The sequence below is a fragment of the Equus caballus genome, chromosome X (genome assembly GCF_041296265.1).
Source record: "Equus caballus isolate H_3958 breed thoroughbred chromosome X, TB-T2T, whole genome shotgun sequence".
Lineage (NCBI taxonomy): Eukaryota > Metazoa > Chordata > Mammalia > Perissodactyla > Equidae > Equus > Equus caballus.
In genome coordinates, this window is record NC_091715.1 from 129,677,234 (window position 1) to 129,816,197 (window position 138,964).

General features: G+C 40.7%; 1 protein-coding gene across 1 annotated transcript; it reads left to right on the plus strand.

Moving 5' to 3' along the window:
• Nucleotides 1-6,660: 6,660 nt before the first annotated feature.
• On the plus strand, nt 6,661-102,009 carry ADGRG4 (adhesion G protein-coupled receptor G4). The gene is given in 23 exon segments (XM_070257154.1): nt 6,661-6,715; nt 11,704-12,318; nt 27,073-33,081; nt 34,083-34,177; nt 40,080-40,144; nt 41,719-41,767; nt 43,599-43,678; nt 45,212-45,375; nt 46,849-46,981; nt 48,770-48,888; nt 58,071-58,287; nt 59,561-59,723; nt 70,735-70,869; nt 75,847-75,966; nt 77,157-77,202; nt 78,924-79,027; nt 81,455-81,576; nt 83,436-83,704; nt 87,048-87,126; nt 89,769-90,049; nt 95,193-95,294; nt 96,232-96,399; nt 101,936-102,009. Coding segments are annotated over 23 exon segments (9,264 nt in total).
• Nucleotides 102,010-138,964: the final 36,955 nt, after the last annotated feature.

Genomic DNA, 138,964 nt, shown 5'->3' on the forward strand with positions numbered 1-138,964 from the left:
ACGGGATGGAGCCAGAGTGTGGAGAAAACCATGTCCATGGAAGAATACCAAGGATCAAGAAGAAGAAACCAAATCTGTCAGAAGGTCTAAGGGTGAGAACAGAGCCAGCCAGAAGGGATGAAGACTGGGCTCAGGAACTGGAGAGCTGCAGAATAGAGCAGGAGGTAAGGAATAAAGCAGAAATAGCTTTCCAACTGGTCTCTGCGCTTCCGCTTTTGCTCTCCTACAGCCTAGTCTCCACACAGCAGCCAGAGAGATTCTTTAATGTATCAAGTCAGATCATGTCACTCTTTTACTCAAAACTTGTCAATACATTTCCATCACAATTAGAATACAATCCAAACTCTTTAATCAGACCTAAGAAGCATTGCATGATCCGGTCTCCCACTGCCTCTGGGGCCTCATTTCCTGCCATGCTTCCTCTCTCTCACTCCACTCCAGACACACTGGCTTCCTCCCTATTTCTTGAACAAGCCAAGCACAGTCCCACCTCAAGGCCTTTGCACATGCTATTACCCATGTCCGGGTCACTCTTACGCTACATCTTTGTAACCCTAGCTCTTTCTCATCTCCTTGGACTAAGCTAAAATGACTCCTCCTTGGAGAGATCTTCTTTAACTATTCCATCTAACGTAGACACGCCCATTCTGCTCACCCCTGCCTCTCCCATTATCTAGCTCACCGGGCCTGTTTGTTAATATCGTTCAGCTCACTTTTCACAATGTGTCATTCTTTTCTTTACTTGTTTATTGACCGCTTCTCTCTCTGGAATGTAAACTGACTAAGGTCAGGGACCTGGTGTGAACATGAGTTCACTCTATCACTGTACTATAGCATTGACACATTGTTGATGTTTAATGACCATTTTTGTCAAGTAAATGAATTTTCTAGGGTGCTTCTGGCTTTATGAGTGAGGACATCCATTTTGTTGAGTGAGACATGGGCCTTGAACACAAGATTTGAAGGAACAGTCACATTGCCTATGTGGGAGTAATTCTTCTGCCTCTTATTCCAAGAGGAACTCTTGCCAGGCCACATGTGTGGTCAGTGGCCTGGGTACCGGGGGAGGGGATGTGTTGGATAACTGTGGCTGATGACTGGTGACAGAAATGAGGCTCAAAGTTGAATGCTTTTATATATGGCAGATCTGGTTTATCTAAAGATTAGTTGATTACTGACAAGACCAGTGGGAAGTACGGGCAGTGAGTGGTGAATAGTAACTCCGATTCTCTGTGATTGTCCACATTATGGCCACGGTGATGTGGGTAATGGAACTACCCGGATTCAAGCACCATCATATCTACTCAGACAGCTGTGAGTCTGCTAGACCAGGACCTGGTCTACAAAGTTTTTCAATGCCCCTGAACATTCATTTGTAAGGATTTGTGATACTAAGAGCCAGAAGACCCCCTTACTCAGGAAAAGATTTCATATACTATGAAAATAAATGTCTTCCCACTCCCTTTGTTTTTTTATGAGGAAGATTGGCCCTGAGCTAACATCTGTTGCCAATCTGCCTCTATTTTATGTGGGATGTTGACACAGCATGGCTTGAATGAGCAGTGCTAGGTCTGTGCCCAGGATCCAAACCTGCGAACCCGGGCTGCCTAAGCAGAGTGCACGAACTTAACCACTACACCACTTGGCTGGCCCCAAGCCCACTACCCTTTTATGAATGAGTAGTGACATTTCCTAGTTGAGGCAGGTATGGTGTGCCCTTGGTAGAATGCTCGCCCTCAGAGTGGCCAGATGCTCCATGGTATAAACACAGCCAATGCCTCTGGTGGGCCCCTTCCCCAAAGTCTGCTCTGCCTCCTACCCCTCCTCTGATAGGAAGTATTGCCAGGTGGTTAGCTGCCGAAGCCTTACACGGTATTAAGAGGTGAATTGTGTGCCCCTAAAATTCATGTGTTGAAGTCCTAACCCTCAGCACCTCAGAAGGAGATCATATTTGGAAATAGGGAATTACAAATGTAATTAGTTAAGTGAAGATGAGGTTACACTGGAGGAGGGTGGGCCTCTAATCCAATATGGCTGGTGTCCTCATAAAAGGGGGATATTTGGACACAGACACACACACAGGAAGAAGGCCGTATGAAGATAGAGGTGGAGATTGAGGTGATGTGGCAGAAGCCACGGAACACCAAATATTGCCAGGAAACCACCAGAAACGAGGAGAGAGGCATGGGATAGATTTTTCCCTCACAGCCCTCAGAGGGAAATAACCCTGCTGACACTTTGATCTCGGATTTCTAGCCCCCAGAACTGTGAGACACTAAATTTCTGTTGTTTAAGCCACCCAGTTTGTGGGACTTTGTTATAGCACCCTACTGACTAAGACCCTCAGACACTGATGCTGGGTCAGGCCCGCTGGATCAGAAATTTTGCGTGAAGTAGAGGAAACTAGGTCAATTCATGGGGGAGAATCAGTGACCACGTGATGCCTGTAGTGTCTGACCATGGATGGACCTTATTTGTCCACCCCTCAAAGTTGGTGCAGGGACGTGCAGCTAGAATCTCAGTCCCCTAACCTTTGACACACTAACGTTTCAAGGAAAACTGCCGAGAGAGAACAGAAGTCGAGTGCAGACTACATCTAATGAGTACTTAATGCTGTCTTCAGAAAATGAAGAAACTTTGCTGAAAGAAGTCATTCTGATTATTTCTTAGGGTTTTAAACTTTTTACTCACCGACTCTTATTTATTATTATTATTATTATTTTTTGCTGAGGAAGATTCACCCTAAGCTAACATCCATGCCCATCTTCCTCTGTTTTTAAATATGTGGGCCGTCAGCATAGCATGGCTGCTAACAGAGTGGTGTAGGTCCACATCTGGGAATGAAACGCAGGCCGCTGAAGCAGAGCGTGCTGAACTTACCCACTAGGCCCTGGGGCTGGCCCTCGCTGACTTTTAAAATGAATGTATTCATTACTTTTGAGGTCTGATAGGGAGAGGGAATTCTCCCCCGATCTTTTGCCAGAAGTTCTCTAAAACAAAGGGCAGGGCACAAGTTTGGTTTGCCGTTCAGAACTTCTCATTCTATGCCAGATGATTTGCCCACATCCTTGGTACGTTTGCACAAGGGACAGCCCTCCATCTGCATGCCCATCAGCTTCCAACTCATTGCCATGATACAAAGCACAATCATTTACTCAGTAAATAGCTATAAAGGAACTACTATGTGCCAAACATGCTGGGCAATGGAAACTGACAGTAGAGGTCAAGACTCTGGTTATACCACTGCCCTGAAAAATCAGATAATACAAAAGTTGGAGCATTCTGGGAAAAACTGGCATTGCTTAATGCTCAGTGAATTCAGTTCTGCTTAAAAATTGCTTAAACATGACATCACCAGGCAAAGCAGCTTTGGAATTTAGCAAAAAGCAAAATAAAATTACACAGTGAGTAACCATTTATGGCAAGAGTTTCATTTCCCCCCAGGCTCCGCCAGAGAAAGACCTGGGACACAATCTCTTGCTATATAAATCTGTTATAGAGGTAAAAATTGGTAGCTGGAAGATAAAGACATCACAGGAAAAGAAAACTACAGACCAATATCCTTTATGAATATAGATGCAAAAACTCCTAACAAAATACTAGCAGACTGAATCAGGAAGTATATTACAAAGATTATATACTTGACCCAGTAGAATTTATCCCAGGAATGCAAAGGTGGTTCAACATAGAAAAATTGATCAATCAATGTAATATACCACATTAATAGATTTAAGGGGAAAAACACATGATCATCTCAACTGACGCAGAAAAAGCATCGACGAAGTCCAACACCTTTTCAGGATAAAAAACAGCCAACATATTAGAAATAGAAGAGAATGGCCTCAAGCTGATAAAGGCCATCTACAGAAAACCCACAATGAACATCCCACAGCCCACTGTGAAAAACCCGCAGTGAATAATGGTGAAAAACTAAAAGCTTCCCCATAAGATCAGGAACAAGACCAGAATGCCCACTTTCACCATTTCTATTCAACATTATATTGGAAATTCTAGCCAGAGCAATTGGGCAAGAAAAAGAAATAAAAGGCATCCAAACTGGAAAGAAGAAGTAAAACCATCTCTCTTTGCAGATGGTGTGATCTTACATCCAGAGCATCCTAAAAAATCCCCAAAAAAGTATTTAAGTTAATAAGCAAATTCGGCAAAGTTTTAAGTTACAAGATTGACCCACAAAAATTAGTGATATTTCTATGCACTAGTGATGAACAATCTGAAATGAAGTTAGGAAAACAATTTCACTTACAATAGCACCTTAAAGCATAAAATATCTGGGGATAAATTTAACCAAGCAGATAAATGACTTCTAGACCCAAACGACAAACATTGCTGAATGAAATTAGAGAATACCTAAATAAATGGAAAAGGTTTCTTGTTTGTGGATTTGATATCAAGATGGTGAGATTCCCCAAAGAGATCTACAGGTTCAATGCAAACTCTATGAAAATTTCATTGGCTTTTTTTACAGATATGAAAAAAGTTGATCCTACAATTCATATGCAAGGGACCCTGCATAGCTAAAATAATCTTGAAAAAGAACAAAGTTGGAGGACTCACATATCCCAATTTCAAAACTTACTTCAAAGCTACAGCAACCAAAACAGTGTGTTCTTGGCACAAGGATAGACAGAGATTAACGGAACAAAATTGAGAGTCCAGAAAGAAACCCATACAAGTATGGTCAATTAATTTTCCACAAGGGTGTCAAGACCATTCAACGGGAAAAAATATTCTCTTCAACGAATGGTGTTGGGACAACTGGATATGTAAACACATATCCATGTATACATGTATTCATACATACGTATGTAAATGCATGTACGAGAATGAAGTTGGAGCTCCCCACTGCACACCATACACAAAAATTGACTCAAAATGGCTGAAAGACTTAAATGTAAGAAGTACAATTATAAAACTCTTAGAAGAAAGCATGGGGTTAAATCTTCAGGACTTTGGATTTGGCAATAGATTCTTAGAAATGACACCAAAAGAACAAGCAACAAAAGAAAAAATAGATAAGTTGGACTTCATCAAAATTAAAAACTTTTGTGCATCAAAGGACACTGTCACGAAAGTGAAAAGACAGCCTACAGAACAGGAGAAAATATTTGTAGTTCATATATCTCATAAGGTCCTAGTGTCCAGAATATATAAAGAATGCTTACAACTCAACAACAAAAAGACAACCAAGCCAATTAAAAAATGGGCAAAAGACTTGACAGACATTTCTCCAAAGAAGATATGCAAATGGCCGACGCTCATGTGAAAAGAGGCTTAGTGTCATTAGTCATTAGGGAAATGCATATCAAAACTACAATGGGATACCACTCCACACCCTCTAGGATGGTTATAATATTAATTAAAAAAACCAGAGAACAACAAGCATTGTCCAGGAGGTAGAGAAATTGGAGCCCTCATACATTGCTGGTGGAAATGTAAAACGGAGCAGCCACTGTGGAAAACAGTTTGGCTATTACTCAACAAGTTAAGCATAGAATTACTGTATGACTCACTCCCAGGTATATACCCCAAAGAAATGAAAACATGTGTTCAAACAAAACTCATGGAACGAATGTTCATAGCAGCACTGTTCCTAACAGCCGAAAGGCAGAAACAATCCAAAGATCCATTAACAGATGAGACAATAAACAAAATGTGGGATATCCTTACAATGGAATATTATTCAGCTGTAGAAAGGAATGAAGTACTGATACACGTTGTAACTCTGACGAACCTTGAAAACATTGTACTAAGTGAAAGAAGCCAGATACAAAAGCCCACATATTGTTGAATGATTCCATTTATATGATATGTCCAGAATAGGCAAATCTACAGAGACAAAAAGCAGATTAGTGGTTGCCAGGGCCTGGGGGGAGGGGCTAATGGGGAATGACTGCTTAATGGGTACAGAGTTTCCATTTAGGGTGATGAAAAGGTTCTGGAACTAGACAACAGTGATGGTCCTACACCATTGTGAATGTACTAAATGCCACTGAATTGTACACTTTAAAATGATTAAAATGGTGAATTTTACGTTATGTGAATTTTCTCAATGCAAATAAAATGGTGCTTGGCAATCCCAGGCCTGTAACATGGCCATTTATATGAGGTTTATGATAAATTTCTCCTAACATGGAAAACACTTATGTCATAATGTTAAGTGAGAAAAGCAGCATACCAAATTTTCCATATGATATGATCTAAGCCACAAAGAAACAAGCAAAACCCCTGCACAGAAACACAAAAAAAGCCAAAGAAAATATACCAAAATGTTAATGGAGGTTGTCTCCGGATGGTGGGACTCTGGCTGACTTTGTTCTCATCTTTTTACTTTCTAATACTTCCCATTTTTTCTTTTAAGAAGCATGTGCAGTCTCACTTTTATAATAGAAAAAACACCTCTTTTTTTGTAATGAGGTTATGATACTTTACAACCTTGTGAAATTTTAGCTGTACATTATTATTTGTCAGTCACCATATAGGTGTGCCCCTTGACCCTTTGTGCCCACCCCACACCCCCCTTCCCCCTGGTAACCACTAAACAGTTCTCTTTGTCTATGTGTTTGTTTGTCTTCCATATATGAATGAAACCATATGGTGTTTGTCTTTGTCTGGCTTATTTCACTTAACCTAATACCCTCAATGTCCATTCATGTTGTTGTGAATGGGATGATTTTGACTTTTTTATGGCTCAGTAGTATTCCGTTGTATATATGTACCACATCTTCTTTATCCAGTCATCAGTCGGTGGGCTCTTGGGTTGCTTCCATGTCTTGGTCATTGCGAATAATGCTGCGTGAACATAGGGGTGCGTAAGTCTCCTTGAATTGCTGATTTCAAGTTCTTTGGATAAATACCCAGTAGTGGGATGGCTGGGTTGTATGATATTTCTATTTTTAGCTTTTTGAGGAATCTCCATACTGTTTTCTGTAGTGGCTGCACCAGTTTGCCTTCCCATCAGCAGTGGATGAGGGTTCCCTTTTCTCCACAACCTCTCCAACCTTTGTTATTTTTTGTCTTGGTTATTATAGCCATTCTAATGGATGTAAGGTGATACCTTAGCGTAGTTTGGATTTGTATTTCCCTGATGATTAGCGATGTTGAACATCTTTTCACGTGCCTATTGGCCATCCATATATCTTCTTTAGAAAAATGTCTGTTCATATCCCCTGCCCATTTTTTGATAGGGTTGTTTGATTTGTTGTTGTTTAGTTGTGTGAGTTCTTTGTATATTATGGAGATTAATCACTTGTCAGCTATATGATTTGAAAATATTTTCTCCCAATTGGTGACTTGTCTTTTCGTTTTGATCTTGATTTCCCTTGTCTTGTATAAGCTCTTTAGGCTGATGAAGTCCCACTTGTTTATATTTTCTTTTGTTTCCCTTGTCCGAGCAGACATGATATTTGAAAAGATCCTTTTAAGACTATGTCAAAGAGTGTACTGTCTATATTTTCTTCTAGAAGCTTTATGGTTTCAGGTCTTACCTTTAAGTCTTTGATCCATTTTGAGTTTATTTTTGTATATGGTGTAAGATAATGGTCTACTTTCATTCTTTTGCATGTGGCTGTCCAGTTTTCCCAATACTGTTTGTTGAAGAGACTTTCCTTTCTCCATTGTGTGTTCTTGGCTCCTTTGCCGAAGATTAGCTGTCCATAGATGTGTGGCTTTATTTCTGGGCTTTCAATTCTGTTCCATTGATCTGTGCACCTGTTTTTGTACCAGTACCATGCTGTTTTGATTACTGTAGCTTTGTAGTATGTTTTGAAGTCAGGGATTGTGATGCCTCCAGCTTTGTTCTTTTTTCTCAGGATTGCTTTAGCTATTCAGGGTCTTTTGTTGCCCCATATGAATTTAGGCTTCTTTGCTCTATTTCCGTGAGGAGTGTCGCTGGGATTCTGATTGGGATTGCATCAAATCTGTAGATTGCTCTAGGTACTACAGACTCTTTTTTTTATAGTGGGGAAAACAATAAATGTAATTTAAAATAAAAGAAAATAGAGGATAGAGGCGAAGAGACACAGAGGAGTGAATCAAGAAAGAACACGCTTCAGGGGAGCAATCATGCAATTTGGACTTGAAAATTGCCAGGGAACAGATGGCAGCATCCAAGTAGACATCTGCAATGGATAGTTAAATCGTATGCAAAGACACAAGTGGCCTTTGAGGCAGGCCCTGGAGAGGCCCGGCAGAGAATGCTGTTTGCCGGGCCAAACAAAAGGGCAAAGCCCGTGTCCACCTCGTCATTGTCTGGCCTTCTCAGAGCCCTGCTGGGGGCCTGGAGGCTGCAGCGGCACTCAGCACAGGTGTGCTTGCATGTGTGAGGGTACAAAAGAGGCTGTGGGAGAAGAAAGAGGCTTCTGATAATGGCAATGGAAAACGTGGCAGCTGACATTTACATGGGACTTCACAGTTTATAAACATTCTCACATACATAACCTAAACGTTAGTTATTATTGCACCACCTTTCAGAATGGCCCTGGGGGGTAGGTAATTACTCCCATCTTACCCTGGAGGGACGAGGCACAGAGAAGTGATGTGAATTTATTTACTTAACACTCGTATAGTGCTCACCCTATGCCGGACACTGTCCTAAAAGCTTTCACATGCACTGATTGCCCATGTTCATGCAGCTAGTAAGGGGCGGAAATGGGATTCAAATCTGGCTCTTTGGACCCCACGACGCCACGCTTCTGCTCCTATCTAAGCAGAGCGTGCCTCTGCCTGCAGAATCTCAACTATGGCCACAAGTGGTTCTGCCTGTCTGCCTATCTATCTACCTACCTACCTACCACCTATCTATCGGTTACCTATTTATCTATCTATCCATCCATCTGTATTTTTCTGATTATAAATGTAACACGTGACTGTATAAAAATGCAAATATTACTGAAATAAGCAACAATAAAAAGTAAAAATCCTCCTAAATCTCACTCCTGAAGATACTCGTTCTTAACTCTTTGGTATATGTTCTTCCAGATTTTTTCGATGTGTATGCAGACGTACATATTTTTTATTTATTTATTTATTTATTTATTTATTTAATATATTTTTTCTTAAAGATTGGCACCTGGGCTAACAACTGTTGCCAATCTTTTTTTTTTTTTTCCCTGCTTTATCTCCCCAAATTCCCCCTGTACACAGTTGTATACCTTAGTTGCAGGTCCGTCTAGTTGTGGGATGTGGGATGCCGCCTCAGCGTGGCCTGACGAGCGGTGCCATGTCCGGGCCCAGGATCCGAACCCTGGGCTGCCGCAGCGGAGCGCGCAAACTTAACCACTCGGCCACGGAGCCGGCCCCTGTTTTGTTTTTTTAAATAGGATAATACTATACCTACACTTACGTAACTCCCATTTCACACAATATTGATCTTTGGGAATCTCTTCATTGTACCTTGTTTGTTTTAATATTGCATTACATAGAGGTAACAATTGCTTAACTAGTCACTAATTGATAGGCATACAGATTTGCCTATTTTTCTCAATTAGAAACAATGCTGCAATAAACATCTTGTACCTGCATCTTTGTATATACGTATACTTGTCTAGAATAAATTGATGGGAATGGAATTGTTGGGTCAAAAGTGTATACATAATTAAAATCTTCATAGATATTGACAAATTGCCCTTAAAAAAAACATTGTCCTAATAGGTATTCCCATCGGCAATGTATAAAAGTGACTCGTTTCCACACAGGCTCATCAATACTGGGTGTTCACAGTCTAAAATGTTATTCTTATAGGCAAAAATGGTATCTCAGTGTTGTTCTGACTTGTGTTTTAAAAATAGTGAGAGGCCATCTTTTCATACTTCTGATTTTTTAAGTTGCTTGTTCATGTCCTTTGGCAACTGGTATATTGCAGAGAGGAGGGGCCCTTGTAGACCATATGAGATTATGATACATTCTCTTTTAAGGGACAAGTAAGCCCTGGAGATTTATGCTCACCACAAAAACCCATTCTTAAATGTTGTGTGTGGTGTCATTTTGGAGTGTCGAACAGAAGAGCAATGTTAACCAATCATAATCGAGGCTTGGGTTTCATAGTGATTATCACTTTGTGGGATTAACTCTTGATTTATTAGCAACATGGAAGATGATAAGATAATATAACACGTAAGCCAGGGACTGAAATAAGCATTTGTTCATCCACCATGGACAGTTCAGAAATAGCTCCCTGGCAGGTGGATGGTATAGGTTCCGGCACATGGGCGTGTGTGTGTGTGTGCAGGTGAGTGTGTGTGTGCATGTGTGTGGGCAGGCATGTAATGGTTTGCTTTTGGAAGATGTTCAGTGGAGGAATGGAGGGAGAGAATATTGGAGGGTTAGAGAATATCTAGAAGAGTTTATTTGGGGCTATCTCCCAGGAGCAGGGAAGTGGTTGCTTCCTGCCAGCCCCTGCAGTGTGCTGTTATAGCTGTCAGTTTTAGAGTGGCAGTCCCAACATTACAACCCTGGTTCAGAGAGAGGTTGGTGTGCCATTCTGCTGTAAAGCTTTTTTGGTTTGTCTTTGGCTGTGCTGGGACTGGAATTAGGTTGATGTTTGGCCGTCCTCAGATATTCGCCTAGTGGCCTGTGGTTTGAGGTTTGTAATGGTGATAGTATCACGATTCATCAATAGCTTCCTATGAAACAAAGGGCATAGCCAATTTAAATTTTCATAGATATTGCCAAATTTCCCGTCAAAAGACTGTACCAGCGGACATGTCCTTCAGCAGTGTTTGTGAGGGCTTCGCACGTATCATCTCACTTATTCTTCAAGCAGTCTTGTAAAGTCAGTAAGTAGGGGTATTATCTGGTATAGAGACTATAATGAGAATGATGGCCCGTAGTTGTGCATACATACAACACTGTGGTCCTTAATCCCCATTTTACTAAAGCAAATGTTGAGGTATCAGGAAGTTAAGTTCCTTGCTCAAAGTTACACAGCTAATGAGTGTCAGAGCTGGGATTCCAACCTGGGCTATCTGACTCTAGAGCCAATAGTAACTGGGTCCATGGCCATCCAGAGCCTCTTAAAGCTGCTGCAGCCCCCTCAGTGAGGAGCTGGAAGGAGGGAATCAGGACACACTCAGGGTAGTACCATTTCTCCCATTCCTGAGTGCAAACAGAAGCCTGGAGCTTAAGTATTGTCCAGCTTGTCATCCTTCAGGCCTCTGTCAGTGCTTTTACTGAGAAGCAGTCTCCAGAGACAGAATAAATCAGGTAATTTGGCTCAGGAAAAGGCATTGGAGAAATAAATTGCTGTTGCACCATGAATATAAGAAGGCAGTTAGGTAGATGGAAATAGTGATCTTTTGATTATATGAGTGAGGATTATGTGCAGCCAATTTTAAGTCCCAGCTGCCTTTCCCTTGACCTCCTCCCCAACTAGCCACACACTCCCAACTGCATCCCCCAAACTGTCCAGCTGGTATGTGCTCTGTAGACAGTAATCTAATGTTTCATATTAGCCCAGACAAAATAGAATTAGGAAGAAACTCTTCTGCTAGAAAAAGTCACATGCCAATGTCAAATAGAGATGATTTTTTGTATATCTACTATTTTGGCTTATTTGTACCAGTATTGACTCATAATAGTATTGTATAATCTGGATTTGACTATATGGCTAAAGACAATGGTAAAATTGATTTTTTTGTTACTGAAATTTCATTTGTTTTCTCGTTCCTTTTCCCCAAATTTGGACAGATGCACTTTCACTAAAAGGAAAAAGGCTGGATTTTTACGGAAGAACTGACACATATGTGAGGCTGACCAACGCCATTCCTGAACTCAGTCGATTCACAGCATGCATTGACCTGGTATTTAGGGACGGCAAATCGCGTGATTGGACGGCCTTCTCCTATGTTATCAATAACGCCTTCCTGGGCAGAGAAGACATAGACTTCGGACTTGCAGGAGACCATCAGCAGCTAATACTACACAACTTGGGCAAGACCTTTTATATCCATTACCACCTGACTCCATTACAATGGCATACAATTTGCTTGATACGGGATGGTGTGAAGGGCTCATTAGAACTTCTTCTGAATAAAGAAAGGATACTGATAATGCTGGATCACCCACAAAATCTGACACCCAATGGGACTCTGGTTCTAGGATATTTTCTCAAGAATGGGAACACCCAGATTAAAAGCAGGATGCCTGGCTTCACTGGCAGCTTGTATTACTTTCAACTCTGGGACCGCATCCTGGAAAATGAGGAGTTTATGAAGTGTTTGGGTGGAAACGTAGTTAGTTGGGAAGAAGATGTTTGGCTTGTCAACAAGATCCTGCCAACTGTTGACAGGAGACTGCGCTGCTGTGAGTAACTTCTGAATTGTCCTTGTTAACAAGGGTAGTCGGGGTGTGGTGTTCTTCTGCCGGCTACTCCAAATAACCCACTCTTAGGCCAAGCCTCTGTCTTCCTTGGAGGGGCCCAAAGTCACCATAGTTTTGTCATTTACTTTTTAATGCAGAGCAAATGCTATTTTCTTTTGTCTTTTATTTTGATATGATTTCAAATTTACAGAAAAATTGCAAGAATGGGACGAAGTATTTCTACATACTTTTTACCCAGATTCATTGACTGTTAGATTTTCCTCATGTGTTTTATCCTTCTCTCTCCCTCTCTCTCTCTCTTTCTCTTTCCCTCTCCCTCCATACACACATATGCACACACACACACACACACACACAAATTATTTGTTTCTTAATCATTTGGGAGTAAGTTGCAGACATAATGCCTTATTATCCCTAAATATCTCAGTGTGCATCTCTTAACAATAAGGGCATTCTCTTACACAACTATGGTACAACGATCAGAATCAGGAAATTTAGCAATGATAAAATACTAATATCTAATTCATAGTCCATATTCAAATTTAGCCAATTATCCTAATGATCTCTTTTATAGCTATTTTTTGTTTGGTCCAGGATCCAATTCAGGATCACACGTTGCATTTAGTTATCATGTGTCTTTAGATTTTAATCTGGAACCGATCCTTAGTCTTTCCTTGTGTTTCATGATGCTAATTTGTCCCATTACTGGTGATGATAAGTTTCATCACTTGATTCTGATGATGATTGCTGGATTTCTCCACTGTAAAGTTACTATTTTTTCCTTTGTAAATAATAAATAATTTCTGGGGAGGTATTTGGAGGCTATGTAAATATCCTGTTCTTATCAAACTTTCACCCGGTAGTTTTACATCTATTGATGATTTTTGCCTCAATCACATTACTATGATGGTTGCAAAATGATGGTTTGTCACACTCCATCACTTTTCTACACTTGCTAGGTAGGCTTCTAGTGTAAGGAAGAGGGTTCTCTTCTTCCACATTTACTTATTTATTCCTTCAGTTGTTTCTGTTTAAATCAGCATGAACTCATGGATTCTTATTTTATTCAATGGTTTACAGTCTGTTGCTATCATTTATTTTGATGCTCAAATTGGCCCCGATTTGGCCAGTAGGAATCCTTCAATCTGGCTCTTATGTCCTTTTGACACATTCCCATCATTTTTGAACACTTCCTTGCTTTCTAGCACAACAGGATCTTACAGGCTTATCTTGTAGTTTCCCTGCTCAGCCCAAGAATCAGCCATTTTACCAAAGAGCCCTGGTTCCTTTCAGTGGGGAATGGCACTTAGAGACCAATTCATTTTTCTTTTGAGAGTAATGATGATGTTGGCGAACTATTTTCTTGTAAGAAAACTGGCTTCTTGGAATTCACATGTATTTTTCCCCTTCTTTCCAATTTTGGGGAGGAAATATAGGATTGTTTTTCTCTGTACAACCACGCTCTCCCCTCAAATCCAATATTCTCCACCATTAGCAGCAGCGGTCCTGAAGCGTGGGTAAAGTCAGCGATAACGGCATCAAGACAGGATTTTTTCTCATTTCCTGAAATGTGCACATGTCCTCAGAGTACTATTATTTATTGTTCTTACGGATTTGGAGCAGGGGTTAGGGAGGGAATGGGAGCTGGATCCATCCCTAATAGGGCTCTCAAAGACTGTGGAGATATGTTTTCACCAAGGGTCTGGCTGCTCTTTGAGTTAATGGCAGAGGCACATTCCAAGGGGTTTCTGTGTTTTTTTTGAGATCAGACTAATGCAAAGGAACAGGAAAGCTATTCCTTTGAGCTACGACCTGAAGGCATTTGGTTTTTCTCTTTTCTGTGGCCTTGAAAATAGAAGAGAACAGTCTTAGTGGGCTCTGAGTACAAAACTGAGCTAGAGACTAGTAGGTTAAGCCTGAACAGCTCACCCAAAGCAGCTTAAAGTAACTTTACCTTTGATCTAAGGAACCGGAAGTATGACTCCATTAAATCCATATGCTTAGCGGTGGTTTTTGAAAACCTAATCTGGCCAGTGAATTGCCATGGCCTTTCCCGTCACTTTGCTGGTGAATTGCTAAATCTAACTGATGTGTTAAAGTGCTAGACAATCCTCATTTATTTTGATCTTTTGTACGCTTTTCAATGTACATTCTATCCTCCTGGTCTGAGCAGGTCCTGGTGGGCATAATACACAAATAATCAAACACAACAAACCAGCAAAAGAACGCACAATCTAACGTGACAATCAGCAAAAGGAGTAGAAAATGTTATTTCTACTATTCAAGTTTCTTCGAATGTTCTTTCCAAACCTTAGGCCAGGGCTTCCTAGCCTGAGGTCCAGAATGGCCTTGATGGGTAGGCAAAGCCCTTGAAATTGTATGCAACATCCTAAAAATGCAAGGCGGATTTTTTTTCTGAGGACAGAGTCTTTAGTTTTCGTTATCTAAAATAATATGATAATTGTTGCCTTTTACTAAGATCTTGCCATGTGCCAGGCATTTTATAGATGAGGAAAGAGAGGCTCAGAGAGATTAAGTAAATTGCTTGAGGTCACGTATCAGATAAGTAGTGGAGCTGGGACTTGAACAAAGATTTGTCTGGTTGCAAAGCCCATGTTCTTTTTACCCCTACACCATGCAGGACTACCTCCAGGGGGTCTGGGGCCCCCAAAAGATTATGAACCGCTGTCTTAGAAGCTTCCTTTGAAGGGAGTTGCTGGTGCTGATAACCCACCTGGGAAATGAGGCTATGAGCTGCAGTCACTACCTGCTCACCACTGAAGGAGCTGTACCACCACAGAATCTCTTCTACCTCCGTCTTGGTGGGATGACATCTGGGAAAAGGGGGCAGCTACGTAAATAAACAGGAGTGATTACAACGTGTCTAGCTTCAACTTTGGCCTAATAAATTGGTATTTATGGTCCATAGAAGGATTATGACCTTTAAAAAATAAATTTTAATGAGCACATTGCCCGGTTACAGATCTCAATAAATCTATTTACACATAAATTATATATGTATATATTTATGTATTCATGAGAAAAGGCTTTTGGGGAACATTTGCCATAAACCATGAACCCTACCTAGGTTTAATAAGTATTCACCATAGTTCGAGATGTCTCAGTAATATTTAAACAACACAGTGATAAATAATAGTAACAGCAAAGTTGCCAGTCGTTAGTAATTTTAGTTTTTAAGCATCTTTTCTTTATTTTTAAAAATTACCAATGCAATACATTATGTCTGTGAATAAAATAAACTCAAACAATACAAAAGTACATGAAGTATAAAGTGAAATCTGCCTCGCATCTTCTCCATAGAAGTGTCTATTTTTTAAAGATTTTTTTCCTATCGATTTATGATAAGTGTGTGTGTATGTGTGCATGGGTGTGTATAGTTAAGAAAACAAAAATAATATATTCATATGTGCATATTGTTCTACAATTTGATGTATTTTAACTTAATATTATCATATAACGTTAGTACATTGAGATCCACCTCATCCATTTTTAGGGCTGCATATGTTCGTTGTATAGATGTACTTTAATTTATTTAACTAAGTCGCCACTAATGGGCATTTAAGTTGCTTCCAACTTTTTGCAGTTACAAATAATGCTATAATAAACTTCCTTGTACAAACATCTTGGTATATGTGTGCTTGTAGTTTCATAGGACACATAACTAAAAGTAGAACTTCAACAGAAGAGGATAAAAGTTTCACAATTTAAATTGATTTACCATTTTTACTAGTTATTTTATTAATTTAACTGTTCATTAAAAATTGATTTATTTTTTAAAGTAAAAGTAGTAGATATGCGTGGTAAAAATGTAAACAACGTATAAAGATATAAATTAAAAGTAAAATTCTCCTTCTCTTCAATCCCTTACCCCAAGTGGCTTCTCAAGAAGTAATGATTGTTAACAATTTAGGACGTGGGTTTACATGTAAATATTCTTTGTTTTTCTTTTTCATAGTTTAGATCATCATTATATGCATAGTCTTCTGTATCTTTTTTTGCACTTAATAACATATTTTGGAGATATTTCCATAGCAGAACATATGGAGCTATCTGATTTTTCGAGATGCTGATTAGTAGGATAGAATGGGGATATGCTGTAATTTATTCAATGAGCTCCCTTTGAAGGACTTTTAAGTTGTTTCCAGTTTTTAGCTGTGACTAAAGTCTACAGTATTTTTTTTTGATTTTTTAATTTTTTCCTTTTTCTCCCCAAAGCCCCCTGTACATAGTTGTATATTCTTCATTGGGGGTCCTTCTAGTTGTGGCATGTGGGACGCTGCCTCAGCCTGGTTTGATGAGCAGTGCCATGTCCGCGGCCAGGATTCGAACGAACGTAACACTGGGCCGCCTGCAGTGGAGTGCGCGAACTTAACCACTCGGCCACGGGGCCAGCCCCGAGTCTACAGTATTTTTAAGAGGGGTGGATGGTGAAAGGAATTTCTTGAAGTGACCATTAGGGACGGATGACATGCACAAACTCCTCTCGAGGCATGCACAGCTCAGACTCATGATCCAGCAAAGGATTTGTTCTGACTTGTGAATATATGAAGACGAAGTGTCTTCCTAAAGGTATGCAGATTAAATTACTCTTAGTTATGCATTTGAGAAATCTCCTCTTTGAAAAGAATGAAATAACATGAATTGAGTCCATCCTGGGAAATCTACGCTGTAGCAAAACATGGGGTCCCTTATCTGTGGAGCTATTGATTCGCTACGATTTATTAATTGATCGAGTGCTCCAGCCGCTTTGAATTACTTTATGAACTAACCATTTTTAAAATATGCAAAGATTGATTATGCAGTTTATGTACTTTTTAAAGGCATTTGTTTGGCCCACTGTTAAGAGCTCTAAGCAATTATCAGCTCTCATAGGAAAGGTTCCACAGTGATGGGCTCTACTAGCTAAAAGGCAATTTGGTTTTGCCGTTGTATATCAATTCTGTGCGCTAGCCTCATTTCTCATCCCGAGAGATAAGCAGGAGCTGTTTGTAGTTTGCTCAAACCCCCTTATTTGTATTCTCCTGCATAGGGTGCCATTCTCCTATAGAATCGGAGATGGAGGCTCCGGCCTGTCTCTCTCACTGTCGCAGAATTCATTTTTCATGTCCTTGCCTGGAAACTGCATATAGACACCATTTTGAAAAGAAGTTTTCTCTCATCATCTTAAAGATGCTCATTTCATATTTTTCTTACCCCACAGGCAGATCTGTCTGTGGCAGTTTCTGGTCACTATTGTCTCTCACAAATCTAATAAACACACTCTGGATTATATTTACAGAAGTTATGATTGAAAGAAAAACCAGATGTGAGATGTGGGCTAGAAAACCACAAAGATTTAATATGACATGATACACCCAAATCATAAGCAGGATTTGGTACCTTAGCAAATGTTCTACTTAATATTCTGTTGGCAGGTACATCTGCAACAAATGCCTCATAAATATTCAGCTACTCTATACCTCTGTTCTCCAGCTCCCAATGATTACAAGAATGCAATTTTGTCTACAGTGAAGGCGCAAACGGCAATGAGGCCCACAGGCCCCCGTGAATTAACATGGATCATCCCCACTTTAAAATACAGAGACAGCAAAGCTCATGCAAATCATTTGTGCCAAGGGATCACTTGTTCCCAAAGGGGAGCAGAATGATTGTGGCAAAACATGTTTGCAAGCCTTTCAAAGATGGAGGCCAGGCTCCCCGACTTCTGTGCTCCCTCCAGTACGAATGAACATTCTCTTATCGTTCAACTTTCTGCACAGTCTGGGCTTTTGTATTTGCTTTTTTTAATTGAAATTTTTGTTGAGATAATTGTAGATTCACATGCAGCTGGACATCCTTTGTACACTTTGCTTAGTCTCTCCCAATAGTAACATTTTGCAAAGTGATTGGGTAACAACGGGAATATTGACATTGAAACAATCCACCGAGCTTATTCAGATTTCTCTAGTTTTACTTGTACTCATTTGTGTGTATTAAGTTCTATACAATTTTATCATCTGCGTAGGTTTGTGCATCCACCACCACAGTCAAGATACTGAACATTTTCAACCCCAAAAGGATCCCTCCCGTGGCCCTATCCGTGAACACCCCTACCTCTCTCCCACTCTTTCCCCCTAAACTCCTCTGTTCCTAACCCTTGACAACTACTAACCTGTCTCTTGTTTCTAAAATTTTGTCATTTCAAAAACTTTAATAAACGGAAACACACAGTATGCAATCTTTTAGGATTGGCTTTTTTCAGTTAGCATAATTCTCTAGAGACCCATCCAGGTTGCTGCTTGTATCAATAGTCTGTTCCTTTCTATTGCTGAGTACTATTCCAGAGAATGGGTGTACCACGGTTAGTTTAACCATTCACCTGTTAAAAGCCACCTGGACTGATTCCGGTTTGTGGCTATTACCAAAAAAACCCCTGCCATGAACGTTTGTGTACGGGTTCTTGTGTGAACATAAGCTTTCATTTCTCTGAGACAAATGCGCAGGAATACAATTGCTAGGTTGTACGGCAGTTGCACATTTGGTTCTGTATGAAACTGTCAGACTGTTTCTCCAAAGTGGCTGTACCGTTTTATATTCCTACCAGCAAGGTATGAGTGATCTCGTTTCTCTGCATCCTTGCCAGCATTTGGTGTTGTCACTATTTTTTTATTTTAGCCATTCTGGTAAGTGTGTAGTGATGTTTCATTGTGGCTTTAATTTGCATTTCCCTGAGGCCTAATGATGAACATCTTTTCTTGTGATTATTTGCCATCTGTACTTGCTCTTTAGTGAACTATTCAGGTCTTTTGCCATTTTTTTAAATTAGATTTTTTTTCCTGTTGAGTCTTGAGAGTTCTCTATATGTTGTAGTCTTTTGTTGGATATATGTTTTGCAAATATTTTCTCCTAGCCTGTAGATTGCTTTTTCATCCTTTTTACATGGACTTTCACAGAGCAAAAGCTTTTAGTCTTGCTGAAGTCCAATTTATCAATTTTTCTTTTTGCAGATCACCCTTTTGGTATCAAGTCTAAGAACGCTTTGCTTAGTGTTAATTTTGCATCCTCCAACCTTACTGAACTCACTTTTAAGTTCTAGGGGGATTTTTTTAGATTCTTTGGGATTTTCTGCACGGACAATCACGTCATCTGCAATGCCTTTTCTTTCTTTTTCTCTCCTAACTGGAGTGCCTCTAACTTCCGCCACTGTGTTGAATAAGCGTGAGCAGCTAGCCTTGCCTGGCTCCAGTCTCAGTGGGAAGACGTTCAGTCTTTCATCATTATGGTTCATTTTAGCCGCAGTTTCTTGCTGGTGTTCTTTATTGAGTTAATATAACTACTGTCTATTCCTAACTTGCCGGGAAATTTTATCATGAATGGATGTGGGATTTTGTCAAATGCTTCTTCTGTATCAACTGAACATGTTTGCTAACCCCTTGCAATTAATTGCTAGACTTGGGTTTGAAAGGATCTTTAATACCTATGGATCCTGTTTAAAAAGCTACTGACACTTGATTGAACTGCCTTTATTTGGGAAATGACTGATTCTTCAAGGCAGATATTGTTTCAGGGCATGGCTGTAATTTGGGATGCCCACTGGGTTTCTATGCCTAGGCTTGCAAGGGCACCTTCATGTTTCGGTTGAGCACTGTGATGCTCTCCTCTAAGGTTTATGTCTCACTGTTTTGGGTGATTGCTTTTTCCTGAGCTGTTCAGAACTTGCAGAACTTGGCTTTTATTGCCTAAGTTTGTCTCTCTTTGATTCTTTTAGGTACAGTCTCTTCTTTCTCCTGAGTTTGTGGTGGTTCTGTGTAAATTGAGGGCATGTACTTGTGGGTATTAGATAATTGAAGCACTGGCACAAACTGTCTTATTTCTTCTCTACATATTTAATCTGTGGAAATCTCATCTTCTCAACACTGCTCCTCTGTGGGCCTAATTGCTAAATGAAGGGATTGAATACAATCTCCAAGACTTAGTTCTAAAATTCTGTGATTGTAATTAATGAAGACTTGAGTCTTTATTACTAAAGACTTTAGAGGGAAAACTTGAAACAGTAAGCCCTCTGGAAAAAACCTTTCATCTGAAAGATTCAGTGGGAGGTTTGCTGAAATATAGAAATCCAGGCTTTAGGTTAAAATGAAGCAACGTAAGTTGCGTTATCTCCTAAGAGATATCTGGTACTTGAAACTGCCTGACACCCGCTTGACACCTGCTTGACAATTTTGTTCAACTCATTTGTTTTTCTTTTTCTAAATCTTATACTTCTCTTTGAGATGCTTATTGGAAGTGCTAATGACAATTAACATCTATAGCTCAGCCCTCTCCAATAAAAATATCATGCCTAATTCCCCTCTGTGCTCTAAAAGTTTCTCATTACTTATTAGCATCCCTCTAGTAGTGTTCTTTGAATGCTGCATCAAAGAAGATAACTTAGGTTTTCTGTGGCATTTAGTGTTTTATTGTTTTCCTAAAAAGTGAATGCAGCTCTGTCATTAATCGTTTGTAAAGGAGTAGGAATTGTGGACTCTTGTCTCAACATTAGTGCATTCATAGAGAGCGATTCAGACTCTGGGATGCCACACTCCTCATATGTGATATAAGTAACACTTTAACAGTTTCCTAGGCCAGTTGGCTAGGGGAAAGCCATCTGCAAAAATGGAAACCAAGATCCTGACAATTCTCCTTTTACTTGTAGTTATGGACAGATTTGAAGGCAGAAAGCTTGAAATAAATATCGTGCTGCTGAAACGTACCAACTTCTTGATAAAACCTAGCAGAATACGAATCTCTGATAATTGAAATGATGTAAAATTAAGTGAAAAAATACTTCTTATATAACTTTGACTTTTCTCCTTAGAAATCTATCTACTTTTGTGAACTCAATCTATACAAGTTGCAGGTTTCCGATTGTCACTCATTCTACTTTCTAATGACCACAAAATCCTAAAGAGCATCCTATACACAACTCAAAATTTATATATATGCAAATTGAAAGTAATTTTAATGCTCAAAACAGCGAAACGAGTTAATAGATTGTCTACAAAAATAATTATTCGTTCATCGTATGCAATATGCTTTCCAGGTGGATAAATTCAAAATGCTAATTTCCCAATGGTAAATATGCATGATTTCATTTTGAGTGATTTGTACTGGAGAAAAATTATGACTCAGTCTTGAATTATACCATGCACCATTTTCACTTGTATGTTCCAAAATTCCACTTATCCAAGTCTGAATTGGATGTTTTTCTTCTGAGTGAGCCTGCTTTCCCAATTTTCCTATTTCTATGAATATCACCACTCTTCTTCAAGTTGCCCAAAAGCAAAATTTGAGTTTTCTTGGATTTCTCTGTCTTCTCCATCTCTTAAATCTCTTTGTTGCTGTAACCTGTCAATTCTTCCTTTCCAATAGCTGAAGGACTAGGAATCCTCACTCTAACCTCATTCCAAGCCCTCATCATTTCCACTTGTTCAGTCAGCCTACAAATGTCTATTGGACATCTACCATGTGTCAGGCCCTGTGCTAGGCACTGAGTGTACAACGGTGAGCAAAGAAAGATGAGATCCTCGCCCATACGGTGTAGTGAGTAAGACAGACATTAATAAGCACACGCGAATGTAAAACTGTAGATGTGACAAGTACTATGAAGAAGAGGTATGAGGTGTCATAAGAGCCTAGAATAGGGGCCAGCCCCGTGGCCGAGTGGTTAAGTTTGCATGCTCCCCTGTGGCGGCCCAGGGTTTCGCCGGTTGAGATCCTGGGAGCGGACGTGGCACTGCTCATCAGGCCATGTTGAGGCGGTGTCCCACATGCCAAAGCTGGGAGGACCCACATCTAAGAATATACAACTATGTACCGGGGGCCTTTGGGGAGAAAAAGGAAAAATAAAATCTTTGAAAAAAAAAAAGAGCCAAGAATAGATTGGTTTGACCTAGTCATGGATGCCAAAGAAGGTAGGCTTCCCTGAGGAGGTGATGTTTGAGCTGAGATCTAAAGGATGAGTAGAACTACATCAGATGAAGAAGGATGGGAAGAACATTCTAAGCAGAGTAACAGCATATGCAGTGATCTTGTGGTAGCAAAGAGCATGCCAAGTATTGGAGGATGGAAACGAGGCTGACGGGTTGAAGCTCAGAAAACGGGGGGGAAACCACGCAATTTGAAGCTGGAGAGGTAGGTAGGGACCAAACTGTGCACAGCTTTATAGGTTTTACTAAAAAAACTGTGTGTGTGTGTTTTAATCCTATGCGCAAGGGAAGGCCACTAAAGGGAGCTGAGTGTGTGAATGTGTGTGTTTGATATGATAACATTTGCATTTCAAAAAGATCATTCTGATTGCATTATGGAACAGATTGGAGGGGCCCCAAGAGTAGAGGCAGAGTCCAGTCGGGAGGTTACTGCAGAAGTCCAGGTGAGAGATTGATGGTGGCTTGGTCAGGGTGACAAGTGACAGAGATGGAGAGAAACAGATGGAGTCAAGAGATATCTAGGAGATAAGATCCATAGGATAAGATTATGGGTCTGCTGTGGCAGGTGAGAGAGAAAATGAAGGAGACGGAGGGAGAGGGTTTTGGCTTGAATAATTGAATGTATGAAGGTGCCATTCACCGAGGGAATACTGAAAGATGACCCAGTTTGGAGAGAAGATAGTGAGTTCAACTTAGGGCATATTGAGTTTGAGGTGTTTATGAGTCAATGTTTTTAATGTCAAGTAAGCAATTGGTTATATAAATGTGGAGCTCAGAATGGAGATCTGGTCTAAAGATATAACTTTGAGATTCATCTGTGTATAGATGTAAATTGGAGTCCTAGGTGTGAAGAAACTATAGAGTGAGAAGAGAAGAGGTACTGGGACCAAGCCCTGGGGAACTCTAATATTTAATGGCCAGGTGGAATAGGATGGGTCTGCAAAGGAGATACAGAAGGAGTGATCAGAAAAGTAGGAGAAAACCCAAGAGTGCGTTATGTCATGGAAGTCAACGAAAAGAGTATTTTAAGAGGGAGAGAGTGGTCAACCCTGTCAAAAGCTCTTGAGAGGTCCAGTAAGATGAAGACTGAAAAAGTATCCATACTATTTGCATGTGGAGGCCATTGGTGGCCTTAGTGGGTGCTGTTCAGTTGATTGATGATGGCAGAAGCCAGATTAGTGTGAGCTAAAGAAAAGGGCAGGAGAGCATGGAGACAGCCAGTATAGGTAAACTTTCTTTAAAGAAGTTTGAACGTGAGGGGAGGAGAGAGAGAGGACAGTACCTACAGAGGAATGTGGGGTTTTTACTTTTTATTGCAAGAGATTGGAACACATTTTAGATCAATAGGGAAAGGCTCCTTAGGGAAAGGAAGGATGACTGCTGGTGTAAGGTTTCTTTTTGTGTGTGTGTGTGGAAGATTGGCCCTGAGATAACATCTGTTGCCAATCTTCCTCTATTTTGTTTGTGGGATACTGCCACAGCATGGCTTGATGAACAGTGTGTAGGTCTGTGCCCAGGATCTGAACCCGCCAGCCCTGGGCCACTGAAGTGGAGTGCATGAACCTAACCACTATGCCACTGGACCGGCCCCTGGTGTAAGGTTTCTGAGATGCTAGCACAGTTAAATTTCTATCTGATGACTTCAGTTATCTTTTCCTATGAAATAAGAGACATGGTTACTTGATAAACACGTGGTGGTAGAGTTTGAGAAGGGGGAAGGTTTGAAATAGTTACTGCAGAGAGTAGGAGCATAAGTTGGCCAGAGAAAAGTAATAGGGCAGTAGGACTGGGCAGTGTGAAAAAACTTATTTAGGGTTGCAGATCATGAATTTATAGAAATACTAATTCATCCTCTTGTGTAACTGTGTCCAGCAGTGCTTGATGGCTCACATGCAGATATGGAGGCGATGGATAGCTGGGTTGGCCCAGAGTTGGCAGGAGTGAGGTGGGGAGGAGGACTCTACCAGCATCTTAAAGAGTCTCCTTGCCTTCAGTTTCTTCCCACTCCTACCCATCCTGTTCACTGCCACGAAATTCATTTTCCTTCGAGACTACTTTTTATCAACTTATTCTCCTTGCTCAAGAATCTAAATCCCGGGGCCGGCCCAGTGACGTGGTGGTTAAGTGTACAGGTTCCACTTTGGCGGCCTGGGGTTCCCCAGTTCGGATCCCGGGTGCAGACATGGCACCGCTTGGCAAGCCATGCTGTGGTAGGCATCCCACATATAAAGTAGAGGCAGATGGGCTTGGTTGTTAGCTCAGGGCCAGTCTTCCTCAGCAAAAAGAGGAGGATTGGCAGCCGATGTTAGCTCAGGGCTAATCTTCCTCAAAAAAAAAAAAAAATCTAAATCCTTCCAAATGGTTTAGTGGTAAGAGCACAGATGACAGACTTTGGTTTGAACTCCAAGCGTGAAGTTGAGCAATTCATGTAAAGTTTCTGACACTCTGTTTCTTTAACTCTAAAATGGGAGTAATTGTAATATCTCCCTTATAAGACTGTTAGGTGGATTAAATGAGAGCATGTAGCACAATGCTTGGCTTGTAGTAAGTGCATGGAATTTATTATATTATCTTCTCTTTTTTTCCCCTTCTTCTTCTCCCCAAAGCCCCCCAGTATGTAGTTGCATATTCTAGTTGTGAGTGCCTCTGATTGTGCTGTGTGGGACGCCGCCTCAGCATGGCCTGGTGAGCGCTGCCATGTCTGTGCCCAGGATCCGAACTGGCGAAACCTTGGGCCACCGAAGTAGAGTGCGGGAACTTAACCCACTCAGCCACGGAGCCAGCCCCTATATTATCTTCTCTTATCTGTCTCTCCACTCTCCCCTTCAGGTCCCATCCTGGTCTGACAGTCTTTCTCACCCCTATCCAATATACTCCTTCCCAGCTAGACTGATCTTTTCAATGCCTCCATATTCCTTGCCAAGTGCCTTTGCCTTCTCTACGCAAACCCCATCATTTCTCAAAGGCCTACATCTTCTAAGACAAAGCTTCCTTTTTAGCTTGAAGCCAGCATTAATCTCAGTGCACTGATCTCCCATTGCACTTTAGAGACATGTGGAACCTGATTCTATCCCATTGTTCACTTTACTATAAACTGTACTATTATTTTATTGTTTTGTTTTCAAAAATATTATGTTATAATTTGTCTAAAACTATTTCAGTAATACAAGATTTTTTAAATAAGAGTGTGAGCTCTTTGAGGGAAGGAATTATGCCATAATCTCTATACAGTCAGCCCTCCATATCCACGGGGTCCACGGCTGTGGATTCAACCAACCACAGATCGAAAGACCTATGATAGTTGCATTTGTACTGAACGTGTGCAGACTTTTTTCCTTGTCATTATTCCATAAACGATACAATGTAACAACTATTTACATTGTATTAGGTATTATAAGTAATTTAGGGATAATTTAAAGTGTACGGAAGGATGTGAGCACGTTATATGCAAATACTCTGCCATTTTATATAAGGGGCTTGAGCATCTGTGGGTTTTGGTGTGGGGGGGGCATCCTGGAACCAATCCTCCTGCAGATACCAAGGGACAGCTGTACATTTCTCACAGAACCTAGAATGGCGTTCACAATGCTTGTTGAATTTAACTGACTTGAACCGAGACGTAAGCTAGGCTCTAGTGGTCTTCAAAGTGGAGTGCGTGATTCTAGAGGGTACACAGACAATGCGTTAGAGTGCAGGAAGAAAAGGTTTTAAGACTTCTTTTTAAATTTATTTTTATCATACTCTTGACATTTCTATTTTTGTGCATATTTATAATGTACATAATACAAATTTTTATATGTATACATTATTGATAAACAAATACAAATACATCAGTGGTGCATGATCAAGAAATTTTAATCTTGGGGTTCCAGATCAAAAGATTTTCAATCTATACTATTTAGATGAGTCATAAAAATTTGACCAAGTCTAAAATAGCAAGCCTTTATTTATTTCATTGTTTTAACTTTTTATTGAGATTATGATAGTTTAGAACCTTGTGAAATTTCCGTTGTACGTTATTGTTTGTCAGTTGTGTTATAGGTGCACCCCCCCACCCTTTGTGCCCTCCCCCCACCCAGCAAGCCTTTATTAACAACAGTTTATTATTTTCTGAGCACTTACTGTGTGCCAGGTGCTACGCTAAGTGTTTGACATGCATTAACTCAATTCTCAAAACAATTTTAAAAGGTAGGTGTTATTATCTCACATTACAGAGGGGGAGATTGAGGCACAGAGTGGTTAAGTAACTAGTCCAAGGTTACATAATGAGTAACTGAAGGAGCTAGGATTTAAAACCACATCTATTTGAATCCAAAGCTGGTCTTCTTTTGTTGGAAGGTTTTTAACTACAAAATCCAACTTCTTTAATAGATGCAGGACTATTCAAATTATCTATTTCTTCTTAAGTGGGTTTTGATAACTTGTGTCTTTCAAGAAATTGGTCCATTTCCCAAAGCTAATCCTCTTAATCAGTGCACTACTCTAGCATGCACCCCTCTTTTAGGAGTGCCTATATTTTTTTATGGAGACACTATGGAAAGGATGTTCTCCTCCTTGTTACTTAAACAGGGTGTTATGAGAACCATATAGAGATTTTTAGAAAGTCAAAAATCATCTTAAGAAAAACCAAGTAATCAAGTGATTTGATTGTATCAGATACTTACCTCTTATTAAAAATATGAGAAAAAATTAGAGAACTCTTTCTTAAAGAACTCTCTCTGATTTCTAAAGCTGAATTCAAAATAACACGTGCTTTCTAATTTTTCAGTTGTTTCTGAAAATACGACAATTCAAGAAACAAGTACAACTCTTTCACAACAAATAGATTTGACAACTCCACCCCAAGTTACTGGACTCAAACCGCAAAAGACTGTATATTCTTCTTCAGCGATGACCCAAAGCATGCCTGTATTTGCAACTGATCATACAACCCTATCATATTCCAATACAACACCTCCGCTTCTAGAAACAATGACTGCGCCAAATTTTTTAAAGACATCCATAGCAGAGACAGCTACATTGGCAGCAGATGCTTTGTCTACTTCAGCAGCCATTGCTCTGCCGACCAAGAGTACCTCCAGAGGCACTACTACCAATTCCATGGAAATAACTAAATCCCCATCTTCAGAGAGCACAAGGACATCAAAAATGGCTGAAGCCATCGTTCCTGAGGCTTTTCATCGAACTACAGCTACTCATTTCCTATACACATCTGGATTTACCAAGAATTCAACTGTATCCAAAACTTTAGCGACTGAATCTCAGTCGGCCATTATGAAGACAATATCTTTATTCTCATCTATCGAGTCGACATCTATGCCTACATCATCTTGGCCCAAACTCAAATCCACAGATATTGGGGATCTCCCTATCTCCACAGGTAGCCAGGAATTTCTTGTATCTGCAACTGCTGGAACTGTACCTTGGGCCACGATGGAACAGACTTCAGCTACAACTACTCACATTGGGACTACATCAGCATTCCCAACTGAGTCTGTTCTCATCTCCACAGCTGTTCCAGTGGAGTCTGTATTTCCTAGAAATCAGACGGCATCTACATTGGCAACAACTGATATGGAAATAGCATTTACAGCTCATTCAATGACGCTCCCAACTGAGCCTATTGAGACGACGCCTGTGCTAAGAACAGCTGAAATAGAATTGAAGTCTACAAATTTCCAGGATGTCTCTTCACCCAGAGTGAAGGATACAATATCTACCTTCATGACAAAAGAGGCCTCTTCTATGGCCCTTTCTTTCAGGACATCCTCTCCATTCAGCGGAGCTCAGAGTGTACAGACAGTTATCGATGCTGAGACTACACATACAGCCTTGACTCCTGGAATCACACTTGCACCTACAGTGACTGAAACAATGCTTTCCCCTACAATCACTGGGCCAGTACTTACTCAGAATACATCCACAGGTGGTGGAAACATGCTTCCTTTGATTTCCACTAGATCAACTTCCACTTCCAAGGTATCTGAGTCTGGTCCCACATCAATAACAGATGAAGGTGCCCATCTGTGCTCCACCAATGAGACCACTTGGACTTCCAGGCCAGATGAGACCCTGTTGACATCAGTATTCCATGGGAGTACTTCTAATACAGAAAATTCATTCACAACTGCTAATATTATCATCCCACCAGAAGCATCCGCAGAGAGTGAGGATGCCACTACCACTGATGCTATCATTACTGCTGATGCTACTATAGACAGATACACAATGGCTCTATCCAAATTGACATCTCCGTGGTTTGCTAATTTCTCCACAGTTTCTGGAACCACATTTGTAACCAAACTGCCTGAGTTTAAACTTACCACCTTACTACTAAAAATCCCCACTATGTCCACAGTAGCTGGAAATGAACTTCTTTCAGCACCAAGGGAGACGGTTGCTCCACCAGTAGATACACTATCTACCCTTGCTGACACTGAACCAAATTTTTCTACTGAGGAGAGTGCTTCTGAGACCATACAAACAGAGACAAATGGTACAATTGCATTTGGAGTGACAACAGCCCCTGCACCAGAGTCTGCAACAACACAAAGATTTGACGCTACTGTGACAAGGAAAGAAACAACTTCCCATTATCTTAAGGGAACCTCAGCAATAACTGAGGTTTTTCCATTTGCAACAATGCTGGAAGCAACAGATCCTTCTGCACAAATGATGACAGCCTCTATCACTGTTTCCCCTTTTCCCGATATAGGAAAGTTGACTACCCCATTGGATAATAAAACTGCAGCTACTGAGGTGAGAGGAAGTTGGCTTTCTACAAAATTGGTGAAAACCACACCTAAGAGTTCACGTAATGGAACTACAGAAACTTTTAATTCCGCTCACACATACACAGCAAATTGGAATTCAGAGACTCCATCTGAGGGGAATCCAGCTCCATCTCCCACTTCTGGGAGCACACAGACATTCCCTGAACCCTTGGGTTCTTCCACCACAAGGATATTGGGGACCAGTTTTGCCACTATCCCTACAGACAGGACAGTTATGTCCTTGTTGGCTGGTACCTTGCCTCCACAGCCTACAGCTACCTGTTCCCCAGCAGCCACGTTGCCTATTACCCATATCTTCTCACTACCAGTTAATGTCTCTGCTGTCACCTCTATGGTGGTGCCTGAGGAGACTAAGGTTACCATGCCTGAACCTTCTACACTGGTGGAGGCTTCCTCCACGTCTATGTTTTCAGATGTCTCAACTATGTCATCAGCTACAGTGACTGCAGCATCTGTGCCACCGTTGGATCAGACTGCTTCCACAACCAGCGATACCGTGCTTACCCACAGAGACTCGATTCATACCACTTCAGAGGCCACAGTAGTCTCTGTCAGGAGGACATCCATGGCAGTTCCCTCTCTGACAGAAACTCCAGTCCCCTCGCTGAAACCTTTCACTCCTGTGGCAACTAAGGCTGAGACCACCCTTCTCTCCACCTCAGCTGACACAGTAACCCCATCCACACCCACTCTTACCTGCTCCAAATCTCTCCCTGACAACATTCCTGTTGCATCCTCCACTCATGTGATCTCAACTATGTCTACACCAGTAGCAACCCGACCCATATCTCAAGTGAAGAAGACTTCTGCCCACGCTCTCGGCTTTCCGTATACTTTCAGTGGTAGTGGAGACATTAGTTTGGCTACTGGCCCCACAGAAACTTCTGTTGTTGATGAGACCATGCCCTCACACACCTCTGCCAATAAGCTTACTACTTCAGCAGATGGTCACATTGCTCAATCTTCCACACGTCTTGTAAACACACAGGTCCCCACCCTATTAGTGACTGACATTTCTACCTTATCTCCTGACAAAGAGCAGATGACCACCTCCCTGGGAAACACCCCTAGAACTATGGAGGTGACAGAAATGTCCCCATCAAAGAATCCTTTGATTTCAGACTCCCAGAGTACTCCATCCTCCAAAATGACAGATATAGGATTTACTGAGACCACAAAAATTCCCAGTCACCAAACACATTCACCTTCAGAGATTCCACTTGCGACTCCACCTGACAGGATTTTGGCTTCATCTCCCACTTCTGGGAGTATGCAGGCTACACGCATCTTGACCTCAGGTACCACAATAGACATACACATTTCAGACATGTCTACCAGTCTTGGGAAAACAGATCTCCTTTCACAAGCTCTGCCAACTACCACATTTTTGTCTCCTGGAGAGGAAGGCATGAGTGCCCTTTCGGTATACACTCCCAGGACTGAGAAAATGATAGTAAGGTCCACCTCCGTGACCCACCTTTTCTCATACCACCAGGATACTTCATTTGTAGATATCATAACTTCCAGGACAACCAGAATATCAAATCCTATTAACATCAACACAACTCTTTCACACTTGCTTTCACCTAGGACTCAACCTGAGGTGACTTTAATTGGCTCTACCATTTCTGAAAGCACACAGACCCCTCCTGAGTCCCCGTCTCTTTCCACAACTGGACTATCTAGTGCCAATTTTACAGTTACCTCTACTGACGAGGTCACGACAGCGCTTTCTGCTCCAAATGTACCTACGGCACTTCTTAGGAAAACCTCTACAGAAACATCTATTCCTATCTACCGAATGTCCTCACTGCCTGTTAGTATAACTGCCTTGACCTCCAAAAGAGTTTCTGACACTCCCACGATACTAATGACTAATTCTATAGCCACTTCTAGATCCACTTCCGAGCCTGTGTCCGAGATATCTTCACTGTCAGTTAATGACTCTGCCTTCTCACTCTCAGCGGTTTCTTCTGACCCTTCCATAAAAGTTGGATCATTCTCTACTTTATTGTCTTCAATTACCCCCAAGACTATTATGACCATACAGCCATCTACATTGGATGCCACACCTGTGACATATGCTGGGTCTGCTTCAAAAAGCACAATGGTTTCCTCTGCTTTCACTACTTCAGAAATGACAGAGGTGTCCTCCAGGATCACACCTGCATCCCTTTCCTCTCCAACAGAGCCAACTTTTCCGTCTGTGAAAACCGTTCCAACCACTATTATGGCTGGGATAGTGACTCCATTTGTAGGCACCACTTCCTCCTCTCTACTCAGTTCTAAGAACACTGAAGCTGTTTTTTCCATTCCAAAGACCACATTTTCACCATTGCTATCAACACCCCAACAATCATCACAAGGAGATGAGGCTACAACTCTGGGCATACTATCCGGGATCACTAACGGCTCCCTGTCTCCTGTAAGCAGTGGTAGAGTAACAGCTCTCACAAATACTTATTCCAGAACTGCTGCCCCTGAAAGTGTGTTTTTATCCACTCCTTCAGATAATCTCCATACTTCTTTGAATATTCAGTTTTCCCCATCTTTGACTAGCTTTAAGAGCACTCCTGGACCCACAAAAATTGTAAAAGGTACCAATTACCTTTCTTTGAATACAGAAAAGATGACTTCTTTGTCAGAAAATACTTCAACAAATGAACCAGCAAAAGGTGCCACATCTGTGAATACCCCTGTCTCATACCCTCCAGGGACTCCATCCAGTGCAACTCCACTCTATTTGACATCATTTCTTTTTTCAGCTCATAGTAGTGAAGCCAAGGTCTCTACTCTAAAGACTTCTCTTCCTCTTACATCCCAAATGGTTGAATTTCCAGTTCTGGAAACAAGAACCACAACTAGTGACACCCAGTCTCCACTTATGACTTCCTGGAACACACCCACAGCTGAAGATTCCCAATTTCCGATTTCTACCACTACTCATGTACCTACACCCAACATGATGGAAACAGAGACGCCATACCTTGGTCCTGGGTCTTTATCAACATTCACAGCCTCTCAGACCGGTCTTGTATCTAGAGATGTTATGGCAACATCATCAATTTCCACATCAGGAATTCTTTCTACCTTGGGGATGTCTGAGAGTCCTTCGTTATCAATATCTTCAAGATCTATTCCTACCACTTTGGCTGACATTAAGCACGCATTTGAGAAGACAACCACATCTGTAACTCCTGGAACCACATTTCCATTGAATTCTTCTGGTGCTGCTGCAGGATCTATAATTTCAAAGGCTACTACTTCACCCATGCTGAACTGGATCTTATCTAGTCCCCCTTTAGGTTCCCTTCTGGCAACTGTATCCAATACTCCTCACTTTATAACTTCCTCTACAGTACAGGGGTCAAAATCCACATTTCTGACTTCTGACATAACCCCAACACATCCATTCACTAACTTTACAACACTACCCTTTGCTACTGTAAGCACCATACTCACCAAAACCACTCCAACACCTACAGTGGGCAGTGTCACTACTGGCTTGCCAACTTCTCTCCCCGTATCTGTAAAAATCACAGATGACAGTGTGTACATTTCCAAATCCCCTGAGGCATCTTATAGAACCACTATGCCTGCCAACTTCAGGAGTGTGTCTCAACCTCCATCCTTTAGCAGAATGAGTAGGTCACCTCCTACAACTCACCACACCCTATCTATTGGCTCCATGCTTCTGTCTAGCCCTACAATAACATCTGCACAGACCAGAATCCCAGCGGCATCAGCATCCCCTACTTTAATTCTTCCCAAGCCCACAGTGGACTCCCTACCAAATATAACCATCAATTCATCTACTGCTACTGGAGCCTCATTTCCACTCATACCCACTGGAGTAACACATCCTTTTACAGCAACTGTGTCTTCACTACTTTCTTCCTCTTTTGGGACAAGTTGGCTGGACTCCACATCTTCCTTTCTATTTATGGAAACATCAACTTCGCTTATTGCCACTGTATCCATAGGTATGTTCCACAATGTGTGCAGTGTATCACTAATAGAATGTACGCACAATGGGCCATGTGTTCTCCAAGGTGGCCTGTTCTCTAAAGGCAGAAAAGGATGAAGAAGGGTATACGTGTATCTTATCTCCTTTAGACAGTGGATACTATGAGTATCTTGTCCAAACACAGAATTCTCTAGCCGTCTTGCTTATCTTTGCTTTATTGAAATACAATGCAAATGTATTTTTTCAGTCAGTATGACATTTCTAAGCCTGCTTTATACCCATTTGGTTCCTGATACTCTGACTCTGACGCTGCCAACGTGAACGTGGGTCAGGAACTCTCCCCCCTTTCCCAGTAGGAGGATTATATGGCCTTAGGTCTGACATGTTGATTACGTACCAGAAAACATCAGAAGATATTCCAGCCTGATTTTTTAAATTCTTCTTATTCAGGTCTCAGCCTTTTCCAGTCTCTACCTCCAGCGGGCTTGGAATGCTTATCTGTGGCCAGGAAGTATTTGGCTTCTGTATCATTCAAATTTTGGATGTTCCTTCAACTTTTAACATTCCAAAATTGAAATTTGATAGGACAGACAAGAGAAGGAGGGAAATAAAGAGAGAAAAACCAGAAGCAGAAAGAAAACCACGGGGAGAAATAAATATTTTCTCAGTACAAGTGATCTTCTGAGATAATGTTCAGTTTGGCCATTAAATGGACTGGAAATCCTTTGGCCAATGAAAATTGAAGATTTGGGGGATTTGCAGAATGTCCATCAACTGTGTAGAAATTAGGGAACTGCCCAAATAACTAAAGCAAAAATGCAATGGTACCTCCTGTTTGCTTTTGGATAAGGAGCTGAAAGTGCTGGTTCTTGACCTTGGAGTTAAACTGAGCAGAGTTTAAGAACGAGACTTCATTGTTTGGTTTCTTTAAAATGAAGACCTGTTTTGACTGAATTTACAGAAGTTAAATTTCTTGAACTAAATGAATAAAATTAATCTCTTTATTTTTAATTACAGTTACTTTCTACAACATTGAAATGAGCTTCTCTGTCTTTGATGATGAGCCAAGGCTCGCTGCTAACAGTGTTGTGAATGAATTTGCAGAAAATTGGGTAAAATAATCTTTTGAATATTTATGCCACTTAAAATATGTGAATATATATTTGACATATATATGTATAGGACAAAGACTGAGTAGATCAAAACCAGGCTCTACGTTTTTCTACCCATAATACATTTCACAGCTAATTAGTTTTGATTTTATTTTTATTAAGGTTATGAAAGTTAACATCCTTGTGAAATTACAGTTGTACATCATTATTAGTCATGTTGTAGGTACACCACTTCACCCCTAGTGCCCTCCCCCGACCCCCCTTTCCCCTGGCAACCACCGATCAGTTCTCTTTGTCCATATGTTAACTACCACCTATGAGTGGAGTCATACGGAGTTCGTCTTTCTCTGTCTGGCTTATTTCACTCAACATAATACTCTCAAGGTCTATCCATGTTGTTGTGAATGGGACGACTTTGTCCTTTTTTATGGCTGAGTAGTATTCCATTGTATATATATACCACATCTTCTTTATCCAATCATCAGTTGCTGGGCACTTAGGTTGGTTCCATGACTTGGCTATTGTGAACAGTGCTGCGATGAACATAGGGGTGCATGGAACTTTTGGAATTGCTGAATTCAGGTTCTTAGGATAGATACCCAGTAGTGGGATGGCTGGGTCATAAGGTATTTCTATTCTTAACTTTTTGAGGAGTCTCCATACTGTTTTCCATAGTGGCTGCACCAGTTTGCATTCCCACCAACAGTGTATGAGGGTTCCCTTTTCTCCACAGCCTCTCCAACATTTGTCACTCTTGGTTTTGGATATTTTTGCCATTCTAACAGGTGTAAGGTGATATCTTAGTGTAGTTTTGATTTGCATTTCCCTGATGATTAGTGATGATGAGCTATTGGCCATCCGTATATCTTCTTTGGAGAAATGTCTGTTCATGTCCCCTGCCCGTTTTGTAATTGGGTTGTTTGATTTTTTTATTGTTGAGTTGTGTGAGTTCTTTGTATATTATGGAGATTAACCCTTTGTCTAGTTTTGATTTTTTTGCTGCAAATCTATCCATTCTGTAAGCAACACCATGAGGATGTATGCAGTCTCTCTTTCAGAGTGCCAGTGCTAAAAGCTTTTATGGAATGCTGTTATTTTAATTTGTTTAGCACTGTACATCTGCTCCACTGACACAAACTCTAGATCTTTGCCTAATTTTCCTATTTGGAGAAAGTAGGAGAGCAGTGATAGCAAAGTCTATGCCTCTGTATTTAAATATTTTTGTTTTCTGCATTTTAATTTTTTCTCTCTCTTACATAATACATGTTTTATTCATCCTTCTGTTTTTCTGATAATAAGAGTAATACACACCGTAAAAAATTCTGACACTGAGTTCTGAAACCCAGAAAGTAAATATCCTTTCTAATTCTGCTCTTTGTATTAACTCCTCTTTTAACATATTGAGGTATTTTCTTTCAGATTTTTTTCTATGTATGTAATAACACTGATGCGTGTATGTTCTTTTACAAAGATAATTGGAATCATGCTAGTTCTGCTCTTCTGAAACTTGCTTTTTTTCCGCTTAATCATGTATCTTTGAGCGCACTCATGCCAGTGAATATAGATGTACTTCACACACTTTAACAGGGTGCACAGGATTCTACCAGATGATTGAGTGAAATCATATAGCGTTTCTCTTTCTCTGTCTGGCTTATTTCACTTAACATGATGCCCTCAAGGTTCATCCATGTTATTGTGAATGGGACCATTTTGTCTTTTTTTCTGGCTGAGTAGTATTCCATTGTATATATATACACCACATCTTCTCTATCCAATCATCCGTGGATGGGCACTTGGGTTGCTTCCACACCTTGGCTATTGTGAATAATGCTGCAGTGAGCATAGGGGTGCATAAGTCTCTTTGTATTGTCGATTTCAAGTTCCTTGGATAAATACCCAGTAGTGGGATGGCTGGGTCATATGGTATTTCTACTTTTAATTTTTTGAGAAATCTCCATACTATTTTCCACGGTGGCTGCACCAGTTTGCATTCCCATCAGCAGTGTATGAGGGTTCCCTTTTCTCCACACCCTCTCCAACACTTGTTTTTTGTCTTGGTGATTATAGCCATCCTAACGGGTCTAAGATGGTATCTAAGTATAGTTTTGATTTGCATTTCCCTGATAATTAGTGATGTTGAGCATCTTTTCATGTGCCGATTGGCCATCTGTATATCTTCTTTGGAAAAATGTCTGTTCATATCTTCTGTCCACTTTTTGATTGAGTTGTTTGTTTTTTTATAGTTCATTTGTGTGAGCTCTTTATATATTATGGAGATTAACCCCTTATTGGATATATGTTTTGCAAATATTTTCTCCCAGTTAGTGGGTTGTTTTTTCATTTTGATCCTGATTTCCTTTCCCTTGGAGAAGGCTTTTAGTCTGATGAAGTCTCACTTGTTTATTTTTTCTTTTGTTTCCCTTGTCTGAGTAGACATGGTATTCGAAAAGATCCTTTTAAGTCTGATGTCAAAGAGTGTACTGCCTATATTCTCTTCCAGAAGTTTTGTGGTTTCAGGTCTTAACTTCAAGTCTTTGGTCCATTTTGAGTCTATTTTTGTGCATGGGGAAAGATAACGATCTACTTTCATTCTTTTGCATGTGGCTGTCCAGTTTTCCAAGCACCGTTTATTGAACAGTCTTTCCTTTCTCCAGTGTATGTTCTTGGTTCCTTTGTGGAAGATTAGCTGTCCATAGATGTGTGGTTTTATTTCTGGGCTTTCAATTCTGTTTCATTGATCTGTGTGTCTGTTCTTGTACCAGTACCATGCTGTTTTGATTACTATGGCTTTGTGATATATTTTGAAGTCAGTTATTGCGATGCCATCAGCTTTGTTCTTGTTTTTCAGTATTGCTGTGGTTATTCAGGATCTTTTGTTGCCCTAGATGAATTTTAAGATTCTTTGTCCTATTTCTGTGAAGAATGTCATTGGGATTCTGATTGGGATTGAATCTGTAGATTGCTTTAGGTACTATGGACATTTTAACTCTGTTTATTCTGCCAATCCATGTGCATGGAATATCTTTCCATTTCTTTATGTCATTATTGATTTTTTTCAGTAATATTTTATAGTTTTCTTTGTATAGGTCTTTCACCTCCTTGGTTAAATTTATTCCTAGATATTTTATTCTTTTTTGTTGCGATTATAAATGGAATTGTATTCTTGAATTCTTGTTCTGTTGGTTTTTTATTTGAGTATGGGAATGCTGATTTTTGTAAGTTGACTTTGTACCCTGCAACTTTGCTATAGTTATTGATTATTTCTAATGATTTTCCAATGGATTCTTTAGAGTTTTCTTTTTTTTTAAAGATTTTATTTTTTTTCCTTTTTCTCCCCAAAGCCCCACAGTACATAGTTGTATATTCTTCATTGTGGGTCCTTCTAGTTCTGGCATGTGGGACGCTGCCTCAGCGTGGTTTGATGAGCAGTGCCATGTCTGCGCCCAGGATTCGAACCAATGAAACACTGGGCCACCTGCAGCGGAGTGCGCGAGCTTAACCACTCAGTCACGGGGCCAGCCCCTAGAGTTTTCTATACATAAAATCATGTCATCTGCAAACAGCGAGAGTTTCACTTCCTCAGTGCCTATTTAGATTCCTTTTATTTCTTTTTCTTGCCTAATTGCTCTGGCCAAAACCTCTTGTTGAATAAGAGAGGTGAGAGTGTGCATGCTTGTCTTCTTCCTGTTCTCAGAAGGACGGCTTTCAGTTTTTTCCCATTGAGTATGATGTTGGCTGTGGGTTTGTCATATATGGCCTTTATCATGTTGAGGTACTTTCTTTCTATACCCTTTTTACTGAGAGTTTTTATCATGAGTGGATGTTGGATCTTGTCAAATGCTTTCTCTGCGTGTATGGAGATTATCATGTGGTTTTTGTTCCTCATTTTGTTAATGAGGTGTATCACATTGATGGATATGCAGATGTTGAACCATCCCTGTGTCCCTGGTATAAATCACACTTGATCACGGTGTATGATCTTTTTGATGTATTGTATTTGGTTTGCTAATATTTTGTTCAGGATTTTTGCATCTATGTTCATCAGTGATATTGGCCTGTCACTTTCCTTCTTTGTGTTGTCCTTATCTGGCTTTGGTCTCAGGGTGATGTTGACTTTGTAGAATGTGTTAGGAATATTTCCATCTTCCTTAATTTTTTGGAATAGTTTGAGAAGAATGGGTAATAAGTATTCTTTGAATGTTTGGTAGAATTCTCCTGAGAAGCCATCTGGTCCTGGAATTTTATTTTTGGGTAGGGTTTTGACAACTGTTTCAATCTCTTTACTTTTGATTGGTCTATTCAGATTCTCTACTTCTTGATTCAGTCTTGGGAGGTTGTAAGAGTCTAAGAATTTATCCATTTCTTCTAGATTGTCAAGTTTGTTGGCATATAGTTTTCCATAATATTCTCTTATAATCTTTTGTATTTCAGTGGTATCCATTGTAATTTCTCCTCTTTCATTTCTAATTTTATTTATTTGAGGCTTCTCTCTTTTTTTCTTAGTGAGTCTGGCTAAGGGTTTGTCAATTTTGTTTATCTTCTCAAAGAAACTTCTCCTAGTTTCATTGATCGTTTCTACAGTCTTTTTCTTTCAATTTCATTTATTTCTGCTCTAATTTTTATTATTTCTCTCTTTCTGCTGAGTTTGGGCTTTGTTTGTTCTTCTTTTTCTAATTCTGTTAGGTGTAATTTAAGATTGTTTATTTGAGCTTTTTCTTGTTTGTTAACTGGGGCCTGTATTGCTATAAATTGCCCTCTTAGGACCTTTTTTGGACCTCTTAGGACTTTTGCTGGATCCCATTATAGTACTTTTTTTTAAATACAGGCATCCATTGGTAGACATCTGGGTTGTTTCTACTTTTTTCCCTATTTGGAAACAAATATTGACAATAATACCCATACAATAAATTTTGGGGGCATTTGAGTGTTTCTATAGGATAAATTCCTAGAACTGGAATTGCTGGATCAAAGGACATGAACGTTTCACATTTTAATAGCTATCGCTATGTGGTCCTGTCTGTTTCCCCTCTCTCTTCATCGGCATTTATTTTCTTTTTTCTTTTTTTTTTTTTAAAGATTTTTTATTTTTTTCCTTTTTCTCCCCAAAGCCCTCTGGTACATAGTTGTATATTCTTCGTTGTGGGTCCTTCTAGTTGTGGCATGTGGGACACTGCCTCAGCGTGGCTTGATGAGCAGTGCCATGTCCACGCCCAGGATTCATACCAGTGAAACACTGGGCCACCTGCAGCAGAGCGCGCGAACTTAACCACTCGGCCACAGGGCCAGCCCCCATCGGCATTTATTTTCAAGTGTGTATGACATGATTATAAGTACTTGAAAATGGGTGGGTGTATTTGTCCACTAGGGCTGCCATAGCAAAATACAGAGTGCAGAGTCTCTTAAACAGCAGACATTTATTTTCTCCTAGTTCTGGAGACTGGAGGTCCAAGGTCAAGGTGCAAGCAGGGTTGGTTTCTGGTGAGGCCTCTCTTCCTGGCTTGCAGATGGCTGTCTTCTCACTGTGTCCTCACATGGGGTTTATTTCTGTGTGGGTAGAGAGAGAGCTCTGGTGTCTCTTCCTTTTCTCATAAGGACACCAGTCCTATCAGAACAGGGCCCCACCCTTATGACCTCATTTAACTTTAATGGCAACCTTAAAGGCCCCACCTCCAAATACAGGCACATTGGGAGTTAAGGCTTCCCAAGATGAATTTGGTGGGGGACACAATTCACTCCATGAGAGTAGGTAAAATGTAAATTGAAAAACTGAGTGGAGCATATGGAAATGTTGAACCAATTGAAATAATGAATGCAGTTTAATGATCTCATCGTCTCAGGTAACTTTGCTGGGTTAGGCTAGAGGAGCAGGAATACTAAAACTGGTATGTTTTGTCTTTTACAGTTGAATTCTATCTTTCAGGACAGTGAATTTGCTCTTGCTAATCTGGCTATTCAAATTAAAAGCAGGTATGTGAGTGTCAACTATTGTGGGTTGAAGTGCAGTTTGAGGGCATTCCGGGTCTGTTCCTATCCAAAGGGGATTTCTTTGCTTTTGTCTGAGGTTTAGGGACTGGTGCTTTTTGAGTTATGGCTTCCTTTCTGAGTGTAGGTTCTCTTTGGAATGAGGAAGAAACTTCTATCATTACTGTGGGGTATAAAGCCAATGGGAGAACAAAACAGAAGAAAGTAAATAGGGGAAACAGTGGAATTGGACTCAGTTACCTCTAACGCCCCTTTCGACTTTAAAACGCTATGATTCTGTGACTCCGGAAAAAAATCATGCCTTAAAGGGATGACAGCCTAAGGATGGCTAATACATGAAGATTTGTAAGGCCTTTTATTTTTGGATAATGCGTTTTCAGGAATTAGAAACTCCAAAGGGAACTTGAAATGTTTAAACTGAGGAATGCTGACGAGTCCAAGCCACGCCTGGGGCACAAATGTGGAGAGGTGGCTGCAGTGAAATCAGCAGGCACTGAGTAGTATCAAGGAGACCAAGACAAAGGCAATTGGTCATCTGAGAAATATTTCCTTTACTCTTTCCCTGCATATATTATTAGTTCCCAGTTAAAGAAACATCCAGAAGAGTCCCTTTGAAAAATAGGCATGGCTCTGGTAAACCATGGGAAGCTAATTTTTAAAACATTAAATGTGACTGCCTATTTTCCATACACTGGGATTTCGGTTTCTATTGCATGTTCAAATATAAATAGGTTCAAGAATGTTCATAGAAAGTAATGGAAGTAAATCCGTGGTAGCTTATTCAAAGAAAATTGGGGATGTCTGAAGTGTACAACATTCTTTTAAAAAATTGCGTCTATTATTTTACCCCATTACAAAAGTAACATGTGGCCAGTGTAAAATCTTAAAGCTTTACAGAAATATGGATAACATGGATAGTGAAAATATCCAGAAACCCACTCTTCCCCACCCCTCCAAGAGCTCTGGTTAATAGCTTATTTCACATATTCCTCTAGACTTGTTGCCATGCATTTCCTAAGAGAATGGAATCCTACTCTACATGCTGTTTTACGACTTTCTTCTCTCGCTTTAGAATACATCATGTACATTTCTTTCAGACCGGTATATACAGACTTAGGTTATTCTTTTAAATTACTGCATAGGATCCTTTTGTGTGGGTGTGCCATGGTGTAGTTAGCCAATTACCTGGTGCTGGACAGTTCAGTTATTTCCACCCTTGTACGTATATATATATATATATATATATATATTTTTTTTTTAACCGGAGATGTATAGTTTTTATTTCTTACATATCTTTATCTCTTGTACATCTATTTTTATGTACCCTTGCTGGTACTATTATGAGATAGAGTCCTGGAAGTGGGATTGCGGAGTCAAAGGCCTACCAAATAATGACCAAGTTCTTTGGAAGTGTATTCTTGAATCCCTAGTATTATTGGAATTTCCAGCTGGGAGAGTCTACTGTTCTTCCTCAGAGTTGTCTTTCTCCTGAATTTGTGCCCTTGTGCATTTGGTACTATATTTCATTTTTCTAAAATTTTTTGATGTTTTTGATACAGAGACACTTCTGAGCAAGTGGGAGAAGAAATAATCGTGGACCAAACTTCTGTAAGTAATTTCTCGAAACGAATCTACTTGTAGCCATCCTATACCTGATCAGATGTAAGTAAATAGCTCCTCCGCCCAAGTCTGTCTTATCAGGCAAGGCTCAGTTGTGAGAACTGAGGGTCAAATTACATCACCTTTTTTAGGATCTGCACAAGAACCCATGAAGAAAACTGTCCTTTGCTTTTCTGAACTATCTAGGTGGCAGTTTTTTGAGGCAAATTTTGTGGGCTATGGGAGTGTTGGAATGACTTGGGGATTGTAAATACTAAATGGAATTTCTTGATTGTAGACATCTTGCAAAAAAGCCTGATTCTTCCAAGAGTAACACAATTTTTTGGAAGACTGGCATTCACATAATAAATTCACCCTCTATTTGTATAGATTTGAAGTCAGAGTGTGACAAAACGATCTCCCATCATCTTGCCCCAATTCTCAGTACTTATTCCAGGGCCTTGAAATTTTGCAATGTTAGACTCTGAAGGGATAGTATACACACACCTTTTAAGGTATTTAAATATGAGACAAATGTTTTGACTATACAAAATGCAATCAAGCCTATGGTGTATTCCAAATTATCTAAAATTTGGAAATTTTTTTTTAAAGATTTTATTTTTCCTTTTTCTCCCAAAGCCCCCCGGTACATAGTTGTGTATTTTTTTCAGTTGTGGGTCCTTCTAGTTGTGGCATGTGGGATGCCACCTCAGCATGGCCTGATGAGCGGTGCCATGTCTGCGTCCAGGATCCGAACTGGCGAAACCCTGGGCCACCGCAGCAGAGCGTGCGAACTTAACCACTTGGCTGTGGGGCCGGCCCCTAAAATTTGGAAATTTTTGAATTTCCAATTATTTAAAATTGGAAATTTTAAAAGATTAATTAATTTTTTAAGTTTTAAATTATTTTAAAAATTATTTAAAATTGGAAATTATTTAAAATACTTTCTGGGGGCCAGCCCAGTAGCTTAGCGGTTAAGTTCACACACTCCACTTCGGCCACCCAGTGTGTGCTGGTTCATAATCCTGGGTGTGGACCTACGCACTCCTCATCAAACCACGCTGTGGCAGGAGTCCCACATATAAAGTAGAGGAAGATGGGCACGGATGTTAGCTCAAGGCCAATCTTCCTCAGCAAAAAGAGGAGGATTGGCTGTGGATGTTAGTTCAGGTCTAATCTTCCCGAAAAAAAAAATTCTATAAAATACTTTCTGTAAATAGCTGAGTTAGAATTTTTTTATTGAATACATTATAGATAACATGACATAAGTAAAATTGCTCTCAAATAATACATGTAAAAGCCTTTTGGTGATCACATGGTCCCCAGAGTCAGGCTGCCTGGATTGGAGTCCCTGCTCTTCCACTTCCTGACTGTGAGTCCTTGGGCATCTTAATGAACCTCTCTGTCCTCAGTTTCCTCATCTGTGAAATGAGGATAACAATATTATCATTCCTCACAAGGCTGTTGGAAAGATGGAATGGAATAATTTATGTAAAGTACTTAGCACAAGACACAGAGAGTAGTAAATGCTTGTTAGTGTTTACTATTGTCATCACCATGTCAGGATCCAGATCCAGAAGGTTTAGATTCTGCTCCTAGCTCTGTGCGACATTGGGCAGATCACTTAACTTCTCTGAGACTTAGCTTCCTCATCAAGAAAATGGGGTGACGATCCGTGCATTGCCCATCCTACAGGGTTGATGTGAGGACTAAACGCATTGATGTTTTTGAAGGTGATTTGCAAATGGCAATGGGTTTCATAAATGTAAAGTACAATTATGATTGCTGTTGTCGACAATAAGCCCTGTACTCAATTTTGACGTTTGTTTAAAGATTTCAGTGACTATGTACTTTTCTTTTGCATTATTTGGAACAGAGAGAAGGGCAAGGAATGGCTACAATTTCCCATGTACCATACAGGTAGGAGCTGAGTTTATTCATAGCTGGTACATTTAGTTCTGATTTTCCTTCCATTTAATTCTGTATGTGCAGCCTGTTGGTCAGAGTTGTCAGATGGAGATCAAAGTATCCAGTGGTTGTTTTACAGATGCTGTAATTGGGCTCTTACCTTCATGAAATAAGTTGTTTCAGTTGGTCACAGCACAGCCTAGCAGCCTGCCAGCTGCCTCTTTGTAGTGAAGAGAAAATAGAGTCCAAAGTGGTCATAATTTGGGGATGAGGGAATAAAACGTTTGTTGTTGTCATCAAAAAAGTCCAGAAAATACTGACCAAGCAAATTGAAAAACAACACAGAAAGCAGCCTCAGTCCTGTTCAGACCCGTGATCCAGCTCCTCCTGGAACACTGGCTGTCGTTGGTCTGCTTGACTCAACTCAAGAAGGACATATAGCCAAAGAAGGCTCATGGAAAGATCATTGAAATGTTCAGGGTACTAAAAGTAGAGAGTCTGTTGTAGCAAGAGGAGAGGTTTAAAAATGAGGCGTCCTCTTCAGACTGGAAAGATGAGAGCTGAGAAGAGAGAGCCTCTAAATGGAATGGGTAGGATGAGCAGGTATTTCACCAAATATGGCTCAGTGGAGAGGGAGGCACGGCTGAGATCAGACATAGAGAGAAATTTTGAGTCAACACAAGCACGTCTAACTTTCAACAGCAGTAGGAAACAGAACAAATGTGTTCTTCATGAAGATGTGTCTACAAATGTAAATAGAGAAAAGGTATAAGTAAGTTTGTGAATCCGAAATGTGCTCTGAAATGGAATAGTAGAGGAATTTAGAGTGTTTGAGGATTGCGCTACAGAGGGTGAGGTCAAGGACAGCCTTATTCTTTTGAAACATATCTTTTGGAGGATAGAATATTCAGAAATGAAATACTAGGTCTTTGTCACCTTGGCTAAGGCTCAGTTCTCTCATCTGTAGAATGGGAATAATAATGGCACCACCTCATAAGGTTGTTGTGAGCATAACATGAGTCAAACACATGAAGAAAGAGCTCTACAAATGTTAGCTACTATCATTATCATTGTCATCATTATTATTCTATTATAGAAATAGACCTTCTGCAGAATACATCTTTATAGACTAATTGAGCATGTGCCTATTTGCCTTATTGCAGTAACAATGGATAAATTGGAGACTAGAAGGATAAAATATTCTCTCTGTAGTAATAAATCCTGAATATTCTATCCTCTCTATTAATTATCACAAACTCCTAGAGAAATTGCATGGCTAGTCAATTTCAACATAAGGCAAATGTTGCCGACCGTTCTTTTGAAAATGGATTTTGAGTTGTTTGTTTTGGATGGGAGAAAATTTATCAGAAGATTTCAATATGCTGTCTTCCATCATTTCTTAAGATTTGCCACTTCATAGCTGTAAAGTGTTTAACATTTATGGACTACCAATTAATTCATCTGTACAGAATTTTAGTACCACGGGCCAAATTGCGCTCTGTTGACATAACTGCAACATCTTTCTTTTTTGCTCTGCTTTTTTAGCTGTGTTTGTCAGGTCATCATAAAGGCCAATTCTTCTTTAGCACCTGTCGAATTGATTAGAAGGATCAAAAGTAGAATACATGGCAACTTCACGCATGGAAACTTCACACAAGATCAATTGACGTTATTAGTAAAGTCTGAACACGTTGTAGTGAAGAAACTAGGTAATTTCGGGGAGGGGGGTATTTCCATATGAATTCACTCCCCTTGTTATAAAGCTCATAATGCATACCTAGTAAGAGATCCTGACTTCAGAGGGGAGAGACGTTGTCTTCATGGTCCTTTTCATATCCTTGGTGCCCACTTGCCCTAACAACCTTTCTACCTTTAAAGAGATTACCAAAAAACAGAGTGCCAGAGGGGTTACCAGAGACTGTTAATCAGCTCTGGATATCAGCGTGGCCAGTCCATGAATGGCATGGGAGGACTGTCTTTCTTGTGTAAATATCCAGAGCCCTGGAGAGCTTCCTCATTACACATAATAGCTGCCCAATAGATACTTGCTAATTTATTGATTGATTTAGCTAGCTATTCATCTTGGAAAGTGATCTGGGAACAGTCCAGAATTTCTCTCATGGGCATTTTCTTTTTAGATTAGCAAGCCTTTAAAGGTAAAAGAGAAAGGTTACCAGGCCGCTCTGCCTCCTTCTCATTGCTGCCAACTTTCTTCCCTTTCCCCAATAGAGTGAAGTAAAAACATCGAGCTAACCCAGATAACACGAATAGGCGTTAGAACCCACAATCCTTGGCAACAAAATAATTAAGTAGCAGAGGGCAGGCTGTGATTGTTAAAGGATGAGAGTGAGATGGAAGGCAGAGAAGTGTTGAAGCCACAGGCAGAGCCCGCCGTGCGAGTGACGCTCGAGAATGTGTCCTGAGAGTGCCCAGAAGGCCCCTCTCATCCTCACTCAGAGAGGGGACTGGGCTGGCTGGGCAGGGCTGGCTGGGCCACTTCTCTGGGCCCTTCAACACCTGAGGGAAAGATTCCTGAAATCAGGGTCACAAATGCCGTGAGTGGTCAGTAAAATCTGGGAACTTACCACACAAACTTGGCCCAGGTCACATCTCCCTTACTGTGACAACATTTGGCAGCAAAATCTTGCCCTCAGCACCAACGCCAGAACAGAGTTTCCAGGTCTATGTTGGTGACGGCAGACACATTAAGTTTGCTAAAGTCAAATCTCCTCCGGAGTCCATTAAGAAGGGAGGAGCCATCCAGAAAGAGAAGCGAGCCTTTACTCTCCTGTCATTGCACCTCGAACTATTAACAGTGGGTACCTCGGAAGGAGGGCAATTGGCAGGTGAGAACTTTTGATTTTTACTCTATACCCCTTTGTGTGGCTTGAATTCTTTTCAATGCATGTGTATCACTTTTAAAAACAAAAAAACTGTTCTGTCCACGGGTGGTTTTAATGAAAAGGACTAAATGTGAGATTGTACTGAGAGGCTTATTTTTTAAAAAAGACTCCATTTAATGCTATTTTCAGTGAAGCCTGGTTTAAATGGCCTGGTCGAAAAGATTTCCTCTTTTATTTGCTGATGTTTATGCGCAGGGTAATAATGATGGGTTGTAATGGATGTTCATGGTATTTTTAAGTGCCTTTTGCCCTTAAAACGTGCGCTCATTTTCTCTGTAGAGCCAGGAAAGTGCGAAGCCGATGAAACAGCCTCTAAATACAAAGGGACATATGAGTGGCTCTTAACCAATCCTACGGAGACAGCCCAAACTAGATGCATAAAAAATGAGGATGGAAACGCTATTCGAATCTGGTATGTACCGGCCAAGCTCTAATTGCTAGTTCAGATACACAAAGATCTACTTAATTAGGGGCATATTTCTGTGTCATTTCTCTGAGCCTGCTCCCTCCCTCCGCCTCGACTGTCTGTCTTTCTTTCTCTCACCTTTTGGACCTACTTAAGCATGCACATGCAACACAACAACATTCTAGAAAAGAATTTCAAGAGGACAAAGAGAAAAAAGTCACCCATGATCCCACCGCCTGAACACAGCTGTTTTTAGGTTGATGTATTGTTTCATCTGGCCTTTCACTGAGTGCCTTTATGTTTTACGTAGTGGTAATCGCCATCCTTATATCATTAGTGTCATTTAGCCTTTCACTCAGTGGTTTATCAAACATTTTCCATGTTTTACATTCATCTTCTTAATGACCATTTTGAAAAACTGCCTCAGAAGCTACCTCGTTGATGGGCCATAATAATTTACTAAATTACTCTTCTATTGTTGACTTTATCATTTTCCCTTTTAAAACCATCAGCCCCTTTTTCTTACTCTCTGCTGTTAATGGTTTATGCCATTAACTTAAGTGGGCAGACCAGAGGGCCAGCAGGTTTTGACAGAGGCTTAAAAGCTCTCTTTTGGAAGGCGACATCTTGGATTGTATCCTACCTCTTCCTGCCTGCATCTAATCAGTCAGCAAATCACGCGGCTTTTACAGTCACAATCACGGCTCACATCCAGGCTCTCCCTTCCAATCCCACTGCTGCTACCCTGGGGCAGCCTCTTACTGTCTCTTACCTACTGTCAGAGCAGTCTCCTTGCCTTCTAACTGTCCGCTACCACCCAGCTATACCCTGTACTGCTGCCAGCGTGATTTTCCTAAAGTATTGTTGCCATCACTCTCTTGCTCTGGTTCTGCATGACCTCAAGAATTAAGTCCAAACCCCTAAATACAGTACTCAAGACCAACAGGCTCGCTTCTTTATTGTGTGTTCCAGCCAAAAAGGGACTAATTGGGTGTTTCCTTGCGTCTCTTTCTCTGCTTGCGCTATTTGCTCTGGTTTGGTGGTATGGGGGTTACCCTTCTCCATCTCTGTCCTTTCAGTGCCCAGCTCAGCTCAAAAGTTGCAAATAAAAGTTCTCCTTGCTTGGAGGTTTGATAGATTCAGTTTTGTTTCTACAGCTTTTCATCTCCTATCTTCCCTAGCAAACGTAGTTTACATTTACAATCTCAAACCACCAAGTGACAAGCTCCCCGAGAGCTGAGATCCTGCTGTGTTTGTCTGCACTACCTAATACCAGTCTGAGAACATAGTGGATGCTCAATAAATGTGTTAGCGGACTTGAAATGAGCTGGGTTGAATTGGATGAGGCACAGGGGAAGGTGGAGCCAATGAGCTTTCTATACTAATTGCCTTGAGTAAACTAATATGTTGAGAGAGAGACCACATTCTAAGAGGAATTTCCTCTTAAAATGGGGTTAAGAAGGGAAAGTGAGGGTAAAGAGTCGTGTCCAGAGGGGCAAGATCTCTGCCTCAACTCTTGGTCCCCTGGACATTGCTGTGCCCCATCTCGGGCTCTCTTGCCTGTTTACACCTCCTGCGTGGGAACCCCAGATTCGCTTGCTCCCCAACAGCAAAGTTTTCTTCACTTAACAAACACTGGGCTCCTGCCTTTGCTATCTCAGCCAGGAGGCTGGCAGTGGGTGAAGGGGAGGCAAGCCAAACATACGCCGGGTTCCTTCACCGTTTGCTTTATGACTATTCTGGCCTCATCCTCCAATGAGAAAGCTTTTGGTTCCTCTCTCCTCTCTTTTTCAGCTCAGTCAGTATCGACACTGGCAAATCTCAGTGGGAAAAACCAAAGCTTAAACAATGCAAGTTGCTTCAAGGACTTCCTAATAATATTGTGGATCTTGCTAATATTACTATAAGTGACGGTAAGACTGTTCTGTGCACATTTGAGAAATAATGGAACCTCACTCAGTTTGTCTCTTTGACCTGACACCAGAGAGTACAGTCAAACCTCATGTAGGGAAATCTAACTTACAACAATCCAATTTCAGAAACTAGGTGGTTAATATTGGTGGAGGTGGGGGTGGGACACGATAAGTTAAGACTATCAATGTTTTTAATTTGTTTTATAAAGTTTTTTATTTTATAAGTTTTTGCTAATTATTTTCCGTTTTTAAAAGGTTTAGTAGATAATACTTCACATAGTCCAATATTAAAAAAAACAAAACAGGATATACAGTAAAACACCTCCTTCCCATTGCTGAACCCAGCCATTCAGTTACTATCCGCAGAGATGGTTTATGCATTTATAAGGAAATATACACATATTCTGTTCATACAAATATATTCCCCCTCCCTTTTCAGACACAAAGTGGAGTATGCCACTGGCTGGGTCATATGGTATTTCTATTTTCAATTTTTTGAGAAATTTCCATACTCTGTTTCCATAGTGGCTGCACCAGTTTGCATTCCCATCAGCAGTGTATGAGGGTTCCTTTTTCTCCACAACCTCTCCAACATTAGTTATTGTTTGTCTTGGTTGTTATAACCATTCTAACAGGTTTAAGGTGACATCTTAGTGTAGTTTTGATTTGCATTTCCTTGATGATCAGCGATGATGAGCATCTTTTCATGTGCCTATTGGCCATCCGTATATCTTCTTTGGAGTAATGTCTGTTCATATCCCCTGCCCATTTTTTGATCAGGTTGTTTGATTTTTTTGTTGTTGAGTTGTGTGAGTTCTTTGTATATTATGGAGATTAACCCTTTTTTAGGAGATATGATTTGCAAATATTTTCTCCCAGTTGGTGTGCTGTCTTTTTGTTTCAATCCTGTTTTCCCTTGCCTTGTAGAAGCTCTTTAGTCTGATGATGTCCCACTTGTTTGTTCTATCGTTTCCCTTGTCCGAGAAGACATGGTGTCTGAAAAGATCCTTTTAAGTCTGATGTCAAAGAGTGTACTGCCTATATTTTCTTCTAGAAGTCTTATGGTTTCAGGTCTTACCTTTAAGTCTTTGATCCATTTTGAGTTTATTTTTGTGAATGGCATAAGAGAATAGTCTATTTTCATTCCTTTACATGTGGCTGTCCAGTTTTCCCAATACCATTTGTTGGAGAGACTTTCCTTTCTCCATTGTATGTTCTTGACTTCTTTGTTGAAGATTAGCTGTCCATAGTTGTATGGTTTTATATCTGGGCTTTCAATTCTGTTCCATTGATCTGTGCACCTGTTTTTGTATCAGTACCATGCTGTTTTGATTACTGTAGCTTTGTAGTACATTTTGAAGTCAGGGATTGTGATGCCTTCAGCTTTGCTCTTTTTTATCAGGATTTCTTTAGCAATTCAGGGTCTTTTGTTGCCCCATATGAATTTAAGGCTTCTTTGTTTTATTTTCGTGAAGAATGTCATTGGGGTTCTGATTGGGCTTGCCCCGAATCTGTGGATTGCTTTAGGTAGTATGGGCATTTTAACTATGCTTATTCTTCCAATCTGTGTGCAAGGACTGTCTTTCCCTCTCTTTATGTCGTCATCAATTTCTTTCGGGAAAGTCTTGTAGTTTTCATTGTATAGGTCTTTCACTTCCTTGGTTAAATTTATTCCAAGACATTTTACTCGTTTTGTTAGGATTGTGTAAAACACTTTTTTTTTTAAAGATTTTATTTTTTCCTTTTTCTCCCCAAAGCCCCCCGGTACATAGTTGTATATTCTTCGTTGTGGGTCCTTCTAGTTGTGGCATGTGGGACGCTGCCTCAGCGTGGTTTGATGAGCAGTGCCATGTCCGCACCCAGGATTTGAACCAACGAAACACTGGGCCGCCTGCAGCGGAGCACGCAAACTTAACCACTCGGCCACGGGGCCAGCCCCTGTGTAAAACATTTTTTAATGGAGATATTCACATATCTTAAAATTCACCCATTTAATGTATACAATTCCACGGTTTCTAGTATATTTGCTAGATTGTGCATCCATCACTACTAATTCCAGAACATTTAAATCGCTTCAAAAAGAAACCCCATACACATTAGCAGTCACTCTCCATTCCCCCCTCCCCCTCACCCCTGGAAACCTTTAATCTACTTTCTTTCTTTCTTCTTTTAATTTAATTTTTTTGTAGTAAGAACACTTAACATGAGACCAACCTCTTGACAATTTTTTACGTTTATAATACATTACTATTGACTGTAGATACAAAGTCATACAGCAGATCTCTAGAACTATTCATCTTGCTTAACTGAAACTTTATGCTTATTGATTAGTATCCCCTCATTTCCCCTTCCCCCAGCCCTTGGCAACCACCATTCTACTCTGTGCTTCTGTAAGTTTGACTATTTTAGACTCCACATGTAAGTAAGGTCATGCAGTATTTGTCTTTCTGTGTCTGGCTTGTTTCACTTAGCATAATGCCCTCAAAGTACATCCGTGTTGTTGCAAATGGTAAGATTCCCTTCTTTTTAAAGGCTGAATAATATTCCATTATCTATCTATCTATCTATCTATCTATCTACCTACCTACCTACCTATCTATCTATCCATCAATCACATTTTCTTTATCCATTCATCTGTCAATGAACACTTAGGTTGTTTCCATATCTTGACTATTGTGAATAATGCTGCAATGAACATGGGAGTGGAGACCTCTTTGAGATAGTGATTGTATTTCCTTTGGATATATACACACAAGGGGATTGCTGGATCATATGGTAGTTCTGTTTTTAATTTTTGAGGAACCTCCATAATGGCTTTACCAATTTGCATTCCCACCAACAGTGTACGAGCGTTTCCTTTTCTCCACATCCTTGCCAACACTTGTTATCTCTTGACTTCTGATAATAGCTATCCTGTCAGTTATGAAGTGATATCTCATTGTGGTTTTGATTCTCATTTCCTTGATGATTACTGATGTTGAGCACCTTTTCATATATCTATTGACTTTTTATATATCTTCTTCTGAGAAATGTCTGTTCAAGTCCTGAGCCCATTTTTAATCAGGTTATTTGGGGTTTTTTGCTATTGAGTTTTAAGAGTTCTTTGTTTATTTTGGCAATTAACCTCTTATCAGATGTGGTTTGCAAATATTTTCTCCCATTCCATAGGTTGTCTTTTCACTCTGTTGATTGTTTCCTTTGCTGTGCAGAAGTTTTTTATTAGATGTAGTCCCACTTGTTTATTTTTGGTTTTTTTGCCTGTGCTTTTGGTGTCATATCCATGAAATCATTGCTAAGATCAGCGTCATGAAGGTTTTCCTTTATGTTTTCTTCTAGGAGCTTTAGAGTTTCAGGTCTTCCATTTAAGTCTTAAATCTATATTGAGTTGCTTTTTGTATATAGTGTCATATACGGGTACAATTTCATTCTTTTGCATGTGGATATCCAGTTCCAGTTTCCCCAATACCATTTGTTAAAGAAACTATCCTTTCTCCATTGTGTATTCTTGGCATGCTTGTTGCAGATCAGTTAATGGTATATGTGTGGGTTTATTTCTGGGCTCTCTATTCTGTTTCATTTGTCTATATGTCTGTTTTTGTACCAGTACCATACTGTTTGGATTATTGTAGCTTTGTAGTATAGTTTGATTTCAAGGAGTATGATGCCTTTGTTCTACTTTCTCTAGGTTGATTTGCCTATTTGGTTTTTTTGTGGTTCCATATGAATTTTAGAACTGCTTTTTATATTTCTGTAAAAAATTCCATTGGCTGGACTAGTTTAGTGAAGTTTATTTCCCCTGCAGTGTACATCCTCTGATGTTGCTCCTTAGAAGATACAGCCTTGGGCCTGAACACAATTTCTCTGACCACCAGGGATGACTGCAGTTCTAGTTGGGTTCTCTCTGACTATCCCTTTCTCTGATCTTCCCACTGAGCTTCTGACTGGTCTGCCTCTATTGGTATTACACCCAGCTGTTAGCCTCCTAATTGCTAGTTGATTGCTCTGTTGTTTTTGGCAAAACCTGGGGTATAAATTGCTCCACAGTCTGATCCAATTAAAGTCTGTTCCCTTGGAAGGAGCAGAGTATTGCCAGTCTTTGAGGCTTTCTCCTACCCTCCTCTGGGCAAAATATCTGTCCAACAGGGCAAGAGCTTGAGGGGTGGTGGTGGTGAATGTGCACTTCACCAGGGTCTTCCCTATGGAGTGGGATCAATGTGCATATTTGCAGGGAGGGGGAACTTCTTGCTGGCACTAAGCTGCTGCCACTGCTTGGTATGAATCTTCCACAGCCCAGAGTTAGAAAGATGGGAACTGCCAATGTTCACTGGCTGTCAAATCCACTCAGAATAGTTCTTCCACCCCAGGGACCTGGGCAAGATGGTAACTGCCACTTGGCTGCCTAACCCAATGGAACAAGTCTTCCACAAGGCAGACCTGTGGGGAATGGGTGCAGTTCCTTATTCAAATGCCATGGCCTCCTACTGTACTTCCATTTTTTTTTAGATTTTGTTGAATAAATGCATCTCAATTTGTTGTAAGCCCTCCCATCAATCTCCAGAGACCTGGAATGATTGTTTTTGCTAATTTTGCTCGCATAATAGGTGTCTCTCTTAGAGAACTTTTCCCCAAGCTCCTCTTTACAGCACCGTTCTGAAAGTCCTCGGGACCAGCCCCGTGGCTGAGTGGTTAAGTTCGTGCACTCCACTTCGGCGGCCCAGGGATTCACTAGTTTGAATCCTGGGCACGGACATGGCACCACTCATCAAGCCATGCTGAGGCAGTGTCCCACATGCCACAACTAGAAGGACCCACAACTGAAAATACACAACTATGTACCGGGGGCTTTGGGGAGAAAAAGGGGAAAAAAAATCTTTAAAAAAAAAAAAAGAAAGTCCTGCCCCTCTTTATTGGTATTTTTAAAGTATGCATAAAGGTTTTCCTTATAGAATTTCAGTTTATACACACCTTGTCAGGCATGACTCTCCTGCATAAAGTGTGTCCCTCCCATAATGAACAGTTGGAAATGGAGGCACAGGCATTCCAGTGTCTTGCAGAAGAGCTAAATTGCCTTGAGGCAGTGAAATTCTTCGACTTGTCTTCTCTGCAGAAGATGTAAATTTGAGATCCTTGCCAAGGAATATCTAGAAGAAGTAGGAAAGCAAGCATAGCTCTGACGGTTTCTAGATCCGAAATCATGAGTCAGGGCAATAGGGAATGTGTCAGCTTGAAGTGAGTGGGCAGCAAGATAGAGAGGTCTGTGTTCCATGCTGACCTCCCTCCCTCTGAATGACACATTTTTCTTAGACATGCTAATAGTATTTTCTCTGTGGAAGGAAAAGTTAACCAACAACCATAATAACAACAAAAGCATCGCATCGGGCTGAGAGTTTTAGAAAATGAACTGTCAGAAATCACTTTATAAAAAAAAATCTACTGCAGAGAAAGAGAACAGTTGGATGATGGCTGTAGTGCATCTAACTGAAGAGTAAACTCTCAAGTTGATGAGCTTTGGAGGAATCCTTCTCTCCTCCTTGTAAGTTAGGAGCTCATGAAAACGAGTACCATGTAAAGGAAAGAAAAACGTGTTCATGTTAAAACTATTTTCTTTAGCTTTCAATGTTGCTGACAAGCATTAGATATCTTGGCTGGAGAAAAACTCATCAATTCCCCCATGAAAATGCTCATTTTATTTAGCCCAAAATACCAGAGGTTAGAAAAGTTACCCTTATTTCAAAGTTCTATAGGTTCTTTGACATGCTCAAATTTGTTACTTCTGCGGTATCGAAGATGCGTCACACTTTAATGAAGTTGGCTGAACTTTTCAAAAACCATCTCCTGTCTGTGTCCATCCCACCATCAGGGCAGGATAATGCGTGATTGAAAGGGAACAATGTAATTCCCAGGATGTCAGAGAGAAGAACTGCCCAACACAGCTGTTCCAACCCCCAACACCGTGGAGAAAAAGGACAAAGGCACAGATGCTGTAGTAGAAATTGTTATTGAAGAACTCAAGTTTTGACATCAAACAGGCCTGGGTTAGAGCCTCTCTGTGTCTTAATTTCGTAATCTGTATAAAGCGGATAATATTAGTATCCACTGCATAGGATTATTATGCTGATTAAATGGTAAAATGTATGTACAATGCCTTGCTGTCATATCTTGTCTCCAAAATGCCCATCATCGATTCATTCCTTCCTTGCCGATTGGGAGTTGAATCAGGGCTGGCTTGTGGCTGCTTAGCCCAACAGAACTTGGCAGTAGTGACACTGCAAAGTATGGGACTAATTTTTAAGAGGACTGGAAGTTTCTGCTTCCTTTCTCTTGGTACACTCTCATTTGGAATTCTTCCTCTCAGAACCCAGACACCATGCTCTAAGAAGCCCAAACAGTGGTGTGCTGGAAAATGCCTAAGAACCAGTTCTACCGAAAAAAGGTAATGATTTGTAACATTTGCTCCTTTCCTTGGTGTAATACGCCCCCCGTGGCTGAATACAAAGTACAAAATGTAGTCAGTGAACATGAAGTTGATAAGAGATGCACAACCAGATACAGTAGATGTAAATAATCACATGAGGATAGATTATTCAAATGCAGCAAAATAATTAGGAAGTGATGAGTTTTGAGTATCACCATTGTTTTTAATTGTAAGTTTATATAATTTAATTTTTAATAATGGTTGTGTTTAACAACCAGCTCACAAAATTCCTGAAAATTTAACAGCTAGTTCTCACAAGTTAATACAAGCTGGCTCCAGTACGCCACAAGCCGGATCCAGCATCCCACTGAGCCTAAGCCACCAGGAGAGGCCATGTGTAGGGAACAGCCTCAACTGGCCCAAGTGACCCCCAAATGACAACAGCCCCACCTGACCAGTCCGTGGTAGCATCACCTGCCAGCCACGTGAGTGAGCCATTTTGGACTTCCATCCCCGTCTAGCCTTCAGATGACTCAAGTCCCCGCTGCCATCTGACAGCAGCTACATCAGAGAACTCGAGTGAGCCCTGCTCAGCCGAGCCCGGACAATACACAGAACCATAAGGGATAATAACAACTTGTTGTTGTAAGTCATTAAGTTCTGGGGTGGTTCGTTATGCAACAATAGATAACTCAAATATGGGCTTACAGAAATTGCTTGGTAAATAACAGATATTATTGTTTTGATTATTGCAATTACTGGCAGATTAATTATAACTATTTCAAGCAATGGGATCTATTTACTCTACAACTAATAAAGGAGGATTCCTTTCATTGCTTTTGCTTGGGGACCTAGAATTTTCACACGAGTGTAATTTGTCCTAAATTTTGCTTGAAAACCATATAACTCTAGATGAAAATCTGTAATTACTTTCCACAATATAGTTAGCGTCCCATTGTCCTGTGATTTCCTTTCATTCTGCCACAGCAGGGACTGCATCAGGTAAGGTTGCACCACTGAAGCCCAAAGAATAATGACCCCAGGAAGGCAGCTCTGGCTATCCCATTTACAACAAAGCCCGAACAATTTAATAAGAGCACTAGAAAGATCTGTGAGTGAGCACACTGTATTTTTCTTCCATCTCTAGTTTTATTGTTTTCTCAGGTTCTTTAACTGCCCAGAAGATAGATGTAACAGAGAAAAATTATTAATTGAGACGCAATTACAGTCTTGTTCAAGTAATTACAACCTTGTGCAATCTCTCCCTTCCTTCCATCTCAAGGAGAACTCTCTTTGCCAAGTCAGTTACAGTGTAAGCCATTGTTGGGCAGATTGGGGTAATGGTTAAGAGGGGGAAATTGAGAGGATCATAGTTAGGATTGCTTAATTTACATTGACAAAGGCAGAGTCATTTGCAAAGAGAGAGAGAGAGAATAAAGCAAGAAAATGAGTGGAAAAGGGAGAAAAAAATAGCCTGTGCAGGCTGTGCTGGGGGTAAAGATGTAGGGGGTTTGGGGGTAGAAGAGAAAGATTTGGGGAGATGCTGCCAACTGTGGAGGACACTGAAAGAGAAGGAGAAACAGAGAGAGAGAGAGAAAAAATGAAGTTTGTGCTAAGTTATTTTGTTTTCCCAAACAAACTTGGTTATCTGTAATGTAACCCGGGTTAAGTGTGTTTTGAGTGTAATCTCTCTCTGGAATTTTTCTGAATAGATTGTATTTTTCAATTATTTTCCACTATTATGATTACTGAACTCGAATGTGACTGCTTTAAGCTAGGATGGCACCACAAGGGAGCTCAGCTTTATGTGGGTTATATTGAACTAACATCTAATTTGTGTTGTATTTGTTTAACAAAGCCTTTAACTTTAAAAGTGAGTGATAATTCAAACAAAAAACTATTTGGAGAAAGCATTTATGACACAATTAAGGACATTGGGGCACTGACCGGATATTTGATGATTTTGAGTATTATTGCTAACCTTTTAAAGACACGATGCTGGTGTTGTGGTTATGACAAACGAAGGTCCTTCGTTTTACAGATGCATACTGAAGTATTTATGGGTGAAATGTTATGATGTCTAGGATTTGCTTTAGAATTAGCTGGGGTTCAGGGAAGGTGGGCGGGAGTGTAGATAAAATAAGATTAGCTCTTCATTGACACTTGTTGAAGCTAGGTGATTCATGAGGTAAATGGGGATTCATTATACTATTCTTTCTACTTTTGTGCATGTTGGAAAATTTCCATAATAAAAAGTGAATAAAAAAGTGAGCGAGTTAATGTCTATTGTTCTTCCTCTCTAAAAAAACCTAAATTAATTGGCTTTTTATTGTTATGTGGGCCATATTAACTTTTTTCCTGCGGGTTGCTGGTTCTTGACAGAAAAACATAATCACCACCCTTGATTACGAAAACATAGACTGAGTGTTTGCTGATATTTGAGTACAGATGGGATCTACTTAACTCAACCCAATACTCAAAAGTCTTAACTTAATTAGAATCTAATTGCGAGATAATTCTTCAGTGACAAAAAGGTTTCCCTGTTGCGTTAAAAAAGGATTTAATGAATAAAAAACTTGACTTGCGTGCTACTTTCTGAGACTCCATCTACTGGAGACCTTGAGGTCCAGCGTTTTCCTTCTGTGAACTTTGTTATCTTGGTATCTATTTCCATTTCTCTGCCTTTACTGATTAAAGAGAAGGGAGCAGACCAGCATGGGCCAAAACTAAGTAATGCAGGCTTTCCATTTCAATTTTATTTCCCCAGAGAATGCAGATGAAGTTGCAGAACACATTTTAAATTTGATAAATGAATGCCCCACTCTGGATGAAGAAGAAACAAAGATTATTGTTTCTAAAGTGTCTGATATTTCACAATGTGATGAGATAAGTATGAATCTAACCCAGATTATATTACAAATAATCAATGCTGCTTTGGGAAAGCAAAACAATTCCACATCTCATCTGCATGAAGTAAGCAATGAGTAAGTACTAATAGTTTGGTAAGATAAATTATTTCATAAAATTTAAAATATTTGTGATTAATTCCTTTGCATACAGTCATCCTCAGTTTTAAACGTCAGGTAGCTGTGCCCTGAAAGCTCAATTAGTACAACGCAATGGGGTCATCCTGCTCAAATCCCAATTGTCAAAGAATGCTTTCAAACTCTAAGTGAATCTTAATGATAGCGACTTTCCAGATAAATAGGTTACCCTAAACCAAACCTCCAATCTATTTCCCTCAGCCCTGGTACTCCTCTAATGTTCTCCATTTCTAGAAAATGCATCCACCCAGTGCTCAAGCAAAAAACTTGAGAATAATGCTAGTTACCTCCTTCTGCCTCACAGCCAATCAATAACCAAGTCCGATATGAGTCACTGTACCTAATTTTTTAAAAGTCTCTTAAAGACTCCTGGAATGGACCTTGAGGGAATTATGTTAAGTGAAATAAGCCAGCGAGAGAAGGATAATCTGTGTATGACTCCGCTCATATGAGGAATTTAAAATTATGGACTAAGAACAGTTTAGTGGATACCAGGGGAAAGGTGGGGTGGGGGGTGGGCACAAAGGGTGAAGTGGTGCACCTACAACACGAATGACAAACATTAATGTACAACTGAAATTTCACAAGATTGTAACCTATCATTAACTCAATAAAAAAAAAAGACTCCTGGAATCCATCTGCTTCTCTCTATCTCCATCAGCACCACCCTAGTCCCAGCACCATTTCTCTCAGCTGACCTCTGCAATAACCTGTCTGGTCTCCCTGCCTCTGCTCTTGCCCCTCTGTGGTACCTCTTCTGTATAGCAGCCAGAACGATCTTTAATGCGCATATCAGACCATGTCATTCTCTCGCTCTTAAAACCACTCAGTGAATGTAAAATAAAATCCACATTTCTTGGCCTATGAGGCCCTGCAGGATCTGGCTTTACATACAACAATTTCATTTAATCCTCACAACAGTCTTTTGAGATGAGTACCAGTGTTACCTCTGACTTTGCAGGTGAGGAATCTGAAGCTCATCGAGGTTATTTTATTTGCTCCCCCAGTTAGAAATTAGAGGAGCTAAGATTTGGACCTTAGCCTGGCTGACTCCAAAGCCCGTGCTCTTATCTAATAATTCCTAAACAGTATAAAGATGGTGATTAAAACTCAAACAAAAGTCTTACATTGAGGAAATCTTGTAAGGAGGACGGATGGGTTTTACATTGAAAAAGTAGGAATGCTCTGCTCTGCCTGCTTTTTTTTTTTGCAGAATTCTGAAGATAATCGAGCGTACTGGGCACAAGATGGAGTTTTTCGGGAGTTCAGCAAATTTGACGGTGGACAGGCTGGCTTTGGCTGTCCTGCGGGTGGAGCACACGTTTGAAGGCACGGCCTTCAGTATCCGCTCCTACGAAGAAGGCATAGGCCCTGAGGTGAGTGCCGCTCCGGAAACTGAGAGCCAATCAGCCAAGCACTGTTTCAAGTCTTCATTCACCTACTTTTTGGAAGGGGTTGAGGGTACTTTTTAAAAGATTTTAATTTCAAGAGACTTTGTGAAAATACAAATATCCTAGGGAAGATTTACATCCAACCCTTAGTAGGCTAACACCTTGGTGTGGTGTCCATGAGATGGGCAATAATACCATCTTTGGCCCTGTGACCCCAAATCAACTCAAATGTCAGTTTATTATTAGCTACCATTTTTGGAGCACTGGTTACATGTTGAGGGTTGCTCTTCTGTCTCCTTTTTGTGGATAAGGAAACAGAGAAGTTAAATAACTTGCCCAAGGACACAGCCTAATGGCTGAGCCAGGATTCAGAGTTAAGTCTGGCTAGCTTTCAAGTCTATGCTCTTTCCACCACACCACGCTACCTCGGCCTTTGGCGGGCCATAGACCACCAACCCCTGCTGACAACAATTCAGGAGAGCAGCATATTTTTTTTACAGTTAAAAAATTATAAAATTTGCATATAGAATACTGCACAAATTCTAAGTGCAAATTCTCTGAATTTTGACAAATGTGTGCATCTGTGTAACTCAAACTCCTCTAAGATATAGAACATTACTATCACCCCTAAAAGTTCCCTCATGCCCCTTCCCAGTCGATCCCTGTCACTACCAATCTCCACTGGCAACCACTGTTTTGATATTATTCCACTATAGTTTTGCCTGTTCTAGAATTTTATGTAAATGGAATCATTCAATATGTACTGTCTTGTAGAAGGCTTCTTTCATGTAGCATAATGGTGGTTTTTTTTGAGATTCATTCTTTTGTTTCTGTAGTTTATTCCTTTTTATTGCTGAATAGTATTCCATTGTATGGATCTACTACAGATTGTCTGTTCCTCTGTTGACAGCCATTTGGATTGTTTCCAGGGTTAGGCTATTATGAATAATGCTGCTATGAACATCCATGTAAAAGTCTTTGTGTGGGCATATGTTTTGATATATCTTGAGTAAATACCTAGGAAAGGAACTGCTGGTTCATAAGACGTATGCTTAAATTTGTAAGAACCTCTCATACTGTTTTCTAAAGCGGTTAATGATGTGGAGGGATTTTTCGTTTTTGTATTGGCCATTTGTATATTTTCTTTGGTCAAGTATCTGTTAAAATCTTTTTGCCATTTTAATTGGGTTGCTTGTCTTACTATTATTGAGTTGTAAGTATGTTTTTACATGTTCTGGATACAGCATCAGATATATGTTTTGAAAATATTTTCTCTGTGATTTGCCTATTCATTTTCTCAATGGTGTCTTGTGATGAGCCTAAGTTTTAATTTTGATGGGGGTCTAAATTATCGTTTTTTTTCCTTTTATAAATAACCCTTTATGACTTGTCTAAGACATCTTTGCCTATCAGCGGGTCATGAAGATATTCTCTTATGCTTGTCTTTAAATGCTCTGTGGTTTTAGCTTTTACGTTTAGGACTATAATCTTAATTAATTGAATGGAATTTTGTGTGTGGTATGAGGTATAGTATAGTGTAGGGTTTGGAATTCATTTTGTTCCTTATGGATATCCACTTATTCCAGCACCATGTATTGAAGACTTTTCTTTCTCCAATGGCTTGCATTGTCATCTTTGACAAAAAATCAAATACTCATGGAAATGTAAGTCAGTCTGTTTCTGAGCATTTTATTCTGTTCCATTTATTTTTTGGAGACTCTTATGCCGTTACCACACTGTCTTGATTCTTGTAGTCTTGATGTCAGGTCATGTGAGTTCTTCACTTTGTTCTTTTTCAGGATTGTTTGGTTATTCTGGGCCTTTGGCATGTCCATACGAATTTTTAATCTGCTTATCAATTTGTGCAAAAAACTTGCTGAGATGATGATTGAGACTGAGTTGAAGCTGTGGTCAATTTTGGGAGAATTGATTTCTTAGCGATATTGAGTTTTTTATTTTTGTTTAAATTTTTTTCTAGTTTTATTGAGATGTAATTGACATACAGCACCATATAAGTTTAAGGTGTACAGCATAATGATTTCACTTACACATATTGTGAAATGATTACCACAATAAGTTTAGTTAACACCCATCATCTCGTATAGAAACATACACACAAAAGAAAAATATGCTTTTTTTCCTTGTGATGAGAACTCTTAGGATCTACTCTCTTAAAAACTTTCAAATATACCATATAGCAGTGGAATATTGAGTTTCTAATTCAGAAGCATTTATTTAGGTCTATTTAAATTTCTCTCAGCAATGTTCTGTAGTTTTTTTTAATGGAATGTTTTATAGTTTTAAGTGGAGGGGCATTGCATGTCCTTGTGAAATTTATTCCTAAGTATTTTACATTTTTTGATGCTGTTGGAAATGGAATCATGTTTGAATTTCATTTCCCAATTATTTGCTGCAGGTATATAAAAATACATTTGCTATTCTATGTCTATCATCTATCTATCTATCTAAATTTTGTATCTTGTGAAATTGCTAAACTCACCTACTAGAGATCGTAGCTGTTTTAGAGATTGCTCAGGTCTTTCTATGTAAGCCAACGTCATCTGTCACTAGAGACAGTTTTAGGTCTTCCTTATTGAACTTTATTTGGCTTTTTTGCCTTCTTTTGATGTTAGTGCTTCCAATAAAATGTTGAATAGAAGTGGTTAAAGTGGACATCTTTGTTTTGTTTTTGATATTAGAAGAAAAGTATTCACTATTTTACCATTACTGTGATGTTGGCCACGTTTTTGTTCTATTTTGTTTTTTCAGATGCCCTTTATTTATTTTTATTTAATCTTTTAAATTTTTTTTATTCTTTTTTTATTGCAGTAACATTGGTTTATAACATTATATAAATTTCAGGTGTACATCATTACACATTTCGATTTCTGCAAAGATTATAACATCTTCACCACCCAAACATTAATTACAATCCATCACCACACACATGTGCCTAATCAACCCTTTTGCCCTTCCCCCTCCCCCCTTCCCCTCTGGTAACCACCAATCCAACCTCTGTTGCTATGTGTTTGTTTGTCGTCATTTTCATCTTCTGCTTACAAGTGAGATCATATGGTATTTGACTTTCTCCCTCTGATGTGCTTCACTTAGCATAATACCCTCAAGGTCCATCCATGTTGTCACAAATGCCCGGATTTTATCGTTTCTTATGGCTGAGTAGTATTCCATTGTGTATATATACCACATCTTCTTTATCCATTCATCCCTTGATAGGCACCTAGGTTGCTTCCAAGCCTTGGCTATTGTGAATAATGCTGCAATGAACATAGGAGTGTATGTATCTTTACGCATTCGTGTTTTCATGTTCTTTGGATAAATACCCAGCAGTGAAATAGCTGGATCACATGGTAGATCTGTAATTTTTGAGGACTCTCCATACTGTTTGCCATAGTGGCTGCACCAGTTTGCATCCCCACCAGCAGTGTATGAGAGTTGCCTTCTCTCCACATCCTCTCCAACACTTATTGTTTCCTGTCTTGTTAGTTATAGCCATTCTGACTGGAGTGAGGTGATATTGCATTGTAGTTTTGGTTTGTATTTCCCTGATAGTTAATGATGTTGACCATCTTTTCATGTGCCTGTTGGCCATCTGTATATCTTCTTTGGAGAAATGTCTGTTCAGATCTCTTGCCCATTTTTTAATTGGGTTGTTACTTTTTTTGTGGTTGAGATGTATGAGTTCTTTGTATATTTGGATATTAACCCCTTATCTGATATGCGGTGTGCAAATATCTTCTCCCAATTGTTAGGTTGTCTTTTTGTTGTATTGATGGTTTCCTTTGCTGTGCAGAAGCTTTTTAGTTTGATGTAGTCCCATTTGTTCATTTTTTCTTTTGTTTCCCTTGCCTGGTCAGACATGGGACTTGAAAATATGCTGCTCAGACCAATGTCGAAGAGCGTACTGCCTAAGTTTTCTTTTAGAAGTTTAATGGCTCTAGGTCTTACTTTCAAGTCTAATCCATTTTGAGCTAGTTTTTGTATGGTGTGAGACAATGGTCTAGTTTCATTCTTTTGCATGTGGCTGTCCAGTTTTCCCAACACCATTTACTGAAGAGTCTTTCCTTTTTCCATTGTATGTTCTTGGCTCCCTTGTCAAATATTAACTGTCCGTAGATGTGTGGTTTTATTTCTGGGCTCTCAATTCTGTTCCATTGATCTGTGTGTCTGTTTTTGTGCCAGAACAGTGCTGTTTTGGTTACTGTAGCTTTGTAGTATATTTCAAAATCAGGGAATGTGATGCCTCCAGCTTTGTTGTTTTTTCTCAGGATTCCTTTGGCTATCAATTTTAGGATTTATATTTCATATAAATGGATTTATTTAGGATTAAATTCCATATACATTTTAGGATTCTTTGTTCTATTTCTGTGAAAAATATTGGAACTTGGAGAGGGATTGTATTGAATCTGTAGATTGCTTTAAGAAGTATGGACATTTTAACTATATTAATTCTTCCAATCCAAGAGAATGGAGTATCTTTCCTTTTCTTTATGTCTTCAATTTATTTCAACAATGTTTTTTGTTGTTGTTGTTGTTTGTTTGTTTGTTTTATTAATGTTATGATAGATTACAACCTTGTGAGATTTCAATTGTACATTTTTGTTAGTCATGTTGTGGGTACACCACTTCCCCCTTTGTGCCCTCCCCCCACCCCCCCTTTTCCCTGGTAACCACTGATCAGATCTCCTTGTCAATATACTAACTTCCACCTATGAGTGGAGTCATATAGAGTTCATCTTTCTCTGACTGGCTTATTTCGCTTAACATAATACCCTCGAGGTCCATCCACGTTGCTGTGAATGGGCCAATTTTGTCTTTTTTTATGGCTGAGTAGTATTCCATTGTGTATATATACCATATCTTCTTTATCCAATCATCAGTTTCTGGGCATGTAGGTTGGTTCCACGTCTTGGCTATTGTAAATAATGCTGCGATGAACATAGGGGTGCAAGGGACTCTTGAGATTTCTGATTTCAGGTTCTTAGGATAGATACCCAGTAATGGGATGGCTGGGTCATAGGGTATTTCTATTTTTAACTTTTTGAGAAATCTCCATACTGTTTTCCATAGTGGCTGTACCAGTTTGCATTCCCACCCACACTGTATGAGGGTTCCTTTTTCTCCACAACCTCTCCAACATTTGTCACTCTTGGTTTTGGATGTTTTTGCCAATCTAATGGGTGTAAGGTGATATCTTAGTGTAGTTTTGATTTGCATTTCCCTGATGATTAGCGATGATGAACATCTTTTCAGGTGTCTATTGGCCATATTCATATCTTCTTTTGAGAAATGTCTGTTCATGTCCTCTGCCCATTTTTTGATCGGGTTGTTTGTTTTTTTGTTGTTGAGCCGTGTGAGTTCTTTGTATATTATGGAGATTAACCCTTTGTCGGATAAGTGGCTTGTAAATATTTTTTCCCAATTAGTGGGCTGTTTTCTTGTTTCAATCCTGTTTTCCCTTGCCTTGAAGAAGCTCTTTAGTCTGATGAAGTCCCATTTGTTTATTCTTTCTATTGTTTCCCTCAACTGAGGAGTTATAGTGTCTGAAAAGATTCTTTTGAAACTGATGTCAAAGAGTGTACTGCCTATATTCTCTTCCAGAAGACTTATTGTTTCAGGCCTAATCTTTAGGTCTTTGATCCATTTTGAGTTTATTTTGGTGTGTGGTGAAAAAGAATGGTCAATTTTCCATCTTTTGCATGTGGCTGTCCAGTTTTCCCAGCAGCATTTGTTAAAGAGACTTTCTTTTCTCCATTGTAGGCCCTATTTCAACAATGTTTTATAGTTTTCAGTGTACAGATCTTTCCCTTCTTTGGTTAAGTTTATTCCTAGATAGTTTATTCTTTTTGTTGCAATTGTAAATAGGATTGTATTCTTTTTTTTTTTTTTAAAGATTGGCACCTGAGCTAACATCTGTTGTTAATCTTCTTTTTCTCTTTTTCCTTCTTCTTCTCCCCAAAGTCCCCCAGTACATAGTTGTATATTCTAGTTGAGAGTGCCTCTGGTTGTGCTATGTGGGACTCCACCTCAGCATGGCCCGATGAGTCATGCCATGCCTACACCCATGATCCAAACCAGCCAAACCCTGGGCTGCTGAAGTGGAGCATGTGGACTTAACCACTTGGCCACAGGGCCGGCCCTGTAAATGGAATTATATTCTTAACTTCTCTTTCTGCTACTTCGTTGTTAATGTGTAGAAACGCAACTGATTTTTGTATGTTAATTTTGTATCCTGTAACTTGACTGTATTGATTTATTACTTCTAAAAGTTTTTCAGTGGATTCTTTAGGGTTTTCTATGTACATAAAATCGTGTCATCTGCAAATAGTGACAGATGCTCTTTATTTGATTGAGGAAGTTGCCTCAATCTTCTTGCCCCAATTTTCTTGATTAGTCAGTTCAAAATATTTTCTACTTCCTTCTTCGCTGCATGGATTATTCGGGAGTGTGTTCTTTAAGTCCCAGATATTTGGGACATATCTAAGATATATTGTTATTATTGATTTCTTGTTCATTTGATTTTGTTCACAGAATATGCTCAGTATAATTTCAATCTATTTAGAATTATTGAGACTTGTTTTATGGCCCAGTATATGAGTGTTTTCAAGTGTTTCATACACTTGAAAAACTTGGTATTCCATGTGCACTTGAAAACAAATGTGCCTTCTACAGTTGTTGGATATGGTATACTATAAATATCAATCAGGCCTCAAAGTGGTTGATAATGTTTGTTCAGATCCTAGTTTAGAGGGGTGTTAAAATCTCTAATTTTGATTGCAAAATTGTCTATTTCTCTCTTTAGTCCTCTCAAATTTTGCCTTGTTTATTTTGGGGCTCTGCTAATAAGTGAATACACATTTATGTTGTTATATCTTCCTAATACTAACTCTAGACCTAACCTATTTATCTCAATGAAATAGCCCTCTTTATTTCTGGTAATATTCTTTGTTTTGCAGTCTATTTTATTTTAATTATTTATTTTTTTAATTTTTTTTTTTTTTTGAGGAAGATCAGCCCTGAGCTAACATCTGCCAATCCTCCTCTTTTTGCTGAGAAAGACTGGCCCTGAGCTAACATCCGTGCCCACCTTCTTCTACTTTCTATGTGGGACGCCCACCACAGCATGGCTTGATGAGCAGTGCCGTGTCCGCACCCGGGATCCGAACTGACGAACCCCGGGCTGCCAAAGCGGAACGTGCGCACTTACCCACTGCACAACCAGGCTGGCCCCTATCTCATTTTAATATAGTCATCGCATCCTATTTATGCTTACTGTTTTTATTTTATACATATTTTTCATTTAATTGCTTTCTATATGTCTTCATATTTGAAGTGCACTTCTTGTAGATAGCATATGGTTTGTGTTTCATTTTTTTATCCATCTTGAAAATATCTGCCTTTTATTTGGAGTGAGTAGTCCTTTAAAACTTAATGTAATTTTTGACATGGTTGGATTTAGGTCTACCATTTTATTTTATTTCCTATCTGCCCCTCCGAATTTTGTTCCTCTTTTATGTTGCCTCTTGCTTTATTTTAGTATTTATTACAATTGAATTTTAATTTTTTCAGACTCTTTCGTTATATCTATTTGCATTATTTTCTCAATGGTTGCTCTAGAGATTATAATATACATCCTTATATTTTTGCATCCTACTTAGAGTTAACATTGTACCACTTCATATAAAACGTAGAAATTTCAACATCCATTTATGCCGTCTGTCATGTTATTGTTGTCATATACATTCTATCTAAGAAGATCAGAAACCCCACAGGTCAATGTTATATTCATTACTTTTAAAAGTTCTATGAAATTGAGAGAAAAAATAGTCTTTAGTATTTACCTAGATATTTGTCATTTTCAATGCTCTTCATTCCTTCCTGAACATCAGGATGGTGATGAATTTTCTTAGTTTTCATTTACCTGAAAATGTCTTTATTTTGCCTTTATTCTTGAAGGATATTTTTGTTTATGATAGAATTCTGGACTGACAGCATTTCCCCCTCAGCATTTTAAAGATGTTGTTTCACTCTCTTCTGGCCTTCACGTTTTCTGATGAGAAGTCAGTAATCATTTGAATTTTTGTTTGTCTGTGTGTAATGTGTAATGTGTCATTTTTCACTGATTGCTTTCAGTATTTCCCTTGAATTTTGGGGTTTTTTTTTTGCAGTTTGACTATTATGGGCCTAGGCATGTTTTTCTCTGTATTTATCCTGCTTGAGGTTTGCTGAGCTTCTTGAACCTGTAAATTTATGTTTTTGACCAAATTTGGGGAAATTTCCACGATTATTTCTTCAAATATTGTTTCTTCACCATTCTCTCTCTCCTCTCCTTTTGGGATACTAAGTGCATGTATGTAAGATTTTTTTGATGCTGCCACACAGCTCCCTGAGACTGTTCCTGTGTTTAATCATTTCTACTGTCTATTCTTCTGATAGCATAATTTCTTATCTTCAAGTTCACTGACCTCTGTCACCTTCATGTTACTATTGAAGACATCCAGTGCAATTTTAAAAATTTTCATATTGTATTTTCAGTTCTAGAATTTCCATATTTTCTTTTTTTTGCTCCTGTTTCTCTGCTTTTTCTTCTTTTTACATTAACTGCAAGCATATTTTCTTTTAAATACACAAGCATAATTTGGGGCTGGCCCAGTGATGTAGTGGTTAATTTCACGTGCTTCACTTTGACGGCCCAGGGCTCACCAGTTTGCATCCCAGGCACGGACCTATGCACTGCTGGTCGAGCCATGCTGTGGCAGGTGTCCCACATATAAAGTAGAGAAAGATGGGCACAGATTTTAGCTCAGGGCCAATCTTCCTCAAAAAAAAAAAAAAAAAAAAAAAAAAAAATATCCAAGCATAGTTATAGTTAGCTACTTTAAAAATATTTGTCTGCTTATTCTAACATCTGGGTCATCTCAGAGTTGATCTCCATTGATTGTCTTTTCACTTAAAAATGGGTCACATTTAGGGGCTGGCCCCGTGGCCGAGTGGTTAAGTTCGCGCGCTCCGCTGCAGGCGGCCCAGTGTTTCGTCGGTTCGAATCCTGGGCGCGGACATGGCACTGCTCGTCAGACCACGCTGAGGCAGCGTCCCACATGCCACAACTAGAGGAACCCACAACGAAGAATACACAACTATGTACCGGGGGGCTTTGGGGAGAAAAAGGAAAAAATAAAATCTTTAAAAAAAAAAAAAAAAAAAAAAAAAAAAAAAAAAAAAAAATGGGTCACATTTACTTTTTCTTCACATAGTGAGTAATTTTGGATTACGTTCTGAATAATGTGAATGTTACGTTGTGGAGACTCTGGATTCCACTATATTCCTCTCAAGACTATTGATTTTTATTATACCCAACAATTAATTTTTTTGGAATCAAACTGTAGATTCCATCTCTTGGATGGCAGTTCAAATCTCAGTTAAGTTCCTTTATCCTTAGTTGGATTCTGTCCTGTACATACGTGGTTCAGAGGTCAGACAGAGTTTATACTCAGAATTTTGGCTTCTCCTCTTTAGCTCTCTCCTCTCCAGGATTCCCCCCTGACCTTCCAGTGGCTGTGGTTGCCCTGACCTTTGTTCTCTGATTTTTCATGCCAGAAGGACTGCAGGTTTTCCATCAGAATTTTGAGTGTCCTTCACAGTGTTAGTCTCAGCTTGCCGTCAGGCTAAAACCTATAAAAACAAGTAACTGATCTTGTGATGTTACCTTTTTCCAAGTGTCTACTCTTCTCCAGAATCTGCCCGCTTCTGTTCATTTTGCAATAGCTTTGAGTCACGGTTGTTTTCTATAGTTGTTATATACAAGAGGGTCGAGTCCACCAGGAGCGACTCAGCCATACTGAAAGCAGATGTTGACTTCCCATTGCCTTTTGGTTACATATGGGGTTTTCTATTATTGGCCTGGGTGGAGAAACAAGTGAACCAACCCCAATCACATTCTTGGTACCAAAGTGCTTACACGTTGAAGCTAAATCGTAACCTCTCCACAGTACTTGACTGCTCTAGCAGAATCCATTTATGTCAGGAGAAGAGCCATATGCCTTTTGGGCTCACGAGTCATTTTTAGAAATATTATAAACTTTCATCTCCCTATGCTACACCCAGCTAGATAAGAGTTCCTTGAGAGGCAGCATGGATAAGGAGAAAAATGTGGGCCTAAATCACATATATCTTTATTGAACTATATCCCAGCTGTGTGACCCTAGACAAGTCACTTAACCTCTCTGCGTGTCCATTTCCTGATGGCATAATACAACATACCTTTCAGAGCTGATAGATGGATTAAATGAGAGAATGCATGTGGGAGTGCTCACATACCCTGTTTTGCCTGAGGGGGTCCGAGTTTACAACTGTGGTCCCAGTATAATTATTGGTAAAGCCGCCTTTCACTTTCAGAAATGTTCCAGTACTTATTAAATACTATTACTAATCAAATCAGCAAAATCTTCTGAGAGTGAGCCCCTAGAATTCCTAAGGCCTAATGCCCCACTTCTTAACAAAAGCATTGCTCAATAAACTATGGGGCAAGTGCCTAACGCCATTATATTGGGCTTTTTTTTGTTTTGTGTTTTCTCTCTCAGAACTATATGGCAGAAGGTGGCCTGCTTTCGAAGACTGGCCTTTATTTCTGAGAATCAGGGAAAATCAGCTAATGTGTCATTCCCTTTTCCACCTCTCTAAATACCCGGGTGGAAGCAGATCAAAGGGGGAGAAACTCAAGGATGGGTTCAGAAGGGAAAAGGTGGTATGTGTGTGTGTGTCTGTTTACATGCACCCAGGTCACGTCTTGGTCTGTGATCTGAGTGTGTGTGTGTGTGTGTGTGTGTGTGTGTGTAGCATAGCTTGTGAAGCTAGTTCCCCCCCTTCAGCCGTCCACGTGGTACTCTGGGGTTGAGGCTGGGGCTGCAGTGGGAGGTGGGGGGACCTTCAAGATGACGGGTGATAACTCCAGTTTTCATTTTCTGGCTTTTCTTTGCAGATTTACCTAGGCGAAGTCCCTCTGGGGAGGGTTTTGGCTTCCATATATTTGCCTAAATCACTGAGGGAGAAAATTTCTCTTAGCAACTTACAGACCATCTTGTTTAATTTCTTTGGCCAGACTTCACTCTTTAAGGTAAGTCCTTGCCTCTGGTAACTGTCATGGAGCGACGTTCGGTGACTCATTGTAATTATGAACTCTTGCTATTTTCATGATGTTCTGTTTACTTTAGAATATGCTGTGTGATTTATTCCACAAGTCTCCTAGCACGACCCCTGGCCCTCAACATGAATCAACGTCTGCTTTAATGATGTTCCACAGTTTTTAATTTTCACAGCTTTTCAGTTCTGAAGGAACCTGAAGGATTATCTGGTGACCAAACAGAGGCCTCAAGATATTTTAAAGCCAGAAAAGAACAGCAAGTTCCAATGAAATGCCCTTTCAGCTTGTCAGTGCTTCCCTCCCAAATCCTCCCCGGCTCCTCAAAGCCAACATGCCCCCGCCTCGGGCCAATGTATCTGAAGCTAAGTGGTGTCCAGCAGAACACTTGCCTGCAGGCATTTGTTGCTTCTTCACCCCCGCATCTACAGAACCTTCTCTGAGGGCTCCAGTCCTCACCCATTATTAAAACAGAGAGTCAATATGATGTCGCAGTTAAAAGTGTGGACTCTGGGGCCAAAGTGCCTGAATTGAAAGCTGCTATGCCATCGTCTGCCTGTGTGACCTTGGACAAGTTACTCAACCTCCACATGCCTTAGTTTCCTTCTATGTAAAACAGGGTGATAGCAGTACCTCACTGGACTTTTGAAGGATTAAAGGAGTTAATACATGGAAAGTGCTTAGGATATTGCCTGGCACGTAATAAGCACCACGTGTTTGTATTGCTATTATTATTTGTCTGTCTTGGGGCTCTGCCTAACAAAGGCCCATTCCTTCAGCCCGCTCTGTCCCATCCAGCTATGGGGAAGACAGCGATCAGAATTTGCATGAAGTTGTTGATGATCGCTATTAATTGTTAACAGTTACACTTACTGTCTCATTTACTTCTCACAAGAAACTGAGACTCAAAGCGTGCTGTGGTCTGAATGCTTGTGTTCCCCCAAAATGTATGTATTGAAATCTTAACCCCCAAGGTGATGGTATGAGGAGGTGGGGCCTCTGGGAGGTGACTAGGTCTCGAGTGCAGAGCCCTCATGAATGGATGAGCGCCCTTATAAAGAGGCCCCAGAGAGCTCCTTTACCACTTCCACCATGTGAGGACACAGCAAGAAGGTGCCACCTATGAACCAGAGAGTGAGCTCTCATCGGAACCTGACTACACAGGCACCCTCATCTTGGACTGCCAGCCTCCAGAACTGTGAGAAATAAATGTCTGTCGTTTAGAAGCTACCCAGTCTGGGATTTTTTTTTTGGCAGCCTGAACAGAATAAGACAAATTGGTTAAGTAATTTTGCCCAAGGTCACACAGCTTGGAAGTGGCACAGCTAGGAATCAAACACAGGCTGTTTGACTCCAAAGTTCAAGTGTTTAAGAGGTCAATACATTAACTTATCCAGGTGTGTTTGCATTTTCCAAAGAGACTACCCAGAGGAATGAATTTCTAATGGTCAAATATTCAGAGTTATTTTGGGGGAGGTTGTACCTGGCCAACTAAAATATACCCCATACCTATACCACACACCAGCTCAAACATACCACGTTATCTCCAGCTGTGTCTGCAAGACATTCTGGTCTCCTGGTATTCTCAAGCCTCTCCCCTTTCTATCTCTCTAAATTCTATTTGCTCCTATGGGCTTAGCTCCAATCCTACTCAGAAAGCTTGCCCAGAGTCTGTGAGCCCCTGCTCTCCTCCCCAACCCCTGCTTGTATTCTTGTCTTATACTTCTGCCTAGTTTCTAGACTGGTTTCTCCAAGTAGGTTGTGGCATATGTCATGGCCCAGACATTTTTTATTTTCATGGCACCCAGCACAGGGCTAGGTACCCAATATGTTTTTGGTAGAAATATATTTATTAGACCTTTTTTTAATGGAAAAAATTAGGTTGGACCCAGGACAAGCCAGCTAATGAATAAAATTATAATAAAAATTAAGAATGTGATTCATAACACTCTGACCCTTTGTTAGGCTTGTAATTTCTCTGTATCTCCTGAGATGTCATTATTTTGGTCTTAATTTCTCTCCTTTGTTCAAAGGGCTGTGCTTCCTCATAGAATAAAAGAGAAACCTGTTTTGCATAGATTTCACACCTAATAAGTAATTTTTATTCACTCATCCCTTCCACTGAAAGATATTAAAGATCTTTCACAAAATTAGCCTACAGACGTCATAGTGCTAGATGAAGGATTAGAAATAGCCTGCCATCAAATTCAGAGCTGGAAGGTCAATTATAGCTCATAGTGTCCCATTTCCTCATTTTACCAATGAAGAAATTGAGACCCAGAAAGGGGAAGGGACCTCCTGGAGGTGACACAATTTATTCATTTATCCATGCAGTTACTTATTCAGTCAGCAAATATTTATTGAATTCCTACTATACGTGTTGTGTGGTGCTGGGTGCTGGGGATACAGTGGTGAGCAAGAGAGATCCACGTGGTGCCTACCCTCCTGAAACCTACAGTCTGATGGGAGAAAACAGAGACCTAAAGATTCTAACATTGAAGGGGATAGCCTGAGGCTGGGACCTCTGCCATTGGTTGTTGGGGAGTGAATGCTTGCAAGAGAACCCACCCTTTAACTACCTTTTCCCCGGACTCCTGTGTCTCACAGCCTTGCTTTCACATTGTTTCCTCTACCGTCTTTTGATCAAAATTGTAACTGTCATTACAACATATTACCTTAAAAATCACTGATAAGACACCACTCTTGGAAAACACGTACCTCATCCTCCGTTCCTCCACTAGCGTTCCTCAGGCAGAGGGATGAAGCACTAGGCAAGTCTAGTATGGCACAGGGACTCTGGGAGCATAGATAGGAAAAGCCTAGTGTAAGAGAGGTGTCCACTGAGACCTGATGTTGAGTAGGAGCTAGACAATGAAAGAGGGTTAGAAGAAGGAGGGGGGAGTGTTTCAGGCAGAGAGAGCAGCTTCTGTAAAGGTTCAGAAGTGAAATAGGTAAAACTTGAGCCTAGAGCACAAAGGGTGGAGGAGCGAAAAATGATTTAGTTCCTTTCTCTGCATGGCCGCCATTTTGTAGGTAAGCGAAATAAAGCCAGAGAACAGGTTAACTAAGTCCTGGGTCACTGTGTGCTTCTCCTGCTTTGGCCTCTCCACTTCTGAAAACTGTTCTATTATACTAAGTTGGGGAGGGGGTTGTTAAATATCATCTGGTTCACCTTCCTTCATGTCACCAATATCTCAGAAAGGAGAAGGGAATTTCAAGAAACAAGAAGGCTTGGGTTAACACTTGGTCTTTTGGCTTTTGACTGGGCCCTTTCCACCATATCTTACTGCAGACTGCCCTCTGCATTAGGCTACCCCAGGGGAATTCTTCTGGGACGGGAGCACCATCAGGCTGGTTGGAATGAACAGAGCTGGTCAGGAACAGGAAGTGAGTAGCTTCCCACTGGAGCCCCAGGCTGCATTCCCAATTACCCAGTTCTCAATGGCTGCAAGGCTCGGAAATAGGAGGACTTGCAGTCTTCTAAAAGTTGCCTGGCGGTCTCCCCAAGGGACATTATTTGGGCCCAGCTCCTCTAGGCTTTCTTGGCAAGTCTTCAGAGGATTTGCTTCTTCTCCCTCCTGTCTTGGATCTGCCCAACCCTCATCTCTTCACCTGTGCCCCAGGAGAGGCGGTCTCCCAGCTGCTTTGCCTCCCAGAGCCTTGGCATGTGGCACGTTGGCCCTGTTAATTAGCAAGCTCCACATCTCAATGGCTACGTTCTAGTTTGTTCCCTTTAAACCAACATTTATTAAGCATCCCTGTCCTATCATTCACTAGCCATGTGACTTTTGTCCAAGTTTTTGAGCCTCCCAGAGCCTCAGTTTATCTGAAAAATGCCTATATGGTTTCAGTGAGGGCTGAAGACACTGTGTGCGCAAATCACTTAACAAAGTAATTGGCTCACCGTGGGTATAAGATGAAACACCTGCTATGTGCTAGGCCATGCAGGGGACACCAGGACACCCAAGGCCTAGGCTCCGGCCTCAGGGTTCACGGTCCTCTAGGGAGGAGATGACAGTCCTCAGAGACTTGTTCCAAGCCGCATGTTAATCAACTGCTTCCATCTCCAGCGAGGATGGAACAGGAAGTGGTTTATAACTAACCCATGATGGATTTATGTTCCTTGTAAGGAGGGGTCCCCTAAAAGTAAGTAAGGATGGTTGAGAGTTGGAACCGGGATAAGTTGTGAAATGTCAGGGTCCAGAGAGTTATCAAAGTAGGGAATAGTTTCACTTTGTTGCTAGCGCAGTCCTGAGTGGTAGGAGCAAAACCAATGCTTCTTGGGTAGATATCTGGATGCATGGGTGGATTAACGAACTGTTCTAGCTTGGCATAATCGAGACCTTATGTGAAGACAGGAGATGAGCTAAAGGACCTTTAAAAATTTCTTCTGGGGGCCGGCCCAGTGGCGCAGCGGTTAAGTTCCCACGTTCTGCTTTGGCGGGCCCAGGGTTGACCGGTTCAGATCCTGGTGTGGACATGGCACCACTTGGCAAGCCATGCTGTGGCAGGCATCCCACATATAAAGTAGAGGAAGATTGGCAGCAGATGTTAGCTCAGGGCTAAACTTCCTCAAAGAAATAAAAAAATTAAAAATTTCTTCCTAGCTTGTGATTTTTTTTATTTTTAAAGATTTTATTTTTCCTTTTCCTCCCAAAGCACCCCCAGTACATAGTTGTGTATCTTCAGTTGTGGCATGTGGGACGCTGCCTCAGCATGGCCTGACGAGTGGTGCCATGTCAGCACCCAGGATTCGAACCGGTGAAACCCTGGGCCGCCGAAGCAGAGCGCGCGAACTTAACCACTCGGCCACGGGGCCGGCCCCTTAGCTTGTGATTTTATTTTCCATATTTCAGTACCTAACGTGTAGCACTTCAAAATTCTAGATTATTAACACGCAAGAAATTAGAAATGTAGAACTTGAACCCTCTTTCTTACATGTTTCATCTACAGATTAAAAACGTCACTAAATCATTAACCACATATGTTGTGAGTGCCAGCCTTTCAGATACATCCATTCAAAACTTGCCTGACCCAGTGGTTATTACTCTGCAGCACATTGAAGGCAACCAGGTAACATATCCATTTGCATGTCAGAATAAAAAGGCCTCGGAACTCTTCCATGATTTTCCTGTTAAAAGTAATTGCCTAGTTAACAGATGTGATTCTAAGACTTAATGAAGATTGTCCCATTCTAGGTAGCAGAGGTTTGTTGTAATTGGGGCCTTCTAGAAATAATGCCTTAGCCTAAAGGGGTAACTGATGGTGGGTTTCTAGCACTGTGACAGATAGGCTGAGGAGTGATCGGGGGCAGGTGGATGTTTTAGCTGTTCCATCACACTAAATGATATTTAATTCCATTTATTTTTGAGTGAGGCAAACAATTTAATTCAAAATAATTGAAAATTTTTATCCTTTGAATTTCCATGAAGAACATTAAAATATGTATTAATTATCACCAAAGGATTAAAACTATAGTCATATGGCATAACATAAGGTATATATTACTAAATGATCAAATTTAGCTGTAGTATAAGAACGAACTACTATGCCATTCTTTGATGGTAATGTATGTCCAGTGTGACGTCTTAATAGCTTCCTTTATTCCCAATCTAAAAGACCATATGGTACAGCATCTTTTTCACAGATCTTATTCTAGAAGGGAAGAAGGAAGAATGGGAGAGGGAACTTAAAAAAAACAAACCAGATACCAAATGAAACATGACAAATGGCTAAGATCTCTCAATTCCCACTGGGGCCACAGCCCTCCCAGCATCCCCCAATGACCAATTTCTCATTGCCTCCAGTTCCCTGAAGATTGTGGGAGCTGGTGAGTTCTCAGGAATGCTCACCAGGCTTAATGAGGAGGCAGCCAACCTTCACTCTACAAGGCTTGATCTCAGCTGTGAGCCCCAAATTCCCAACTTCCACAAGGCGTACCTACCACACATCAGACGGGCGCCAGCCATCCACAGCCTCCTCTTGGGCCTTGCACCAGGAGGGTATGGCAAATTCCTGTTACCAAACATTTTAAAGGACATGTGCCAGATCACCATGCATTAATATGTTATTTTCTCACTTGTAAACCCAAGTTACTTGGGTTGAGTCTTAAAAACAACTCACAAATGGTCTGTGTGTATGTGTGTGTGTGTGTGTGTGTCTACTGTTTGAAAAACATTGAGAAAAAAACACGGGTGTAGTTGTCATTGTGTGGTAACTATCACAAGGAAAGGTATTTCACCTCTGATTTTTCTTTTATCTAGAATTACGATCAAGTTCACTGTGCCTTTTGGGACTTTGGGAGTAACAGTAAGTTTTATTCCTAGCAAGCTTTGTCTTTGGCTCTCAACAAGACTTTGCCCCTGACCATTTTCCTATTCGGCAGTTGGATGGGAGGGAGTTATATTGAAGCTACTATCTTATCAGAGCCTACAGAGAACTCTGACTGACCAAAATCCAAATATGAGTCTTATATCTAATTAGGGAATGCGAGTTTAAACATTTCTTTTTGGTAAGAGACTTATTTGGGAGATCAGAAAAATCACACAACTCAGGGGTAGGCAAGGTTGGAAGAAAATTTGGAAGACCCTAGTGCAGAGCAGCCTTGAGCTGTTTGAAGAAAGTTGAGGAGTGAACATCCGGCTCTTGATCTGTGCTTTCCCATGGAGATTTGCAATGTCTACTATCTCCTTCCCTTTTTTCCCCTCATTTCTTCTAGACTGATTGTGTGACCGTGGATAGTCCATTTATTCTCTTAGGGCCCCAATCTTTTTATCTTTTCATTGAGGGCATAAGACTTCCTGGTTGGTCTCTCAGGGTCCTTCCTGCTTGGCTAGGTATGAGTCTTCAGGGACGAGAATGGAAAGGACTGGGGATCAGGGTTACTGAACAGATTCCTCTTAGGCTTGCCATCTCCACTGGAATCTCCAGGGATATCGCCAAATCTCAGAGAATTCCCACACAGAATCAATTTCCCCTGGCATGCCAGGAGCGGCTGTGTGACCAGTCCTTCCACCTGTAGAAGCTCTGCTTGGCAACTTTTCCCTTTTTAGTATCCTTGGAATTCTGGGAGAAAGAGACATTTTCTTCCCATTCAATTCCCTGGGATGTGGGAATACTGTTCCTTTCCTACAACAGAGATAGCACTGTCCTTTCCGGGTCCTCTCCAAGTCTCCTAGGATAAAATGATGAGCTTTGTCTCTCACAGCCTCAAGAAGTTGATCCGTGTGTTCATTAATGCCAGTTGCTGGGCTCCTCCCAGGTCACCCTTTGCTCCCACCCCTCTGTCCATGAATCCAGAACCTCTGGGATCTATGGAATTATCCTGGATGGACAAACTTTGAGCACACTTAGCTGCTTGCCCTAGGATAAGCACTCTGGTCTAGTGCTACCCTGGAGGTTCGACTCTACACCTGGTCTACTACTCGAGACCTGCAGGTTATGGAAGTCTGAGAGTTGATTCTAGAACCATGAATATGCTCAGGAGTGAGAAACGAGGCAGGTGTCCAGTAGACCAGAGGCTTTCCTTGGCCCTAAGGACCTCCAGAACATGATCTGGCTTGAGTGTAAAGCATTCGAGACCATTTGAATTCTGGGTTGAATTAGTTGTTTCAGATGTTTATTGCAATGCCACTGAGTTGGCTCAAGTGTCAGACTGTATTCCATAGCTCATGTCCTTCAAAAAGTTCAAGAAATACCTGTTTCCTATTTGTGCTACTTTCAAAAACAGTCCTTACTCTGTCACCACAGCATGGCGGCAGGACTGTTGTTCATGATAAGAGTCTGTCCTAATCTGTAGAAGTATGGTACAAGAACAGGAAAAGTAAGAGCCAAAGTTATGCCATTCACAAAGTTCCTAACAAGTCAATTTAGCCTATTAGACTTAATTTCCGTGTTCAATTATACCTCTATCTTGCTGTCTTAACAAACAATGCAAATTACAACACACGTTCAGAAGGTGCGTATAACAAAAAGTTAAATATTTCTGAGAAAAACAAAATTGCTTTGAAATTCCCTTCTGTCTCCTGCAGATGGGCGAGGTGGATGGAATTCATCAGGCTGTAAAGTAAAGGAAACAAACGTAAATCACACAATCTGCCAGTGTGACCACCTCACCCATTTTGGAGTGTTAATGGTAAGTTTTCCCTTAATCACTCCTTCATAGAATTTTGACAACTTTTATTAAATTACAGACCAGGAATATACGTGTGAACTAAGGAATGGAAAAATGGCATGTGGGTGGAAAAAGTCCCACTTTGTTCAACCAAAGTAGAGCAGATTGAAGCAAATATTTATTTTCCTCCTTATAAAATTAATGCCTGCTGCTCAAAATTCAAACATTATAGAAAAGGTCCCTATAATTCCCCTCCCAAGAAATTAACACCTTTAACACCTTCATGTATATTCTCTCAGATTCTTTTCCTATGTGTATATTAACATGTTTTTGTTTTATAAAAATGGGATCAAGTTATTTACACTGTTTTTACCACTTATTTTTCACCTGGCAATATATATTGGACACCTTTCAGGCAAATACATATCCATCTACTTAAATTTTTAAAACACCTTTGTAGTATTCCATTCTGACAATTTAACACAATGAATTTAACCAATCCACCCTAAGTAGGCATTTTAGTTGTTACTGTTTTTCTCCATTATGAGCAATGTTGTAATATACATTTTTATTCATTTATCTTCTAACACTGATGTAAGTATTTCTATAGGATAAATTGACAGAAGTTGAATTGCTGGGTTAAAGGGTATGGTCCTTATAATTTTTTTTTATTAAGGTTATAAAAGTTAACATCCTTGTGAAATTACAGTTGTACATTATTATTAGTCATGTTGTAGGTACACCACTTGACCCCTAGTGCCCTCCCCCCACCTCCCTTTCCCCTGGCAACCACCGATCAGTTCTCTTTGTCCATATGTTAACTACCACCTATGAGTGGAGTCATACAGAGTTCATCTTTCTCTGTCTGGCTTATTTCACTCAACATAATACTCTCAAGGTCTATCCACGTTGCTGTGAATGGGACAACTTTGTCCTTTTTTATGGCTGAGTAGTATTCCATTGTATATATGTACCACAAGGGTATGGTCCTTATAATTTTTAATTTTAATAGTTATTGTCAAGTTGCAGTGTGGGGAAGAGGTATTTTTTTTAACATTTGCAGTACTTAACCAAACAAGAGTTATCTCATTAATTCGCATATCCAGGCATAGAGCCTCAGAGTTCTCCTTAACTATAGTTTCCCTTGTTCCTGATGGTCCTCCCTAACATTGGGACTTGCTGAGTTTTCCTTTAAAACAGCTCTTAAATGTGTTCCTTCTTCTCTACCCGCCCCTGAGTACTTTCTTAGTTCTTTTAAGTTACTTTATTATATATTATCGTATGCTTTTATCTGAATGTGTCATGCATGAGTTGTTTCTCCTGCTAATGGTAAGCTCTGTGAAGGCTGAGAGTCTGTTCTATATTTCTATTCTTTTTTTTGTTTTTTTGTTTTTTTTTTTTACCAAATCTATTCAATAAATAAGAGATGCTCCTCTGATGCTCATTGAATTGTAAGAACTTTGTTTAGCTCCCTCCAAATTGGGTAGAACATTATAGTAGGAGTCAAAAGACCAGGGCTCACGTTCCAGCTCTGTCACTAACTACCTGTGTGACCTTGGTCAGGTTGTTTCACTTGTTTGGACCTTAGAGTTGTCTTCTAAAATGTGAAAGATTGGAGCAGACCAGGATTTCTTAACCTTGGCACTAGTGATATTCTGGGCCAAATAATTCTTTGTTTTGGGGGGCTGTCCTGTGCATTATAGGATGTTTAACAGTATCCCTGGCCTCTACCTGCCAGATGCCTGTAGCACCCTCCCCAGTTGTGACAACCAAAAATGTCTCCAGACATTGTCAAATATCCCTGGGGGAAGGGTAAAATCGCTCCCAGTAAGAACTACCAGGGTAGACCAGCGCTTCTTAACCTTTTATGAGTCACGAATTTCTATAAGCATCAGATGAAAGCTATGGACCTTCTTCCCAGAAAAATGTACACATATATTCAAATAATTTTGCATGCCCCTTTGGGTCTTTTATGGTCCTCAGGCTAAGAACTACTGGATTATGTGCTCCCTAAGGTCCATTTTGTCTTTTAATTTTATGAAAGTTATGTAAGGTCTAAGGAAAAGGAACATTTTTTTTTTTTGATGTTCTGTGTAGTGTTTTGGGACGCTCAGTTCAGATAATGATTCACTTTGCATCTCAAATTCACATCTATTAGTTTGGTTATATTTTAAGTGTGGAACATGTTAATGACAATAAAACCAAGGACTAAATGTTCTTCCAGTGCTGTTGATGGCTCTTCAGGCCCTGTACACAGTGAGTCGCACCAGACACACTCAACAAACAATATACGGTCTTATCATATAGCCATCTGCATACTCTGGTTTTATAAGAGCAATAGCAGAGATGCTACACATCCTGGGAACCTCCCATTAATGGGCACTGGAAGCATTTTACCATAAACTTGCTCTGGTGAATGTATAAAATACAACACATTGCATTCCCTAGGATTTATCCAGGTCTGCAGTGGATGCAGTGAATGAACGGATATTAGTGCTTATAACATACATTGGATGTGGAATCTCCTCCATTTTCCTGGGAGTTGCGGTGGTGACGTACATAGCCTTTCAGTAAGTTGATAGAGTAAGTTTAATTTGGTTTGGTGGATGCTGCTGTCATTGGAACCTTGTTAACTTCGTACAAAGTTTCCTATTCATCACAATAGGAAGAAGTCAGATCCATTAGGTTATGAAGTGAACGGGTTTAAAAAAAAACAACAACAACCAAGTCTCCTCTTAAAAAAAAAAAAAAGATTGTGATTGGATTTTTAAAAAAGCAAGAGTGTTAGCATAGGAAAAGATCTCTCTAAGAGGATACAAAAACACTAACCATAAAAGAAAAAGTTGATAAATTGGGTCATTAAAATTACAAACTTCTTTCAACAACACTGTTAAGAAGTGAAAAGGCAGATCAAAGATTGGAAGAAGATATTCGCAATGCATATATCTGACAGAAGACTTGTATGCAAAATATATAAAAAAAACTCTTACAAATCAAAAAGCAAAAGACAGACAATACAAGTAAAAATAAGTAAAAGATTTGAACTGGCACCTCACAAAAGAGGATATCCATGCCTAGCCCTAAATCCTACCCATCTGGCTAATAAGTACATCACGGGGTTTTCAACATCATTACTCCTCAGAGATTAAAACCAGAATTATACTTTTACGCACCTACCAGAATGACTAAAATTAAAAATTCTGACAATAGCAAGTGTCAACAGGGATGTGGAACAACGGAAACTCTTACACACTGCTGGTGGGAATGCAAAAATGGCACAGACACTTTGGAAAATTCTTTGACAATACCCACTAAACACAAATATATATCTAGCTGTTGACCCAGAAATTTCACTATTTTAGAGAAATGAGTGCATATAGCCCCTAAAGCAATATACAAGAATATTCACAGCAGCTTCATTGATAATGGCCCCAAATTGGAAACAACTCCAATGTACATTAACAGTTGACTGGATGAATAAATTGTGGTATATTCATAAAATGAAATGCTTCACAGCAGTGAAAATGAATGAACTTCTATACAATGGAACATAATATCTAAATCTCATAGACATAGAGTTTAGCAAAGGAAGCAGAAAAAGAAGAGAACATACTGTATGCTTCCATTTATATGAAATTCCAAGTTCAGGCAAAACTAAATCTATGGGGATAGAATTTAGAATATTGGTTACTCTAGTGGGGGGTATTGAATGGGAGAAGGAATGAAGGAGCCTTCTGAGATGTTGAAAACATTCTATCGCTTGATCTGGGTGGAAGTTCCTCAGGTGTATTCATATGAAAAGATTCACTGAGTTACATTCTTAAGACTTGTGTACTTTACTATTTACCCTGATTTAAAAAAACCTACACACACAAAATTAAAATTGCAAAATTTAAATCAAGAATTATTTATTAGAAATGAAAAAGAAAAGGAAATATACATATTTAATTTGGAAAATACTGGGTCAGTTTCCACAAAGTACAATTGTGATCACTTAGTGATGCCAAATGTCTGAATCTTTGGAAACACCCAATACTTGAAATGGTTTTCATGGTCATCCTGCTCTTCGGTCACATGTAGATCCAGCCTTGTGTCTGCTGAAGGAGTGAAGACAGAATTGTACTATCCAGGAAACTCCTTCCTTCTCTCCAAAAGAGAAAAAGAAAAAGAAAAAAAAAAGGGGGATACTGCTTAATTGAGAGAGGCTATTATTACTCCTGTTAGTGAAGGTCACTATATTTAGGATACTTTGACTCAATTTGGAAAGAGGGTTGGGAACTCTAAAATTCAGTACTTGTAAGGTACCATGAGTAATTTAATTTTAATAGGCAGTTCTTTCATTCTTTCACTCGTTATGCAAATAAGATGTGGCAACGCTTCATTAAAAATAGAGACCCTACCTAACTAAACATCTTGCCTTTTCTTTTAGCAAACTTCGCAAAGATTATCCTTCCAAAATCCTGATCAACCTGTGCACAGCACTACTGATGCTAAACCTGGTATTTCTGGTCAATTCCTGGTCGTCATCATTTCAGAAGGAGGGACTTTGCATCACAGCCGCAGTCGTGCTTCATTACTTCCTGCTGGTTTCTTTGACTTGGATGGGCCTGGAGGCGCTCCACATGTATTTTGCTCTAGTCCAAGTCTTCAATGTATACATTCCCAATTATATCCTTAAATTTTGTCTAGTTGGTTGGGGTAAGTATATCTGCCATTGTCCTCGATGCCTGTGTTAAAACCTTAAAAGCCTGTGTGTGTCTTTCTAATTCTAGCTCTATTAGACAAATTATTGGGGACCAAATTCTGTTATTATCATAGGTAAGGAATTAAGAACTACCTCGCTGATGGTTGGGTGTGCATCCCTTTTTCTGCCTATGTTGCTTTATAAATTCAACTTTTAACCTTTATGGGGAGGGATTAGTTCACAAATATTTATAAACACCTGCTTGTGTACTCAGCTAAATGCTGGATCTATGGGAGTAAACCTGTCAGATTTTATCCTTCCCTTTGTAGAAGTTATAGTCACAACAAATACTTACTGATACAGCAGCCAACACTTAGGTAGCGCTTACATGTGCCAGACATCGTTCTAAGAGCTTTACATACTCATTTAATCTTCACAATGTCTCTATGGGAAAGGCTTCATCATTATTCTCATTTAATAGATGAGGACACTGAGGCACAGAGAGATTAGGTAATTTGCCAAAACTCACACAGCCTAGCAAGTGGTAGAACTGGGATTTGAACCAGGGAGTCTGTCTCCATAGTTTGGGCTTTCACTCGATGTGATCTAACCCCCTGATTTAAGGGACAGGGAAAGGACTTGCAATGTGTGACATCGTGCTCGCCCAGACACGCCCTGATTCTTACCACCCCTCATGACTGTCACTCTCACTGCTGCCCTATGGAAGGGGGCAGAAATGAGCCTCAGCAAGACTATTTCCTAATTTAAATGTCATTTCTTTGGTTTGCTTTCCTGTATTTCTAACTGACACAGCTCAGCTCCTCCCCCACCCTTTGCCTGTTCAAGACAGATTTTGAATTCACAAAATGCCTTGGCCACATAGGAGATGCACACTAGGTGGGATGCTTAGGATACATAGGAAGATAGATTTTATCTTCCATTGCCTTTGTGAAGACAATAGCTTCCCAATTAGCTACCCATCCTTTTAGTGAGTTCGTTAACATAGCACATGCTTTCATTGGGTACGCAGTCAGTGCTATTATCCACGCTAATATAGGGAGCAAAGACAGGCAAATGCTTAACAAAGCATAATCGCAAAAATTGTTTTTGCACACTTTGGAATCCATCAGAAACACAGAGCCAAAAGCAGTCAATACACTCCGCTTTATGCCTGGCAGCCCTCACCTCCAGTCAACTGGAAGATTGAAAAACGTTGTGGAAGAGTCTTCATGAATAATCCAGAAAGTAGATAACCCCCGTATGGCTGACTGTGGGGGGGCTGTAAATAGCACTCAATCCTGGCTTTCCTTCTCCCTCGTCATTATTCATTCTCGGCTTCCTTTTCAGACCCTTCCTCCTTCAATGTTGGTGTTCCCCAGAGCATGCTTCTTACCTCTTTGATCTTCTCATTCCACACACACTTCCTGGGGTACAAGGAGAGGCAGGAAAGGCTAAGGCTTGGTACTTGGAGGCAGGAAGAACTTGGGGGGTGTCAAGTACACACTCAAGCCAAGGCCAAGGGCTGATTGGCTCGACCAGTAAAGATACAACGAGCCACTTTCAGATTCAGTTGATTACTTCCATAGCGGCGAAAGGAAGAGTAGCTAAAGGTGCCAGCTCCCAAGTCCTTGTCCCACACACTATAAAGAACGACACCAAAACAAAAGGGAACAGATGGCTGCCACACGAGCTGTGGGATTCCCTGTTGCGGAGGAGCCAGTTCGAAACTGAAGCTATGTGGTTTTATATTCCACAGTTCTGTTCTGAGGGGGTAGGGTGCAAAGCACCACACCGCCTCAGAACCTGGGAGGCGATGAGAAACAGTGTCCTGACAGCCTCCCAGAGGAGAGGCAGGCGAGAAGGAGATAGCCTCAGAGCACCTCCTCACTGGCCTGCCGTCTTCTTGAATTCGTGGAAGATCACAAGGCGTTCTGCCCACATTCAAATCAGCTGCTGTTCAAGCCTTTGCCTACTCAGTCTACGTGGATACCTGCGAGGTCGCCAGGGAGCCACTGCAGAGCTGTCCCGCTACAGGGAGTTTCAGAGCATTTAAATAATGTACAGCATAGGGAATATAGTTAATAATATTGTAATAACTTTGTACAGTGACAGATGGCAACTAGACTCATCGTGGTGATCATTTCATAATGTATATGAATATTGAATCGCCATGATGTACACCTAAAACTAATGGGATAGTGGATGTCAATTATATTTCAATTAAAAAATTAAATCAATAAATATTAGACAAATGCAATCAACTGTAAGGAAAATAAATATTGGCATCTGTTTGTATTTGAAGTTCTATCTTCCTAATGCCAAAGCAACCTGTTGAAAAGGTTTTATTCCTTTATCTAAATCCCGGCCCAAGGCAATAGTGTTGTCCACATTCTTTTTGGTAAGCGCTAGGGATCTTTTTTGTTTTAATTATCAAAGTGTAAACACAGCTTAGAGACTGCCTCACAACTTCCATCCTAAATGTGAGGCCTCCGTCCACCCCTCCCCTCTGGCCTCCAACAGGTATATTCTTAAACATCTACATTATGCTAGGCACTGTGTTAGGTGTGATGCACACATTGGAAGGGACTGTCCAGTTTATCACAGAATAGGACACACATACTCGGCACTCTGGGGTTCGGAACAGCTTTGGATATATCTTACAAAATGCTTAAAATGTATGCGGGTGTAACGCTCTTAGTTTAGGAGCAATGCATTGTTAGAAACAAGGAAAACGTTTAAGTTTTGCAAATGTACATGAAATTGGATTTTTAAACCCTGTATCTATACTCATGTCACGTTTGACCACTTAGACCGAACTGATTGCTTTATTATAGTCTGGCTGAATTGACTGGTTGTTAACTGGTCGATCTAGTCAAAATGTCAAACTAGTAACGAGTGTGGAAACAGCTCCCCTGTCAGAAAGGCACTGAAGGTTGCTGATGATTGCCTGTGCCCTGCCTCCAAGGTGACCTAGACATAAAGACACTGGGAAGTGAGGGAAAGGGAGAAAAAGTGGCGGCCCATCATCTGAGAAGAAATGCTTGATGCGAACTTATATTCCGATGAACGAGATATTTCTGTTGCCAAGTTGATTTTTTGGCACTTGAGCTATTTTTAATAACCAGTGGGCGTTGTATTGGAGCCATCGGCATGCTGTCTAGTTTAGCAGATTGGGGAACTCCTAGAAATGTTTCACTTGGAAGAATTCACAAACATTCTGCAAACAATGGTATTTTGATGCCCGCACATCTGTGGTTCATTTAAACAGTGTTTTAATGTATCAGTGCCCACATTCATTGATCAGGATCTCTCCCCCGCTTCCTAATGGGATGCCTTTGGCTTGCTTCCTCACTCTAGGAATCCCAGCAATCATGGTGGCAGTTATAGTCAGTGTGAAAAGAGATCTGTATGGAACTCTGAGCTCAAAGACTCCATTGTAAGTACCAGCATCTCTGCTTCTCAGGTGGTGATGCTCTTGACCATCAGGGAACGGTGGGGTGTTCCAGGCCTAGGGCTTAGTCTTGACTCTGACTTTAGGGAGGACTCAGCCTCAGTCTTTCTGATCTAAACACAGTCATGTGCACACTCACATAATGGTTAGGTGCCTGGGCTCTTTATGCCCTTGGGCAAGTTACCTTACCTCTTACTTCCATTTCCTCCTCTGGAAAATGGGTATAATAATGTTTGCTCTCAGTGTTGTGCGTAAATTAAAATGACATCATATATATAAAGTGCTCATCATGTGGCCTGTTCCCTGGTAAGTGCTACATAACTGGCAGCTATTGTGATTATGATTAGAAAGCTCACAGAAGGTGGAAGGAGTTGGAGTGGCCACTATAAGGAAATACAGAGATGAGTTGGAAAACATTTTCTACCTTTCAACAACAAAGTTCTCCCCTGAAGACGACTCCACCACTTTCCTTTGCAAATTGGCTCAGCTTTGTTGTCCTAGACATTCTTTTCTTTCTTTCTTTTTCTTTTCTTTTTAACATATAAACCCATCTCTTCGGTTCTCTCATCCACAGCCACAAGAGACTAGCCATTCACTTTGCCCCACCTCTCTAGAACCTTCTTTTACAGGCCTGTAGGTAGTAACCATGTAGTCCTTTAGACTGCACAGTCTCATTTCACACTCTGATTCTTTTTTACATACCCATATCTATTCTCTTTATCATTGCCTCCCAAGCTATTTTTTGCTATAGATTTTCCCTCCCACCAGACTGGCGTGAAACGTAGGAGGTCTTGCCCCCGAGACTCCTCTGTCTTTCATATTGAGATGACAGTTTCCAGAAGGTCAAAATTATATTGCCCTTTCCAGCAGATGCCGTCTAATTATAATTCCTTGTTATCCTTTCTTTCTCTCCCTTTTCTCTTCCCTTCCTTCTCATCTCCTCCTTTGTCCTCCCTCCTTGCCTGTTTTGTGGCTTAAAGGATCCCTAGTGTCTGTCTAATGGTGGTTCTTCAAAGATCAAAAGCAAAAGAAAAAACAAGAACAAAACCAACTCCACTCGCCCTGAGTAGAGCCCTTTCATATGTGCGTTGGTTAGTAAGAGGTAGATTGCTCTAAGAGCTTTTTGAAAAATAATTATATTTTGAAGAAGTAATACATGCACATGGTACAAAATTCAAATGTACAAAAGGGTAGAGGATGAAAAGTAAGCCCCAGTCCCAACCCCAGCTACCCAGCTTCTCTCCCTTGATGCAACTCTTATTACCAGCAATCAAATTTGCATACATATTCTCTTGCACACTTTGTTACCTAAGGGGTAGAGATACACTTTTTGATACTTAACAATATGTTTAGGAGATGATTCTCTATCCAAACATATAGCTCTGCCACTTTTCAAGAGTTTTCTATATCCTTCTTTAAGGCTGAAGATGATATTCAAGGAACCCTAAGTATTAGTCTCTATTAGGGAAATTAAATGCTTTTTTCGCCCCCTCCCAGTACACACAAACTCACAAATACATGCAAGTATCCACACCAACATGAACAATGTGACCACAAGGGATTTTCTTGGTTCTGGAAAAGAGATCTCAGCTAAGTTGACACACGATTAAATTAATGAAGCTTGTCTATGTTCAAAAATCAGAGGTGATGCCTCCAGTAATTGGAAATGATGTTGGCTAAAATATTTGTTCATAGGAATCACTACACATTTCTTCTTTTTTTTTTTTTTTTACTGGGAAAGATTCGCCTTGAGCTAACATCTGTTGCCAATCTTCCTCCCTTTTTTTCCCTGCCCAAAGCCCCAGTACATAGTTGTATATCCCAGTTGTAAGTCCTTCTAGTTCTTCTATGTGAACCACCCCCACAGCATGGCTACTGACAGACGAGTGGTGTGGTTTGACGTCCAGTAGCTTAGCCTGGGCCACTGAAGTAGAGCACACTGAACTTTAACAGCTAGGCCATCAGGGCTGGCTCACATATTTCTTCTTTAATAGAAACTGTGGAGCCATTAATCAATCCAGTGGCCAGTATTGCCTTTTGTAGTCCTAACCTGTAAATGTGGTGGGACGTTTAAAATATACATCATATTTTAAAGCAATGCAATGACAGCTGTGCTTTTGTGTTGCATTTTCATTAACTCTGATAATCTTATCATTGTTTGATACAGCGTTCAGAAAAGCCAGTCATTGCTTACTGTCCTTTTACTGTGATACTTATCATGAAAAGCGGAATTCATCCCTCAAATAAAAGCTCAGGTGTAAGACATGGGGGAGGAGAGCCACTTTGGGGGGAAATACATAATTTGTTCTTCTGTTGTTGAGGAAGACAGTAGCCTTCTAGGAAATTGGATTGAGAGGTTTCTGCACATATAGGGCAGAAATATCCTCTAGGATTTCTAATTAGGCACTGGAAAGAACCCTGGAGTGGGGCTCAGGAGATTAAGTTCCTAGTCCCAGCTCCGCCCCTAGTGAGTGTGAATGAACTGTGTCAAGTTGTTTCGTCTCTCTAGGTCTAGGTGTTCTCAGGTGAAATGAAACTGTGACTAGGTGATCTTCAGAGTCTTGCTGAAAAATAGGAGTTTATGTTTCTCTACCTCACAATGGTCTTCTCTTCTTTGTCTCTTGCAGTTGTTGGATTAAAGACGATTCTATCTTTTACATCTCAGTTGTGGCTTATTTTTGCTTCATCTTTCTCATGAATCTCTCCATGTTCTGCATTGTTTTTGCCAAACTGAATTCCATGAAAGCCCATAGCCAGAAGACTCGGCAGAAGATGATCCTGCATGATCTCAAAGGCACAACAAGCCTGACATTCTTACTTGGCCTCACCTGGGGGTTTGCCTTTTTTGCCTGGGGACCTGTGAGGATCTTTTTCTTGTATCTTTTTGCCATTTTTAACACTTTGCAAGGTAACTGCTGTTCTTTGCACTTTCTGTGGCTAGCTAGACCTCCACCAAAGCTTTTGCTGCCTTAGAAAATAATCTCACCTTTCAGGGTTTTGGAGGAGGAGAGGATACTCCAAGAGGCTTCTGCTGTCAATGAGTTGACAGGCAGCCGTTGGAAACATTAGCTAGATGCTAGGGCTTCATTAAATGAGCCCACTCTCTCTTACTCAGGGATGCAGAGAGAAGCCTAGATAGCTAACCCAACCCTAGTTAACTGGCAATGTCTATATCAAATGCTGCTTGACAATACTTCTTACAGTGTTCATTACATCAACACATTCTGCTCATAGGTGTCCAGATTCACACTTATGTTGACATTTCGAAATGCACAATCCAGTTGAACATAGCAATTATTGGACAGTAGAAACATTAAACTTTTGACCACATAGACTCTGGCTGCATTAGATATCCTAATACTGTGGGAAAGAGCCAGGCTAGGAAATTACAGAGTCATCGAGGAACAAAGGTAAAGAGCAAAAAGCAGTGGACCAAGGCAAGGGGCCAAGGTTCTAGTCTTCGTTTTGCTGCAAATCAACCTTGAAAAAGTCACCACAACTTGTTGAGTTAGATGAGCCTAAGTGAATGGCTCTATAGCTCTTTAATCTCATTCCTGTTTTCTGGTGAAAGGAGCAAATGATGAGGAAATGATTAAATGGTAGGCCAAGATGACATGATAAGTAAAAGCAAGGGATCTGGTTAATATACCTGTGAGTAATTGTTGATGTTCATTTTTTTTTTCCTGAGGAAGATTTGCCCTGAACTAACATCTGTTGCCAATCTTCCTCTTTTCCTTTTGCTTGAGGAAGATTAGCTCTGAGCTAACATCTGTGCCCATCTTCCTCTAATTTATTTGTGGGATGCCTGCCTCAGCATGGCTTGACCAGCGGTGCGTAGGTCCATACCTGGGATCCGAACCAACGATCCCAAGGCCGCCAAACTTAACTGCTGCACCACCAGGCTGGCCCCCATTCCCCCATTCTTGAAATGGCACAATATACATTAGCATGGTCAAGGTCTGAGGAACTCTGCTGGGGGAGAAAAACCTTCAAAGATTCGTTTTAACCCAGCATTTAAAAACACTTCAGAACACTTTGTCATTGTGGTTATTAACCCTTGAGGAAGCTTGGGAAATATTAATTGGTGTGCAGTTATATGCCAGGCATTTGCAAGGTGCTGCAGAGAGATGGGGAAGCAATCTAGAATCAGGTGCAGTTTTTGCCCTCATGTCTTATTATTCAAGCAACCATCTCATTTTAGAGCAATGAAGTGTATCAACTGAAACTTTCTGTCCCACCAGATTCTGCCAACCTGATCTAGCCATATTCGGATTGCAATGCAAAAAGGCACAAAATGTGTTGTTCTTCCCCCGCATGCCTACTTTCTGCCTTCTGGGGGTGAGGATGACATTTTTAGGAGCTCTCCATGCCCCTCTCGCTTGGTTTGCTTTTTGAGGCTGGCAGCACTTGGTTGTCTCCTGCATTGCTGACTGAGGCCCTGGTAATAGTTCTATACTTTCCCTATTGACAGACCTACCTGGCCTACGCTAAGACACCCTGGTCTCTGTAGCATGCTTTAAGAACCAACCAGCCTTGGTGTAGAATGTGTAGAGAAGTGGATTAGGAGCCAGGTGCCCGTGCAGACATTTTCCTCAGCAATAACTCCAGGCCTCTCTTGGCTCACTAATTCTGAGGAGGAACACACTTACCCTATGAAAAGAGGGGTGAAAGGGAAAGCTGACAAAAAAAAAAACAGGAAAGCAAAGCAGTTTAGAGCTTAAAGCGGGGAGAGGTGTTTTCAAAACAGCGAGCTCCATTCCTATGGTAGAAGGGACTGCTAGTACCTAAGCAGGAAGCCTACATTGGCAGAAGCAGAATCCCAAGGAGGACCTCCCAAGAACCGAAACCAGAGCCTTGTAGACCCAGCATCAACAGAGCCGAGCTGTCTGTCTGTCAGACATGCTTTATGTCAATCAATCACCAAGCATTTCTAGTTGCTAGTCCCACCTACAAGATAGACTGTGCCATCTTGCAGAGAGGGTGTTTTCAGAGCCCTGAGTTTCAAACTCAAGTTGCACACACAAACATACACACCCCAAATAGTCAAAACAAGAATGCAGTGAAATGAGTTAACAAATTAGCCATTTAAAAGACAGATGGCAAGTTTGCAATTCTGGTTGAAAGGGGCTGCCCTGTGGTCAGGTGTGAAAAAATTATGCCCATGATGAGCCATTTCTGAAGGAGGGACGCACAAATAAAAATGCAGGTGACAAAAACCTGACATCTTCCCGCATGCCTATGTTCTAGTGAGTAAGCAGATCAATCTGTTATTGGAAAGAAAAAAGAAGGCTGTCAGGCAGAGAGGGAGAGCTGGCAGGCAGCTCATTGGAATTCAGAGAATAACCTTTAAGCCTGAGAACGAACTAAACCCCATGCAGGAAATCAGAGCAGCCATAGGTGCTTGTCGCCACTGTTGCCCCTTGTTTGCGCTGAAGATGGAGAGGTTTTAGCTGCTCTGAGATGGGGGTTTGCTTTCATTCGGTGGCTGCAACAACTTCCAGGTGGCTGCTGCTCAGAAAAAGAGTGAACGCTGCCAGATTCATCACCAGTGTTGTTTGGTTACAAATGAAGATAAAGCCCTCAGGGGACATAGTGAAACATGTCATTCCGTTTAGCCTCCCGATTGCTGCCTCCCATCCAGAATTAGAGAGTCTCAGGGCTGGGACCTGGGAATGAAGAGCTTCCCAATCCAATTTCCCAGTGAGTGACAGAAGTCACATGCCTCTACCTCAAACTTCCCAGAGACACAGAGCTCACCATTTCATAAAGCAGAGCATTGAACTTCTCTTTATTGAAATGTATTTGACATACAACCTTGTGTAAATTTAAGGCGAACAACATGTTGATTAGATAAATTTACATATTGTACATGATTGCTATTGTAACTTCTACTCAGCCCTTAATCTTATCTGGGTCATCCTTTCCTGAGGGTAGCATAGTGCAGTGGTTAAGACCTTGGGCTCTGCATTCAGATTGCCTGAGTTCAGTCCTGAGGCTGCCAGATCAATGTTGGCTCTGTGACTCGGTCAAGTTTACTAGACTTGGACTCTGAGGCCTCTCATCTGTAAAAATGAGACTAATAGCACAATGCCTAGGACACAGTCATTGCTTAGTGAAGACTAGCTTGACTTTTCATTACACGGTTGCTCTGTGGCTTCCTCCCATTGCCCTGAGTTCCAACCTGACAACTACACAGAACAAGCCTAGCTTATCCTCTTCCTGACAGCCTTTCAGATCTGTGACTGTAGCTACCATCTCTCCTCACCCTATATTCCACACTCCAAGTTTTCTCTTATCCAAATTACAGCACCCCAGCTCTTTCAGCCTTTCCTCAAGTCCATCCCTATTCTTGTTTGCTCTCTTCCTGAATACTTCTACTTGTTATCATCTTCTTAAAACAAAGCCTCCCAAACTCAGTTTGGTGCTGGTAGGAGGAAGGGCTAAACCAGGGCAGAATGGCAGGAGATGCTTACTCTCCTCATGCAAGATTCTTTACTTCCACTAATTCCCTGGCTTAAATGAGCTTTGGGGGCATTTACTAGTGACTCGTGCTCACCTTGCAATGAGTTAAGACCACTCCAATCCATCACTAATCATTTACCTTCAGAACAACTGGCCAATGAGGAGGAAAGCTGAACCTTATATAGAGAACAAAGGTTTCCAAACTGCACTTGGACCAAAAGAAATATTTTGAGGCCCAAGAAGATATCACTAAGGTTGCAGAAAGCCATGAGAGTTTGTGTGTTAAGGGCTTTGGAGTTCAAGTCAACAAACATCTATTGAGCTGCTACACGGAATACTGGAGGCAAAGGGAGAAATGATATAAAGACGGAAGAGAAAGCTACCTCAGCCCTCAAAGATTTGACAGCTAGCTGGAGAGATGGGCAGTGCATGGAGAATAATATGGCTAAACATGGCAAACGTTATAAGAAACAAAGTGCTATGGGAGCTCAGGAGTGGGAAAGCTGAGTTTCAGTTTGAGGCATCTGGAAAGGCTTTGTGAATAAAGACTTTTAGCATGGACCATAAATAAAAGCCAGGCTGTTGACAATTTTACCTCCAAACTTTAGGAAATCCAATTGGCGTTCCAGGGCATTTGCAATAAGGATCATCATGAGTCCTACTTTCATCCCCCAAGAAGATATTTTAGACTTAGGGGATGAGAAATGGCCAAAATTGCTAGTGGATACCATCAGCACCCCTTCCTCACTTGCAGGACAAAAATCAGAGCTGGCAGTAGAAATTGAGGGCACCGAATTCATGATTTCCACACAGTGTAATTGTGCCAAAGAACATGTGTATTAGGTATTTATTGCTGTGTTATTACTCCCAAATTTTAGCAGCTTAAAACAACAAACACTTATTATCTTACATGGTTTCGGAGGGTCAGGAATTCAGGCGCAGCTTAGCTGAGTGGTTCTGGCTCGGGGTCTCTTACGGAGTTGCAGTCAAGCTGTCAGCCGGGCTGCAGTCATCTGGAGACTTGACTGATGCTTGAGGATCTGCTCCCGGGAAGGCTCACTCACTCGGCCGTGGGCTGGAAGCTTCAGTTCCTCACCATGTGGTCCTCTCTACAGGGCTGTCAGAGTGTCTTTAAGACATAACACTTGGCTTCCTTCAGAGTAAGTGATAATAGGGAGAGAGAGAAAGCCACAATGTCTTTTATAAACTAATCTTGGAAGTGACTACACCATCATTTCTGCCATATTCTGTTGGTACAATGTGGGAGGAGACTCCATAAGGATGTGAATGCCAAGATGTGGGGATCGTTGAGAACCGTCTCAGAGGCTAGCTCCCATTGCAGGCCTCATCTCTCAAGCTCCAGGATGGACAGCAGCCCAGGGGGAATACTGTGGTCAACATGAAGTCTTGAGACCTTTTTGCCATCACTGACTTTGGGAGGGAGGCTGGAAAGATAAGCGCAGAAAGTCAGTAATGACCCTGGGGTTCCTTAGAAGAGGTATTAATGATGACAACAGCAGGCCTGAGTGTGAGCATTGGTGACAGAATGAAAGAAGCTGAAAAAGACTGACCTTCTTTTCCTGGCTTAGGATTCCTCATTTTTGTATTCCACTGTGCAATGAAGGAGAGTGTCCGGGAGCAGTGGCAGATACACCTCTGTTGCAGGTGGTTTCGACTGAGTGACTCTTCTGGTAAGATGTCAGTTTGGGTAAGGTTTTGAATTCTACAGGTTTTACAAAACTCATCAGATTAACTTGTCTCTTGATTTGAGTTCATACAGCATCAACATCAAAATGGAGGCTGTTTTCATGTCATGAAAATGATTTGTACTTTTGAGCCGAGATGAATGAAGTCAGGTGAAAGATGTGATTTGGGCCATATTTTAACTTAATAAAGCTTCTCTTTTGGCCCAAATTCCTTGGATTGCTTGCCCTTGCTGTCTACTGAGTCTCAATTCAATTAAAGAACATTGATTGAGTGCCTACTGTGTTCTACGCACTGAGTCACAGGGTCTTTCTGGCCCGTAGCCAACAGTGGGTTGAGTGGCTGTGGGAAGCAAGGAGTGACGGTGGAGATGGAGAGAACTTGCAGCATCCCTAGGATGCCCAGCTAGTGGGCTTCCCACACGGACTGAGGACCTTTCCTGCACAGTGGGAAATGTAGAGGACTCTGACGTTGCCTCTGAGGATGTCTCCAGTCCAGGCAAATTGATTTTCTATGTAGCAAAAGGCTCCTCCATCCAATTCAGGCAGCTTCACTCAGTCTCAATGCAAAGCTCAGTCTGTTTCCTTTAGAGAAGGCAATGCTTGAACTCAAAGATTCTATAAGTAGCACAGAGATCCTGCTCCTTTATGTTGGGCATATCAGTAACCTGCTGGCCCCTGTGCCAGGCTCTAGGGAAAGCAGGCATCCTTGGTAAGTGAATTGACTTTGCCTGTAGCATACATTACAGTTCATACTTACTTCTTACAACTTCATAGAAAAGCTGACTCCTTGAGGTACCCAGAATGAACACTCTGTACATCGGGCTTTATACTTTTTAACAAAATTCTTAAGGTATAATTTACCCATTTGAAGTGTAGAATTTAGTGAGGTTTATGTTTTTAACTATTTTTTGTGTCTTTTCAGATGCCAGCAGGTATGGGCTAAATATTGGGTATAAAAAGGAAAGACTGAAGAAAACCTTCAAGCAAAAATTGTTGACACCATCCCTCAAGTCAACTGCAACTAGCTCCACTTTCAAGTCTTTAGGCTCCGCACAAGGCACTCCTTCACAAATGAGCTTCCCAAATGATGAGAGAAAATGCTATGTCGCCTGCACTGATGTCTCAGAGATATTGAATGAATGTGAAGCTACATAAATGGTCTTGGGAAATATTGCCTCCTCAGAAGGAAATGCACATGTGCATGTATATACCTGGGTTCATTCTTGGCTGAGAAAGTGTGTATAGAAGCACCTAGTGAACTTAGTCTGTATAAATCTGGTAGGCTATTAGAATAACGGAGGAGAGAAGAGACTGAAGATCCAAAAAAATCCATGGATAATTAAAACAATTGTCACAGACTGTTAAAAACAGAAGGTGAAAATGAAAATACAAAAAGCCAAAATCTATGGGATACAGCAAAATCAGTTCTAAGAGGGAAGTTTATAGCAATACAGGCCTACCTCAACAAACAAGAAAAATCTCAAGTAGACAATCTAACAGTGCACCTAAAGGAAATGGAGAAAAAAGAACAAACAAAGCCCAAAAGATTAGAAGGCAGGAAACAATACAAATCAGAGCAGAAATAAATGAAATAGAGACTTAAAAAACAATAGAAAAATCAATGAAACCAAGAGCTGCTTCTTTGAAAAGACAAACAAAGTTGACAAAACTTTAACTAGACTCACCAACAAAAAAAGAGAGAAGGCTCAAATAAATAAAATCAGAAATGAAAGAGGAGAAATTACAACAGACACCTCAAAAATACAAAAGATTATGAGAATACTATCAAAAGCTATATGCCAACAAATTGGATAATCTAGAAGAAATGGATAAATTCTTAGGATCATACAGCCTTCCAAAAATGAATCAATAAGAAATAGAGAATTTGAATATACTGATCACCAGTAAGGAGATCGAAACAGCAATCATAAACCTCCAAAAAAATAAAAGTCCAGGACCAGATGGCTTCCCTGGTGAATTCTACCAAACATTCAAAGAAGACTTAATACCTATCCTTCTCAAACTCTTCCAAAAAATTGAAGAGGAGGTGAAGCTCCCTAACTCATTCTACGAAGCCAACATTACCCTGATACCAAAACCAGACAGGGACAACACAAAAAAAGAAAATTACAGGCCAATATCACTGATGAACATTGGTGCAAAAGTCCTCAACAAAATACTAGCAAATCGAATACAACAAATACATCAAAAAGATCATACGTCACAATCAAGTGGGATTTATTCCAGGGATTCAGGGATGGTTCAACATCTGCAAATCAATCAACATAATACACCACATTAACAAAATGAAGAATAAAAATCACATGATCTTCTCAATAGATGCAGAGAAAGAATTTGACAAGATATAGCATCCACTTATGATAAAACCTCTGAATAAAATGGGTATACAAGGAAAGTACCACAACATAATAAAGACCACATACGACAAACCCACAGCTAATATCATTCTCAATGGAGAAAAACTGAAGGCTATCCCTCTAAGCACAGGAACCAGACAAGGATGCGCACTGTCACCACTCTTATTTAACATAGTATTGGAAGTCCTAGCCAGAGCAATCAGGCAAGAAAAAGAAATAAAAGGGATCCACACTGGAAATGAAGACGTGAAACAGTCACCATTTGCAAATGACATGATTTTATATAGAGAAAACTCTAAAGAATCCACTAAAAAACTTTCAGAAAAATAAATGAATATGGTCTATACACTAACAGCAAAGTAGCAGAAAGAGAAATTAAGAATACAATCCCATTCATGATTGCAACAAAAAGACTAAAATACCTAGGAATAAACTTAACCAAAGAAGTGAAACATCTGTATACTGAAAACTACAAAACATTATTGAAAGAAATTGAAGACACAAAGAAATGAAAAGATATTCTGTGCTCTTGGATTGGAGGAATTAACATAGTTAAAATGTCATACTTCCTAAAGCAATCTATAGTTTCAATGCAATCCCTATCAAAGTTCCAACAACATTTTTTCACAGAAATAGAACAAAGAATCCTAAAATTTATAGGGAACAAGAAAAACCCTCAAATAGCCAAAGGAATCCTGAGAAAAAAGAACGAAGCTGGAGGTATCACACTCCCTGATTTAAAAATATACTACAGAGCTATAGTGACCAAAACAGCATGGGACTGGCACAAAAATAGACACACAGATCAGTGGAACAGAATTGAGAGCCAGAAATAAACCCACACATCTATGCACAGCTAATTTTCAACAAGGGAGCCAAGAACATACAATGGAAAAAGGAAAGTCTCTTCAATAAACAGTGTTGGGAAAACTGGACAGCCACATGCAAAAGAATGAAAGTAGACCATTATCTTACACCATACAGAAAAATAAACTCAAAATGGATTAAAGATTCGAACGTAAGACCTAGAACCATTAAACTTCTAGGAGAAAACATAGGCAGTACGCTCTTTGACATCGTCTTAGCAGCATATTTTTAAGTACCATGTCTGAACGGCCAAGGGAAACAATAGAAAAAATAAACAAATGAGACTACGTCAAACTAAAAAGCTTCTGCACAGCAAAGGAAACCATCAACAAAACGAAAAGAGAACCTGACAATTGGGAGAAGATATTTGCAAACCATATATCAGATAAGGGGGTAATATCCAAATATACAAAGAACTCATACATCTCAACAACAAAAAAAGTAACAACCCAATTAAAAAATGGGCAAGAGATCTGAACAGACATTTCTCCAAAGAAGATATACAGATGGCCAACAGGCACATAAAAAGATGTTCAACATCATTAACTATCAGGGAAATGCAAACATAAACGACAATGAGATATCAGCTCACTCCCGTCAGCATGGCTATAATTAACAAGACAGGAAACAATAATTGTTGGAGAGGATGTGGAGAGAAGGGAACCCTTATACACTGCTGGTGGGAGTACAAACTGGTGCAGCCACTATGGAAAATAGTTTGGAGATTCCTCAAAAAATTACAAATAGATCTACCATGTGATCCAGCTAGTCCACTGCTGGGTATTTATCCAAAGAATGTGAAAACACGAATGCATAAAGATGCATACACTCCTATGTTCATCGTAGCATTATTCACAATATCCAGGACTTAGAAACAACCCAGGTGTCCGTCAAGGGACGAATGGATAAAGAAGATGCAGTATACATATGCACAATGGAATACTACTTAGCCATAAGAAACGATGAAATCCGGCCATTTGTTTCAACATGGATGGACCTTGAGGGTATTATACTAAGTGAAATAAGTCAGAGGGAGAAAGTCAAATACTATATGATCTCACTCATAAGTAGAAGATTAAAACAACGATCAAGAAACACATAGAAACAGAGATTGGATTGGTGGTTACCAGAGGGGAAGTGGGGAGGGAGGTGGGCAAAAGGGGTGATTAGGCACATGTGTGTGGTGATGGATTGTAACTAGTCTTTGGGTGGTCAACATGATGTAACCTACATGGAAATCAAAATATAACGATGTACACCTGAAATTTATATTATGTTATAAACCAATGTTACACTAATAAAAAAAAAAGAAAAAAAAGCAGAAGGAACTTTAGGCATTGTCTAGTACAATCCCCTCATTTTACAGATGAGGAACCTTAAGCAGGAAAAGGAAAACACCTTACGGACAGTCACTCAGCCCATCAGCAGCAGAACTGGGGCCAGAACTCAGGTCTCCTGGCTCTCAGGTTAGTGCTCATCACACCCCACCAAAAATACCCACCGAGCTGCACACCACTCTTAGATGCTCACCTTCTTCCATAGGAAGCCCACTTTCTAGGTACAGAGACAGATGTTGAGGTGGAGGTGGTGTTGGGAGGAAAAATGCAGGTTAAGGATTGGTCTAAAGGTCAAAAGTAAAGCAAAAGGCAAAATGAGCAAGAACTTAAGAACTCAAGTTGATGTTGTGATGATTCTGTGTTCTGTACTTCCATCTAAATGGTGGTGCGGTGGCCTTTGGTTTCCTTTCTTAAAGACCAAAGTAGACTCCGGCTCACACACAGAGAACACCTTTGGTGGCCTGGCTGTAGTCCTTCTCCCACCTTCTCAGAGCTGGTGGTAGAACTGCCTTATCCACTTGTAGTTTTCATTATGTTGGCTCCACACAACAGTTCTGTTTCCAAGGGTTGCAGCCAATCCAGAAGCAGCGTGGTAGGTAAAAAAAAGCACCAAACTTGGAGTCCAAAGGCTTTGGCTTGAGTCCCAGCTCTGTCACTAACTCTGTGACCTTGGCACATCACTTCCCTACCTGGAGCTACATTTTCTCTACCCTCAACATGAGGGGGCTAGGATGGACAATCTCCAAAGTGCCTACCAGCTTCAGGACTGTTTGAGGCAACACTTTTTTCCAGTTAGGCTGGTTGACTAGTGTATAGAGTCTCAGTCTCCATTTCTGTATGGGAAAGTTGGCGCATATGGAGAAAGTCTTTTGCTGGCCAAAGCATCCCTCAGACTCTGGCCAGCTAACTTGTGGATAGGTTCTGATGCTCATATGGAGGCACGGGGGAACCATGGCAGATAGAGGGCTTGAGTTATGGAAGCTCCTTAGCAGATAATAGTTGGGGCTGATTGGGAAATATTTTTCAAGAGGGTTAGTTAGTATTGGCTTCCCTGCTGTCCCCAGGGGATATTGTTTCAGTGGCAAGTCATCTACAGCCCAAATGTACATATTTTTCTTTGGAAGAGCAGTAGCAAATACCATGTACAGGATTTTGGATGTTGCTGTACCGAGCCATAGACCTGGAGAGCCCAGGGGCCTGCAGCCAGCATCAAAATGCTCATCAGTTGTGACAGTAACGCAGCCAGTAGGGCAAGTAGTCCAGCATCTTGGGCCACAGATTCTAAAACTGCAATCTGGATGCTGCCATCAGACTTGTGGCAGCCAGAAGCTCGATTCCATTAGCACAGAATGAAAAATTACACCCTCTATACCACTGGGTACCCTCAGTCTTGAGAAACAGCTAAACCTTCAGAACAAGAATATCAAACTCATATGGGATATAGCTATGTGTGTTACCATTTTATATCGTCTCTTCGTGAAGGACTCCATGGTTTGTCCATGAATGTCTCCCCCTAGGCTAAGGTTACTGTGAATAACATAGCCTGTTATTCACAACGCAGGAAGAACACACGCACCTGTAATTGCCTAAACAGTGCCGTCAGGATGAATTAATCCATCCCAGATTCATATTAAACTATCCAAGGAAAGCACCATAACTTTCACTTCCTTTCTAATTCCTCTATTCATTCCTTCATTTGATAAAAACTTCTGGGGCCGGCTCCGTGGCTGAGTGGTTAAGTTTGCGCGCTCCGCTGCGGCGGCCCAGGGTTCGGATCCTGAGCGCGGACATGGCACCACTCGCCAGGTCACGTTGAGGTGGCGTCCCACATCCCACAACTAGAAGGAGCTGCAACTAAGATATACAACTGTGTACAGGGGTCTTTGGGGAGATAAAGCAGGAAAAAAAAAAAAAAGATTGGCAACAGTTGTTAGCCCAGGTGCCAATCTTAAAAAAAAAAAAAAAAAAACTTCTTATGCTCCTACTATGTGCAAAGTCCCCAATGCCATGGCTGAAAATGTTCTTTTTTTCTTTAATGCAGATCATTTTGATGACGATCCCTACTGTTTCTCTCCCTTGAGTTGTGAAATTGTGCCTACTTGTGTGAGAAGAATATAACCTGATGAATTAAAAATGAATTCCATTCACAAACAAAGATTTCTTCAATAATTCCCAGCAGAGAGACCCACCTCCCTTCACCCCGAGATTGGGAAAAATGTTGAATTTGAGACACCATCTGCTCCAACTTCATATTCTAAATATTATTTTGGAAGGGGCAGAATGAGATAGCATTTAGTGAATATTAAAATCAGAATAATTCTCCTATTCATTGTTATAGTTTCTCATTTTAGATAAGATTTGAGCCTAGAGTTATGATATATTAGGGGAGAAAGTTCTACAGCATTGGACATTTTGTTTCAAAAACTCTAAGTGTTCACATTCTAAAAGGAAAAAAATCAAAATCAGTGCCCTTATTGCCCTGAGAGCCAAACAAAGGTGGCCAAAGCTGCCCCATACGCAGGTGGCCTGACATCCACAGGGGAAGTAAAGAGGAAGAGCCACCAGGTCATACCTTTCGGAAAAAAACTCCATCCTGTTGGGCTGTCATTTGAAATTTCCATTATTCAAGTTACTCTCTTGATTGAAGCCCCTTGATAAAATGTAAACTTGTTTTGTGAAAAGGGTGGCTCATCAAGCCATAGACACCCATGAATTCCTTAGTGGGGATGAATTTCTCAGCCAAGACATCTCCTGAGGGAACAGCAAGCAGGGTCCTGAGGGAATGTATCAGAACAGGAGCTGTTTAAAGCTGGCGGTTCCCCCTAGGGAGGAAAGAACAGGTCAAGGTGAGCAGGACGGTAGGGAGATGGAGGTGAGAAGAACCACCCAAAGGCAACAGAGTGAGCATTGAAGATGAATTTTACCTGCTTTGCACTCTGTGGCTAAGCACCATGGGTGGTGTTCTTAATGTTATCCCAAATACTGTCACCGAGGCTTCCAGCCAGGTAGGCTGCTTGCATTTGGCCTTGGGTAGAAATGAGTAAAGAGATGAACATTCTGGAAGGATACACAAGCAACTGGTATCAGTGGTTGACTTCAGGATGCAGAATTGGGTCTGGTAGCTAGGGAGGAAGGGAGATTTACTTTTCACCATATACCTCTATATTTTTTGAATCTTGTACTGAGAGAATATATTACCTCTTTAAGCAATAAATAAATGAAGACATAAATAAATAAAGACAGTCGGACCCTTCCAATAAGAAAGAAAGATAAACTGGGTTTCAATACCATAAACCAAGTCCCCAGTTACCCTTGTGAATATGTATGGTGCGGTGGGCTATGGAGACAGCAGATCTGGGTTCAAATCCAAGCTCTTGATGGAGAGGTGACAGAGGTTTCTAGACGTGAGATTTGGAGTGGTAATAGCAGTAGTATATTCATTATAGAGTTGAGGTGAGGCTTAAGTGAGATGAGGTTTATAAATTTTCTAGCACAGTGAAACAGTACATCTTAACCCCTTTCTCTTTCTAACCTCCACCACTTACCTCTCACACCTCGTGGCCCCACCCACTATGTCTGCTCCATTAAAGGTCCCACATTGGATCCCCTAAGCAAGATTCATCACTGACTGCCAAACAGACTGGTGCCAGTCACTGCTACCAAGCTCTTAGGCTCCTCTTTGCCCCATCCACCATCTCATGCAACATTAAAAAAAGTATGTAGGCCCTTAGGCCCCTGAATATCTGCCTCCAAGTCAATCCCTTTGCCCAGGAAGTTTTGTCCTGAGGAAATCCCACAACCATTGTTCCCTATAGGGCTTTATGGGTACTTTGTTGTCGAGGAAGGTGAGTGAGTGAGTGAGTGCGAAAAGACTAACACAAACGATGAACAAAGTGTCTTGAATGTTAGAAAATGTCTTTGAATTGAGAATATTAAGTCATCTTCATTCGAAAACAGATTTAAGGACAAGATTTGGGTGTAATAAGCAAGTCTACGCATATATACATTCCAGAAATGCTTTGATTTGGGGGATCATTTTTGGCTGTGAAAATGCCCATGATTGTGTTGATTTTCACTGAGCAATGGGGCTCTGATTGTTCTGCTGCTGTGGGAGTGATGAAGATGCAGCCCCTCTCTAATGACCTGACATGCTGTCAAGAACAGAAATGTTATTTTATAGAAAAGTTCATGATTCCTGTCATGACTTCTCCTGCTAATTAGTAAAACATGGGTGTTTTGCAAATTAGTCGACAGTTTGAAATTGTAGGGCAAACACTGCTTAAACATCTTTCAGGCATCCTTTGGTTTGCTCTTCCTGGGCCCACAAAATGGCCCACTCCTGTGTGAAGACAGACTCAAGCGATTATGGAAAAGAGACCCTAGAACCTTTGGGCTGCTTTCAATCAACAATCAAGCCCCAAGCATTCATTTAGCCCTGACATGGAGAGAAAGATTCAGACGTGTCATACTTAGACCACTACCTCCAGCAGCTTACTGTTTACCTGGGGAGACCAGCTACAAACATTGGAATAGTGAATGATTAAAGCAAGGACATGGTGGAAGAGAAGTCCTTCACGGGCAGGAAATCACACGGTGTTTAGTTAGGCTGAGAGTGGTGCATTCCAGGTTTGGAGGAGGGCAGCTTGGGTACGGCAGGATTCCATTTCTCAACACCACAGGCAAATGCTCTTTATTAAGTACTAGTCAACAAATTTACAAAGCCTCTTGGAGCTTCAGGGCACAGGCTCTGGCTTTGCATTCTCCTCTGTGCTCTGGGTACCCTGTGGGCAAGCTGGGAAACACTGACTAGTACTGAACTCTCTCTGGGGCAAGTCTGAGGAAGCTCCTCCCCAGGACCTCAATCCTTACTGTTTTGTCAGAAGTGTCAAAGGAGACAGCGATCATCTGTGATGGCCCACCTCCTCGGCATCCAAGGATATGGGAAGGTTAGGGGGTGGAAGTGTGAGAGGAGGTAAGGCTTGTATCATCAACAGCTCCGGCTTACGGTTAATGGGTGTGTTTCTGGTCCTGACCTTCAGACATTTAGGGGACACAAGGAGTTTAGAACAAGGGAGGAAGGACCTAGTTATAATTCTGTTGATTAGGCAAAACAAATGAAATGGATTAAATTCATACTTATAATGTCTGGTACTTTGTAGGCACTCCATAAATATTTCTTGCATGCATGCATGAATGAATGGTCTACAGTAAGGGTATATGAAAGCAATGGCTGACTTTTCCTAATCTAGGATTTCTTATCTTAGTGCCGAATGAACCTATATTCTTCACTAATATGTAAGCTTCATGAGAGTAGGAACCGTGTCTGTCTTGTTGACTGCTGTACTCTCAGTGCCTAGCACAATATTTCGGTCAAGGTTCTTTGGTTGCCAGCAACAGAAACCAAATGTCTTTGAACTGACAATTGTCAGTTCCAGTTACCCAAGGGAAAGAGAATTGGTCAAAAGGGTTTTGGGAACTCAAATAATTTATGGGAATGTTAAAGAATAGGGCTTGAGGGGCCGGCCCCATGGCTGAGTGGTTAAGTTCATGCATTCTACTTCGGTGGCCCAGGGTTTTGCCGGTTCGCATCTGGGGCGCAGACCTAGCACTGCTCATCAGGCCATGCTGAGGCGGTGTCCCACATAGCAGAGCCAGAAGACCTAAAACCGGCATATACAACTATGTACTGGGGGGCTTTGGGGAGAAGAAGAAAATGATAATAATAACAATAAAAGATTGGCAACAGAGGTTAGCTCAGGTGCCAATCCTTAAAAATAAAAGGGGCTTGAAAAAGGACAGAGGTCTACAAATCAGGAACCATAGGGATAGTCTCCTAGCAGGGACTCTTCTTGTAAGGGCACGACCACCAGGAAGAATAAACAGTAATTTCATCTAGCCTCATGTTATCAGCTTAAGATTCAGAGTCTCATGAGACTGCTTCTGATAGGCTGAGCTTAAATTTTGTCCTGTACTGAGCGGTGAGAGGAAGAATGTGGCAGAAGAAATCTTCAGGGAGCCGATTGGTTTTGATAGAGGTAGGACAGGAGCTTGGATTTACCATCCCACCAAGAATACCCAGAGTGGGGGAGAAGCGATTCTCTGAAGAGAAATTAGGGTGTTGTTAGGAATGGATAAGTAGGTAAGGAAAAACCCCCACATATGCCGAGTACATACAATATAGGGCTGAATGTATTTTGGTTGAATGAATGGCTAATTCAGTAATATATTTCTTGAATGAGGTTGCAATAGTGCTTAGAAGAAGAGGTCTCTCTCCCACCCCCCATGCCTCATTCATGTATTCACTTATTCTTTAAAGGTGAAAGTGTATCAGGATGAATCGAGAGAGCGGAAGAGTTCAAGATCAGCATCTCAGAACAATAGAGAAGAGTGCTGTTAGAAAAGGCGATGTTTATCTTGGGTTTACCTGTTGACCTCACTCTAAGGAAAATCAGTATATGAAAATGAGCTTAGTTTTTTGTCTATGGTTGCCACGTCTCTCCAGAGGAGTTCACAACTGATTACGTTTTTTTGTGAAGGTGCTTCACCATACAGCTTTCTGAGAGTTCCCCCAAATATCTGAAAATATATTTTGATCCCAGCTTCTAGGAGCCTTCAGCTCTGATTGGGGAAGGCGCAGTCGTCTGAGAAGGAAAGCGAGGAGGAATGCCGCTTATAGTCTCCATCTTACTATGCTAACAGCATGATATTCACAAAGTGAGATGCCAAGAAAAGGGGGAGGCATATGGCATTCAGGGCCCTGCATCGGAGGACGCTGATGTGAGTACAAAAAAAAGACCCAAAAGAAATCAATAATAAGTGGTAACTTCAAATATTGCAAACAATTTTCATCTTATTTAAATGCATAAGAAAACTACAGATGTTTCCTTAACATATGCAGTACTACGCAAATGATTATGTAAGTTAAACAAAAAGTTGGGACTGGCAAATCCCTAAGTTTCCAAGATTTACTTATGTTAACCTGGTATTCACCAGAGAAACAAGGTTGAGGATTTTTGCTTACACCTCATAATTGCTTAGAAGGGAGGGGAGGCAAGACTGAAGGATAGGCTACATTAATACTGTGAAGGCACTCAAATCAGGGGACATGCTAGATAGATGGTTAGATGGATAAATAACTGGCTCATCCCTCATGCTTAGTTGGTTGTAGGCAGCAATAGGACTAGAAATGGAAATGAATCTGAGTTGCAGTGAATTTTGATGAAGGCCTAGTTAATGTGGGAAAGACTTTTTTTTAAAAAAATCCTCAGCACACAAATTCCTAGAGGAATGGAAAACTTTAGAGGCAGTTACGGAGGAAGAATAAAGACCTAGTGTAACAGGCTCCATAAATCTTCAGACACTGGCCCTTTCAGGAGTTGAGACTTGGGGTATACTTTATAGTGCATCAGACCTCCCCAAGCCGGCATCATCTGGGTCTTTAGTGGACCCAAGAAATCAAGTTGTGCAGGTTGGCAATGAGCTGAATTAGACTCTAGCTGTCTTCCGCCCAGAAAATATTCTCTCCAGTCCCTTTCCCCCTCCTTTATTAACCTCGAATAGTCGTTATAATATACATACTCCTCTGCATCTTGACTTTTTCTGTTCTTTTTGTTGTTGTTTTACATTTAGCAATATATCAGGACATAAAGAGCTTCTTTTTCTAAGGCTGAATTATATTCCATTGTATGGCTATACCATAACTTTTTAAACAGGTCCCCTAATGGTGGTTTCCAAACTTTTGCTACTTCAAAATATGCTGCAATAAACAGTCTTGTACAGGTCAAAAAAAAAAAAAAAGGAAATCAGGTTGTGGACTTGAGATTGGGGGAACATTTCCTAGTATCGGGGCCAGCGGCTGTGCAGCTGGTGAGTAGTAGAAGATCCCTCTCTGCCTCCTTTCGACCTGAGTTCAGAAATGTGAGCAAGTAAAGGTTTCAGGAAGGTTTGACATTCTTTTCACTTGTTGTCTAACCAAGGACAGCATGCTGGGCATCACAGGCACTTCCTCTGTGCTCAGTTCTATGTCATAGAGGATACAACAATGAATGAGTCACAGTTCTACCCATAACAACCCGGAACTGCCCTTGGGCAATAAAACATCCACACCTATAACGATTTGTCCACAGTAACACATGTTAACTCTTCAAATTGTGTGGTAGAGATCTTTAGGCATAATACACAATAGCCACTTAATTATGAATCTAATTCCACAAATACTTCTCGAGTATCTACTATGTTTGAGGAACTGAACAAGACAGACACAGTTCCTACAATTGTCTGGGGAGACAGAAAATTAAATGTGCAGTAACAATACAGTGTGTGATACTCTTATGCACTATTATTCGAGGTTCCCATTTACACAACCTGTGGCAGGACAAACAGCTCCAGCCTCTTTGGAAAACTGTTTTGTAGTTTCTAATAAAAAAATCAAACATACTCTAGACCCAGCAATTCCGTTCCTAGGAAACAACCCAAATGCTCATCAATAGGTGAACGGATAAACAAATTGTGGGATGCTCCTACAGTGAATACTACATAACAGTGACAAAAGAAGGAGCATGGATATACACAACGATATAGATAAATATAAAAAATACTTTGAGTCAAAGCAGCCAGATACAAAAGCGTGTTTACTGTATGACTTCATTTATATGAAGGAGCAAAAATAATTGATGATTATAGAAGTCAGAATAGTGGTTATTTCTGGGGGAGGGGTATATACTGGGAAGGTGTAAGAGGTAACCTTCTGAGATGCTGGAGATGGTTTACAACTTGATCTGGATGGTGGCTACACAGGTACATACACATAAAAGCTCATCCAGCTGCACACTAAAAATAGCTCACTTTATGCACTTTACAGTATGCATGCTGTCTCTCAATTGAGAAGTAGAAGGAAAAAAACATACAACTTTTTCGAGGGCACTTTAGCAGTATCCATCCAAACTTAAGTATACATACTTAACCTAGAACTCCCATTTCTAGTGTGCTATCTTAGCACAGGAATACAAAAATGTATGAATAAAGTTATTTACTGCAACCCTGGAATAGTGAAAACTGGAAATACAGTAAAGCCCAACAATATCATAATGGTTAAATAAATGTGGGCTTTATATAATATGGGATAATATGCAGCTAATAAAAAGAATAAGTTATATCAATATGATTAATAAGGTAAAGATATCCATAATATATTTTTATGCTGAGAAGCAAGTTGCAAAACAGTACATATAGTATGATAAAGTACATGCAAAAACAAAACTTTGTGCGTGCATCCATATATAGGTACCAAAAAAATCTGTAAGGACACACACCTCCTTGTTAATAGTGGTTTATCTCTGGGAAGAGTGATTGGTGGGGGCTTCTACTTCTTTATCTTATATGCTAAGGTATTGTTTTAATTTTTATAACAAGCATGTATAATTTTTGTAATTTAAAATTTTAGTAATGATAAGAATATATACTGTGCAATAAGTTTCCATGGCTTGGGAAGTCAAAAGGCCATTCACTCACTGAGATAGTAACAGTGGAGGTGATCCAAGGGGGGTCGTTGAGAAAGATAATAAATTCAGTCTTGGGAGCAGAGGGGAGTGTTTAGGGATGGAGATAGAGATTCTGGCACATGGATGGCAATCAAAGCCACCATAGGAAGGAATGGGATTGCCGAGCGGGAGTATGCAGAGAAATGATAGAAGCACGCAGGCCCAGAAATGAGAAACACCAAGGACTGGACAGAAGTGGATCTGCCTGCAAAGTATACCTGGAAGGAATGGCTAGAGAGCTAGGAAGAAAGTCAGGAGAATGAGGTATGCGAGTCAAGGAAAAAGAAGTCCACAATGGACAAAATACTCAATAGTGACAAATGCTGGTGAGAATGGAAGTGCAAAGAGAGAAATGTGTCTTCTGGATTTCATGACAAGGAATCTTTGGTGAGATCCGGGAGGTTGACTGCGGGTGGGGGACCAATGTAGCTCTTTCAATAAATTTAGTTGCTAAGTTGTAGGAGTGGGTGGTGGAGATGGGGGTCACTGGAGGGGATTGAGGTTGAGAGAGATTTTTGACAAATACAGTATTAAGATCAAAAATACTTGAACACATTTACATGGTGATGGGAAGAAGCTAGTACAAGTATAGAGACTGAAATATTGAGGGCCTGGGGGTGTAATTTAGCCAATGAAGCCAGGAAGGAGAGGATAGGATCCACAGCTCAGATGGAAGGATTCCTCTTAGACAGAAGGTGGGGCACTCTATTGTAACAGGAAGGAAGGAGGAAAGGGTGGGTGCGGATGTAGGCAAATTTATAGGTTTGGTAATAGCAACATAAGGGAACGCTCATCTGATAGCTCCTGTTTTCTCTGTGAAGCAGGAGGTGAGGTAACCTGCTGAGAGAGAAGGGAGAAGTGATAAGATGGAGAAGGTTTTAAATAGCTGCTATGGAGAACAGGAGGATGCGCTGAACAGGGAAACAGAAGAATTTGGCCTCCTTAAAGCTCCACTTGAGGTCAAAGACCATGGTCTTCGTCATTTGAGGGGATCATGTGAGGTCATCTCCCGGGAGTGAGGGTAGAGGTGGAGGGTCTGCGCAATGTCAAAATCTCTGACCAACTGGGTAAATTGATTCAAACAACTATCAAGGTGGTGAAAAAAAAATCTCCTAACATAATTACTTGGCACCACAAGAGCCCAAATCTTGATTACTGCTCCAGCTGAAGCATTTGGATTTAATTCCATCACCCGAGGCTCCACAGCATGTTGGAGAAAAGGAGACCCTAACGAACAGTAGCACTTCCTCATTCCAGTCACAGCTCAGAAGCAGCTCCCTTTCCTATTTGTTCCCTCACCTACAATTCTCTTCTAAATTGGAATGCTTCTTATTGCAGCATTATTTATGGTGACAGGGAGCTGGAGGCAATTTGGCATCCATCACTGAGAGAGAGGAGAGCCAAAATGTGGTGGACACACATTCTGGAGTAGTTTTCAGCAATTAGAAGCAAGGGGTTAGATGTACATAGGGCAACATGTATAGATTTGTAAGACAGTGCTGGATAAGAAATAGCAAGAAACGGAATAAAATATACAGCAATGCCATTTACAGAAATTAAAAAGACATTCACTGAAAATGATAATACACATTTCATAAGAACACATACAAACAAAATATAGTAATTAAACAGAGGAGACTGATTGCTAGTGAGGGAGGGAGGAAAATGTGAGTGAGGTGTGGGGATAGCAGGGAATAAATAAATGAGATAACCAAGAACGGTAAATGTGTCGTGAATTGAGTTTGATTAACTCAACCCTCTGCTCCTAAGGCATGAACTAAACACATACAGAGATAAAGAGATGAATTGAAACACTTCCCAACCTCTTGAAGACTTTGTTTCAAGTAACGCCTTTATCTCCAACTCAGAATCACTGGCTCACACGGGATCAGAGCTGGAGGAGAGCGTGCAGGTCATCCAAGGCTGCTTCTCACCTGACTACTTATTTTATGGATGAGAAAACTGAGGCCCTGAGACGGCAAATGACTTGGCCAAAGTCACACACTTAGTTGCAAAGCTTAAACGAGACCCAAGTCTCCTGAGTCCAGTACTCCTCCGCCTGTACCATGCATGTCCGCTCAGGAGAATTCTCACTTGTTTTGCTATTGTTGTTTCCTTCTTAAATAAATTCAACTCCATCCTGTGGCTTCTGCTTCCTTCATAATTTTTTTTTTCAATTTAAAAATAAAAGCAGGAAAAAGATGCACTGCCCTGCCTTGTCTACGTAGAGGAAGAGTGGTTAAAGCCAGTGAAACCGCTCTGATTGCAAGGATTCTCGACAACTTTTTAAAATCTAAGTCACACTTTTGAATACTAGAATTTTTGGCAGCATGCTTGAAAGGATTTCAAAAGTTTACTAAACATGACAGTAATAATGATAGTGTAGTCCCTACTGCCCTGTTACAATGCCTCTCAGGCCCTGGGGAAGCATAGCGATGTTTAACAATGTGTTTATCAACACGCATCAGACCCATGTCACGCTTTGAGTAGAACTGTTCCTGTCTTGACCACCCTCACTTATATACCCATGAGGCAGGTGAACATGCAATCTTTCTGGACAGCTGGGTGGTATTGTTCTGTGACATCTGTTTGATATTTCCCTTCGCCTCTTCCCCCTTACAACAAGTTGGGCTCCAGTCTATTTGATATTGCATGGCCTACTCAACTCAATATTCTTTACGACAGTCATCATCATAACATTTTGTATGCTCAGTTGTAGCAAAAATACATTGCTTCCTGGGCTCACAAGAAGGGTTCATGGCACATCTGCTGAGAACCACTGCTCCATGCTGCATTGGAAAGCAGTAGAATGGAGTCTTCAAAGGCATGGGCTTTAGTATCAGAGAGGCCAGAGTTTGAATGCTAGACCTGTTACTGTGTAACCAAACTTTGGCAAGATGTTTAAGCTTTTTAATTCAATCCAACAAACATTTATGGGCTTGCTATATGCAAGGTATTGTTCTAGGTGCTTGAGGGTACAGTAGTGAATAAAACAGATGAAAATCCCTGCCCTCATGAAGCTGACATTCTAATAAGGGGAGATAGACAGCAATTAACATATAAGTAAGTAAATTATGTGATGTGTTAGAAAGCGGTAAGTGTTATGGACTAAAGAAAAAGTTGAGAAGGGTACTTGGGCATTGGGGTGATGGGCAGAGGGTGCAGGCTGCAGTATTAAATAGGGTGGTCAGAGTAGGTCTTATTGAGAAGGTGACATTTGAGCAAAGAGGAAAGGGAATTAGCCACATGGCTACCTGTGGTAGGCAGAGGTATGCTTGGCGAGATCAAGGAATAGGGAGGTAGCAGTGGAGAGTGTGACGAATGGTTAAATTCTGGATGTATTCTGAAAGTAGATCCAACATGATTTCATGACAGATTGGGTATGGTGATTGAGAAAAAGAAAGATGTCAAGAATGACTCCAAGGTTTTTAGCCTGAACAATCAGAAGAATAGATACACTCCTACATTTGATGAAGGGTAGAGTTTGGAGCAGGTTTTCCTTCCTTCTTACTTTTGTATTGTGGGGAAAGATCAGGAGCAGTGTTTTGGACATGTTGAGATGTCTATTAGAAATCCTACTGGAGGGGCTGGCCCCATGGCCGAGCGGTTAAGTTCGTGCGCTCTGCTGCAGGCGGCCCAGTGTTTCGTTGGTTCGAATCCTGGGCGCGGACATGGCACTGCTCATCAAACCACGCTGAGGCAGTGTCCCACATGCCACAATTAGAAGGACCCACAACAAAGAATATACAACTATGTACCGGGGGGCTTTGGGGAGAAAAAGGAAAAAATAAAATCTTACAAAAAAATAAATAAATAAATAAATAAATCCTAGTGGAGAGGATGTTGAGTAGGAAGTTGGATACACAAGTTTGAAGTTCAAAGGAGAAGTCTGGCCTGGAGGTATAAATTCGGGAGTCGTAGGTATAGCGACAGCCTACAAAGACATGAGACTAGATGAGACCACCTGAGGCATGAGTAGAGCTAGAGAAGAGCTCCATGGACTGAGTCCTGAGGCCCCACAGCACTAAGACATCAGAGAAAGGGCACAACCAGCAAAGGAGACTAAGGAGTGATCTGTGAAGTTGGAGGAAAACCAAGACGGAGTGGCGTCCTGAAAGCTGAGGGAAGGAAGTCCATCAAGGAGGAGGAAGTGGTCCACTGTCTTAAATGCTGCCGATGGGTCAAGGAAGATTATGACTGAGAATTGAGCCATGTATTAGAAATGTGGAGCTCATTGGTGGCTTAACTGGAGCAGGTTTTATGGAGCGGTGGAGGCAAGAGCCTGATTGGAATAGCTCGAAAAAATTGGAGACAAGGAGTACAGACCACTCTTAATGAAGTTTGCTGTGAATAGGAGCAAAGAAAGGGGTGGTAGCTGGCAGATGAAGCCTTCGCTCCCTCCCCTGTAAAAGGGGATGGATAGTATTGCCTATCTCTCAGCAGTATTGGAAAAATGAAAAGATCTTCAATAAAAAGTTTTTGAGTACATATGACGTGTCTATCACATAGTAGGCACTCAATAAATGGTAGTTATTATTTTCATAAATGCTTACACTAGAATTAAAAGCATATGCTGATACGTTTTTAAATAATAGAGATTTTAATGTCTTAGACCACAGATGAGTCATTGTGTGGGGGAACAAAGAAATCTCAGAATAAGTTTTGCTGTAGTGCACATCAAACCGCATCTCACCAGACGACCTCCAAAGAACACCTCTGCTGAGTTTTCATGGCGCTTGTGTTCCCTGGATATAGTAATTATATGTAACTACCAGAGGCCTAGGAAAAAAGCTGCTTTCAAAAACACAATCTTCTCTCAAAATGGAACAAGCATCTCCATTAGCGAGCCTATCTCTTGAGTGTGACAAGGCCGTAAACTTGCCCTCCTTTTCTGCTGTACAGTCACACATCGCTTAACAAGGGGATCTGTTCTGAGAAATGCGTCGTTAGGTGATTTCATCATGGTGCGAACATCACAGAGTGTACTTACACAAACCTGGATGGTATAGCCTACTACACACCTAGGCTGTGTGGTACTCATCTTACGGGACCGCTGTTGTATGTGTAGTCTGTTGTTGACCGAAACAGCGGTATGTGGCGCATGACTATATATACATCATTTTTTTCTCTCTTATCCACTAATTGACAAGTTAAATATCACAGAAGTAAATTCACTTCTGAGAATTTTCTCCTGTCCAAGTCAGTGCTCCTTCTGAAATGATTTTAAGATGGTGAACACACAATATTATATAAGCTACAGGTTATGAAGATTAAGCACGCCTGAGGAGAGTTTAGTTGTGAAATAAAATAAAATTTAGAACTAAGTTAACCTGACAAGTATGTGTCTGTATACACAATAGTTAGGGTGCCATATGTTAATTAGGCAGAAATGGTGAGCAGTTGGCATGAGTGATTTGAATTAGTTATTCTTTTACACAGCCAAGCCTGATTGCATCTTTCTTCTTTGTTAATTTTCCAGGCACTAATATTTCTATTAATGATGAAGATATTTTCCAAAACACTGCATTTTATTGTGTTTATTTGTGAATTCCTTCCTGTTTCAAAGGAAAGGCGTTCTTCCTTTCTAAGACACATCCTTCCATCACCTCTTCAGGAACCTACCTCCATTGATGTCCTTTCTCCCATTACCCAAATCTGTTCCTTTCTGCTCACAATGCCAAAACCTCTGGCATACTAAAATTCCTTCTCCTTCACAAGCCACCACCCCATTCTTCTTCCTTCCAACACCAAACCCCTCATAGTCCCCAGTTTCTCACTTTGCAGTCATTCTTCCTCCCCTGCACCACTGAAACTGCTCTGGCAAAGATCACCAAGAACCTACTAATTGACCGATCTGGTGATTTCCTCTCAGCCCTTATCCTCTTCAATCTCCTGTCGCTTTCCAAGCTATCACTGACCCCTCCATGCTGAAACTTTTCTGCTTTATCTCCCCAAATCCCCTCTGTACACAGTTGTATATCTTAGTTGCAGATCCTTCTAGTTGTGGGATGTGGGACGCCGCCTCAACGTGGCCTGACGAGCGGTGCCATGTCCGCGCCCAGGATCCGAACCCTGGGCCGCTGCAGCGGAGCGTGCGAACTTAACCACTCGGCCGCGGAGCCGGCTCCTCCATGCTGAAACTTTGTCCTCTTTTAGCTTCCTTGACACCACTCTATCCTAGCTTTTGTTGGCTTTTCCCTGTTCTCAGTCTTCTCCTCTTGCTTTGTGTATTCTTCCTAGGAGAGAGAATTCACTTCTACAGCTTTCGTTATCAGTACTATGCTTATAACTTTCATGTCTGTATCTCCAGACCAAACCTCTCTACTGAACTCCAGCCTTGTATTTCCAAGTCTTATTGGACATCTGCACCTAAATGACTCATAAGACGCCTCAAACTCAATGTGTTCATGCCCAAACTCATTATCTTTATCCCCTCTGCCCCAGCTCATGCTATCGCCCAAACTAGAAATCTGGGCATCATTCTCAATTCTCTCCAATGTCTGGCCACCCACATGCAGTTTGTTTCCCAGTTCTGAAATGCCTCTCATTCTTACTCCTCTCTTTTACCCCAAGTACCACTGGCTTGCTTCAGGTCTCTGCAGATTTTACATGAAGTCTCTCCCGCCCCTCTCGGCCCCTATCAACTCTACTAACTTCAACTACGCTCAACTACATAGCTTTCCTTGAATGTCTGATAATCTTTTACACTAAGCAGCAGAGTCTAACTTACTTATATTTCTGAAATGTATTTCACATATTGTAGAAAATGCCATCTGTGTTCAAGCTACAGTATATGCAGGCTCCAAGCCAATTATGCTACATAACTGAATGTTCAGTGGGAGGAGGCTCTGGAGCTGAAGGGCTGCAATGTGCTTTGTTGCACTAACAGGGCCCAGATGAGCCCCTTTGGATCCCTGGCTTGCCAGCCTGTGACCCCCTCCCTCTATCCCTCCCTGGAAGTATTATGCAGATTATAAAAGATAGGCTAATGTCTGGATTTCATTCAGGGGACTCCTGCCTTGCTCTCTGCAATGGAGACCTATAAAAGGAAAATACCCATACTCTCACCCAAAGCAAAATGGAACCCCACGGTGAGCTGGAAAAAACAGGCCTAATTCCTAGCTGCAGCCTTTCCCAGTGCCCTCCACTCAACCCATTTGGAGAGAATGGATCTGATTGCAGTTCGCTTAGCTCATTGCTAAGGAGTATTCAGATTTAGCAAAGGTGTATTTTAAAAATGTCTGTCTCATTTTTTGATTTTTTTTCCTTCAGACAAGAAATCCTAGCATAGTACAGTATTTCTTAGATCTTTCCCTCATTTCTCCAGCCAAAGCCCAAATGCAGATCTTAACCACATCATTCCTGAGCTGTTAATCGGCATGACTCCTCTTTCTGAAGCCACTCATTTATTCAATCAGCCTGTCTGTCAGTTGGTTAACAAGCATTAATTAACAGTTGTGCATTGACCACTGTGCTAGGCCCTGAAATAGGGGAAGTGGAGGGAGATATAAACTAAACCAGACCCCCATGAAAGGTCCACAATTCAGTGGGGGAGACAGACATCTCAGCCTGGAGAGACACCCTTCTCTTCTCTGTGTTGAGCAATTCCTCATGTTTCAACACCCAACTCAAATATCCCCGACAGAGGTGTTGGCTGCTCCTCTGTCCTCCCCCAGCGACTTGCTTACATCTTCATTCGGGTGCCTGTTGCATTGGATTGAATATTCTCTCTTATCTCGAGACAGTGACCTCCTCCAGAAGAGGGACAATGAGCTTTAGGCATGCAGGGTTTAGTGCACCAGAGATGGCTTCAAACAACCTCGAATGGAGTAACACAAGAAGAGTAAAAGTTAATGCTAAACTGAGTTCCAAGCAGAGTGCCATTCACTGGAGGGCAGGGCCTCTTCTTTATCCTGAGTGCCTTCTTCTGCAGCCGGACAAACCTGCTTGCCGTTCCATGAATGATCACTGAGTCTTCTGTCTCCAACTCCCAGAAATCCTCTTCCTGGCCTACCTCCTGTTTGTAGCCCAGTGCTCCTCAAACTTGAATGTTCACACGAATCAGCTGGGGGTCTTATTACAAGGCAGAGTCTCAGGCAGTAGGCCTGGAATTGGCACCTGAGATTCCTCATAGCTAATCAACTCCCAGGTGAAACCCATGCTGCTAGTCCAAGGACCACACTTGGAGTAGTGAAGACTAGTTAGCTCCCCCGATTCTCAGGCTTTCTAGTTACTTAAGTAAGACCACCATGAATGGTTGCATAGAAACACCCGGTACTGAGACACCCAGCTGAGGAGGATAAGGAGGGCTGAAATCGAAACCATGCTCACTAGCCCTGCACCTTGGTACTGGCCACATCTTCAGGGGGCGGGGGGAAGGGGCACCTTCTCCCCTTTTTGCTACTTCTGACAACGGCTCTGTAAGCTATTTACCCTCCAGGACTGCATCCCTCAGAAGCGAGCACCTTCCTTCTAACCCACACAAAGGTCTAGCAGCCTTGGCCGCGAGTGACGCCCCAGCCTCCCCGACTCCTGTAACTTTTGCTCCTCTCTGGTAACTCTGGATGATGGTTCTGTATACAGTTGGACTTTTGCTCTGTCGCTTTCACGTGTGCCCCTGTATTTGTGGCTATATGAGAAGCAACAGGATGTAAAGAGCACTGGACTGCTCATCACAGGACTCGGGCTGCAGCCCCGGCTGCTGTTTCACTCACTTCATGAAGTCAGGCGAGGCACATGAACCCTCTGAGCCTTGGTTTCCTCATTTATCAAATGAGGATTGGTAAAACGTGCCGTACTAGCTTCTCTGGGTTATTGTTAGGATCGAAAGCGCTAACTTAGGGGAAAGCCCTTTGTAAATTGTAAGGTTCTGTACAAATGTTAAGGATTATTATGAAAGGGTTAGGTGGCATATCTTTAAATCCCTTTGTAATTCTCCCCGGCTAGGAAGTACAGTGCCTTGCACGTGGTGGCTTCAGAGCCTACTACTGGTTGACCGGCTGCAGGAGAGAGCGCTCTCCAAATTCTTTCCAACAAAGCCCAGCTAACCTTGGTGAATAGCACTGTGTGCCAGCTTTTGAAGGAACTGAAACCCAACTCCATCAGCTTGCAGAGTCAGCAAGAAGATAACATCTGTAACGCAATCACAGTGGTTTAATGGGAATTAGGCTGTATAAAAACACCAAATTCCAGATAGATGGTTTCAAAGGTAGTCTTTCACTGATAATTTTTTTCAGAGTTGGAGAGTTGACTCACCTGTTTATATGCTAAAAAGAACCCCGTTATTTTGATTTCTGAATACTTTCTCTCCTAGTAGTCAAACTTATTATGGAATAAAACATTTTGATAATTGCTTTTTAATATGATGAAAGGTTGGAACCTTTTCCAATGACAAGGAAATGATAGAATATAATGGAATGATGTCTTGTAATTTTTATAACTTCCAAATAGCAAATGAGAGAGTCGTTCATTTATTCACTGCAGTTTCCTTCCAGAATCACAGGATTACTCCTACACAGCAATTAGAAGGGGGAGATGAATGCTTAAGCGTTAGCTGTAACTTGTCTTTCTGGGGAGGAGGGGACTAGGTTTAAACTGTTGACAATGGGAAAAGTTAATTAATAAATAGAAAATTTTAGTTATTACCTCCTTGTATTCCGAGAAGATTTTCTAAATTGAGACATTAAATAAACCATCACTGTAATTTTCAAGAGTTTTCTTTTAAAAAGGAAATCAAAGTAAATAATCTCAATGTTTGCACTTTAAGCGTTCATCTTTCCTTTAAAAATACGGTTCTTTGGGAGAAGGTTTCTTGTCGATCACTTGTCAAAGTCCTTGCTGGGCAGCTCAGCCAGTGGGTAGGAGCACGGAGCTAACCATTCCACATGTTCAGTCCCTTGTAGGCCTCTCAGCTCCCTCCATCCCAAGGCCACAGCTAACCCTGCCAGGGTGTCTCGCAGCTTGCAAAAGACGCTGGCCAAGAGAGTGGGCAGGGTTTCAAATGGAGCCATCCTCATTCCTGGAGAAATAGCTCAGGGCTGATGACTTACTCTCAGTGCCACATTTTCTTTAGACAAGGAGAGATTTGTAGCCCATCGTGAATTATTTTCTTGATTGACAGAAAGGCCAGAACAATTTCAGCATTCAGTGACTTCTCTATCTTCAGTTCCTAGTCCATTACTCTTTCTCCTTTCCTGATGGAGTTGCTGATTTTTTCTGTTTTTCCTTTAACTGATCTGGATATAAGTTCTTTCTGTCTCCCTCTGTCTCTGTCTCTCTGCATCTCTCTCTGTCTCTGTCTCTTTTATAGTAAGCCCTTTCAAATCTTCTTTAGAAGTTGGTGGCTGATAGACTTAAGGACAGTTGGCTCACTTAACAGCATATCCTAGTGGGCAAACGTTGCTTCAGCTTTTACCTTGAAGCTTTATTTCTTTTTGACCCTTCTCTTTTTCGTCTCTACTTGACATTTGTTTTCTCACCTATGTACTTTACCAGTTAGCTCTGAGAGTGGAACAAGAAATTAATGAAAAAGGGCAACATGTGTGTTAGTATCCTGTGTGTTTGAGCTCTTGCAAGAGTGCTATTGTTTTGCTGGGAGTTGTGTGCTTCTGCCAAGAGTGAAAAAGCAGATAATGGGATTTTGAAGATGTATATTTATTTCTTACTGCTTTAAACCAAGAGATTGGTTATTACAACAGAATCACTCACTTGCTGTCCTCTTCAGCAATGTCCTAATTTTATATTTGTCCTAATCTAAATATACATGACTTTCAAGCCATGTCAAAATTTTGGGGGGAAATGGGGCCGGCCTGGTGGTGCAGCAGTTAAGTTCGTGCACTCTGCTTCGGCGACCCAGGGTTCACCAGTTCAGATCCCAGGCGCAGACCTAGACACCACTCATCAAGCTACGCTGTGGCAGGCGTCCCACATATAAAGTAGGGGAAGATGGGCATGGTTAGCTCAGAGCCAATCTTCCTCAGCAAAAAGAGGAGGATTGGCGGTAGATGTTAGCTCAGGGCTAATCTTCCCGGGAAAAAAAAAAAAAATTGAGAGGGAAAAGGATGATGTGTAAATAAAGCAGGTTTTTTTTTCTTTTGCCTTGTCTGCTGTTTTAGTGTTTTACATGCCAGGGTTTGTCTCCATCATTCACTCATTAACTCATCATTCAACAGTCATTCGTTCATTCAATAAATATTTAGCAAGAGCCTCACTTTGTGCCAGCTCATTTGCCAGGCCCTGGGGACACAAAGATAAATAGGACAAAGATAAAAAGATCCTGTCCTCAAGGAACTAGGTATAAGGGAGAAACAAAACTAGCCTCATAGAGCTTACGCATTAGTAAGAGACACAGGCATGTTCACAAATAACCGCAATATAACATATAATTTACGTGCTATGAAGGAGATAAGTAAAGTCCATGACAACACAGAGGATGCAGTGACTAATTCTAAGTCAGGGAGGATAAGGAAGTTTCACAGAGGAGGTGGCTTTTAAGAAGATCCTTGAAAGATGAGGTGGTTTCTCTGGCCAAGGTGTAGAAGAAAGGCATTCCAGGCTGAGGGAACAGCATATGGAAAGCCTCAGAGGTGTGGAAGTGCTTCCTGTGTTCATATGGTTGAGTGAGGGGAGGATGGTGAGAGAGGACACTGGAAAGAAAGTTGGAGCACTAAGAATGCCAATCTAAGGTGTTTGTAAGGACCACTCAGCATTTGGGGACCTTCTCAATGGCTTGCAACCTTCTTTCCATTCTGTTCCAGTTGTTGTCTATCATTTTCCACCCCACTTCTGTTGATAGGGTATAGTGACTGCACTGGTTTTCCTAGCCTGATTCTCAGTACCCGTTAAGGACTTGTACTGGTATTCCTGCCTCTTTCTACTCCTGGCCGCCTTGGTAATTCCCCAGCTTAGCCTCCAGCCCTTGGGATCCAAATCCAACCACTTTGGCCTGTATCTTGATTAATTCTCTGCCCCTAGACCCAATTTCCCTCGACTCCCAAAGAGGGACAGGGAGCAATGTGTTCAGACAAGAACTCTGCTAGTATCAAGGCGCTCTGGGACTATTACTAGTTTCCTGTGCAGTCTAACTTGCTTTAGCTAGAGGCTGGGAGGGTTCTGGTACCAAAGATCACTCCAAGGAGCAGAATAAGAATGCAATTAATTTGATATTTTGGGAAACTGAGTTTTGAAACTTCAGGATTCTAATCATAAGGACAAATATCACAACAGCATGGCACCAGTGGCTTCTTGGAAAAGAAAAGAGGAAAATGTGAATGATCGAGTGGCAGTAAAGATGGCCTGATTTTCACCTGAAATATACTTATTTTTCCTGAGCTTTTTAGTTATTTTGGGGGTGGGAAAAAGTTTGGAGACACATCATTGATATCTTCAGGCATTTCAGTATAATAGTTTATATTTTATCCATTGTCATTTTTCTTCACTTTCTTTTCCTTTCTTCCAGGTTAGCAGAGTAAACAACCCATAGTGTGGGTTTGGGTAAGATAGATCTGGATTTGAATTTAGGGTCTGTCACATATTGGTTGTGTGACCTAAAGCAAGTCATTTAATCTCTTGGAGCCTCAATTTCTTCTTCCATAGTATGGAGACAACAAATAGCACCTACCTTACAGGGATGTTGTGAAGACTAAATAAGATAATGCGTGTAGGCATTCAGCACAATGCCTGATACATAGTAAGCGCTGGCTATTGCTGCTATTATTCTTTCATTATCATTTCATTATGCCTTCTGATATCTTCATTCCCAATTCTATTCTTTAAATGTTATCCCCAAGGTGACCAATATTAGACAGGCTGAGTACGAAGTGGTTCAGAGATCTCACCGATTGAAGTAAGTATAAAGGTCATTAGTCATCCCTACTTAGAAGTTCAGTACTGTAGCTGACATCAGTTAGAGAACAGCCATTGACTATCAAGTTCCCATTAATTTCTTTGATATTACCCCCAAGAGATGATCCAGGAGTGATGGATGCCCAAAGATATCAATGGTGTGTCCCCAAACTTTTCCCCACCCCCTGTAAACATAAAAAGCTTGGGAAAAAATATATTCTAGATTTAAACAGGAAACACCTGTTTTGTTGGCCTGAGTTACTTAAATAATCTTTTAAGGCCCCATAGTTTCAAGGGAGCTGTCACTCTACCCTTGGATTTCTGCACAAAGAGTTGGCACCCTAACTGTTTTGCTTTCATCTAAGAGCACTGAAACTGATTTTTGTGCCAGATACTATTGCTCCTCTGTCCCAGGGAAGACAATTTGTCTAGCCCAAGTAACTGGTCCTTTCATAAAATTATAGAACCCTCCCATACTCAAAAATACCCATTTTTAAAATCCCAAGCCACTACTAATGGAGCAAATGAGAAGGCCACACTTATTTAGCATGGTTATTTAGCTATATCTAGGTTATTTAGAAAGCCTTGCAAACTAGTGGGCTAAATGTACTGACCCATAACTATTTTTTACCAACTGACAATCCCTCTTTAAATTTTCCCAACTAAATAATTATTGTAAAGCCATTGGCATTCTCTTTTATTTATTAGTCTGTTGGGCAAGTAGTGAGTGGTGCTTTTGCAAGACAATCAGACACAGATTTTCCCACCACCACTGATATCAATATCCTGAAAAGCACCAGATATAAAATATGATGACTTGTACCATATCCTGTGTTTCTCCAGCCTTACCAGTATGAATGGACTCACTCACGTTGCCAATAATAAACTACATTTACCTAGCTCCCACAGGACTTTGAACTTCTCAGCGGGTACCTCACATGTACTCACAAATAATTTCATTTCCTCCTGGGCATATGCTGGGTATCTCTGTATCTGCCTGGCATCTAGTAGTCATGGCTATCTCCTATCACATCTAGAGTACTGAAGCTACACAGTAGCCTGCTTCCCAGTGGGAAAGGAGGTCTCTCTTCTCTTTTGGTTTTGTTGTTACACTCTATCAGAGGGGAACTTAAGTAGAAATATTGGCCTCTGATGCCTTGCAGAGGATTTCATTGACATATAGATGGTCCTTAAAGCCATAGGATCAGATCATGTCACCCAGCAAGAGAGTGTAGTCAGAGAAAGAGGGCCTAGGTCCAAACCCTAAGGAATCACAACATTTAGAAGCCAGGTAGAAAAGAAAGAGCCTATAAAGGACGCTGAGAAGGAATGAACTGTGAGGTAGGAGAAAAACGAGAAAGTATGATGTCACAGACACCAAGAAGGGAGAGGGTTTCAAGAAGCAAGTAGCCAATGGTCTCTAATCCTCCTGGCAGGTCAAGTAATTTGAGGACTTTAAAGTGTCCATTGGATCTGGCAACATGATGATTGTTGATGACATTATTCATAGCTGTCTCAATGGCGTGGTGAGTACAGAAGCCAGAGCTGAGAGAGCTGAGGGATGAGTGGTAGGTAAGGAAGTGGAGAAAGCACAACATGTGAAGACAATTACAAAGAAGTTTTGCTGTGAAAGGGAGCAGAGAAATCTTGGAGGGGACATAGAGTTGCAGGATTTTCTTAAGAAGGGAGATAATAGAGTATGTTCAAACACTTACAGGAATATTCTAGTAGAGACAGAGTGACTGAAGATGTAGGAAAGAGGGGAACAAGTTAAGGAGTCAAAGCCTTGAGTGGGTGAAAAGAGTTGGGATAGAGGTCACAAGTGGTGAGTTTAATCTTTGTTGGAAGAGGGAGACATCCTTCCTTATATCAAGAGGGAAGTGGGAGTAGGTGCAGATTAAGGTAGAATTGTGAATTTGGTGATGAGAAGATGCATTCATTCAATTAACACATACCAGGCACTGTTCTAGGCTATATATGAAGATACTGTGAAATAGACTAAGTCCCCAATCTCATGTCATGCAATTTTCATTCTAAGGGAGAAAACATATAATGAAGAATTAAAAACAGAGAATATATAGTAGAATTTCAGAGAGAGATAAGTGTTATGAAGAACACAAAATAGACTAAGGGGTTAGTGGGTGGTGAGTGTATGGGGGAGGTGAAGTGGTTATTTTTAAAAGGGTAACCAGAAAAGGCCTCTCCGAGGAGCAGAGATCTAAAAGAGAATGAGGAAAGTATGTTTCAGAAAGAGAGAACAATAAGCAAAAAAAATCCCAGGGGAGAAACATTCCAGGAGCACTTGAAGAAGGCAAATGTTACTGGAACCTAGCGAAGAAGAGCAGGAATCAGAGCTGGAGAGGTGAGCATGGGAAGTTTATGATCATCTTTGTAGACCTTGGTGAAGACTTTGGGTTATATTCCAACAGCAAAGGGAAGCCATTGAGGCTTTTAAGGACAGGAGTGACACGATCATTTTAAAAAGTAAATCATTTTTAAAATGATCACTCTGGCTACTCTATTGGTAATGGATTGTAGGAGAGCAAGAGAAGAAGCAGAGAAAGTAGGTAGGAGGCTGACACAGTAGACCAGGTGAGAGAGCATTGTATCGTGAACTGGGGTGGTACTGTGGAAGGTGAGAAGTGGAGTGATTGGCCATGATTTTGAAAGTAGAGTTGAACGGCCTTGCTGATGAATTGGTGTGAAAGTAAGACAGTAACCTAGGATGACTCCCAAGCTTTCCAACTAAGCAAATGGGTAAATGGTGGTACTATTAACTGAGATGGAGATGACTAGGAGAAGAACAGGTTTCCATGGGAAAATTCAGAGTTTTGTTTTGAACATGTTAAATGCAAGTTCTTTCTTAGACAACCAAGTGGAGATGGAGAGTCAGTACTTGGATAGATGAGTCTGGCTCCCAGGGCAGAAGTCACAATTGGAGACATAAATTTGGGAGTCATCAACTTATTGCTGGCATTTAAAGTGATGGGCATGGATACGATGACTGTAGATAGAGAAGAAAAGTAGTCTGAGGAATGAGCTGGGGAGCACTTCAATGTTTTAGAAGTTAGAAAGAAGTGGAGGAGTTAGCAAGAAAGGCTGAGATGGAGTGGTCAGCAAGGTAGGAGGAAAACCAGAAGAGTGTGGTTTTCTGAAAGTTAGTTATTTAAAGAGGAAGGAGTGAGTGAGCCACTGTGTCAAATGCTTCTGTGAAGTTGAGTAAGATGAGGGCAGAGAAGTGAGCTTTGGATTTGACATACGGAGGTCATTAGTGAGATTATTAAGAGAAATTTTGGTGGACTGGTGGGGATGAAGTCCTGATTAAAATAGATTTGAGAAATAATGGGAGGAAAGTGAAGATGGTAAAATTATATAACTCTTGAGGAGTTTTGCTGTGAAGGGGAGAAAAGAAAAGAGGTGACAGCTTGAAGGCTATCTGGCTTTTCTATGATGAGTGATAGAATATTTTTTCGTATGCCAATGATAATAATCCAGTAAAAGAAGAATCTTGATGACGCAGGAGCAAGGAGGCATATATGTTGGAGTCATATCCTCCAGTAGACAAGAGAGGATGGGATCCAGTGTACAGGTGGAGAAGTTGGTCTCCAGTTTGTGTGTAACCACATTATACGGGTAGAGATACAAGCAAATTGGTAGATTTAGTGATAGAGGCATATGCAATTTTCTTTTGATTATATATATTTTCCCAATAAAATAAGAAGAAAAATCATCTTTTGAGAGAAAGAGAAGGGGAGAGAGTTTTGGAGGTTTGAGAGGAGAAGGTGTGAAATAACCATCTGGAAGAGTAGAGAGTGACTTGACTAGGAAAATGTATATAGTAGGCTAGCCAGGGAGTACTGAGGGCCTACTTAAGGTTTTGGCAAAAATGTTAAGTGAGATGAGTCAGCATGTATTTGCTGCAGACAAGTTTAGCTGCTCAGGAGCAGACACAGAGTAGGTGGAAAGATGGACTTAACTGCCATTGAGGTTTTGTCAGGCAAGAATGATAGAGGGAGAGGAGGGTCAGTCATTTGAGGATATATGCACGGGAGTGGTCATGATGTTGGATCATGTAGTCTAAGCTGGTTCAGGAACGAAGGGAAGACACGAGGGTTTCAATTCATCAGTGAAAAGTGGTAGGGTTAATGGATTGGAGGTCCAGATACGAGTCAAAAAGTGGTTGGAGTGGGGGAACTAGAAGAAGTGAGCTGGAAGGGTTGGGGGTGATAGTCAGAGAATGGGATGCCTGAAGTCAAAATTTTTCAGGTGGTGCATTTTTCAATAACGACAAGATGTAACCTATGACTACAGGAGTAAGTGGCTGAAGTAGGATGGAGGAAATGATCACTGAAAGAGAGAAAGAGAGTCATGGATCTGAGCAGCCAGAGTGTTGCACGGATTCTGTACTTAGACGTTGAAACCACCAAGAACATCAAGAGTTTAGAGTGAGAAGATGGTGATTCAGGTATTGAAATCTTCAATGAAAGACTAGGAATGAAGGACAGTGATGGATAACTGCAGTAAGGAGGAGATTCTCATTTGATGGCTTCTATTATCTCAATGAAATATAAAGTGATGCCAGCTGAGAATGAGTGTAGGAGTTTTGAGGAGAAGATATGGAATAATTATTTTGGATAGTGAGAAAATGAATTTACCAGGGAAATGTACCAGGATTGCCTGGTAGTATTAAGTGTCATTTGATATTTGTGATCATGAATTTATTTATTTATTTTAAAGTAAACAATTCTTGTTTTCTTTATTTATTTATTTACCTATTTATTTATTTTTAGTGAGGAAGATTCTTCCTGAGCTAACATCTGTGCCAGTCTTCCTCTATTTTTTGTATGGGGGATGCTGCCATGGCATGGCTTGATGAGCAGTGTGTAGGTCCAAGCCTGGGATCCAAACTGGTGAACCCTGGGCCACCGAAGCAGAGTGCATGAACTTAACCACTACGCCACCGGGCTGGCCCCAGTGATCATGAATTTAAAGTAAAGGCAGGCATCCCAGTTCTCTGATTATGTCCAGAAAGATTTAGTAACTCAGATTCTGGGTTCAACCAGAGTTGGGCTTTTGCCAGGAGAGAGAAAGAGAGAGAGAAGCCAGGGAGTTGCAAAGCAGTGATTATAAGTTCATGCAACCTAAGCTGGACAAGGAAGAGAGGATGGGAGGAAGCCAAAGGACCGAGAAAAAGTGATGAATCAGTGGACTGGAGGTCTCAATGAGGTCAAAGAATTTAGACATGTCTGAATTCTAGCTTAGCTTCAAACTTGAATGACTCTCTCTCTCACACACCCCATTGACAGAGCCAAATCCTAGCATCTATAGACCCAGACCATTGGATCCATTAAGCAGGAATTGATTGATAAAACTTTTGTACAATGGTTGATACAACGGAATGTTCTAAATGCATTAGATAGTTATACAGCCTTTGGCTTTACTTTAGCTATATAAACACAGGTACTAAAGACTTAAAGACCTCCAAAAGTCTACTGGGAGTGGACTTAGGGATGGTCAAATCCATTTAGGTTTTGTAAACATTGTTTCCTAAGGTCCCACCAAAGTTTGAGACATTCATGAAATTTGGCTCTGAATATTGCAGTTTGGCTACCAAAACTGCAAGATTCCCAATTCCCTGCTTTGCACTCCACTATGCGGAGGAACAAGTTCTTCCAGGATCTGGGCTAGAAAGCATTTGAGACCACGCTGGGTCAAATATGCATTCTTTGATTACTTCAAACTCAAGACCCAAGACACAAGTATGTTTTCAGGGTTTTTCTCTCTCTTCTTCCTTAGAGTGAGTCCTCTGTCACCCTGGGGCATGCCCTCACTCCCCCAGCCAGAGGTGAGGGCACTTTTCTACTTTATCCCAGAATTTTAATCCTAGTACAAGACCATCAATCTCTAAACCCCTTTTGCGACTCCTCTCAAGAGGCCCGGAGGTCATCATATAGACAGGAATCCTTTGTTCTGGCCTGTCGGCTCAGAGTTTCTGACGTGACTTTGCAGATTTAGAGGCCCACCTTTACTCTTGCTTCACTTTTTAAAAACTGTCAAAATACCAAGAGATTCTTCTTAAGCCAGTTCACTGTAACTGCTTGTCAGTCAGTTAATTGGTGATGAAGTCCTTAGAAGGGAAGTAGCGTAACATGAGTTAGCGCATGGAATCTGCAAGTAGACAGATCTGGGCTCTGCCACTTACTAGCTGTGACCTTCGGTAGGTACCTAACCTCTCCAAGTCTCAGTTTTTTCATCTGTACCATAGAACTCATGACTGCTGTGAAGATTAAAAGGGAGAACCCACATAAATTACAGAGCACAGTGTAAGGCACGCTGTAATTGCTCTACAAATGCTTGTCACTGTTATTAATGCCCTCCACTAGAATGCAAGCAGCACCAGAGCAGAGATTGCTGTCTGTTTTGTTCGCTGCTGTATCCAATGCCTGGAACACAGTTTGGTACATAGTAGACACTCATTAATTACTTGTTGAATGAATGAATAATATGTGTCTTATATTATCTTTGGTAATTCCCACAGTGTTGGGTACATGTAAATGTCTATTGAAACCAAGAATCCTGAAATCTTATAGCTATAAGAACCCGAGAGATCAAGACCAACATTTTCATTTCACAGATGAGGAAACTGAGGTTCAAGGAGATTGCGTGAGCTGTCCACACTCATAGAATCAGTTGAAGGCAGTGTGGATGGTTAAGAGCCCAGACTCCAAAGCCAAACTACATAGGTTCAAATCCCTACTCACACTTATTAGGCATGTGATTTGGGCAAGCTATTTCACCACTCTGTACCTCAGTTTCCTTGTGTGTGAAGAGGGGGTACTGAATAAAGGCCCCTAACTCGTAGAGTTTTTATGAGCATTAGCTAAGTTGATGTATGGGCCTGGTATATGATAAACGCTTTATCTATTAGCTAGCACTATGAGTTGCAGAGTTAGGAGACTTCTTTCTTTCAATCCAAGGTGCTTCCCAGTACATTGGTTGATTGAGTTGGATACTTCTCAGCTGGACTGAATGACATTTTCCAGGTTTCTAGAAAGTATATAATTGCTTCTGTGAGAAGAAGAGCAATTCGTCTGCCTCGGATCTCCATCCTGGTGGTTTTTCACTGTAGCATTCAGATTTCAAATGTGGCATGGTTTACCTTGACTTCTGGAATGAGAATATGTACTTTTCTTGCTGCTGAAATTATGTCCTGTACAAACACCGTTCAGGGTCTTCATTATCTTTTAATTCCTAGTGCCTGGCACATATTAGAGTTCAGTTAAATATTAGTTATTTGTTGAGTGAATGTATCCTCCTTTAGATCCTTAATCATTTGATCATGCAGAAATAGTAGGAGTCAGTGAACTTTTTCTGTAAAGTGCCAGATAGGAAATATTTTAGGTTTGTGGGTCACATGGTCTCTGTCATAGCTACTCAACTCTGCTGCGAAAGCAGCCACAGACAATCCATAAACAAATGGATGTATCTGTGTTCCCATAAAACTTATTTACAAAAACAGGTGACCAGTCCGTGCATGGGTCATAGTTTGCCAGTTCCTGGTTCATAGCGTGGCAAGAGGCTTAGAGACAAAAATGAATAAAAGAAATGAATCTAGTTAGGAACAGGTACGCAAATATATTTTAAGCATTTAATGTCCATTAAACTAATGAGCAGAGGTTTAAGCCATAGACGAAATTCATCTGAATTCTAAGCTTTTCCATTGGATATTGTCTGGATCTATTTTACCCACATTGGTAAATGAATCAGGCACAACGACCAAAACTAAATTAACAAGGCACAAATTAGTGTGGAGGCTAGGAGTGCAGTGGTTCAAACTTGGTGCTTATTTGTTCTTTTGGATTCTTATCCTTGATTCTTTTTGCGTGCCAGCAGTTGTAGACCATACGACTTAGGGTGTAGCTGGTCCGTGGCTCAAAGGGCCAGTAAAGCACTACTGGGGAGTCCTGCTTGCCCTCTGCCTATTACTTCTCTAAATACTCTAAATATTCTTGCCTTTAATGATGTGGCAGAAAACAACAAGGAGAGGGTACTTATTCATTCATTCAACAACCGACTGAACATCTATTCTATGACAATGATTATGGGAGCCTAGAGGAGGAAACTAAAAGGCTGAAAAAATGCACCATCCCTGCTCTTATAGAGCTCACAAGCTAGTGGGGAGACAGACCAGCAAACAGGCAATAACGCTTACAATAGAGTGTGATATTGTTAGTGTCGTTGGAAAGTATTGGCTAGTCCTAGAATTTTAAAATCATGTAGTATATTATTTGGATACTGGAGACTTACATTGGACCTTGAGGAAATTCAGACCTAGCAGCCAGTGTAAGTAAAATTAATTACTACTATAACAGTTAATTTTATATGCATAAGAATGTGCTTTAAACCGAATCTCATCGCTAGAAACATTACACTCAGAGAATAAAGAAAATTTCTCATTTGGTTAGCTTATGAAATAGCCATTAATGATTCCAACTTGTTTGACATTTGTCTAGAGGGATAATAAAACAAAATCAGCCTAGGGAGAAGCAGCATCCTTATTCTCTCATGATCAATACTAGGTTGCACAGAGCAGGATGCAGAAAATAAGGGAGAAATATCACTCACTATAAATATGTTTCATGACTAAACCCTAGCTGATGTATTTGGCATAGGATAATGATTGGAAATTCTATTTGTGGTCCTATTTACACTTTTATTGTCAAAATTAATGATTCACTATAAGCAAAAGGTTTTGCCTATATTTATCACCATCAGTGCCTGTGACTAAATTAAAATATTTTTATATTTCTACAAACCTTGATTTTCATTGCAAAGCCCCAGACTCAATTTTTATGTGCTAACATTTATGACCAAGAGCCTATAGTCTTCCCTAAATTAACAAATCCTTACCCCTAAAAATAGGCATTTTTAGGTCTTATTAACTACTGAACAGATACAAAAGAAATGCATAGCACAGGTACAAAGAATGAAAATAAAACAAACCCCAAAGTATCCCCCATCAAGAAACAAGAAATAAACACACCTTTAAAAATTAAATTTAGTTTTGTATAAGTAATGCATCACGTGGTACAAATTCAAAATTTACAAAAGGTATACATCGAAACTTCTACCATTTTCCCTGTCTACAGTAGGTCAAGTGCTTCCTTATTTTTTTAATTGTTGCATAGTATTCCATCGAATGATTTAACATCATTTATTTAACTAGTCACCTATGGATTTATATTTTTTATTTTCATTTATTTATTTATTTTTTATTTATTTTTATTTTGAGGAAGATTAGCCCTGACTAACATCTGCTGCCAATCCTCTTTTTGCTGAGGAAGACTGGCCCTGAACTAACATCCGTGCCCATCTTCCTTTACTTGATATGTGGGACGCCTGCCGCAGCATGGCTTCTCAAGCAGTGCCATGTCTGCATGCGGGATTCGAACCTGCAAACCCCGGGCCGCCGAAGCAGAACATGTGAACTTAACCACTGTGCCACCATGCCGGCCCCAGGATTTATATTTTGGTTGTTTCTAATATTTTGCTCTTACCAAAAAATGCTGCAATGACTAACCTTGTATATAAATAATTTAACACATATATGAGTATATCTTTAGAAAAAATTCCTAGAAGTGGAACTGTTGGGTCAAAAGGCACATGTATTTTCACGCAAAGGAAATGTGTACTTCTACCAGCAATGCACGAGAGTGCTTGTTTCTGCACACCTTGGCCAATGAAATGTGTCATTAAGCTTTGTCGATGTTATAGGTGAAAAATGATATCATGGTGGAATTTAAATTCGCAATTCTCTGATTATTACTGGAGCTGAACATGTTTTCATACGCCAGTAGCCATTTGTATTTGCTCCTTTGTGAACTACTTGTTCATTTTCTTCACCTAATTTCTGTAAGGCTTGTTGCTCTCTTTCCTATTGATTTGTAAAAGCTATTCATTTGGGGAAATTTGCTCTTTACGTGATATTAATCCCCTTTCTCCCCAGTTCATTCATCTTTTTACTTTGTTTAGGTGGTTTTTGCCATGCAGAAATTCCTTATTAATGTTTAGTCAAATGTATCAATCTTTTGTTTTATGGTTTGGGTTTTGTGAAATATTTAGAAAGATCTTTTTTACTCCAAGAATAAGAACAGCAGACATTTAAACAGAATTGTGATTTATGAATCTCCGTGCTATAGAGTGCAAATACTATTTTACCTGCAGCAGATCTACCTCTGACCCCGAGCACTGAATGGAATGGGTTGGGTGTAAAGGATGCTGCATGGTGACACTTCATTCATGAAACTCAGTTGCTATGGAAATTCGATCCAGCTCTGTTTAAAAAAACTCATCATTTGTCTATTATGAGTAAAACACTATGCTAGGCACCTTGTGGGATGCAAAGATGAAAGAGAAAAGAATGAATCTTTCCCTCCAAAGAACTTGCAACGTAGTGTGGGAGATAGGTATGTTTAAAACTATGGGGGTGGGAGGGAGTGAGGAGGAGAGTGGCTTGGAGAGGTGGGGGTGGGGCTAAATGTAGGTTGAGAGTCTACTCTCTTGGCCTCCATATTGGATCACTGATGTTCTTATCATATAGAGCAGGGGTTGGCAAGCTTCATCTGTAAAGAGCCAGATAGTAAATATTTTCAGCTTTACAACTACTCAATTCTGCCTGAACAGTGAGAGTGTCTGTGTTCCAACGAAACTTTAGTTATAGACACTAAAATGTGAATTCCGTGTAATTTTCATGTGTTGTGAAATATTATTCTTTTATTTTTTTTTACTTTTTTCTGAGCATTAAAAAAATGTAAAAAAACACTCTTAGCTCGAGGGTCACACAAAAAGGAGTGATAGGCTGGATTTGGGTCACGGGTCATAGTTTGCCAACCTCTGCTGTAGAGGAACCCCTGTGAAATTCTATCCCAGGACAAAGATGATTTTAGAGAAACCTATTGATTATTGAAAGCCTCAGAAATAACTCTAAATTCATCACTTTATTTACGTTTTTGCAAAAGGAATCTGGAAGCAATGAATGGGGAAGTGATGAATATGTGACCTGCTGCTGCTCAGTTAAACACCGCTTCAAGGTGGAGAGGATGGAGTTCTTTGAATCAAATTCACCGATTCCTTCTGTTAAACTGCCTTTCAGCTAATATATCTGTCAGAGAATCTAGAAACTATGGTGATTGATGCCATAGAAACACACAGCGAGTGAGCAGGGTGATGAGCTTGTGGATTGCGGCATGGCTGAGAGGCAAAAAGCTTTTTAGCTGCCAATCTAGAGGTAAAGAAATGGAATAAAATGCAATGCAGCTAGCATGCAGGGAGCTTTACTGTTTACAGAGCACGTTTCACATATATTATCACCTTTAATTTTACTGAAAACTTACAATAACCCTGTGCGGTAGGTATTTTTATTTTTATGATTTTACAGATACGGATCTGACTCTTTTCTTCTGACACTATTCACGGTGCCCTACATGTAAGGACCAGATGCTGCTCAGTGCTAAGGCGAAGACCACAGTTAGTAAATAATAATGCTGAAGATGATGATAGTAAAAGTGTGCTAGTCACTGGATGTTAATTATGTTCCAGACACTGAGGTAGGCAATTGACGTAAGATGCCTCATTTTGGCCTCACAACCGCCCAAGTATGGAGTCATTATGGCATTGTGTTTTTGATCACAAGCTTTGGAATCAGTTAGACCTACGTGCAAGCCTTAGTTCTGCCACTTAAGCTCTGTGATCTGGGGCAAGTTACTGAACTTCTCTGATTTTCAGTTTCTTGATTTATAAAAGGCAGGTGACATAACACTAGCTACTTCTTCCAGCTATAATATGGATCAAATGGGATAACGAATGTAAAATGCTTAGCATAGCGGCTCACACATACTAAATGCGCAATAAAGCTTTATTATTTCTACACAGAGCTTACAATACCTCTGATAACCCTGCCAAAGATGATTAAGATAATTGAATAGAATCCACACACCTGGCATTCAGACGTTTAAAAAAAACCTTTTACTTTGAAATAATTATAGATTCACAGGAAGTTGCAAAAAGAGTAGAAAGATCTGTATGCCCTGCACCCAACTTCCCCCAATGGTGACATCTTATATACTAGCTGGAGTACAGTATCAAAATCAGGAAATCAACATTGATAGAACATGGTTGACTAAAGACTTTAACAGTTCTCACAATTTTTAAACCTGCATTCACTTACGTGTGTATAGTTCTATGCAAATTTGCTCCAAATACAGGTTCGTGCAACCATCACCATAATCAATATACAGAACTGTTTCCATCACCACAAAGTAACTCCCTGGTACTCCCTCTTTGGATTTGCGGCTAACCCCCATCCCTGTCTCTTGGCAACCACTAATTTGTTCTCCATCTCTGAAGTTTCATCATTTCAAAAATGTTATATAAATGGAATCATACAGTATATAACCTTTCGAGATTGATTTTGTCTAAGCATAATACCAGTGAGATCCATCCAAGTTGTTGCATGGACCAGTAGTTCATCTCTTTTTATTGCCCTATTCCGTGAGATGGATATACTAGAGTCTGTGCAGGCATCACCCATTGAAGAACATTTGGATGACTTCCAATATTTGGCTATTACATGGAAAGCTGCTATGAATAATACTGTACACTTTTTTGTGTATGGACTAAGTTTCCATTTATTTATGCCCACGAGTGTGATTGCTGGGCCATACGGTAAGTGTGTGTTTAAATTTATGAGAAATTACCAAACTGTTTTCCAGAGTGTCTGTACCGTTTTACATTCCCACCAGTAGTGCACGAGTGATTCAATGTTTCCACATCCTCACCAGCATTTAGTATTATCACTGTTTTTTATTTTAGCTGTTCTAATAGGTGTGTAGTGATAACTCCTTGTGGTTTTAATTTGCACTTCCCTAGTGGCTAATGATGTTGAACATTTTTGTGTCTGTGCTTATTTGCCATACCTGTCTCCTCTTTGGTGAAATATCTGCTGGTGTCTTTTGGCCCTTTTATAACTGGATGGATTGTGTTTTTACTGTTGAGTTTTGAGAGTTCTTTATATATTATGGACATAAAGCCTTTGTTGAACATACGGTTTATGTTGTGGGCATAACTGTGCTCCCCAAAAAAGATATGTTCAAGTCTTAAACCCCGATACCTATGAATGTGACCTTATTTGGAAATAGGGTCTTTGCAGATATAATCAAGTTAAGATGAGGTCATAGTGGATTAGGATGTAGCCCTAATCCAATAACTGGTGTCTTCATAAAAAGAGGAAAATTTGGGCACTGACACATATGGAGAATACTACGTGACAAAGGAAGGTGGGATTAGCGTGAGTGATGTGTCTATAGCCAAGGAGTGCTAAGGATTGCCAGCAACCACCAGAAGCTAGGAAGGGGCAAGGAAGAATCCTTCACTTACGGCCTTCAGAGAAAGCAGCTGACACCTTAATATCGGGCTTCTGGGCTCAAGAACTGTGAGACACTAAATTTCTGTTGTTTTAAGACACCAAGCTTGTGGTAATTTGTTATGGTAGCCCTAGGAAACTAATCCAGTTTGTAAATATTTTCTCCCAGTGTCTATCTGGTCTTTTCACCACCTTAACAGGATTTTCCATAGAAACGTTTTAATTTTGATGAAATCCAATTTATTAACTTTTTTCGTTTATGGATCTTGCTTTCAGCATCATGCCTGATCTAGCCCTAGACCCCAAAGATTTTTCTCTTACATTTTATACTAAAAATGTAAAAATAATTTTATGTTTTTATTTAAATCTATTATCCATTTTGAATTAATTTTTTGTATATGGTGTGAGGCTTAGGTTGAGTTTCATTTTGTTTTTGTGTATGGATGTCCAATTGTTCTAGCACCATTTGTTGAAAACACAATCCTTTCTCCATTGAATTGCTTTTGCATCTTTGTAAAAAATCACTTGATCCTAATGGTGTTCATCTATTCTAGGATCTTTATTCTGTTCCAATGATCTATATGTCTATTTCTTTGCCAGTACCACACTGTCTTCATTATTGTAGCTACATAGTAAGTCTTAACAATAGATGGAGTATTTCCTTCCACTTTATTCTTTTTTTCTTCTTCTCCCCAAAGCCCCCCAGTACATAGTTGTATATCTTAGTTGCAGGTCCTTCTAGTTGTGGCATGTGGGATGCCACCTCAGCATGGCCTGACGAGCAGTGCCATGTCCGCGGTGGAACCCTGGGCCACTGAAGCAGAGTGTGTGAACTTAAGTACTCAGCCACGGGGCCGGCCCCCCCTCTTTATTCTTTTTCAGAACTAATTTATCTATTCTAGTTCCTGTGCCTTTCCATATATATTTTGGACTAATCTTGTACAAAATATCTTGCTGGGATTTTGATAGGAAATGCACTAAACCTATAGGTGAATTGGGGGAGAATTGACATCTTTGCTATGTTGAGTCTTCCAATCCACGAACAACGGATGTCTCTCCATTTATTTAAATCTTTGATTTCTTTTCTTTTTTTTGAGAAAGATTAGCCCTCAGCTAACTACTGCCAATCTTCGTCTTTTTGCTGAGGAAGACTAGCCCTGAGCTAACATCCGTGCCCATCTTCCTCTATTTATACGTGGGACGCCTACCACAGCGTGGCTTTTGTCAAGTGGTGCCACGTTCGCACCCGGGATCCGAACCAGTGAACCCAGGGCCACCGAGAAGCGGAACGTGCGAACTGAACTGCTGCGCCACTGGGCCAGCCCCTAAATCTTTGATTTCTTATATAAGCATTTTATAATTTTCAGCATAGAGTCCTATACATATTTTGTTAGATTTATATTTCTTTGGAGTGATTAAATATGGTATTGTATTTCTTTTGAAAGGTTGGCACCTGAGCTAACATCTGTTGCCAATCTTCTTTTTTCTTCTTCTTCTTCTCCCCAAAGCCCCCCAGTACATAATTGTATATTCTAGTTGTGAGTGCCTCTGGCTGTGCCATGTGGGACACCGCCTCAGCATGGCCTGATGAGCAGTGCCATGTCAGCTCCCAGAATCTGAACCAGCAAAACCCTGGTCCACCGAAGTGGAGGGCAGGAACTTAACAACTCAGCCACAGGACCGGCCCCAATGGTGTTGTGTTTTTAATTTCTGTTCCACACGTGTATTGCTACTATATAGGATGTGATGGAATCTTGAGTGCTGATCTTGTATCCTGCACCTTTGCTAACTCAATAATTTTACAAGCTTTTTTTTGTCGATTCCTTGGTATTTTCTACACACTATGACCCAAGTATTTTTTTGATAATCAAGATGCAAGCTTGCACAGATCTAGTGGTGCATATTCAAGGAGGGAGTATCCGAACTGTTGACAGCCCAGCTCAGAGTCATAATTCTACCTCCTCATCACTCACGTCTTCTGAGGGTGGCAGCACACATGAGAATTCTTAGTTACAATAATTTATTTTAAAGTTAACATTGACTCACTAATATAAAGATGAGAGACCTGCCTCACATGGATGCATTCCTAAACTAGAATATATCTTAGCAGCTAAGCTCAATTCCATTGATCGGTGTGGGGAGCCATGTTCATTTCATTTATTCATTCAATAAATAATTACTGAAAACCTACTCTGTATAAGCCACTGGAATAGATGCTGTGGACCCAGAAATAAATAAGATAGACGTATTCTCAAATGTATTTGCCAAGTAACATCTTGAGCTCAAAGCAGAAACTTTAATAAAGGATGTTTGTGCTGCTTCTAATTTCCTGAAGATTGAATTATTTATTCAATTAGCCAGTGAGTTCTCCAAGTGTCTTATGAATGTGGCATTTCCACTGGGAAAAGCATGAGAAAGAACATTGTGGTTATAGTTCTATTGTTATATCTTCACAAGCAAAAAGAAAAGGAAAAGGGAACAGCCACCCACTGAGTGGTTTGATCAATGTGGTCACTTACCATCCCCCTGAGTCCTACTAGTTTTTTTTAAATGATTCTTTTTTTTTTTCAGGGAAGTATTCTCCCTGAGCTAACATCCATTGCCAATCTTCCTCTTTTTTGTTTCTTCTTCTTCTCCCCAAAGCTCCAGTGCAGGGTTGTATATCCGAGTTGTAAGTCTTTCTATGTGAGCCACTGCCACAGCATGGCAACTGACAGACAGGTGGTGTGGTTCCACAACTGGGAAATGAACTTGGGACCCTGAAGTGGATAGCGTGGAACTTCAACCACTAGACCGTCAGGGCAGGCTCTCCCCCAAGACCTACTTTTGAAGGCCCTGACTCATTCCCAGGGTCTGCAGGACTCCTTTCTTACCAGGCAATGATAATTTGATCCCCAGTTGTATATTTAGCAACATCTCCAGGCCCTAATGTTGGTCTCAACCCTTACTGCACATTAGGAATCACCTTGTGAGATTTTTAAAATATAGATGCTAGGGATCCAAACCAGACTGAATTGATTCAGAGCCGCTGGGGCTGGGGCCTAGGCATAGGTATCTCTTAAAAGCTCCCAGATGATTCTGAAGCATAGTGAGAACTAATAACCACCATAAATCTAGCCCAGCCTGCTGATCATGGTTGCATGAGTCCAGTCTTTGTGGACCAAATTGTATAATTGGATTTCACTAAGCTTCTACTTACTATGTGCCAGGCGCTGTAGTAAGCACTTCACACACATTATTTTGTTTTATCCTCGCAAAGTGTTTGAGTCAA